General features: G+C 43.2%; 6 protein-coding genes across 8 annotated transcripts in view; 3 read left to right on the top strand and 3 right to left on the bottom strand.

The window, feature by feature from the left end:
- The window catches only part of LOC124002508 (inositol 1,4,5-trisphosphate receptor type 2-like), a 173,865-nt gene extending 173,361 nt beyond the window's left edge, over positions 1–504 (top strand). The window contains 1 exon segment of the mRNA XM_046309958.1: positions 1–504. This exon segment is cut by the window's left edge and continues 2,292 nt beyond it. The gene's annotated coding sequence lies outside the window, so the exon portion shown is untranslated.
- Positions 505–2,930: 2,426 nt separating this feature from the next.
- On the bottom strand, positions 2,931–18,907 carry sspn (sarcospan (Kras oncogene-associated gene)). Its single transcript, XM_046309944.1, has 3 exons — positions 18,345–18,907; positions 9,324–9,410; positions 2,931–5,420 (listed from the first exon to the last, which is right to left on the bottom strand). The coding sequence occupies exons 1-3, from the start codon at positions 18,603–18,605 to the stop codon at positions 5,061–5,063; spliced, it is 708 nt and encodes a 235-aa protein (XP_046165900.1). The 5' UTR covers positions 18,606–18,907; the 3' UTR covers positions 2,931–5,060.
- Positions 18,908–23,653: 4,746 nt separating this feature from the next.
- On the top strand, positions 23,654–27,660 carry LOC124002498 (class E basic helix-loop-helix protein 41-like). Its single transcript, XM_046309931.1, has 5 exons — positions 23,654–23,883; positions 23,974–24,037; positions 24,208–24,315; positions 24,428–24,539; positions 24,750–27,660. Exons 1-5 carry the CDS (start codon positions 23,822–23,824, stop codon positions 25,697–25,699), a joined length of 1,296 nt encoding a protein of 431 aa, XP_046165887.1. The 5' UTR covers positions 23,654–23,821; the 3' UTR covers positions 25,700–27,660.
- Positions 27,661–35,313: 7,653 nt separating this feature from the next.
- Positions 35,314–73,257, bottom strand: LOC123992833 (ras association domain-containing protein 8). 2 transcript variants are annotated; one of them, XM_046294389.1, is made up of 6 exons: positions 72,933–73,257; positions 56,732–56,959; positions 48,252–49,069; positions 45,061–45,258; positions 42,412–42,562; positions 35,314–36,315 (listed from the first exon to the last, which is right to left on the bottom strand). In XM_046294389.1, the coding sequence occupies exons 2-6, from the start codon at positions 56,832–56,834 to the stop codon at positions 36,194–36,196; spliced, it is 1,392 nt and encodes a 463-aa protein (XP_046150345.1). In that variant the 5' UTR covers positions 56,835–56,959; positions 72,933–73,257; the 3' UTR covers positions 35,314–36,193. The 2 variants fall into 2 exon arrangements, with proteins under 2 accessions (XP_046150345.1, XP_046150355.1); XM_046294399.1 differs by lacking the exon at positions 45,061–45,258.
- Positions 73,258–77,725: 4,468 nt separating this feature from the next.
- Positions 77,726–95,065, top strand: kras (v-Ki-ras2 Kirsten rat sarcoma viral oncogene homolog). 2 transcript variants are annotated; one of them, XM_046309916.1, is made up of 6 exons: positions 77,726–77,988; positions 87,234–87,351; positions 88,379–88,557; positions 88,839–88,998; positions 90,867–90,991; positions 91,941–95,065. In XM_046309916.1, the coding sequence occupies exons 2-5, from the start codon at positions 87,241–87,243 to the stop codon at positions 90,984–90,986; spliced, it is 570 nt and encodes a 189-aa protein (XP_046165872.1). In that variant the 5' UTR covers positions 77,726–77,988; positions 87,234–87,240; the 3' UTR covers positions 90,987–90,991; positions 91,941–95,065. The 2 variants fall into 2 exon arrangements, with proteins under 2 accessions (XP_046165872.1, XP_046165880.1); XM_046309924.1 differs by lacking the exon at positions 90,867–90,991 and having other exon boundaries at positions 77,732–77,988.
- A 37,396-nt stretch (positions 95,066–132,461) lies between these two features.
- The window catches only part of LOC123990214, a 13,527-nt gene continuing 1,809 nt past the window's right edge, over positions 132,462–144,179 (bottom strand). The window contains exon 1 of the mRNA XM_046290790.1: positions 132,462–144,179. This exon is cut by the window's right edge and continues 1,809 nt beyond it. Coding sequence (XP_046146746.1) covers positions 133,575–144,179 — 10,605 coding nt within the window. The 3' untranslated portion in view covers positions 132,462–133,574.

The raw sequence follows: 144,179 nt of genomic DNA, 5'->3' as shown, positions 1-144,179 counted from the left end.
CATGTCAAAATGCTGAATTTATTCATATAAAAAATCTGATTTATTGAATTGGCCATGTGGTCTATATTAAATGGCACTTCATTTAATATATAATTTAAATTCAAAATTGGTTCACAATTTCTATTAAGGGACGAAAAAGGGACTCATTTCATGGAATGACCCAGAAACAGTCACTCATGTTGATAAAGATGTTGCATAATACTGTACTCATGGGTGTGTTTCCCAAATGGCCCCCTATTCCATATGGACCGGGACATAACCATGGAACTCAATCTCCATACTGTATTCATTCTCTGTTTTTTTGTACTCAGCCATGTAAAGTAATCTCACTCAGTCAAATGGAATGCAATTCAATATATGTGTAAAAGTTTTAATCTCGCATAATCACATAACAGTATGTATGCACTCCAGAGTGGAATGCCCTTTGACAGTTTTCTCTAAACAGATCGTGTATTTAATGTTGTTGAGCTGTTATAATGTAATAAATCTATGATAAGATAAGAATGGATGTTTTTGCCTTGAGTTAATCACGGTCTCTGTGTATTTAGTCAGCAGTCTTTGGGTTGAATTAATGTTTGTCCTACCGTTGTGGCCCACTTGCGCACGTACACAGTACACACACCACAATAACTGTCATGCTTTAACTATCACACTGCAACCGTTCTGCTCAGTGCATCTGCTTAACACTCATAAGAAGCCTGATGGACTTTGGATCAGCGTTATCTTTTGTCATTTTTGACTTTCTCCTGTTTGGAAAGATCAAGATGAATGACTATGGAAATATGTGTGTGTGACTCAAATTCACCTTAATTCCAAATTAGCTAATTTTCTCTGATTTAAAGATATCAAATGAAATGGTTTACAGTGATAGGACAGACAAGGAATCTGTGAACAGTTGGATAACGCAACACGTGCGAGGTCATTAATGAATGTGAGGCTTGAATTGTTTCCAAGTTGTTTTATAATCCAGACACGTGATTTCCCCCCCGCCCCCCCTGTTTGATCTAAATGGAGGGCTTGGACAGGGCTCACGTCCAGAGATGGTTCTGTTCTTGTTGACGCTGGTGGGGCTGCATTCTCTCACGCCGCCTCTGTGACACAGCCATTAAAATTAGCTGCACGCGGTACCATAATAGCCCACAGCTGTCACCGAGCAAGGCAGGAAGGGGAAAGTCCAGCAGATCTGGAATTCTCCGACTTGGAGGGAAGGAGAGAGGGGGCGATGGGACATGCCTACCCTGGCTCTGTCGGTACTCTATGGTGCATTCATACACAAACATCCACTGCTTTGTTTTTTTACATTCCAATGACCTGGACAATTTCAGACATATATTCCTCAAACAATAATTTCTCTCATACAATTAAAATGGCATGGCAGATGCCGCCATAGTTAATCTACTGCTTCTGTTGGACGTGTCCTAACTGCCATTGGACTAATGTATTTGTTAGTAGCTAGTAGTGGTGTAAGGTTCTGTGTCAGGATCAGAATGAGAATAACTACAGTCTTTCCACTTGTGCTGCTCGGAGTCTGAAAACATTCTGCTGTAATGTAATGGGTTATCACCCCCAGGTTGATATGTGTTACTGTACCCTTATGACTCACTGTTATTCTGAGAAACTCTACACGTTTTGTGCATGTGAACAACACGTTGCGTGCACTTGAGCTGGGTGTGCCGCTAATGTACACAACCTTAGACAAAATTGGACACCGGAGTCTCTCGACACTGGCAGCCCCAGACCAAAGTCACGTGTTGTTTAGTCAGCGTGAACTCAGACCCACCCAATAGTAGTAGGACAATAAACAAGATATTATGCCACAAACACCTCTGGGACTGAGCCACGGTGATGATTTGGATATTGTGTTTGGAGGCAGGTGTTGTTGTGTGACAAACAAAATATGTTTTTGTGTTGTAGTGTGACAAAAGAAAAACAAGTATTTTCAAATTCAATGTTGAGCAACTGATAGGTCATTTTGTTCTGCTCAAATGCCAATTTCTGTTTCCCAAGTAATTTGGGCACATTTATTTTCCTCCAGTTTGAGTTATGCCAGTTGCAGGTGGCCATTATTGAAGTGAAACTGCTCTAACATAATGCTATTAGTCACGCCTTGAGTAATGTCACTTTTTTTCATTGAATTTTAGTTACTTGAAAGTGTTCTGCTCCCACTAAGTGAAGGTTGATCCAATAAAGTGCCAATACAGAAATTGATCTCCTTTTATTTATTTATTTATCTCCCACATTCATCTCTCCTTTCAAGGGGTCAGAAGAAATGCACTGGACAACAGATCAGATACCTTTCTGATTTTCACCCCTCGCAAATCTATGGCAATTTTAAGCAGGTGTTTGCCATTTCAAAGGAAAGGATAAGAGATTTTGTGGGAGGAAAATAACTATTAACTGTCATTTGTTTAGATACATCCCCCTCGTGATGGGCTGCATATGACTTCCTATGTCATGCTGTTATGAATAATGAAGCAGTGTGGTCACATGATAGTTCATAACACCCTCAGGCCTATCAAAAAAAAAATCAGGGCTATATTCACCATAGCAAAATAGTGTTTAGTGTTTTTCAACAGAAAATGAAAAACAAGCTGTTCTTATTGGACAGAACTAGGTAGTCCCTCCCTGTTTTCTTCCGTTTGGTGCCTAATGAACACGGCTCAGGCCCTCTAACTTTCTCACTTAATCTGATAACAGGCTGCTGTAGTGTACTTTTGTAAGCCTTATCCCTTCCAGTGATTGAATAAAAAGACTCTGGCTCAGATAGTTATGTTTCCCTCGCAAGCTGTCTGTCTTCAGTGATAGCTGGTGTGATACTGTAGCTCGCAGGCAAACCACATTCATTCACATACTTTTATTTCAGGATTGGGTTAAGAATAGTTGAGGTAGAATTGCATGCAACACAAATAATACAACTGCTATTTAAGGACTTAAAAGTCAACACCATTTATTAATAGTAAACATGAGACCATGCTAAAAGGCTTAGAAAATGTACACGGACATCGGCAGTAGTTCTTTCTCTAATGTACATGTAAATGACGCAAAATGCTCAAGCACCAGTAATAAGGTGTCTATTGAAGATAAAACACAGATTTTGCTATTCTCAAACACTTCTCTCTGTGTATTATGTACAAAGACTCGACTATAGTATCTCTAATGCACAGTAATTACCATGTTACCACCCACCACTCATTAGCTCAAATTCTCATATTTTCTGCTTCTGTTTTTCATGTTGCTCTCGTCTCTAGATGTGTCATTGGCAAATGCTGTCCAGTACCAGCACCCAAAATGTGATTTACAATCCACCTAAATTCATTTAGCATAAGACAACGTACACCAAACCTTTAAACAACTGATTTAACGTCTTCACTATTGGAGGGACACTATCCAGCTAAATGAGCCAAATAAACTTAGTTTCCCTCTTGGGGTGGCACAGTTCAGTTGTCTGTCTGAGTACCCCTTTACCTACCCCTCCCCAGCCCAGCCCTCCCCCAGCGGTTGCAGCAGTTTTGGTTTTGCCTGGCTGCTTGAGTCATGACTGGAGGCCACTGGTATTGTTGATAGCCTCCACATGCCTCCTCTCAGCACCAGTATGTCTCCACTCTGAGTGGTTAGTAAATGCAATAACACACCAGGCTGTACTGCTGTATTCAGTCAGGGGTTTTCCCTGATTCATACAATGATGGCATTATATCAACAGTCCCAAATGCTACAGACACATCTATTGACTGAAAGGAAAGATGAAATGAGTAGCCTCTTTTGCCCAAAAATACTGTATTACTGTATTACAAAATATGTACCACTGTTTGTGTGATAGTCCATCATAATCAAAGTCAAGTGCTAAATATGCAATTGCAAAAAGAGAGCATAAGATAGCATAATTCCCTCACTTATATTCCACCCTGCTCCTCACCCTCTGCCGATGCAGTTAAACCATTGACTGTATATGAATGTACAAAGCCATAGATGACGTCACACCATTTCCTATGTGAAGACTCGACGGTGCATTTGAAGCTCGGGTAATCTGCTTTAGTTTGCTAAAATGGAATCTCTTGGGGGGGATTCTCAAAACATAACATCGCAGTTCCTAATCCCAGAGGCGTGACTTCCGGGAACGCTTGCGAAACAGACCAAGCAGACCTGTCCGGGGTTTGTGAAGTTGATGAGAGAAGTGAAATTCTTTCTTAATTATATCGAAGGAGTCCCTTTTGAATTTGAGTGCCTGCAAATGCGCAGTTCGGCCCGAGACAACCGTTAGACCCGATGACGTCTTTCTGTGCATGAATTTCGCCATGACATCGCATACAATGTGATCGGGGATTTTATTGGGAGAAGCAGTTTCTGCATATCTTCCTACTGTGCTGTCTTTTGATAACATGCTCAGTTCGAGCTACTCCAGGAAGTGATGTTGCAGGCTAGCTCAGTGCTGCCCACTCTCATTGAGTATCTCAAGTTGAAGGCCCATTTGGGGTTGAAAACAATAGCATTCCCCACCGTCCTAAACAGCAGTATGATAGAAGATTATAGAGATGAATACTTGTGCAGCAAGAATCGTTTTTATGACCCCAGTATGAGAAAAGTGTCTTGAGTTTGCTTTAATTGTAACATAATCAACACTATTATAGAGTGTATACATTAAATTGTAGAGGCATAATAAATATTTTTGCTGAGTTATTTTGAAATCCCTGACAAAAATACAATGAACATCATGGTAGATCATTCCAAAACTGACAGTTTGGTAGTTTTGACTATTTTCATCTATTAAAAATACAGTATCTCATGTAGCATTGGCAACTGCGAATAAAGTTCTCCACACAGTATATAAAAGTTGTGCGAAAAGCCATTATAGAAGAAGACAACCACCCCAAAATGTATATATGATTGAGAACAACCAAAACACACACACGTAAGCACACACCAAAGTGTTTTGTGTAATACATCTCTGTCCATTCAAGTAGAATGAGCCGAAATGTTGATTGGCTGCTCTCCGCCTTACTCTACCCTCAATAGTGGTATCAGCATCATCATGGGCCTCTTTTTTTCTTCTTTTACATTTCCCATCAGACCTTCTGCCAGTGCTGGAAGGAGGGTGAGCCTATCTGTAGCCCCACAAAGAACACCTGGTAGCGGTGCTTCCACATGACAAAGGCCCCCAGGGCACACACCAGGGCCTGGGTCAGGTTCAGGGCAATCTGAAGCAGGAAGTACAACTTCAGGGTGCCTGTGACCTCTCCGCAGTCGCTGACTCCCGCGTAGGTGAAGGTCCTGGCGATTGGGTCGTGGGGGTCCAGGGTGCACACGCAGTCATCTCCCACCTCCAGGCAGCTGAATCCGTTGGTCTGAGCATAATGGTGGCCAGAGAAGGCCATGACCAGGACAGAGAGGACCAGGCCCACTGTGCACAGGATGAAGTACAGCAGCTGGAGGAGGAGAGGAGAGGACGTGAGCTTGTGTTTTGTGGTGTAGTGAATCATAGCATAGCTAAGCATAGTGGGGGACAAATACTTAGAGGGAGGTCATCCTTAAGGACCACTGCAGGGTCATATTTAGCACCAAATTATATAAATGTTTTGAAACAGAGGACAGACTACCAATAACAACGATATTTCAAATATTTTTCTGTGTTTGAGCCTGAACATGACCCTGGTTGTCTACACTGGGGCTAAGATGACTGGAGCTCTATGTCTTTACTCAGCTTACTGTAGCACATTAAATGACTGATTGAAGTGGCTTAAGTGTTAGCAGGCCATAGTGAACCAGGTATGCCTACTCTCTAGCCATATCAGTTTCCAATCCAAATAGGTTTCTGTCTGCTAACGATTATCTCCCCTCAAAGCAGCCAAGAAATACCTGCAGATCCTGGCTACCGGCCTGACAGAGCATAACTGTCTTAAACGGGAACTTCACCGTTTTTTTAACCTCATATTCATTATGTCCACCACCGCAGCACCATACCAGTGTTTCCGTATTTGAAAACCTAAATGTAGTCAATTAGCTTAGATAAGGAAATCACCCCCTATGATGTCATCAGGGGTCATTTTCAAAAGAATTCAGTTATTTTCACACAAAAAAACATTCTAGTTGAAAAGGAGGACTGACTGCATTAAGTAGACATTGTTCCTGTGAGACTCCCCTGCAGCCTCCCACTGTCCCTTTATCCATATGGTATGTATTTGTCTTTGTATAGGTAACTGCCAAAATAAAGGAAACACTTGAGTAAATGAGGGACAAAGTCTGGTTACGGAGTTAATTAAGCAATTAACATCTCAGCATGCTTAAGGTCATGTATAAAAATGCCCAGTTGCCCATATTTTGCTGGAAGAAATTATCTCGGGGACTTTGAAAGAGGTGGTGTGTGTGTGTGTGTGTGTGTGTGTGTGTGTGTGTGTGTGTGTGTGTGTGTGTGTGTGTGTGTGTGTGTGTGTGTGTGTGTGTGTGTGTGTGTGTGTGTGTGTGTGTGTGTGTGTGTCGCCAGATCTCAACCCATTTGAACACTTATGGGAGATTCTGGAGAGGCACCTGTGTTTTCCAGCACCATCAAAAAAACACCAATGATGTAATTTCTTGTGGAAGAATGGTGTCGCATCCCTCCAATAGAGTTCCAGACACTTGTAGAATCTGTGCCAAGGCACATTGAAACTGCTTTGGTGGCCCAACGCCTTACTAAGACACTGTTGGTGTTTCCTTTACTTTGGCAGGTGCCTGTATGTCCACATTGAGTAAACGGGGTCTAAAATACAGCTTGACAATGTGCAAGAGTGTCTTTGTGTGGTTTATGTAATTACAGTGTACAATCCAAATAACACTAGCCCTTCATCTAAATCAACAGGTTATGTAACAGTGCCCTGATTCGCACTGTATTTACACTCCGTTACATGCTGCCTATAGCATTACGTAATGTTTGATGCTTGCTTGATTTGAAATGGCGTTTAAAAAAATGTAAACGCCTGTGAAATATGGAGAACGTCATGAGATGTATTGTACTGCCAACTGTTGTACATAAATTACATAAAAAGAAGAGCAACACAAAGCCTTTCATATATCGCTGTACTCAATGTTATGGTGTGCTATGAACTTTAAGAAGACATAAAGAAACGAAAAATAGGGAGAATATTTTGTTGCGTACAATTGCACCACTGATTGTATTACTTTTCAAATGTATTGTTCAGTTCACGTTATATCTACTTCACTATCATTTTGAGTGGAGGAAGTCCACCTTTGAAAATACTGTGTGTGTACACAGCTCAGTCACGCTGGACAAACAGTGGTATTCCTACTCTAATTGATTGGACATTCCAACTGCCTACATTGTCTGGCCAATTAAACGAGACAATTCATGTCCAATAACTGTGCCCATGTACCCATAGGCCTCCTGCAGGGCCTTGCTAGTAGGCATGCTGTGCTCTGCATTTCTCTCTATGGCCCTATACTATACATATAGTATCACATTCAAGGTGCAACCATACAACCCGAGTCAGACCTGGGTTCAAATTGTATTTTAAATATTTTATCTGAGTTTTATTGAGGTTGCCTGTTGCAATGGAACTATACTGAACCAAAATATAAAACAACATGTAAAGTGTCGGTCCCATGTTTCATGAGCTGAAATAAAAGATGCCAGACATTTTCCATATGCACAAAAAGCTTCTTTCTCTAAAATGTTTAACACAAATGTATTTAAGTCCCTGTTAGTTAGCATTTCTCCTTTGCCAAGATAATGCATCCACCTGACAGGTGTGACATAGCAAGAAGCTAATTAAACAGAATGATCATTACACAGGTGCACCTTGCTGGGGACAATAAAAGGCCCGTTTTGTCAAACAATGTCACAGATGTTTCGTTTTGAGGGAGCGTGCAATTGGTGTGCTCACTGCAGGAATATCCACCAGAGAATTGAATGTTCATTTCTATACCATAAGCCGCCTCTAACATCGTTTTAGAGAATTTGGCAGTACGTCCAACCGGCCTCACAATCGCAGACCACGTATAACCACGCCAGGCCTCCACATCTGGCTTCTTCACCTGCAGGATCATCTGAGACCAGCCACCTGAGGAACTGATAATACTGTGGGTTTGCACAACCAAATCATTTCTGCACAAACTGTCAGAAACTGTCAGAAACCGTCTCAGGGAAGCTCCTTAGCAGGGTCTTGACCTGACTGCAGTTCGGCGTCTTAACCGACTTCAGTGGGCAAATACTCACCTTCGATGGCCACTGGCACGCTGGAGATGTGTGCTCTTCACAGATGAATCCCGGTTTCCACTGTACCGAACAAATGGCAGACAGTGTGTATGGGGTTGTGTGGCTGAGTGGTTTGCTGATGTCAACCTTGTGAACAGAGTACCCAATGGTGGTGGTGGAGTTGGGGTTATGGTCAGGCATAAGCTATGGACAATGAACACAATTGCATTTGGTGATGGCAATGTGAATGCACAGAGATACCGTGACCAGATCCTAAAGCCCATTGTCATGCCATTCATCCTCCGCCATCATCTCATGTTTTCGCATGATAATGCACGGCCCCAATGTCGCTAGGATCTGTACACAATTCTTGGAAGCTGAAAATGTTCCTACATACTCACCAGACATGTTACCCATTGAGCACGTTTGGAATGCTCTGGATCGATGTGTACGATAACGTATTCCAATTCCCACCAATATCCAGCAACTTCGCACAGCCATTGAAGAGTGGGACAACATTCCACAGGCCTCAGTCAACAGTCTGATCAACTCCATGCGAGGGAGATGTGTCGCACTGCATGAGGCAAATGGTGGTCACACCAGATACTGACTGGTTTTCTGATCCACGCCCCACTTTTTTTTAAGGTGTCTGTGACTCACAGATTCATATCTGTATTCCCAGTCATGTGAAATCCATAGATTAGTGCCTAATTCATTGACTGATTTCCTTATATGAACTGTAACCCAGTAAAATCTTTGAAATTGTTACATGTTGCATTTATATTTCTGTCCAGTGTAATAGAATAGTCACAATGTGCAAACCTCACCCATCTGGCAGTACAGTTATTCTAAAACAAGTATTGTAAAGATTTTAAATAATGCTTGAACCCAGGTCTGCCTACAGTATGTCAATGTGGCAATCAATGTTCTCTGTGTTGTAGTATATTGGCCCTACACATTAATCTAAATCAGATGAACTGACTCTAACTACAACCTGGTTGATTTGAATGAGACGGGCATGTGTTTGATAATGAATGGCATTCTCCTGAATAAACATGACTAATTGTCCCATTAGAGAGAGTTTGCCTTGGTCTCTGCTCAGTTGGACAGGAAATTATGTCAGAGGGCATGTGGGTCTCACTTTGGCGATGAATTGCATGGAGGTCCTCTCATCTGGTACGTAGGTGATGCAGTATAGGAGGAAGCCTAGCAAGGAGACCACACACAACTAGAGAAACAGAACACAGGGGAAATGGATTTAGTGGGGTTTATTCTCTGACTTAAATGCTTTGCAAATATATACCTGTATGCATGCATGCTCATTAAAGTCTTACGGTGCATTATAACTGCATCATAATGCATTATACCTGCATGCTTTTTATTTTCTGCATGGCATATGTGTTATTGGGAAACTGAAACCATTCGGATCTGATAAACAGATACTCATCCCAGGATTTGATCTGCTGATACCAAGTGTTGCCATGGTTTTCTAACACACACACACACACACACACACACACACACACACACACACACACACACACACACACACACACACACACACACACACACACACACACACACACACACACACACACACACACACACACACACACACACATATATACAAGCAAGCCTCTTATCTTATTTGCAGCCGAGGGGCTTTTTCAACCCTCTTCAAGCTGTTTATCCCAAGTTAGCTATTGAAATTGTGCACTTTTAGCATCATATTGTCCAAATTGTCATCTGATAACATTATCAATGCTATGGCAAATTAAGTAGTTTTCCTCCTTTTTTGCGATAACACACTATTACAGTCTTGTGACTAACATGCAGCATCTAACTTAATTGTTTTCCCCAGGTTCTTAAGCGGTCAGGAATCAGAATTCTCTAGAAGGATCTTGGTGACCTCCGTATTTGTTACCGGGTCGTGAGTCACGTGAGGACAGAACCCGAGATGGATGTACCCTGTGTGAGCTGAGATGCTTCCGATTGCAGACATCTGTACACACTGTAATTAGGGCATACAGGAAGCTGAGAGAAAACAACTTGTTTTTTTCCTCTACAGAAATGCAAACTTGAAGAATCTCACATGGATTACAAGATTATGTTAAAGAAATGCTCACTACCATACATTGCCTAGAAAAACAATACTAGATTAGACTGTATGAGAACATACCTAGTCAAGCCTCTGTGTTATCATTAGTAGGCCTCTTTAGCCTTGGGGCTTAAAGGGTTCATCGTTGTACTTCCTATAGATTATATATGGAAATGCTGTGTGTTATGTAAGTTATATTACTTCTAACCCTGTGAGACCCAAGCATAGATCCTAATGAGGAAAATGTTTTTTATTACCCTTCAGAAATACACTACGTAACCAAATGATGTTGACCTGCTCATCAAACATCTCATTCCAAAATCATGGGCATTAATATGGAGTTGGTGCCCCCTTTGCTGCTATAACAGCCTCCACTCTTCTGGGAAGGCTTTCCACTAGATGTTGGAACATTGCTGCGGGGACTTTAGGCCTGGCTCGCAGTCGGCATTCCAATTTTACATTTACATTTACATTTAAGTCATTTAGCAGACGCTCTTATCCAGCGCGACTTACAAATTGGTGCGTTCACCTTATGACATCCAGTGGAGCAGCCACTTTACAATAGTGCATCTAAATATTTTAAGGGGGGGGTGAGAAGGATTACTTTATCCTATCCTAGGTATTCCTTAAAGAGGTGGGGTTTCAGGTGTCTCCGGAAGGTGGTGATTGACTCCGCTGTCCTGGCGTCGTGAGGGAGTTTGTTCCACCATTGGGGGGCCAGAGCAGCGAACAGTTTTGACTGGGCTGAGCGGGAACTGTACTTCCTCAGTGGTAGGGAGGCGAGCAGGCCAGGTGGATGAACGCAGTGCCCTTGTTTGGGTGTAGGGCCTGATCAGAGCCTGGAGGTACTGAGGTGCCGTTCCCCTCACAGCTCCGTAGGCAAGCACCATGGTCTTGTAGCGGATGCGAGCTTCAACTGGAAGCCAGTGGAGAGAGTGGAGGAGCGGGGTGACATGAGAGAACTTGGGAAGGTTGAACACCAGACGGGCTGCGGCGTTCTGGATGAGTTGTAGGGGTTTAATGGCACAGGCAGGGAGCCCAGCCAACAGCGAGTTGCAGTAATCCAGACGGGAGATGACAAGTGCCTGGATTAGGACCTGCGCCGCTTCCTGTGTGAGGCAGGGTCGTACTCTGCGGATGTTGTAGAGCATGAACCTACAGGAACGGGCCACCGCCTTGATGTTAGTTGAGAACGACAGGGTGTTGTCCAGGATCACGCCAAGGTTCTTAGCGCTCTGGGAGGAGGACACAATGGAGTTGTCAACCGTGATGGCGAGATCATGGAACGGGCAGTCCTTCCCCGGGAGGAAGAGCAGCTCCGTCTTGCCGAGGTTCAGCTTGAGGTGGTGATCCATCATCCACACTGATATGTCTGCCAGACATGCAGAGATGCGATTCGCCACCTGGTCATCAGAAGGGGGAAAGGAGAAGATTAATTGTGTGTCGTCTGCATAGAAATGATAGGAGAGACCATGTGAGGTTATGACAGAGCCAAGTGACTTGGTTTATAGCGAGAATAGGAGAGGACCTAGAACAGAGCCCTGGGGGACACCAGTGGTGAGAGCGCGTGGTGAGGAGACAGATTCTCGCCACGCCACCTGGTAGGAGCGACCTGTCAGGTAGGACGCAATCCAAGCGTGGGCCGCGCCGGAGATGCCCAACTCGGAGAGGGTGGAGAGGAGGATCTGATGGTTCACAGTATCGAAGGCAGCCGATAGGTCTAGAAGGATGAGAGCAGAGGAGAGAGAGTTAGCTTTAGCAGTGCGGAGCGCCTCCATGATACAGAGAAGAGCAGTCTCAGTTGAATGACTAGTCTTGAAACCTGACTGATTTGGATCAAGAAGGTCATTCTGAGAGAGATAGCGGGAGAGCTGGCCAAGGACGGCACGTTCAAGAGTTTTGGAGAGAAAAGAAAGAAGGGATACTGGTCTGTAGTTGTTGACATCGGAGGGATCGAGTGTAGGTTTTTTCAGAAGGGGTGCAACTCTCGCTCTCTTGAAGACGGAAGGGACGTAGCCAGTGGTCAGGGATGAGTTGATGAGCGAGGTGAGGTAAGGGAGAAGGTCTCCGGAAATGGTCTGGAGAAGAGAGGAGGGGATAGGGTCAAGCGGGCAGGTTGTTGGGCGGCCGGCCGTCACAAGACGCGAGATTTCATCTGGAGAGAGAGGGAGAAAGAGGTCAGAGCACAGGGTAGGGCAGTGTGAGCAGAACCAGCGGTGTCGTTTGATTTAGCAAACGAGGATCGGATGTCGTCGACCTTCTTTTCAAAATGGTTGACGAAGTCATCTGCAGAGAGGGAGGAGGGGGGATTCAGGAGGGAGGAGAAGGTGGCAAAGAGCTTCCTAGGGTTAGAGGCAGATGCTTGGAATTTAGAGTGGTAGAAAGTGGCTTTAGCAGCAGAGACAGAGGAGGAAAATGTAGAGAGGAGGGAGTGAAAGGATGCCAGGTCCGCAGGGAGGCGAGTTTTCCTCCATTTCCGCTCAGCTGCCCGGAGCGCTGTTCTGTGAGCTCGCAATGAGTCGTCGAGCCACGGAGCGGGAGGGGAGGACCGAGCCGGCCTGGAGGATAGGGGACATAGAGAGTCAAAGGATGCAGAGGGAGGAGAGGAGGGTTGAGGAGGCAGAATCAGGAGATAGGTTGGAGAAGGTTTGAGCAGAGGGAAGAGATGATAGGATGGAAGAGGAGAGAGTAGCGGGGGAGAGAGAGTGAAGGTTGGGACGGCGCGATACCATCCGAGTAGGGGCAGTGTGGGAAGTGTTGGATGAGAGCGAGAGGGAAAAGGATACAAGGTGGTGGTCGGAGGGTTGAGGTCAGGGCTCTGTGCAGGCCAGTTAAGTTCTTTCACACCGATCTCGACAAACCATCTCTGTATGGATCTCGCTTCCTGCATAGGGGCATTGCAAATTTGGAAGCACAGAATCGCCTGGGATGACATTTTAAGCGTTAAGATTTCCCTTCACTGTAACTAAGGGGCTTAGCCCAAAATATGAAAAACAGCCCCAGACACTTATTCCTCCCTCACTAAACTTTACATTAGGCATTGAAGCAGGTAGCATTCTCCTGGCATCCGCCAAATCCCGATTCGTCCGTCAGAGTTCCTGATGGTGAAGCGTGATTCATCACTCCAGAGAACCCGTTTCCAATGGCGGCGATCTTTACACCACCCCAGCCGAGGTTTGGCATTGCGCATGGCTATTCTAGGCTTGTGTGCGTGCGGCTGCTCGGCCATGGAAAGCCATATCATGAAGCTCCCAACAAACAGTTCTTGCTCTGTTTAGCTTTCAGAGGTATTTTGGAACTTGGTATGAGTGTTGCAACCGAGGACAGCTTATTTTTACGCGCTTCAGCACTCGGCACTCCCATTCTGTGAGCTTGTGTGGCCTACCATGTCGCAGCTGAGCCTTTGTTGCCCCTAGACGTTTCCAGTTCACAATAACAGCACTTACAGTTGACTGGGGCAGCTCTAACAGGGCAGGAATTTGATGAACTGACTTGTTGGAAAGGTGGCATCCTAGGACGGTGCCACATTGAAAGTTACTGAGCTCTTCAGTAAGCCATTCTACTGCCAATGTTTGTCTATGGAGATTGCATGGCCATGTGCTCGATTTTATATACCTGTCAGCAAAGGGTGTGGCTGAAATAGCCGAATCCACTCATTTAAAGGGGGAACACACTTTTCTATATATAGTGTAATTGTAATAGGCCTCTGATTATGAAAATAATCAGTTTTTTAAACTTCAAGTTTGTTTAAAAAATGCAACATTTATCTTCAATGGTAGGAAAATGTGTGTTAATAAAGAAAATAGAGAAATTCTGTTAAAATCACATCAAATGGATAAAAAGCATTGCCATATAACACTGAAATGAAGTCCTATTTTGTCTGAAATAGCCAAATTGATCAATTCGATCATCCACATTTTTATATTTCACTATCAAAAACATATATATTTTGAAAGGATCGACTATTTGGTGGGTTTTGTATAAATGGAGAATGTCCACTGTAACTTACCTGTAATAATATTTGTTTGTCCATTCTGGATTAATGTAGAGAGAGAGCCTCCTATTTTACTTCTTTACCATAAAATTAATGCTCGTCAAAGGCAGTATTCTTACCTCGTATACTACACACACAAAAAACTAACACATTTTTGTTCTTTTGATGTGTAGAGGGGACATCAAAGTACCTCTTGAAGTATTTTGTTGTCCATATTTACAGAATTTTGAAGGAGAACAATCTCTAATAGTCTATTAGTTTGGCAAGTTTAGTCTCCTCAGTTTGGCAACCCTTTAATCCCAATGTTGTGTTTTTGCAACACTTACAAAACTACCTTTAGCTCTGGCTCAGAATGTTTATCAATTAATATTTTTTTACATTAATCACTTTATCTTAGAGAAGACAGGAAAAAATATTTCTAGTCATTTACTTGCATGGATAGCCTACAACATATGCTTGCGTAAGGGGGCCAGTATGGTCTTATACAAGTCTGCAGGTTTCTAACGTTTCAGAGGCTACTGATGCCACAATAATCACACAACAAATACTACTAAGAGATACATCTGGGTCTAAGGAGATGCACTATGTAGTGTTTAACATGATTTTTGAGTTTAGGACCTGTACATGATGCAATTGAGGAAATATTGCATTTTTACAACATTGGGTCTCATACAGTAATAACAGTAGAGTATAAGGGCAATGTAAAGTAAAGTGCTACCTTCAGTTTTTTTTCAGTATTATTTGCTTTATTTGTCTGTAGACATTAGCAAACTAAAGGATCAGGGTAAGAGGCTACTGCCCCACAGCTCTGACTGGCATTCTAGAGTTGTTGTTGTCTTGCCATGACTACAGTTGCCTTGACTACAGTTGCCTTGACTACAGTTGGGGGAAAGTTTGAAACTTATAGAAGGGTCTTCCACGAAATGAGTGCTATTTGCGTCCCTTGGATATTTTAAGTAGAAATTGTGCACCAATATTGACATTTCAAATGAAGACCACACAGAGAATTCGATAAATCTGATTTTTAATATGAATAAATGCTTGCTGAAGTGCTCAAATTCAGCATTTTGACATGTCCCTCTGTCAACCCTCTGTCACTTCTAGGAAGGTTTTTACCAACTTAATTGCAAAGGTTTCCCCATCATTGTAAATCCCTAGTTATTTTGTTGCTTTAACAAATTCATTTCTGAAGATTAATATTTACTTAATGTGATTAGTGATTACGTCTGTCCCTCATTTTAAGGTCAACCCTGCTACGTGAACTCTCGTCTTAATAGGGTGAAACTATTTGTTTTTAAATATTTATATCAAAAGAAACATTGAACATCTAATTGTCAAATCATAGAATAAAAGCGTGAGCTGTTCCAACTCTTTTTGGACATTTTCTGGTGTTTTGTGGTGGAAAACTGAGTGGGTTGTAACACAATCCTGTTACCCATAGATAGACAGTCTGGAAATGTTTTAACAATAAATACAAAATTGTGAAGCTTGCATTCAATTGCCACTCCCTGTTGCACACAACAATCTTCCATTTCCCCTGCCACAATGGGATTTATGGCCGATTTAAGAAGAAATCATAAACCTTGTTAGTCAACCCTGTTACTTTATTTGGCAATTAATATGCACTTACTATCCTTTTCTTTTTTTTATTTAATGGAAAACGTGTTTTTATGAATGTCAACTTTGACAGAAAGTATAAATGAGATGAAATCAAATGTTTCTTTTGACCAAGTTACACTCCTTAAAAGGCACCGAAGTGGTAGAATGACCTAGAAACTCTTTAGGCGAGTTAACTCTTTCTACAGGAGATCGATCTAATCAACAGTAAGAGAGTGAGGGAGCCAATGTGAAAATAACATCAAGCTAATTGGTAGCAGTCAACATGTTGACATTTAGAATGTCACCCAATTTGTTGGACGAGACTGAGGGAGGTTCACGTGGGTCATCCATTAGGAAAACAAGGCAACTTTTAACCTGAAACTGGATCATAATTGTTATTTATGGTATCATTAGTTATTTTTTTGCCTGGCCAGAAATAAAATAACGCTATATGGAAAACTACAGCCACTGCATGTCACTGCACGGCACACTATGCTCCATATTGAATAAGGAGTACATCTGAAATCATTCCCTATGTAAAACCACATGGCTCTAGTAAATGACTATGAGTCATCCTATCCATGTGGCATGTTTATCTCTGAGTCATAGGAGGCGGGGAACTTTCCCATTAAAACACAAGTTGAAACAGCTATAGAAAAGGCTGTAAAGCATGATAAACAACCCTTATTTTGAGTTTAGATGTAACTAATGTAAGATAATGTGTGAATAGAGATATACGACTCGGCTGATAAGTATGTATGTGTAGATGCAGTGAGGGCAAGGTGGACATACAGTAGGGACAAAGTCTGAGTAGAAGGACATATGGCGTACAAATTGAAGAGGTATCTTTGTGTTGAGACAAAGATGGCAATGAGGAGACAAGATGTTGATGAGGAGGACAAACGTCTGTGTGGCCAAGCCATAGTTGAAGTCGGAAGTTTACATACACCTTAGAGAAATACATTTAAACTCAGTTTTTCACAATTCCTGACATGTAATCCTAGTAAAGATTCCTGGTCTTAGGTCAGTTAGGATCACCACTTAATTTTAAGAATGTGAAATGTCAGAATGATAGTAGAGAGAATGATTTATTTCAGCTTTTATTTCTTTCATCACATTCCCAGTAGGTCAGAAGTTTACATGCACTCAATTAGTATTTGGTAGCATTGCCTTTAAATTGTTTAACTTGGATCAAAAGTTTTGGGTAGCCTTCCACAAGCTTCCCACAATAAGTTGGGTGCATTTTGGCCCATTCCTCCTGACAGAGCTGGTGGACCTGAGTCAGGTTTCTAGGTCTCCTTGCTCGCTCATGCTTTTTCAGTTCTGCCCACACATTTTCTATAGGATTGAGGTCAGGGCTTTGTGATGGCCACTCCAGTACCTTGACTTTGTTGTCCTTAAGCCATTTTGCCACAACTTTGGAAGTATGCTTGCGGTTATTGTCCACTTGGAAGACCCATTTGCAACCCAGCTTTAACTTCCTGACTGATGTCTTGACATGATTCTTCAATATAGTTCAATATAGTTCCTCGTGCAGCAAAGCACCCCCACAACATGATGCTGTCACCCCCGTGCTTCTCGGTTGAGATGGTGTTCTTCCGCTTGCAAGCCTCCCCCTTTTTCCTCCAAACATAACGAAGGTCATTATGGCCAAACAGTTCCCATTTTTGTTTCATCAGACCAGAGGACATTTCTCCAAAAAGTACCATATTTGTCCCCATGCTTGGGGTCATTGTCCATTTGGAAGACCCATTTGTGACCAAGCTTTAACTTCCTGACTGATGTCTTGACATATTGCTTCAATATATCCAAGTTTCTAAAGCCATGACATCATTTTCTGGAATATTTCAAGCTGTTTAAAGGCACAGTCAACTTAGTGTATGTGAACTTCTGATTCACTAGAATTGAGATACATTGAGTTATAATAGAAATAATCTGTCTGTAAACAATTATTGCAAAAATTACTTGTGTCATGCACAAAGTAGATGTCCTAACCGACTTGCCAAAATTATAGTTTGTAAACAAGAAATTTGTGGAGTGGTTGAAAAACGAGTTTTAATGTCTCCAACCTAAGTGTATGTAAACTTCCGACTTCAACTGTACATACTGTATGTGTTTATACACATCATTAGGCCATGCATGCAATGAAGATAGGACCATTCTGCAACATTCTGGGAGATGAGGCAGTACAACCCAGTGTGCATTGTAGGTTACCATGCACACTCATGGTAGGTAGAGTATCAGGACAACAATAATGGCCATGTTGAGTGTGCATGCCTGTAGATACACAAGGCTGCATTGGGTTGTTAGACAATTCGGACGAGGATCCATGCAGTCACGTAGTGAGGTGAGTTGAAGATGGACATAAGGACCTAAGTCAGTTAAGGCAAAGGCCCATGCAGCTACAACAGTGGCACAAGGCCATATTAAGTGTCCATGCATACAGAAAGACGAGACGGGTCCATGCTTACAATGATGCCGGCCCAGTGTGGTGTCTCCCTGGCCAGGAGCGAGGGGCTGATGGTGACCATGAGGAAGGCCACGGCTGTGATGGCCACCCCCAGCAGCAGCTGCAGCAGGGCAATGAGCAGGGGGAAGCGACAGCCACAGCACTTGTGGGCATCCTCGGGCGCTGGGCCTCCCTCCTCTGCTTTCCCCCCTTTCTTCTCCTGGAGGGGGGGCGCTCCTCCGCTCTTCTCCCCTCCTCCAGATCCCTTCTTTCCTTCTCCCATTCTTCACCTTCTGCCTTGAGATGAGACTAGCGCGTATTCTTCAGCTCCTTGGGAAGTTGTTTTCTCTTTCTCTTTTCTCACTCTTTCCTTTCCCGTTTCTTTGTCAGTGTCTTACCGTTGTGCTGTCTGTCAGTGTGCTACCCTGCTCCCTGCCACGCCCCCCGTTCCCTTCCCCTCTCTGCTCAGGGTTCCTCTCAGTATTAGCCCAGCTCGGCTGCTAGGCTATTTGGAACCAGAGAAGGCTCTGAACTAATATGGAAAACATTTAGGGCAGATTCCTGGAGCGGCTCTGGGCGCCACATATAGCAGTGCAGCAGCACACTGTGGAGTAAAAGAAGAGGAGGAAGGGGGGAGGGGGCAGAGAAGACACAAGGGGGGACTCCAACACACGATCAGAAGCACCCCTGTGAACAGACATTAACATAGAAAATGAAGGATGCTTGTTTTAACATGAAATAAAAAATCAAGTTCAGTGGCAGTTGGGTCTATGGGTTAAAGGAAGATTGGCACAGAGGTCGTCACCCACGTCATTCTCAAATGAGAGTGGTTGGATCACTGTTGTCTGCACCATTACACGCACAGTACGGCCAAGTGCTGGAAGCCAAAGTCACATGATTTAGTGGAAGAAGTAATGTGATCGGGAGACATGTGAGGGCATTACTATAGCTATGATCCTCTATTAAAATGATCAAAACATGGATTAATTGGTCCAATTACAGTTCAGCCTCTAGGGTATATAAGAAATTTGGGGGTATTTTATTAAATAGCTATGCCAAACTAATGGAATAAGTTATTACATATTATTATATGGTTTCAGAGAAGCCAGGGACAGAAGATTTTCCCAGACGTCATGTGACTTGACCAGGAAAAACTATTGGGATTATAACCTATGGAATCCAGCATTTTTATCTGGTCAGGTCACATGGTTAAGGAAAACTCTTATGGCCCAAAGATGTTGGTTACCTATCCCAGAAACTTAATACACAGCTAGCACATAACTTTCTGACAACCAGGTGTTTCTTAGCTGGGAATTCAGTAGTTACGCATCTAATTAGCATAATAAAGAAATCCCCGTAAAAATCGGTCAGTTTAAGCTAGAGATATCAGTTTGCATTGGATGTGTCTCAATCCACCGCATTCGCCTAAATCGCCCTTCCGCATCTGCGGTAAAAGGTGACAGAGCTACAGCAGTGTTTTTTGGACCATGAGACATCCTGAAAATCGGTCTTCTCACAAAACCGTTTGAATGGTTTGTGGAAAGAGGACTCTCACGAACATTATGGTGTTTTCAGATTTGCACTACAACCCCACAAGTGTCTTGGGACTCGTCTGAAGTCAGTTCAGCCGATCTGCCAAATTCTGTCTGTAGCGTCCAAACAGTTTGGGCTACACACTCTGTGGAAAGGTGAGACTCTCCTATATGTCAGTTGTTTTGTTCTAGAATTCCCACAGGCCTCACAAGATTCATCTGAAGGTCTCCTGGTACCAGTTGAAAGAAATGAATGGAAGTCTACACTGCATTTGGAAAGTATTCAGACCTCTTCACTTTTTCCACATGTTGTTACATTACAGCCTTATTATAAAATTGATTAAATCATGTTTTCCCCTCATCAATCTACATACAATACCCCATATTGACAAAACAAAAACAGGTTTGTATAGATTTTTGCAAATCTATTCAAAATGTTAAAAACTGAAATAAACATTTACACAAGTATGCCGACCCTTTACTTTGTTGAAGCACCTTTGGCAGCAAATACAGACTTGAGTCTTCTTGGGTATGACGCTACAAGCTTGGCACACCTGTATTTGGGGAGTTTCCCCCATTCTTCTCTGCATATCCTCTCAAGCTCTGTCAGGTTGGATGTGGAGCGTCGCTGCACAGCTATTTTCAGGTATCTCCACAGATGTTCGATCGGGTTCAAGTCCGGGCTCTGGCTGGGCCAGTCAAGGACATTCAGAGACTTGTCCCGAAGCCACTCCTGCGTTGTCTTGGCTGTGTACTTAGGGTCGTTGTCCTGTTGGAAGGTGAACCTTCTCCCCAGTCTGTGGTCCTGATCACTCTGGAGCAGGTTTTCATCAAGGATCTCTCTGTACTTTGCTCCGTTCATCTTTCCCTCGATCCTTTCCCTCGTCTCCTAGTTCCTGCCATTGAAAAAAATCCCACAGCATGATGCCGCCACCACCAAGCTTCATCTTAGGGATGGTACCAGGTTTCCTCCAGATGTGATGCTTGGCATTCAGGCCAAGCATTCAGACCAGAGAATATTGTTTCTAATGTTCTGAGAATCCTTTAACTTCCTTTTGGAAAACTCCAAGTGGGCTGTCATGTGCCTTTTACTGAGGAGTGGCTTCTGTCTGGTCATTCAACCATAAAGGCCTGATTGGTGCAGTGCTGCAGAGATGGTTGTCCTTCTGGAAGGTTCTCCCATCTCAACAATGGAACTCAGGAGCTCTTTCAGAGTGACCATCGGGGGCCTCCTGAGTGGCGCAGCGGTCCTAGGCTGTATCGCATTCAGCCGCGACCAGGAGACCCATGAGGCGGTGCACACTGGCCCAGCGTCGTCCGGGTTAGGGGAGGGTTTGGCTGGCTGGGATGTCCTTGTCCCATCGCGCTCTAGCGACTCCTTGTGTCGGGCTGGGCGCATGCACGCTGACTTCGGTCACCAGCTGTATGGTGTTTCCACTGACACATTGGTGCGGCTGGCATCCGGGTTATGCGAGCAGTGCGTCAAGAAGCAGTGCGGCTTGGCAGGGTCGTGTTTCGGAGGACGCATGGCTCTCGACCTTTGCCTCTCCCGAGTCCGTATGGGAGTTGCAGCGATGGGACAAGACTGTAACTACCAATTGGATATCATTAAAAAGTTTGAAAAATATATATATATACATATATCAATATATTCATTTTAAAATAAAATATAAAAAGGGTGACCATTGGGTTCTTGGTAACCTCCCTGACCCCAAGGCCCTTCTCCCCTGATTGCTCAGTTTGGCCAGGCGGTCAGCTCTAGGAAGAGTCTTGGTGGCTCCAAACTTCTTCCATAAAAGACTGATGGAGGCCACTGTGTTCTTGTTTTTGCTTTGTCATCATGGGGTATTGTGTGTAAATTTATGAGGATTAAAAAAAAACTATTTTAGATGAAGGTTGTAACGTAACAAAATGTGTAAAAAGTCCAAAAAAAGTATCTGTTGTGAATATGTTATGCAGGTGTTTGTATGGGCTGATAGCAATAAGCCCTGGGTGTTGCTTTGGGTTTTACCTCTGTCAACGGCAGCATCAATGTTATGTTGCGTGGTCTGTCCACTATGACTCGGGAAAGCATGCAGTTTATTTGGCTACAGATAACAGATATGTAGGAACATCACAAGGTGGTGAAAGTGCACGCGGTGATTTATGCTCCTTTCCAAGAGACATTATGATCGATGCTTGGCTGCCGATTGACAAATAAAAATAATCTTGCTATTTTCTTTTGTCCATAATTATTTCATCATGTACGCTATCCTTCCTGCACTGTAGGCTATCTAGTTATTGGCTAAAGCATGCCAACACCAGAGGGGGCACATTCACTATAAAATGCAGATGGAAACTTGTTTTTTTTTTGTTACTGAAGTTTATATTAAAGAGATTGTTCACCCAAATTACACAATTACACTGGTTTCCTTGCCCTTTATGCCTTCTGTGTGACAGCAATCCATGTTTTGGTTTAGTTTCCCTGGCAGTGGCTGGCACTGTTTCCAAATGTTAACGTTTTAGCATTCAATTGTGGCACAAATCCCATTCAAGTCATGGGAGCGATATTGGCATTTTTCGCGCATCATGTTCAAATCATCCATAAATTACTTTGGTGAGCTTCACAATACAGTTTAGATACTTTCGGATGATTTGGATATGATGCCTAAAAAAAATTATTGAATGGGATTTGTGCCACAAATGCTAAAATGTTAGCATCTGGAAACAGTGTCAGGAACACTAAACCAAAGCATGGATTACTGTCATACCTTGTCCATAGACTATTTACAGGGTAAGGAAACCAATACGTCATTTGGGTGAAGTATCCCTTAAATGTCTCTATAGCTAGGTGTTACATGGTATATTACATTGCCAGTGTAAGTATACTGAAGCTGCTTGGTTATATGGTGAAACCTGTTTTAAGTTAGTGTCACAGTGTCTTGGCAGTAGGCTACACCATTTGCCTATGTATTACTAACAACATAACATCTTTATTACATATTTATAATAGTGCAAGTTTATTTCTTCCTATGATCTCCAAAGTATCAATATTGGATCTTAATAAAAACGACATGTCACTTAGTAAAACATGTTTCAATAGCCAAGCATGCATAAGTTAACACATATAATTGTTTCTCTTCTCACATGGGCCATGTTCACATTATCTTCGTGTGCTCAACAATAATGTAGCCTAATTGTAATGCATTATGCATAGCACAATGACACGATTGCATACATTGTTACGAATTTGTTCATTGGAAGATGTCTACACGGATGAATAAGGAACTGCTGCGCACATTTTTGTGTAGCCTACTCAGACAGTGTCATGGTTACTGAAAACACACCTCAGGGCGGCTGGCGGGCTGAGAGGCTCAGCGCGAGAAGGGATGAGCAGCCTACCTCGCCCCCCGGATGTGTGTGTGTGTGTGTGTGTGTGTGTGTGTGTGTGTGTGTGTGTGTGTGTGTGTGTGTGTGTGTGTGTGTGTGTGTGTGTGCGCGCGCGTGCGTGCGTGCGTGCGTGCGCGCGCGTCGCATTCAGGTACATGGTCAAAGCAGAGCTCAATTGGATGAGGATGTGCACCGGTAGAACGGACATGATATAATAAACAATTATTTCAGTCGTTTGACTATGACATTTAACTCCAATAGAATACCATACATTAATAGATATGTCTTATTTTGCATTGCCATAGAAACGGGCTGTGACGTAGCCTACTAGACCGGGTCTTGCAAAGGTCTTAATTACCGGACGTTGTGCTGGTGCAGTTTACACGTGAGTTGGAGCTGTTCCGACTCGAGACGCGCGTGCGCTGTGCACTCTCGCACAAACTGCTCGAAAGTGGCAGTTGAGGAAAATAGACAGCATTCTAAAGCGCAGCACTATCGAGAATAGTCGCCGTGTAACATCTTCCCAAACCTTCTCTGTCTGCTGGTTTTGGAATAACAAACATTGTAAAGACAAAGTGGAATAGCCTACCGACAAGTTATGGATGAAAGAATACCGCGTCTGCAAGACAGACAATTTACTGATCATGAACATTTTTTAGGGTAATAATTTCATTTTTAGGACAGTATTAGATGATCACCCTTGGTACCTTTATAACTATGTGACTATCCTGCCCTCTTTCTTTATTTCAGGTTGGAATACTCCTCACTCTACATGTGTAAATCGAAAAGAGGACTGAAGCGCGAAGATGGCAAGGTATGCGCTCATTTAGTCTGGTTTGCATCTCAATACAATGTCTGATAGCTAACAAGTCATTGTAGGATAACACAACTGTCTTGACTATGTGGCACTTGATGTAGAATGAATCTAACACTGTCATTCGTTTCTGTGGTCCTAATCGAATATATCTATCTTATTGTTCCCAGGACGCGTACAAGTTACCACACCGATTGATAGAGAAGAAGAGGAGAGACAGAATCAATGAATGTATCGGACAGCTGAAGGATTTGTTACCCGAACATCTCAAATTGACGGTAAGCTTTTGCAATTATGAAGGATGATGTGTAGCCTAATAATGTGTGTTTTTATGCGACTGTTTCGTTAAATGATTGTTGAGTAATTGGATATCATGTTGTTCTCTTTCAGACGCTCGGGCATTTGGAGAAAGCGGTTGTTCTCGAGTTAACTTTGAAGCATTTAAACGCGTTGACTGCAGTCACTGAGCAACAACACCAGAAGATTATTGCTTTGCAGAATGGTAAATTGTTACATAACCTCCAGCGACTTCAATTTTGGACTTTTAGGTTTCTCTACATAGACTACTTTGGGTTTAGAGTTGAGCTTGGATAGACTATGCGTAAAAGTTATTGTAGCCTAACTCAAATTCGATAGGCCTATTGGTTGTGTTCTCACAGTTGATTACGATTAAATCATGTACTGTAAATTGTGTCGTTTCTAACTTTTTCAGGGGATCGATCGATGAAGACGTCCGTTCACGCTGATTTGGATGCGTTCCACTCCGGGTTCCAAGCATGTGCCAAAGAGGTCCTGCAGTACCTCAACAAGTTCGAGAACTCGAATACGCGCGAGCAGCGGTGCGCGCAGCTCATCAACCACTTGCACAAAGTATCTGCGCAATTTCAGCCTAGTGCGCCACTGCTCCATTCCCAGCAACCTGCCGGAGACGTGCTGGAGCGCGATGTCCAGAAAGCTGAAATCCAAGCCGGACATGACCGCGTATCGGTCATACAGAGGAGCCACGGGGAGCTTAACGAGAATGACACAGACACAGACAGTGGATACGGGGGTGAGGCGGAAAAGACCGATGGGAATAAAGGATGTGACCGTAGCAAAGCAGTGAAGATAAAGCAGGAGTTCGGGGATGAACGCGCAGCCAAAAAAACGAAGATGAACTGGGCTGGAAACGGTACGACGGGCGCAGACACGACCACCAGACCTGACCTGGCCTTTATGAACTCTTTGATGGGAATAACTGGTTTGGGACAGCAGACTCCATTTTGCATGCCTTTTTACTTCATCAATCCCTCTGCAGCGGCGACTTACATGCCGCTATTCGACAAAAGTAACCTAGAGAAGTTTGTGTACCCTGCTGCGGCAGCAGCAGCTCTCTCAGCCCCGTTTCCATGGTTATACCCCGGCCTTAACTCACACGCTTCGGCAACTGCAGCGGCTGCCGCAGGTGCTTTCGCCGGCATGTCGACAGAGAAGAGCTCCGGATTCGGTTCCAACTCCAAGCACTCTCTCTCTGACGACAGTGACATGTCAAACGTGGAGCCGGGCTCACCTGAGGAGAGGGAGGACAACCCTGAGAATGATGTTGATTATGATGATGATGATGATGTTGATGATGATGATGATGATGATGATGGTATTAGGGAAGGACTCCCCAGACAATGAAAATGACTGTACATAATGAAGATAACATTAGATTTTTATTTCTTGTAAAAACGGTCTAATTTACCTGTGTAGCCTATATCCTAATTGGATCTACATTCTGCATATTATTTTGTTTAGGATTTTCTGATAGCTGTCTGTTTTTACCTGAAATGATTGTCATTGATAGTAGGAGTTTCGAGACAAGTTTCACAATTGAATTTCTCCTTTATTTTGGCCAGGCAGGGGGAAGTTGTGACAGTTTGTGCCTTTTGCACTTAATGCAAGAGTAATCTGAATGATAATCGACAATGATTGACACTAACAACATGCACACATCTGGTATTACTACAGTCCTAGGGTATATTGAGCTGGAGTTAGTTTTTCCATTGACACAACCTTTAAAACTGGCAATATCAGTGCCAAAACATCAAGATAAACATTCTGCTCCTATGCGCAGTATTGTCCTCAGATCCCCAATCAGATACTAGTCACATTGGATGTATGGAGTTGCAAATGACCTCTACCAAGGTTAGAATCAACATTGCTGACTGACTACAGTATGACTAATGGTGATAGATGTATGACTAATGGTGATAGATGTGTTTTGATCCATTTCCTTGTACATATGCACTAAATTGACCCCCCCCCCCCCCCATACACACACAAATGTCTAACTAACTGGATACATGACTACGTATTATGTAACTCCCTATCCAGGCCAACATGTTTTGATTTGTCTATTTAGTCTTCTGGAATTTTCAATCACCTCCTCAAATAAGTTTTTCTGACTGCTGATATTCGGCATATTGAAAAGAAGCACTTCATTGGAAGATGCTGTTTTATGACAATTGACAATTATGTCCCTGATTGGTTGGCATCTCTGCACACATAATGAGACACCGCGGGACCTGTCGGCTACCTCCAGCAAAATGATACTAGGTATGATAGCACCTTATAGAACTTTGATATTGAATGTAACTACCTGTGTATTTCTTAGCTCTGGAAGTCTGTATGTATAGGATTAACGTGTAGTTCTTTACTATTTGAGAGATAAAGTGCACTTGTTTCTGCCTTTGGAAAATCCCCCCTGTCCCCTCCCAACACTCACTTTCCAACTATTCTAGTCTATCACTGTATCTATTTTTAGAAAATCACTAAACTAGAGGGCAGACATTTTACTCCAGACTGTACAGACTGTCAATGTGTTTGAAGAACCAGATACTAGGCTACTACAGATATTGAAGCTTTTTAGTGATTTTGTGCAGAACTTATAAGCCACTAATCATAGCTCGTTTTGGGGTAATAAGTCTTATTGTACTTATACAGCTACATGATACAACTGATACTCAGCCTCAGAATGAAGAAGTAGCTGTAGTATCACATTCTAACACAAACACATACAGGATAGGCGTATGTAGATGGAGAGGTAACTTTGGTCGGGGACCGATAGTTCTGATAAATGTCCTTTTAAAAGAGATTCATTCCTGCAAATGTGGTGTTTATTGTGTGTTATGAGTTCCTTGTGTGAGTAACTACATATAATTTGCATACCCAGTGTTGCTTATTTTTAGCTTATGTTTATCAGCTCTTGCCTCAAATCCACTATGTTTTAAACCAGGGCTCTCCAACCCTATTCCCGAAGAGCTACTCTCCTGTAGGTTTTCGCTCCAACCCCAGTTTTAATTGACCTGATTCAGCCTATCAACCCGCTCATTATTAGAATCAGGTGCACTAGATTAGGGTTGGAGCAAAAACCTACGGGATGGTGGCTCTCCAGGAACAGGGTTGGAGAGGTTAAACTGTCTTCAAAAGTGGCACGTGTGTGTAAATCATTTTGTGAATATACTATGGAATATATGTCTGATGTCAATGTCCAAAAATATTTAACCGAGCAACTGTTGCACATTTCGTTAATGCTTTACACATATGGTGTTCTAAATTATTGCTGACAAATTGTAAAATAAATATCAGACCAAAAACCATTTGGATGTCTTATTGTTATTTATTTATGTTTACCACAAAATGGATAGTTTGCTTCATCGACACACTACATATACAAAAGTCTGTGGAGACCCCTTCAAATGTGTGGATTCGGCTATTTCAGCCACACCCGTTGCTGACAGGTGTATAAAATCAAGAGCACAGCCATGCAATCTCTATAGACAAACATTGGCAGTAGAATGGCCTTACTGAGGAGCTCAGTGACTTACAACGTGGCACCTCATAGGATGCCACCTTTCCAACAAGTCAGTTAGTCAAATTTCTGCCCTGCTAGAGCTGCCCCGGTCAACTGTAAGTGCTGTTATTGTAAAGTGGAAACATCTAGGCGCAACAACGGACCAGCCGCGAAGTGGTAGGCCACACAAACTCACAGAATGGGACCAATGAGTACTGAAAAAATATTATTTCCTCAGTTGCAACACTCACAGAGTTCCAAACTGCATCAGGAAGCAATGTCAGCACAAGAACTGTTCGTCTGAAATGGGTTTCCATGGCCAAGCAGCCGCATAAAAGCCTAAGATCACCATAAGCAATGCCAAGTGTCGGCTGGGGTGGTGTAAAGCTCACCACCATTGGACTCTGGAGCAGTGATGAATCACGCTTCACCATGTGGAAGTGTGATCGACAAATCTGTGTTTGGCGGATGCCAGGAGTTTGGTGACGGAAGAATAATGGTCTGGGGCTGTTTTTCATGGTTTGGGCTAGTCCCCTTAGTTACAGTGAAGGGACATCTTAACACTAAAGCATACAGTGATATTCTAGACGATTCTGTGCTTCCAAATCTGTGGCAACGATTTGGGGAAGGCCCTTTCCTGTTTCAGCATGACAATGCATCCGTGCACAAAGCGAGGTCCATACAGAAATGGTTTGTCGAGATCGGTGTGGAAGAACTTGACTGGCCTGCACAGAGCCCTGACCTCAACCCCATCGAACTCCTTTGGGATGAATTGGAAGGCCAACTGCAAGTCAGGCCTAATCGCCGACTTCACTAATGCTCTTGTGGCTGAATGGAAGTCCCAGCAGCAGTGTTCCAACATCTAGTGGAAAGTCTTCCCAGAAGAGTGGAGACTGTTATAATAACTCCATATTAATGCCCATGGTTTTGGAATGAGATGTTCGACGAGCAGTTGTCCACATACTTTTGGTCATGTAGTGTAGCTATAACATATGCTTTCATTGATAGAAGACACGCTAGAGAGGATCACAACCATTACAATGATCTACTTAAAATTGACACATTCACTTATAGTGTATTAAAGTAGTCAAAAGTTTAGTATTTGGTCCCATATTCCCGGCATTCAATGACCACATCAAGCTTTTGACTTTACAAACTTGTTGGATTCATTTGCAGTTTGTTTTGGTTGTGTTTAAAATTATGTTTAGCCTAACTGAATGGGGAATAATACATTCTGTCATTTTTAAGTCACTTTTTATTGTAAATAAGAATAGAAGATGTTTCTGAAAACTTCTACATCTATTATCACAGTAGCATCCACATTTAATTGGATCTCCAACAACAAGTGGTGTGAACACCAAGTCATACTGTACACCCTGATACTGTTATGTCCTCAGGTTGATCTGTATTGTTGCTAGCTCTCTAATCAACTGACATCAAGCCAGCTGTGGAATGTATAGTAAGCCAAGGCTTAGAGCTAATGTCATCCCACTGGGCACAGATGTCAATTCAACGTCTATTCCATCATTGAAATGATGTGGACAACAACGTTGATTCAACCAGTGTGTGCCCAGTGGGATGTGATAAGAGAGGGATGAAGTGTGTTTACACTTACACACACTGACTGCGCTGACTGGTGCAAAGCAACAATGTTTCTTTCACTACTTTTGTGCTGTTTGGCAAAGTCAACTCCAGTGAAAAGGACAAAAGGGCTTCTGTTCCTAATAACACCTTTGAGTAGGCCTGATGACAAAGACCACCCCCAGTACGGTAGGTCTATGTTGTCACAATTAGTTGAACACCTTGATTTCTTGTTAGGCTGTTATTTCTGAACACAGCCATCACTGCAAAAGTTACCAATTGTCACTATTGTGCATTTTTGGTATCGACCAAACAGAGGTGGTTGATACCTTGGAAAATGGTGCAGACGGATAAGGTCTGCCGTGCTTCAAAGTCTTAGGAAACTGTGCAGTATTACATGTGTTTTCTTCAATTAAAGTCACATGCATTTCGCTACACCTGCAATAACATTGCTAAACACATGTATGTGACAAATACAATTCGATTTGATCTCTAGTCTTTAACATGACATTTGTATTTCTCCGTTTGGATTGTTAGGTAATATTTCAAAAACTATTGTCTGATTTGTAAGACGAGTTGATAAGTCAACGGTTTGTCAGCTATTTGAATCAGAGAGCAGTAAGCTGATTTCCAGTCACTTCTTACTTCTGTTTTAGTCAAGGTCAGTGAAGGACAGACACAGCCTTGGGGTTTCCCTGTATCAGTAATGCTCTGCATAGTAATGGATAAGCAGTCTAGTAGTTAAATATTCCAAACTGCAACATTTCCACCCTCACTGGCGAAGCACAATACTTTCTATCTGACTAAATCTTTACACAGTTGTAACCAGAATTCAGGACACTGGTGAAAGTATCTAACAGGCTAAGATATAAGGAGAGTAACTAGTATGTATATCAACTTATTCTAACCCTTACGAAAAAAGATTGCAGTCAGAGTGCAGTATAACTGCAGTACACTGCAGTTATAGTTAGAGTGCAGTATAACTGCAGTATGCTGCAAATACTGCTTCCAAAAGAACAGTCTTTTTACTGTAGTAATTTTGCAGTGCAACTGCAATTACAGTGCTGTATAACTGCAGTTCAGCTGCAGTACACTGCAGTTATTCTGCAATTACTGTGTCCAAAATACCACAGTCGACTGTAGTTACTATACTTTTACTGCGGTTTCAAAACTGAAATATTTTTCTGTAAGGGAATCAAATCACTGCAAAATTACTTATTTTGGTCACAGTATTTGCAGCATACGGGTAAGGGTTAGAATGCGTTGATATACATACTAGTTTACCCTCCTTATCTTTTAGCCTATTAGATACTTTCACTAGTATCCTGAATTCTGGTTACTGTGTAAAGATTTAGTCAGATAGAAAGTATTGTTGCAGATTGGAATATTTAACTACGAGCTCTGTATCTCAGTGCTGGAGGTGTCACTACAGACCCTGGTTCGATTCCAAGCTGTATCACAACTGGCCATGATTGGGAGTCCCATATGGTGGCTCACAATTGGCCCAGCGTCGTCTGGGTTAGGGTTTGGCCGGTGTAGGCCGCCATTGTAAATAAGAATTTGTTCTTAACTGACTTTGCCTAATAAAGTTTAAATATTTTTTTATTTTAATGCAACAGTTCTCTCACGTCACCCCGCTCCTCCGCTCTCTCCACTGGCTTCCAGTTGAAGCTCGCATCCGCTACAAGACCATGGTGCTTGCCTACGGAGCTGTGAGGGGAACGGCACCTCAGTACCTCCAGGCTCTGATCAGGCCCTACACCCAAATAAGGGCACTGCGTTCATCCACCTCTGGCCTGCTCGTCTCCCTACCACTGAGGAAGTACAGTTCCCGCTCAGCCCAGTCAAAACTGTTCGCTGCTCTGGCTCCCCAATGGTGGAACAAACTCCCTCACGACGCCAGGACAGCGGAGTCAATCACCACCTTCCGGAGACACCTGAAACCCCACCTCTTTAAGGAATACTTAGGATAGGATAAAGTAATCCTTCTCACCCCCTCCCCCCTTAAAATATTTAGATGCACTATTGTAAAGTGGCTGTTCCACTGGATGTCATAAGGTGAATGCACCAATTTGTAAGTCGCTCTGGATAAGAGCGTCTGTTAAATGACTTAAATGTAAATGTAAACTCAACCCCACTGACTTCTATAATACAATTCAAGGTAAAACTCTTCATAAACCAGACATGAGTTCAAAATGAGAAATGTGTTTGACTTAACCTTGTTGCCTGAAGTGTTTTCATGACCGCTAATAGTTTAGAAATAATCCACTTTATTATTATGCAATGATTTCCCACGGTCAACGAGAACCACCAGAGCCATCCAGTTGTCTATGGCTTTGGGATTATTGGACGGGCAGCGCCATCTGGTGGAGATACAGACAACACGTTTTCCATCTCCATCATCAAGTAACTCCCACTTCTTTCACCATAGGGCTTTTCACACTACTTGAGCCGAACCGAGGCAAGCCAAACCAAGTTGTACAGAGCTGGCCTAGTTACACACCCACCTTAGTTGCTCACACTGTACTGGAAAGGGCAATGTGAAAAGAAAATATCTGAGCCAGCAGTTTGGTCTGGGTCGGCATGGTAGTGTTAAAAAGGCACATGTTTCTCCGGCGTACTCTTCCTATGTCCTGTGCCTCTTTCAATTAGCATTTTATAGAATATCAAACTCATGGACAACATAAAAGCGGACAAAAAGTTTGTCACATTGTTTTATTATAATAATGCAATCCATGTCATATCAGCAGCCAGTAGCCATACATCTCTGAACAATTTGCTGTGAATTAAGGCAGAAAAATAAAACGTATGTACAGTTGATTTCTTAACATGGGAGAGCACAGGACACAAATGTTAAACACTGACCGAAACAACCTATGGAAACATAAAGGTGGTTTCTTAACTACCTATTTTTCCAATAAACATCTTACCCGCACAATGAACAGAGCTAGCCTGGTCCCAGATGTGTTTGTGCTGTATCGCCAACTCCTATTGGTCACTGGCGTAACAATGAGTATAGAAATTGGCAAGACTACAAACACATCTGAGACCAGCCTAGAACAGAGCAGGGTCATTGTTGGAATAATCCCCAGTAAAAGCTTGACATTAGTCGTATACAGTATATGCAGAAATAAGTATGAGTATAAGGCACTTGTTAAGAACTTATTAAAAGCTGAGTAGCACAGAACCATTAGTTTATCAAAACCCAGAAGAGGTGTTCGGTACAATGAGGGCAACTGTTGCATACAATCGATCAACGATCAACTCGTTTTATCAGGTTTTAGTCAGTGCTATAGTGTTACATTAGCCTGGTTCCAGATCAGTTTGTGCTGCTTTGGCAACTCCTCTGGTCATTGTCACGCCAAGGAATTGGCAAGACATGAAAAACGGATCTTGGTCATTATCCACAAAGCTTCTCAGAGTATGGGTGCTGATCTAGGATCAGGTCCCCTCTGTCCACATAATCATATTCATTTTGCTATAAAAGATTTAAAAAACTATCTTAGATCAGCACTTGTACTCTAAGACACTTGATGAATACAGGCCCTGGGACAAGTCTAGTTTTCCATATCTGTCAATTGAGCCAAACCACTCCCTCTTAGGATCTAACAGAAGTTGTTTTAGTGTTACTTAGGGCTCGATTGAATCCGTAGCGTTGAAGATCTGCGCTGTAGCATGATAGAAATGTCAAGGTCATTTCCCATTGAGATGACGTATGCAGCGTTTACCACGAAGGCAAAATCCCCGCGAATGCAGGAACATTGCTTATGAATTGCTATCGCCCTGCAGCACAGGTCTTCAGCCCTGTGGATGAAATGGAGCCCTTAAGGTTTGAATAAGTATTCAGATGTTGCTACTTGGAAAAACAAACACATGCAATAAGACCTCGAATCTTTGGTCCCATTTCTTTACAGATCAATAAGATTCAACATTTTGGCAAAGTAATACATATTTTCAACACAAGATAAAGGAGAAAACTAACGCTGTCGGTTCATTTGATGCTGTTACGTTAACAATACTGCATAAGTGTACATACACAGTTCTGCTTCTTCCTCAGCAATTGGAAATACATGTGAATGGTGACCGAACTTCATACTATCTACACTATTCTAATATTTCAATAAGTGATTTATCCGTTGACATTTCACATATCGTAACAATTAGTGACATATCAGCACTTTTGGACAGTTCATAGGCTACCATCTACCCCTTTCTTCAGTAACAAAGCCTTGAACCATTGGTTGTATAACTGTGCATAGTGTATAATGAGAATCAGAACAGAGCAGAACAGAAACAGTCTGCCTGTTGGTTGATGTGAGCATAAATGCTTCAGAAACAGACATCCTTTAAAAGTGACTTTGCCCCATAGGGCCACTGTATAGACATCTCATCCAGGACTCAACGCAGTCCATACATCAATTAATACACTGGATAAAATACAATTATTTACCACAGAATTACTAAACTCTTCAAATGTACAGTATCAGTCAAAAGTTTGGACACACCTAGTCATTCAAGGGTTTTTCTTTATTTGTACTATTTTCTACATTGTAGAATAATAGTGAAGACATCAATACTATGAAATAACACATATGGAATCATGTAGTAACCAAAAAAGTGTTAAACAAACAAATCAAAATACATTTTATATTTTAGATTCTTCAAAGTAGCCACCCTTTGCCTTGATGACAGCTTTTCACACTCTTGGCATTCTCTCAAACAGCTGCATGAGGTAGTCACCTGGAATGCATTTCACACAACAAGTGTGCCTTGTTAAAAGCTCATTTGTGGAATTTCTTCTGAATGCCTTTGAGCCAATCAGTTGTGTTGTGACAAGGTAGGGGTGGTATACAGAAGAAAGCCCTATTTGGTAAAAGAACAATTCCATATAATGGCAAGAACAGCTCAAATAAGCAAAGAGAAACGAAAGTCCATTATTACTTTAAGACATAAAGGTAGGTCAATCCGGAAAACTTCAATAACTTTGAAAGATTCTTCAAGTGCAGTCGCAAAAACCAAAACTGTCTCTAATGAGGACCGCCAGAGTTACCTCTGCTGCAGAGGACAAATTCATTAGAGTTAGCCTCAGAAATTGAAGCCAAAATAAATGCTTCACCGAGTTCAAGTTACAGACACATCTCAACATCAACTGTTCATAGGAGACTGCGTGAATCAGGCCTTCATGGCAGAAACCACTACTAAAGGACACCAATAAGAAGAATAGACTTGCTTGGACCAAGAAACACGAGCAAAGGACATTAGACCAGTGGAAATCTGTCCTTTGGTCTAATATGAGATTTCTGGTTCCAACCGCCGTGTCTTTGTGAGATGCAGAGTAGGTGAACTGATGATTTCTGCATGTGTGGTTCCCACCGTGAAGGTGTGATGGTGTGTTGGTGCTTTACTAGTGACACTGTCAGTGATTTATTTAGAATTCAAGGCACACTTAACCAGCATGGCTACCATAGCATTCTGCAGCGATATGCCATCCCATCTGGTTTGCGCTTAGTGGGACTATAATTAGTTTTTCAACAGGACAATGACCCAACACATCTCCAGGCTGAGTAAGGACTACTGAGTAAGGACTATATTACAAAGAAGGAGAGTGATGGAGTGCTGCATCAGATGATCTGGCCTCCACAATCACCCGACATCAACCCATTTGAGATGGTTTGGGATGAGTTGGACCACAGAGTGAAGGAAAAGCAGCCAAAAAGTGCTCAGCATATGTGGGAACTCCTTCAAGACTGTTGGAAAAGCATTCCAGGTGAAGCTGGTTGAGAGTATGCCAAGAGTGTGCAAAGTTGTCATTAAGGGAAAGGGTGGCAACTTTGAAGAATATCAAATATAAAATGTATTTTCGATTTGTTTAACACGTTTTTGGTTACTACATGATTCCATGTGTGTTATTTCATAGCTTCACTATTATTTTATAATGTAGAAAATAGTCAAAATAAAGAAAAGCCCTTGAATGAGTAGGTGTGTCCAAACTTTGGACTGGCAGTGTGTAGTTCACAGATTTCAACAGCAAGTTTTTCAGTTTGGAGCGATATTTTCCAAAATGCAAACATTCATAAAAAATAGTATCAAACCACTTTACGGTATGTTGATATAATGGATAAAATATGAACGTTTAAAAATGTCTTTATTTATTAAAATGAAAATAAAGTAATTGCATACACCTTCAAGGGATGAAAACTATGATGACGCTGATGATGATAATGACGCATCACTTTTAGTTCCAAGGTTTAAATAGACAGAAAACCATTCGGGCTATGACACACGGTGCTCATGTCTGTTGCTATATTGTCTATTTCAACTATCTCTGTCTGTCCATTCAAGCACCCTGCAGTCAGATATGTTACCAATAGTTTTTCCTTCATCAATGGAGCTATCATCGTCATATGTTGGCCCTTGTCGGAGACTTGGAGTGCTTGTACACAACAACCTATAACAATATGATCTCTTTAAGTGTTCCTGTTCTCCATGATATGTAGGTAACAGAACAGAGAATGGACCGGAGAGTGCTACTGAGGTAACCTGTACTTGGATGTCACATCACAGGGAATCCTTTAGCACTGATCCTAGATCTGTATTTAGCCAACTTATTTGACTAGGAGTGACTGGGTGTTGAGGAGTTGGCTAAAGCACACACAGATCTGGGATCAGGTCTTAGTGGAACCAGGTTGCCTTTAGGGTGTTTTCAGGTGTCCATCTAGCAGAGGAACAAAGCCACCCCAAGTGTGCCCTCTTTTCTCTTACACGTAGATCCCTTCTGGGTTTAGGCCAGATGTCAGCGGACTGTGCAGGACCCGAAGGTGACCAGGCATCGGGTGAAAGGAGACGGGACGCTTCAGGGAACCAGACAGAGGAACCAAGTCTGAGAGAAAGGGAGAGAGAGAGTGAGCATAGCTTTGTTACTGAGAGAGGCTGCCAGGCAGACCTGGCTCTCAAGAAGAGACAGGCTATGCGTCCACTGCCCACAAAATGAGCGGAAACGGAGCTGCACTTCCTAACCTCCTGCCAAATGTACGACGATATAAGATACACATACAGTGGGGCAAAAAAGTATTTAGTCAGCCACCAATTGTGCAAGTTCTCCCACTTAAAAATATGAGAGAGGCCTGTAATTTTCATCATAGGTACACTTCAACTATGACAGACAAAATGAGAAGGAAAAAAATCCAGAAAATCACATTGTAGGATTTTTTATGAATTTATTTGCAAATTACAGTGGAAAATGAGTATTTGGTCACCTACAAACAAGCAAGATTTCTGGCTCTCACAGACCTGTAACTTCTTCTTTAAGAGGCTCCTCTGTCCTCCACTCATTACCTGTATTAATGGCACCTGTTTGAACTTGTTATCAGTATAAAAGACACCTGTCCACAACCTCAAACAGTCACACTCCAAACTCCACTATGGCCAAGACCAAAGAGCTGTCAAAGGACACCAGAAACAAAATTGTAGACTTGCACCAGGCTGGGAAGACTGAATCTGCAATAGGTAAGCAGCTTGGTTTGAAGAAATCAACTGTGGGAGCAATTATTAGGAAATCGAAGACATACAAGACCACTGATAATCTCCCTCTATCTGGCGATCCACGCAAGATCTCACCCCGTGGGGTTAAAATGATCACAAGAACGGTGAGTAAAAATCCCAGAACCACACGGGGGGACCTAGTGAATGACCTGCAGAGAGCTGGGACCAAAGTAACAAACGCCTACCATCAGTAACACACTACGCCACCAGGGACTCAAATCCTGCAGTGCCAGACGTGTCCCCCTGCTTAAGCCAGTACATGTCCAGGCCCGTCTGAAGTTTGCTAGAGAGCATTTGGATGATCCAGAAGAAGATTGGGAGAATGTCATATGGTCAGATGAAACCTAAATATAACTTTGTGGTAAAAACCCAACTCGTTGTGTTTGGCGGACAAAGAATGCTGAGTTGCATCCAAAGAACACCCTACCTACTGTGAAGCATGGGGGTGGAAACATCATGCTTTGGGGCTGTTCTTCTGCAAAGGGACCAGGATGACTGATCCGTGTAAAGGAAAGAATGAATGGGGCCATGTATCATGAGATTTTGAGTGAAAACCTCCTTCCATCAGCAAGGGCATTGAAGATGAAACGTGGCTGGGTCTTTCAGAGCGCTAAGAACCTTGGCGTGATCCTGGACAACACCCTGTCGTTCTCAACTAACATGAAGGCGGTGGCCCGTTCCTGTAGGTTCATGCTCTACAACATCCGCAGAGTACGACCCTGCCTCACACAGGAAGCGGCGCAGGTCCTAATCCAGGCACTTGTCATCTCCCGTCTGGATTATTGCAACTCGCTGTTGGCTGGGCTCCCTGCCTGTGCCATTAAACCCCTACAACTCATCCAGAACGCCGCAGCCCGTCTAGTGTTCAACCTTCCCAAGTTCTCTCACGTCACCCCGCTCCTCCGCTCTCTCCACTGGCTTCCAGTTGAAGCTCGCATCCGCTACAAGACCATGGTGCTTGCCTACGGAGCTGTGAGGGGAACGGCACCTCAGTACCTCCAGGCTCTGATCAGGCCCTACACCCAAATAAGGGCACTGCGTTCATCCACCTCTGGCCTGCTCGCCTCCCTACCACTGAGGAAGTACAGTTCCCGCTCAGCCCAGTCAAAACTGTTCGCTGCTCTGGCTCCCCAATGGTGGAACAAACTCCCTCACGACGCCAGGACAGCGGAGTCAATCACCACCTTCCGGAGACACCTGAAACCCCACCTCTTTAAGGAATACCTAGGATAGGATAAAGTAATCCTTCTCACCCCCTCCCCCCTTAAAATATTTAGATGCACTATTGTAAAGTGGCTGTTCCACTGGATGTCATAAGGTGAATGCACCAATTTGTAAGTCGCTCTGGATAAGAGCGTCTGCTAAATAACTTAAATGTTAAATGTTTCAGCATGACAATGATCCCAAACACACCGCCCGGGCAACGAAGGAGTGGCTTCGTAAGAAGCATTTCAAGGTCCTGGAGTGGCCTAGCCAGTCTCCAGATCTCAACCCCATAGAAAATCTTTGGAGGGAGTTGAAAGTCCGTGTTGCCCAGCAACAGCCCCAAAACATTACTGCTCTCGAGGAGATCTGCATGGAGGAAGGGGCCAAAATACCAGCAACAGTGTGTGAAAACCTTGTGAAGACGTACAGAAAACGTTTGACCTCTGTCATTGCCAACAAAGGGTATATAACAAAGTATTGAGATAAACTTTTGTTATTGAACAAATACTTATTTTCCACCATAATTTGCAAATAAATTCATTAAAAATCATACAATGTGATTTTCTGAATTTTTTTTTCTCATTTTGTCTGCCATAGTTGAAGTGTACCTATGATGTAAATTACAGGCCTCTCTCATCTTTTTAAGTGGGAGAACTTGCACAATTGGTGGCTGACTAAATACTTTTTTTGCCCCACTGTATTTCCCTCAGATTACAGGGACCCAAAAAGGATTTGAAAACAAATATTGATAAGCTTCTGATTCTGTTAGGTGAGATACATGAACAATTGTGTAATTTAGCAGATGCTCTTATCCAGAGCGACCTACAGGAGCAAATCGGGTTAAGTGCCTTCCTACAGGGCACATAGACAGATGTTTCACCTAGTTGGTTTGTGGCTTTGAACAAGCAACCTTTCAGTTATTGGCCCAACGCTCATAACCTCTAGGCTAACTGCCGCACCATAAATATACATAAATACAACCGATTGTAATCCTCGCAGCAAAAATTGTGACCTGTTGCAATAAGAAAAGGACAACCAGTGGAGCAGAAACACAAGTAAATGGAACCTATGTTTATCTTATTATTTATTGTCCCCTGCCATTTGTACTTCAATTATTCGCACATTGTAACAACACTGTTGTAGTTCATATTAATATAACATGTCAAATGTCTTTCTCTTTTGAAACTTGTGCGTGTTTAATGTTAACTATTCATTTGTTATTGTTTATTTCACTTACTTTGGCAATGTAAACATATGTTTCCCATGCCAATAAAGCCCCTTTGAAGTGAATTGAGAGAGAGGAGGAAGAAAGAAAGAGATAGAGAAGGGAAAGAGAGAAGGGGGAGGGAGAGAGGGAGGGAGGGAGACCATGCAGTGTGTGCATTTGTTTCCGCCCCCTCAAGTGGCACTTATGGTTTCCATGCCAACGGCTGCCTAGATACGGATGCCTGCATGCCCGGCATCACACACTCCGCCAGCTCAGCTCTCCCTCCCCCTCCCTCCCTCCCTCCCTCCCCCTCCCTCCCTCCCTCCCTCCCTCCCTCCCTCCCTCCCTCCCTCCCTCCCTCCCTCCCTCCCTCCCTCCCTCCCTCCATCATCACATTTTGTTTTACATTTAAAATGTAAGTGTTTTAGCAGACGCTCTTATCCAGAGCGACTTACAGTGGTGAGTGCATACATTTATCATATTTGTTCGTACTTCTCCCCCATGGGATCATATCCCTCCATCACTATCTCCCTCCATCACTCTTTCCATCCCATGCTCAGCAGTTTCTGTGCTGATGGACTCAGTGGACTGTAGTCTTGCCTACCAAGAGGCTGGTCTGGCAGAGAGAACAGAGTTAGACAGAGAGCTAAGAACACTGTGAACACTGAGGCTTGTCAAAAGGCTATGGGAGCATACACAAACTATTCTAGTCACCAGGTGCTTCCTTAGAAGTTAGAAGTTCAGTCTCTTTATATAAAACTTGAATTTTAAAAAGAGTTCGGAGATGTAGGATAGTGCCCAAGTGTTCCATGTTAGAGACTGTAAAAATATTTGTTTTATACACTAAACCAGACCTTCTAAACATATCCTCTATATCAACTTACGTAACAGTACACCTTTAAATCCCACCTCACCCACCAAGTTTTTCCAGATCACTTTTCCAAATGTTTTTTTTGATAACTGTGTATGACCATGTGCTTAGCATTACCTCATGTAAAGGGGTTGCTCTTGAGAGAGAGATAGAGGGAGAGACAGAGAGATACAAATAGAGAGAGACAGAGAGAAGGAGACAGAAAGAGAGAGGGAAAGAGAGAGAGGATAAGTTACTACAATTGCTTTAAAAAAGGACACCCTCAAATCCACTTTTCAGATTTGAATGCATGTTCCTCTATGCGTTACTAGATCTGACCACACGGTGTCAGCGTTGAGCCGTGCAGGAAGCCAGCCATAACAGTTAACTTAATGGCCAAACATAGGGCTCTTGCTGATTGAACACACATGTCCTGCTAGGTTATTAGAAGGACATGAACATTAAACTCATTACTTGACATAATGGAAAACCATTAGCATGAAGTCTAATATAAATACAAGAGCAACCTCTTTACATGAGGTAATGCTAAGCACATGGTCATGCAGTTATAAAAAAACATTTGGAAAAGTAATCTGGAAAAACTTGGTGGGTGAGGTGGGATTTAAAGGTGTACTGTTACGTAAGTTGATATAGAGGATATTTTAACAGGGTCTGGTTTGGTGCATAAAAAAAATATTTTTACAGTCTTTAACATGGAACACTTGGGCACTATCCTACACTTCCAAAACCCATTTAAAATTCAAGATTGATATAAAGAGACTGAACTCCTAAGGTATTCAAAGGTTCTCCAAGAGCACCTGGTGATTAGAATAGCTTGTTTGTGTATGCTCCCATAGCCTTTTGACAAGCCTCAGTGTTCACAGTGTTCTTAGCTCTCTGTCTAACTCTGTTCTCTCTGCCAGACCAGCCTCTTGGTAGGCAAGACTACAGTCCACTGAGTCCATCAGCACAGAAACTGCTGAGCATGGGATGGAGAGAGTGATGGAGGGAGATAGTGATGGAGGGATATGATGACGGAGGGATATGATGATGGAGGGAGAGAGGGAGAGCTGAGCTGGCGGAGTGTGTGATGCTAGGCATGCCAGCAGCCGTATCTAGGCAGCCGTTGGCATGGAAACCATAAGTGCCACTTGAGGGGGTGGAACAAATGCACACACTGCATGGTCCCCCCCCCCCCTCTCCGTAGCTGAGTCATCCTATCTCAGCAGGCACACACTGCATGGTCCCCCCCCCTTCCTCTCCGTAGCTGAGTCATCCTGTCTCAGCAGGCACACAGTGAAAGAGAACTGCCTAAGTGGGACTGATTGAGTGACCTGGCAAACAGAGCAGTGGAAGAGCAGAATGGTGTTCTTTCATGAAAAGAAGATGGCGTGACAGCAACGTGATAACATTTGAAGTTTTTTTATTTTATGCACAAATCTGTGCTCTTGTGCTGCACGAAAATGTCGCCCGACAAGTTACACGGCACGTGAATGCACCTTCTGCACAGTGCTTAGAGATGCAGCCAGTGTCATGAAGTTGTCAATCATGCCTCTTTATTCAGTGTGGACAAGTTTGTTAGGCGTTATGTTTAATTAATCAGAAATAAATCACATAATATATGATTTTGCCCTTTCAATGAATAAGCAATACTCAGCAATATGATGTGACCACGAGCAGTAGTCAGAACAAAAGTTCAAAAATCGCAGAAGCCTCCCGGGTGACGCAGCGGTCTAAGGCACTGCATCGCAGTGCTGCGGCGCCACTACAGCCTTGGGTTCGATCCCAGGCTGTGTCATATCCAGCTGTGACCGGGAGTCCCATAGGGCGGCGCACAATTGGCCCAGTGCCGTCAGGGTTAGGGGAGGGTTTGGCCAGTAGGGCTTTCCTTGGCTCATTGCGCTCTAGCGACTCCTTGTGGCAGGCCGCGTGCCTGTAGGCTGACTCAGTTGAACAGTGTTTACGTTGACACATTAGTGCAGCGGGCTTCCAGGTTAAGCGAGTGGGTGTTAGGAAGCTTGGCGGGTCATGTGTTTGGAGGACGCGTGACTCAACCTTCGCCTTTCCCAAGCCCGTTGCAGCGATGAGACATGACTGTAATTATGATATTGGGGATAGGGAGGATGCACCCACAGAGGATCTATGAATCTAGCTCATTTGACGTAAATTACCTGTGCCCTGTCCGGTGTGAGTACTCTCCTCCTCTTCCTCACTGGGCTCGGCTGGCAGCACGGTGACCTTGGTGCCAGTCTGCTGGATAAACTGCTGCAGGTTGACCTGTCTCAGCTCCTTGGTCAGCTGCTCCAGCTCATGCTGCATGTCCTGAAGGGGAGATACAGATTGATCAACGATATAAATCTATATTTTTGCCATCTGTATTTACTCTACTGTATAATCTGCCTGCAGCTAAACTGACTGGCCCTTTGTTCCTGGGGCCTCATTTACCAAACATGCAAAAACTCTCACTAAATTCTGCCGTATGTGGAGATTCTAGGATCTGCATGCAACATATTCGCATGTTTTCATTGATAAATCAGACGTATTATATTTATGCGCTCGTGAAGGAGCGTTACAACCCTGCCTAGAAATAGTCCTCCATTCACCTTTCATAGTAACAAAAACGCCCTATTTTGCTGTATGGTTTAGAGATCCTGTGTGGCTCAGTTGGTAGAGCATAGTGCTTGCAATGCCAGGGTTGTGGGTTTGATTCCCACGGGGGACCAGTATGAAAGTTTAAGTTTTCACTACTGGATAAGAGTGTCTGCTAAATGACTGTAATACAAACCAACTTTTTAGGGCACTTAAGAGCATTGGGCCAGTAACTGTAAGGTCGAATCCCTGAGCCGACTAGGTGAAAAAATATGTTTGTGCCCTTGAGAAAGGTGCTTAACCTTAATTGCACCTATAAGTCGCTCTGGATAAGAGTGTCTGCTAAATGATTTAAATGTACAAATTTGATGTAACTGGGCCATGACCGTTTCTAAAAGAAATGGCAAATTTGCTCACATTTGTATTTACAGTAGGTGTGGGCAGAATGGTTCAATCTCACTAACCAGGTTTCCATCCAACGTTTTAATGCAAGATTAAAAAATGTCATGACAGGCCTGAGGAAACAGCAAATTTGTCGGTAAACTTTCCAAATGTAGACAAAACAAAATACGCTAGACAAGCTGGGATCGGTTTGTGTCTGTAAAATGTATTTTGTGAGAAATGGTGATGGAAATAACTATCATATCGGAGTAAACTTGGAGTCACGCAATGACAAGTCTGTGTGGTCCTCCCCCTATGATTTGGGAAAGCATGCAGTTTGTTAGACTACAGATTAAATAAATGATGATGAACTTCACAGGGTGTTGAAAGTGAAAGCTGATTAACTTGATGCTCCTTTCCAATAAATATCTATGGTCTTAATCTGGTGACATGATAATCGATGTTTGGTTGTCATTTGACAAATAAAAACAGTATTTTGTCCATAATAATCTAGTCATGTAGGCTATTCCAGCACTGTATACGCCAGCTGTTGGCTAAGGCGCATTATCCAATACCAGTGTGGACACATTTGATATATAACGCACATGTTTTGTGACAAAACCATCAGTAGAGTTGAAACCCATTTAACTTGTATTTTTTTATCCGGTTCATGGAAATTTAACTGCAAAAGTTGTTTTTATATGCAGTAGCTCATCACGCACAGAATTTTATCAGCAACAAGTACATTTAAAGGAAATACATCTCTGGTGGGACAATGTTTTTATGAGGATTTTATTTATTTATTTATTTTAGAATATTAACCTAGCTATTAAAAAAAAAATGCATGCTGCCTATAGCGAGTGCCAAACATTGGTCATACATTCTACAAGTTGTCACGACTTCCGCCGAAGTCGGCTCCTCTCCTTGTTCGGGCGACGATCGACGTCACAGGCTTTCTAGCCATCGCCGCTCCCGTTTTTCATATTTCCATTTGTTTTGTCCTGTTCCTTACACACCTGGTGGGTATTGTTATGCACCAAACGTTTGTTTATGTTCCATGTTTTGGGAACGATTTATGTCTTATGTGCTTTCGTTTGGACCGGAATAAAAAGTGAGCCTGTTAACTCCACTCTGCTCTCCTGCACCTGACTTCACCTCCAGTACACACCCTTAACATTGTATATTCGAACAATTTAAAGTAAATGCTACAGCCCAAATATTTGATCTCCTGCCCTGGGATAGGCTCTGACATTAGGTTATGATGTTGAGCTCCTATCGCACAGCAATACTGTACCTAACCATACTGTAAAATAATTTAAATAGGCTACCGGTCTATTTACTTTTGAGCATGCTTGGCTATTGAATGAGTGATGGATAAATGGTAGAACGTCTATATCTTCTGCTGTAAAACGTGAAACACAAGAAAGGTAAGCCTGAATACTGTTTATTTATGCCTTAGACTAATGTTTTCATGCCTGTCTTGGTAAGCCAGGCTTTATATGTGTTTGATTCTAAGTGAGCTACTGTATTCGTACCTGCTATGATTTCATGTTTTTATCCCTGCCTTGGTAGGCCAGGTTTATGCTTGCTGAATCAAGTTATTTTTTGGCAGCTGCTCTTGACGATTAGATTTAAAAAAAAATCATAATTTGATTTAAATAAACTTTGCGGTTAAGTTGATTTAAAACAAATCCCAGGCTTTGATTGCCCTGCAGTGGCTTTGCTTCTGGGATGCTTCTGGTAGGTACTGTATACTGTATATGTAGAAGCACTATATGTGTTTCTACATGCATTTTGTCATGTGTATGCTCATGCATCATCGTGTGTGTATGTTAATACATGTGTCTGACCTGCAGTCTCTTGCCACTCAGGCCGAGGGACCTGTCCACGGCTCTGCAGCTGCTCTCCAGCTGGACAGACTGTCTGTCCTGGGCCTTGAGCTCCGTGCGGGCTCTGAGTACCTGCGCCTTGGCCTCCACCTCGCTCACCCTTTGAGTCTCCTGTCTCTCCCTCTGCAGACGCTCCTCCTCCAGACCGGCCTCTACACCCTGACACACAGACAGGTTTGAGTTTTAGACCAATAGGAGTAGGAGATGGTTAGGGGAACATATGCTTCCCAGCACCCTAGCTACATCATCGGTTTTTGGTCCTGGGGCCCCCCTTGGGTGTACATTTAGTTTTTTTTGCCCTAGCACTACACAGCTGACTCAAATAACCAACTCATCATCAACCTTTGATTATTTGCATCAACTGTGTCGTGGTAGGGCAAAAAACATAACCTGGGTGGGGCCCCAGGACCGAGTAAGGGATACCCTGATTTAGATGGAAGTGCATAGAAAGGCACAGCAAGAAATTCAGAGAGAGGATATGCATTATCTGTCTTTCAAATGATGATGCAAGGTGCCTGCACACTTTTAATGTTATTTGATTATAACAATTTATAAAACTGATTGGATGAACAGCGTTCCAAGCCGTGCTGTATTGGCTGTCACAGAGACACACCTAAGTTCCATCTGAATCACTGCGCCTCCATAAAGAATATCATGTCTGAGTCATCTCTTTATTTATTTATCCCAACTTGCACATTATTTGCCCTTGCTTCCAGCCTAGCATTTAGTTTGGTACAGCGGGCGTTAATATAAGCTTCGCTGTCTGTTTGACCTCGGAAACAATGTTTCACTTTTTAATTTCCTTCTCTGTAGTATAATAAATAGAGTGAATGGTGCACAGACGAACTTTTTCTGAGCCAGTTGAAATCACGCATCAATAGAAAATAAGCTGAAAGTTGGCTAGCTAGCTAGCATGTGACCAGAATGTTAACTATCGAGCAGGCATAGCAGCCATTTTGTTTAGAACAGACAGACAACCAGTTATTTTGCATAGCTAGTAACTTATTTTGGTCTGTAGCAACAAACAACCAGATAACCAGATGGTGGAAGAATAAAATTGTATGAATTGACTTATCAACATAACATTTTAATGAAAATATGTAATTCCTTGTTATTTTAAATATGTCACGCCGAAAAACAACATTTACCTGTGACTGTATTCATAATACATCACTGCCTCCTGTGCCTTATTGCTTAATTATACTATGCCGGAATTGTTAAATACTAATTTCTGATTTCCTTGAAGAGCATTCTAGAGTGTGCATTATTTCGCTATAAAACACGACAATAACCAACTGCTATCAATAGTCGAATTGAGAACATTATTGGCATTGTTGAATTCGATTTTTATAGCTAGCTAATATTTAGGAGGACTGATGGTTTGCTTAGCTAGCAAATCTGTTTGGCTATCCAGTAAACTTTCTAGCAACTTGTGGATGTTCAACACATTTGTACAGGTAAATTAACTCAGTAATGTGTTAAATTATAGCCGTGGTGTAAGCGGGATAATCAACTTGGTGCTGTATGTGTTCTCTGGAATATAATGGCACTCTGCAAAAGGTTAGTGCCACTCCGCTATGCTTCGTGGCCACGGCCGGCCCGCTCAGTAGGCATGATAAGGTGGCGGCAAATTGACAAGGGCGGCATGTTCTGAGCAAAACTGACAAAGACGGAACTCCAACAATACATAAAACCTCACACAATTCTGCCCAAAAACAATGACAACTTCTTTCAACCAGTGGCATATGGGTTTTTTAGGTGAACACTGATACCGCCCTTTGATAAGCAGTGACCACCTTGTCAAAGGCAGGGGGCGAAATTATTTTACTTGTCCATTCCCAGCGCGCCTCTCCATGGTGCTGTTGGAGAGACGCATCTCTGCAGCGCTCCACCAACGTTCAAGCAGCAGATATAGGATATGGTAGAAAGACTATGTGGCCTTTTCTGTAGCCTACAGGCTGGAGATAAAATGGATGTAATGAGATGGCGCTCAATAAAAATAAATAAAAAACGTCAACGTAAAATGCATAATATCTAATGGACAAACACAACTTTAGTCCAGGAGTTCCACCACATTTTCATGATCAGTGGTTTCAAGTTTGTGTCCGTCAATTTTTGATAATCTTATCATAGTGACAAAGAAAATACTTTTTTCCAGAAAATATGCAGAAAATACTGCATTTCCTGCTGTGTAAATACATTGCAAGTAGGCTAGCGATAACTGGGTATCTGATATTCAGAGCTTAAATAGCCAAATTGATTAGTCACAGGAATCAGGACTAATAAAGCCAATGCCTGTTTTACAAACGGTGGGCCTACCACATTGATGGACATTCATAACATTCTATTGCGGTCTGACATTTTAGGCTACGCCCCAGTAATCAGGAACCGACGTCTTTTGGACGTCTTGTTATGGTCCTGTCCGAACGTTTGGTGTTTTACAACCGGTAGGCTTCCCACATAGAGAGATGGGCATACCTAAAATTCAATTTCAGGCAACACTGTAGGCTACACCTCAGTAAGCACGGACTGATGCCTTTTGGACATCTTTTTTTTGGTGCAGTTCCAGACCTGCATAGTCCGGTCCAGACCAATCATAGATAATAATAATATAATAATAATAATAGATGTCTACTGTTTGGTTTAGATTTTGCCTGGTCTGGACCATCTTTGATTTGGCCCAAACCTAGACGTCTAGAAATTACTTATTTTCAACTTTCATTCAGAACAGAAAAAACCTTGATATCCTTGTCCAGAAAATACATGTTTTTTTACAGTCCGGAAAAGATGCCTTTTCAACATCCTGGAATATATGTATTTTAAACATATGGAAAATACCTTTCCACCTTTCATTCAGAAATTAAATCTAACAATTTCAACGTCTGGAAAATACGTCTTTTAAACGACATTTTGCTCACTGGGACTATTCTAGTTTTGCGGGGGCAACATTTTTTGGTCTCCAAGGACTGGCCCTGGTCGTGGCACACACCTTTCACATCATGCATTATTTTCCTTGAGAGCACATAGCCCCTTACACAATATACAACAGAAATCGTAACATTTAGGGGCCCTATAATAGTGTCCTTGCCATTTGATCATACCGTATCTAATTAATGCCCATGGGTCATAAATCCGAAGTGTGTCCCACCCACCTGTACCAGAGCCATCCTGTCCCCCAGCTCGACCTGAGCACACTGAAGACGCCCTCTCAGCTCCTCAAGCCTGTCCTCCAGCTGCCTCTCACTCTCCAGCTCAATCTGCAGCTCGCTGGCCCAGAAATCCTCTTCCTCCATCTCCACCTCATTCTTCCTCAGTCGTCTCTCCAGCCTCACTATCTCCTCCATCAGCCCCCCTGCTCCTCTAGCCTCCTCTCCCCTTCGTCCCCCCCAGGTCTGCAGTTCAGCCTCGTAGGCCTCTAGCCTCTTCTCCAGCACGGCCAGAGTCTCTCTCTGGAGCCCCACCAGTCTGACCAGGTCCTCCATGCGGCAGGCCCACATGCCGGGGGACACTGCTCCTCCTGGGGCTACCGCTGTGGCTGCCGCTGCTGCATGGTGGTGGTGGTTCTGGTTACCACCATTCCCCTGGAATAGGAGACGTCGTTTGGCCTCGAACTCTCTCACCTCCCCCACCCGACCTCCACTCAGGATGTCCCGGAGGCCCCGGGGCCCGCCGGTGAAGGTGAGGGACTTGCGGCGCGGCTCGCGGCGATGGAGGGCGTGCTCACTGGGATGGCGGAGCTTGGCGAGCGGGGGGAGGCTCTGCCGGTGTGGGCCGCGTTCCGGACCCCGGAGCAAGGGACCCTCGGAGGGGGGCCGTTCGGTCAGGGAGGGGCCCGTGCGGTGCAGGATCAGCTGGACGTCACCGGCATACTGGCCCCAGGTGTTGAGGGATGCCACTGGGCTCTCGTGGGGGGCCAGGTGGCGCTCTGTGTCCCGCCATTTCTCCACCAGTGTATAGCGCCCAGTTCGGCCTGGGAAAAACAGATAGGACAAGTTCAGTTATGTCAGCTTTTGTGTATGTTTTAGTGTATGCTTTGTGCATAGTTTTCTGTATGTGTATGTCTTCTCAGCCTATATACTTTGACAAACTAACTAACAAATCAGTTGATATGAATAATAGCTCTCTTTGTAATCATATTTTACGAGAATCAATAGGATAAGTATCAGTGCATCGTCAGCTATTAAAAAGCGAAAAGCGAATGTATAAGAGCCTTGAATAATTTAACATCTATCTATTAACATAGTTTAATAACCCTGTTAGTTTATTTTAGGTAATATGATATTTGCTTTAGTGAAAATTTTAATTTAGTGGGACATTTAATTTTTTATTTCCAATTTTCACACAAGAAACAAGGTCAAAGAGACTGAGGCAAACCCCTTGAAGTACACAGTCTCTTTCCAGTGCTGGCCCCAACTAGAGATAAACCCTAAAAACCTAACATTAATCTTGTCATTAGACATTTGTACTGTGTATAGGAATTTCTATATGGAAAGTAGCAGGAGGGAGGAGAGGGGGCTTCGTCAGTGCTTTTGCTTCCCCCTGCCTGCGAGAGATGGAGAGATGACTCAGACTTTCCCTCTCGCCTGCCCCACGCTTAATGGGAAGTGATGTCAATACAGTCTGCTCCATTCCTCTCCTCTCACTGAGAGAGAGGGGGATGGAGGGATGGATGGAGGGGGTTTCTGACTAAGACCCTCTCTATCTCTCACTACAGCACCAGATTGAGGTGTAGGCTGGAGGAGAGGAACAAATATTAGTTTTCAGCAGTAAGCCGAATTGTAAGACAGCTCCTGATTCAAATTGGAGTTTAATTAACCACCATTTCTTATACAAGCGGCGCAATACATTACAACAGAGAATCAGTATATCCTCTTCACTGTCACTATACTTGAGTACTACTATGTAACACTGGGCCATATTGGTACGCAGTCAATCAACTATGGCTTGGTGACAGACAGTAGCCTACCTTACCAAAGTCTCACAGGTAAATACTGTAGGTTAGGTTACATGGAATTTCAATGTGTTGCATCTGTAATACATTTCCTATCTGACGTTCATTATGTATAGAGTTGTTTAAGATGATTTACTCATGTACATGTTTCATGATGAGTCATCCAATCGTGTGTGATGCAGTTGGTCAAAGTGGATCATTGTGTCAAGCCCCGGTGTCATTTATTTTATATATGATGCATGGAGCCACTGAAGAATTGTTTTAGTAAAGTCAGTATTTTCTTCTGTTCAAAACTAATCAGAACTGTAGCATTGACTAATTTACATCATCTCATGTTTTACAATGATGTATATTATGCATGTAGATCATTTTGACAGCTATTGGTTTCATGTTACTTGTTCCAAGTTAGTGGTTCTGTAGCTCAGTTGGTAGAGCATGGCGCTTGTAACGCCAGGGTAGTGGGTTCGATTCCCGGGACCACCCATACATAGAATGTATGCACACATGACTGTAAGTCGCTTTGGATAAAAGCGTCTGCTAAATGGCATATTATTATTATTATTATAGGTACATTATACTATCCTTCTATTATTCAATATCATCCATAACGAAGGGGAATGCACTTGCAGAAAACAACGTATAGGCCTACATTCATAAATGCTAATATTTTAAACATTAGTAGCCAACACACATAAAACAAACATCCTAAAGCCTTTGTAAAAGGGATTTTCCAGAAGTTTTGAATAATTTCAGCCAGTAGTTTTGAAATTAGAGCTCACAAACCAAAGCAGGTCTCTGAAAATTGTGCACAATTGTGTACAACCTCACATAATTCTTCTCGAGACTCTGTAGCATGTGCCCGAAGACTGTAAAAAAAAAGACTGTGGTGTACATCCCACAACCTCATTGGATTATACTGGACCGACCTGACCCCGCCTTCCACTTTAACTATGCAACCTCATTGGACATCATTCCACCTGCCAATCAACCTTGTCCATCACGTTTGGTTGTTGCAGGCCAGTTCCCAAATTCCAGTAGTTGCGTGGATTGTCTCATCAGACTAGTATGGAAAATGAGCAAGCAAATGTGAAAATTTAATTTCATACAATGGAAAAGTTGCATCAAATGTCCTACTCCTTGAATGTCGTGAATGGATTATATTATATTTGCATACGTGATGAATGATGATCGCTGGCAGTTCAACTGCAGTGTTGTATTATTACCCCATATCATGGAATACCTATGTAAATGTTTATAAGGATAAAAGGTGGAATTATTTCATTTGGATGGATGGTTGGTTGGCGCAAGATAAAGTTATGGCAAATATTTAATTGTCTAAAAAGTGGGTGAAAGTTTGCTTCAGTATGTATTTCTTGAGTGCATCAATATGTGTGTTCTGCTGTGATTGGCGAACGGGACAAATGAATGGACGGACGCCTGGTAAAAACCTTATAGCCTATTGTGCACTATATTCCAAAATTCACCAGTGACACCATTTAGAAGCTAAAGGTTGTCAGCACAGTGTTTCTGATCGGCAGGGCCGTGCACAGACCTAAAGAAGGGCACCTGCTCCTGCTCTCAAAAAACACACACAAAAAAATATCTGTTGACTTAAAATTCTTACATTCATAGCTAATTATCTAATGTGCCTGTAGCCAAATTTCAACATATATTGTTTAGCATTTATTTTCTGTCAAATCACACTCATCCCTGCAAGTTTACAGCCTACAGCTCAAAGAGAAGGCAAAGAGGGGTGGGCTATCAGCTGATCATAGTGGATGTATATGATGTAAATCAGCTAGTTAGTTTGCTAGATAGTTAGCTATGTTGAAACAATCTAACTAGTCTTTACCTGTGATTGGAGTTTCTTCTGCTGCTTACAACTGCCTCATAGGCCTACTAACAAACCAACAAACAGTCAAATTGAAGCATTCCCCATGAGATGACACATGCAATTTAAAAGGTTTACCTTTTGGCACCAGTAGAAGGACCTGAGACTAACTTTTTTCATCACCGTCCCAGAATCGTCCCGAATTGTAATTTCAAACATACCAAATTAAAGATGAACCGTCCCAACTAAATAAATCTATTTTGTACATAAATGTAAATAAATATATTTCAACCGAGGTGATATGTGTAATGGCTACAGCAAGAAAACATCATAAAAAATGTATATATTTCATCTCTGTCACATGTGTTCCTGCTAATTGCATTTTGGAATGTTCGCGCTTACAGACTGACTACACCGCTCGCATCGCATGTTGCAAAAATACATTCAGAAATCTATATTATTCAATAATTGCACCCACACTGTGTCTGCGTTTTAGCATCTGCGTTGCCAAGGGCTAAAATAGAAGTCAGTTCTATTTCTGACGCAGATCGCACTGCAAGTCCTGCCTCTTCCATCTCCTCATTGGTTTATAGAAGCAGGTATCCAGGTGCCATTTCCTCATTGGTTATACCCATGTGGGTGACTGAAAGATGAACGAGGTCGGTGGCGGTAATGCACCTCATTTCTGAAAGTTGCCAATCGCAATATAGAGTCCAGAGAAGAAAAAGCCTGGAGGGATGAGAGATGACTAGAAACGATTCGGTTCACCGTTTTATGTGCGGAATAATTGTCTGAGTAGAGGACCTTGTGCATTTCAGGTAAAATAACAACTCAATGTTTACATCCCAGGACAATCTAAAAAGGACAAATTAGCTAGCAAGTGCAAGTTAGCTAGCTAAATTACCATAAATGTTTAATGCTTTTTGACCTGTCCCCAAATTAATGTAATTGGTTCAGAGTTTGTTTTGATATTTTAACCTGCGTGTTGTGATCGCGTTTGATGTGGGGGGACAAAATACATTTATGCACGATGGCCCACGTGCGCAGCCGGTTTGGGTTCCGTGTTAGCCTACTGCCGTGTGCACATTGCTGCTCTTATAATGTGAAGAAATAATAGTTTATCAACATTTTAAGGTAAGCCTTCTGATCTGGTTCAATCAGCCTCATTGCTTTAAAAAAAATTAAATGATGTACAGTGATTTAGGATCTATCATCCCAGAACTGCTCCAGAGTCTGTTTTAAACCATACAAGACATATGCTTTATCGTCCCGGTATGCCCTTAATTCATTGCCCTGGCCTGTAGCCACTGCCTGCAGGACAAGTGCAGTCAGTGTGCCCTCGAGTGGGGGAAGAGGAGTGGGATTCAAAACTCTTATTTTCAATGACGGCCTAGGAACGGTGGCTTAACTGCCTCGTTCAGGGGCAGAAAGACTTATTTTCACCTTGTCAGCTCGGGGGATCCAATCTTGCAACCTTACAGTTAACTTGTCCAACGCAATAACGACCTGTCTGTCTCTCGTTGCACTCCAGACTGCCTGTTACGCGAATGCAGTAAGCCAAGGTAAGTTGCTAGCTAGCATTAAACATATCTTATAAAAAACAATCAATCATAATCACTAGTTAACTACACATGGTTGATGATATTACTAGATATTATCTAGCGTGTCCTGCGTTGCATATAATCTGACTGAGCATACAAGTATCTAAGTATCTAACTGAGCGGTGGTAGGCAGAAGCAGGCGCGTAAACAATCATTCAAACAGCACTTTCATGCATTTGCCAGCAGCTCTTCGTTGTGCGTCAAGCATTGCGCTGTTTATGACTTCAAGCCTATCAACTCCCGAGATGAGGCTGGTGTAACCGAAGTGAAATGGCTAGCTAGTTAGCGCGCGCTAATAACGTTTCAAATGTCACTCGCTCTGAGCCTTCTAGTAGTTGTTCCTCTTGCTCTGCATGGGTAACGCTTCTTCGATGGTGGCTGTTGTTGTTGTGTTGCTGGTTCGAGCCCAGGGAGGATCGAGGAGAGGGATGGAAACTATACTGTTACACTAGCAATACTAAAGTGCCTATTTCTTATAGGCACTTTAGTATTGCCAGTGTAACAGTATAGTTGGGGATAGTCAAAGGTTAATGAAATACAAATGGTATAGAGGGAAATAGTCCTATAATTCCTATAATAACTACAACCTAAAACTTCTTACCTGGGAATATTGAAGACTCATGTTAAAAGGAACCACCAGCTTTCATATGTTCTCATGTTCTGAGCAAGGAACTCAAATGTTAGCTTTCTTACATAGCACATATTGCACTTTTACTTTCCAACACTTTGTTTTTGCATTATTTAAACCAAATTAAACATGTTTCATTATTTACTAGAGGCTAAATTGATTTTATTGATGTATTATATTAAGTTAAAATAAGTGTTCATTCAGTATTGTTGTAATTGTTATTATTACAAATAAAAAATATGCACAAAAAAAAACATCGGACGATTAATCGGTATCGGCTTTTTTTGGTCCTCCAATAATCGGTATCGGTATTGAAAAATCATAATCGGTCGACATCTACTCTAAATACACCTCTGCTGTTTTCATCCATGATCTCAGCGATCACTGCCTCATTGCCTGCATCCGTAATGGGTCAGCAGTCAAACGACCTCCACTCATCACTGTCAAACGCTCCCTGAAACATTTCAGCGAGCAGGCCTTTCTATTCGACCTGGAAGGATATTGACCTCATCCCGTCAGTAGAGGATGCCTGGTTATTTTTTTTAAATGCCTCCCTCACCAACTTAAATAAGCATGCCCCATTCAAGACATTTAGAACAGGAACAGATATAGCCCTTGGTTCTCTCCAGACCTGACTGCCCTTAACCAACACAAAAACATCATATGGCGTTCTGCATTAGCATCGAACAGCCCCTGTGATATGCAACTTTTCAGGGATGCTAGAAACCAATATAGACAGTTAGAAAAGCCAAGGCTAGCTTTTCAGGCAGATATTTGCTTCCTGCAACACAAACTCAAAAATGTTCTGGGACACTATAAAGTCCATGGAGAATAAGAACACCTCCTCCCAGCTGCCCACTGCACTGAGGATAGGAAACTCTGTCACCACCTATACATCCACTATAATTGAGAATTTCAATAAGCATTTTTCTACGGCTGGCCATGCTTTCCACCTGGCTACACCTACCCCGGTCAACAGCACTGCACCCTCCACAGCAACTCGCGCAAGCCTTCCCCATTTTTCCTTCTCCCAAATCCAGTCAGCTGATGTTCTGAAAGAGCTGCAAAATCTGGACCCCTACAAATCAGCCGGGCTAGACAATCTGGACCCTTTCTTTCTAAAATTATCTGCCGAAATTGTTGCAACCCCTATTACTAGCCTGTTCAACCTCTCTTTCGTGTCGTCTGAGATTCCCACAGATGGGAAAGCAGCTGCAGTCATCCCCCTCTTCAAAGGGGGGGACACTCTTGACACAAACTGCTACAAACCTATATCTATCCTACCCTGCCTTTCTAAGGTCTTCGAAAGCCAAGTCAACAAACAGATTACCGACCATTTCGAATCCCACTGCACCTTCTCCGTTATGCAATCTGGTTTCAGAGCTGGTCATGGGTGCACCTCAGCCACACTCAAGGTCCTAAACGATATCTTAACCACCATCGATAAGAAACAATACTGTGCAGCCGTATTCATAGACCTGGCCAAGGCTTTCGACTCTGACAATCACCACATCCTCATCGGCAGACTCGATATCCTTGGTTTCTCAAATGATTGCCTCGCCTGGTTCACCAACTACTTCTCTGATAGAGTTCAGTGTGTCAAATCGGAGGGCCTGTTGTCCTGGCCTCTGGCAGTCTCTATGGGGGTGCCACAGGGTTCAATTATTGGCCCGACTCTCTTCTCTGTATACATCAATGAGTTTGCTCTTGCTGCTAGTGAGTCTTTGATCCACCTCTACGCAGACGACACCATTCTGTATACTTCTGGCCCTTCTTTGGACACTGTGTTAACAACCCTCCAGACGAGCTTCAATGCCATACAACTCTCCTTCTGTGGCCTCCAACTGCTCTTAAATACAAGTAAAACTAAACTTCAACAAATCGCTGCCTGCACCTACCCGCCCATCCGAAATCACTACTCTGGACGGTTCTGACTTAGAATATGTGGACAACTACAAATACCTAGGTGTCTGGTTAGACTGTAAACTCTCCTTCCAGACTCACCTCAAACATCTCCAATCCAAAGTTAAATCTAGAATTGGCTTCCTATTTCGCTACAAATCATCCTTCACTCATGCTGCCAAAATTAACCTTGTAAAACTGACCATCCTACCGATCCTCGACTTTGGCGATGTTATTTACAAAAGAAAAAAAGAAAAAATACAAACATTTGTGTGGCTAAAATTACATTTTTAGCTCACAACCTTTTCTGAATGTATTGAAAGAGAGAAATGCAACTACTACCGAGGTCGAAAAGATCTAACTTCTACTTTTGGATGCTCTCTAAATTCTGACGCATGAATTTGATCGATTTATTCAGTGTATTGTCACTGTTATCACAATAACTAATAGTAAGTGCAAGCAGCCACTAATCCCACTTGCTTCAGAGCACGCATTCCCTACATGACAGGAACGAGCACGTAGATCTGACGCACTAAATGGTGGCAGGTTAGAATGTAAGGATTCTGTGCCCCTTTCCACTGACTGTAGATCATTTATTATGCATGTTTGAGCCGTACAATGACACGTCAATTGCAAAATAGGAGGTTTAAAAAAATAATGAGGTTGTTTTCAATCCTATGGAATATGTCTTTAAGAGGCATAGTTCAGAGGTCACTCACCTATGGCTTGAGCAAGAGCAATGACCACTTCCTGGCAGGTGGTTGCCTCTGTGACCCCACAAACAACCCTCTGGACCCCATCGACCCAGACCTTGAGCTCCATGATGGGTCAGGTGAGTCAGGTCAGGTGCTGCGAGGGGGCCGGCTGCGATGGGTTGGCCCCGTCATTCCTGGAAGCTCCAGCAGTGCAGGGTGGCTCCAGCTGCAGCACCTCTGGCCACAAACTCCCTAAGGAGGAAGAGCACAGAACAAAGGACCTGGTCAGGAAGCAGCACATTTAAGAGGACAACGTAGTTTAACTCTTTTCCCAGAACTGCACAAAACTGGTCAAAACTGGACCAAATAATGCAATTTCAACCAGTTTTCACCCCACTGGGATGGATCTTTTAAATTGTGTAAACCTATTTCTTCACTAGAGGTAGAAGTTGTTGTCAGTGTAGTCTGTGACGAGACAGGTAGTAGCAATGGGAGATTCATCATGGCCTTAAAACAATAAGCCTGAAAATATGTGCCACTATTTTTAGCGGCTGTTGTGGAAAAGGAGGATGGCTCAAATAGTTGGGGAATGGTAGAACCGTCCAGCCAGGCATAGTAGGACCAGCTGGACATGAAATTGTTGTTTTCATCCGAGCTCTGTGAATAGATGCATGTCTTTAGGGGGGTTGGACAGAAAGAGCCTGCCAGTACTGATGGTCTGAGCCAAGTTCCTGCTATTGTACAGAGATGAAGGAGGAAACAACGGTGAGGAGAAAGCCGGAAGATGGCGTCAGTGAAAAGGAGAGAGGGAGAGCAGGAAAAGTGAGTGAAATATGAAATGGAGGGGGGAGGGCAGGATGAGAGACTGCAACAGAGGAAGGAGGGAGAGAGGGAGAAGGAGGGGAACAAGGACTTTCTTTTGATGTCTCGGCGTCGAGGGTCTCGTATTTTGCTGCAGATGTGGCAACTTTGTATGTTTGTGTGTCTGGCTTGATATGAGGAGGAACATTTGATGAGAAACTATTTTTGGTTTGTTTTCTGTATAATGCTCTGTGTGTCGTTTACTATATGAGTTTCACAATACAGGTAACTGCCAAAATAAAGGAAACAAACATAAAGTCATCTTAATAGGGTGTTGGGCCACCACAAGCTTATTGAACAGCTTTAATGCACCTTGGCACAGATTCTAGAAGTGTCTGGAACTCTATTGGAGGGATGCGACACCATTCTTCCACAATAAATTCTATCATTTGGTGTTTTGTTGATGGTGGTGGAAAACGCTGTCTCGGGTGCCGCTCCAGAATCTCTCATAAGTTGAGATCTGGTGACTGAGACACAAACACACACACACACTTTAAACCACCTATGCTCCTTTAAGACCTCTGTTTCTATGTCACAGATCGTTCATTCCAGACAAAATGAACAAGACTGCTTTTGTGACTGTAGTAGACACTCAGCCTGGTGTCAAATGATAAGCGAGTGGGAAAAACCATGACCAGTGGCCTTAGTCCATGCAGTCTGGCACATTCTGTCTCCACAACGGACCAAGGATAAAAAGTCAATATGGAATTGCGAAATCAGATCAAATTAGGAACATTTCAAAGGAAAAACTATCTGCATTGCAGTCCTCTTCAAGGAGAGTCTATGGAGAGTGGATGTATGGCTACTGTCCAGAGCTGTGATGCCCCCTAGAGGGCTGACCTTCACACTGCACTGCACTGCTCTATCCTCCTGCTGGTCACTTAACCCCCCTTCACACCTCCCCCACCCCAGTGGATTCTCTTCGTGTAATGTAATTTAGACCAGCCTCGGCATGCTGCTGTGCTTTATACACACACACACACACACACACACACACACACACACACACACACACACACACACACACACACACACACACACACACACACACACACACACACACACACACACACACACACACACACACACACACACACACACACACACACACACACACACACACACACACACACACACACACACTCTACCTCTCACACACTCTACCTCTCACATGGTGCTTTGCTAAAAACAGTGGGTTGAGAACACTAAATATCACTGCAAGATAAAACCAGTTCAGCTTAATAGAACTAGGTAGGGGCTTTGAGAGAACAATCTCTCTTTTTAGGGCCAGGCAAAGGGGATGTCAAACAAACACTCTGTGTATGTGTGTGTCTCTGTGTGTGTGTCACCTTTGTCTCTTGCCTGGCTGATGATCTCTCTATTCCTGGCATATTTACAGCTGGCTAGGAAGTGCTTTTGTCCTTCATCCAGATTGCCCTTAAATGGCAGCAGAGTGCAGATAGAGGCATGCAGGGAAATGGGCTGCGAGTCACACACAAAGAGGACTCTGGGAGATTTTTCTGTACTGACACATAACTCTGTCACTATTTTGTTTAACTTTTTTTCCCCCAGGGGAGAGTGAAAAGTGAATTGACATTGGAATACAGAACATACATGGCCAGGGCTCTAAATTAAAAACTGTCATTGGTAACACTTGTGCTGCTAATTTAGACTAGTTAAGAGTACCACTTAAAATTCAGGAGCACAATAAAAATAGATTTTAAATTGATTAAGATATAGCCTACAGATGTAGGATCTTAATTTGAGCCAGTTTGCTACAGCAAGACACTAATCCTGCAGCAACAGGAAATGTGAATGATTTTGTGGATTATAATAATTTACATTTTTGTGGGGATTGATACATCATGTTAGGGCAAATCAGGTCTGAAATGTTAAAGTGCAAATTACATTTTTATTTAGCATTTTTCAAACTCAAATACACTACAGGGTTGAGGAATATTCAAAGCAATAAAAGAGTGATCAAATTAAGATTCTAACATCTGTACATTGGGCCTATATGAATCTTACTTACTTTTGAAGCACATCTCCTGAAGAAGATATCTATTTTCTATGGTTCGTGTTGGTTGGCAAGACAACAAATGCAAAAACCAGATAGCAGTTAGGACAGGGTAGGAACCAAAGTGTTGGTCAGTGTTTACCAGGGGAACCTAATCACATTTGAATAAATGTTGCATTTAGACAAAGATTTTTTAATATTCTATCTATTTCAGAACACACCGTTGCACAAACAACATGGTGATCTATACCACAACCGGTAGCAACCTGCATTAGAGCTATAGTTTGTTTTGCCCTAGCTAGAGCATTTAGCTAAATGGCATTTAGCTAGCCAGCTAGCTAGTTAACCATTAGCATTAGCGATTAGCATTATTTTAGGCATATGCCAGCTTCCTTAGGCTAACTCGCGTTTTTCAGAGAGCAAGATACACAAATTAATAGTATAATAGAGAAAACATGTGGATTCATATTTAGATACAACGTGGAAAGCAGCTTCATTCTTGTTTTGGAAGAATATGCTGAGTGAATTAATTATTCTTCTTCTCTGGTACCATGGAGTTCACACATTTTGTTTGTGCATGTCATCACCTACTGTGCGGTAGTGTGTGTTCAATCATGTTACATTTTGTGATACAAAATAAAAAAGAAACAGGGAAAAAAAAAAAAATTGCAACACCAACTAATCCTACACCTACAGTATATACCACTATTTAATAAAAACTATATAATCACCACCCCATTCCACTACTTTGACCCTAACTGATCCTACACCAGGCCAATGGCCTGGGACGACGGGACTCTCATTCAACACACCTTGTAACTCTTCTGCAGTAAAACCTCGTACACCCAAGTACTTCTCTGCATCTGCCACCATAACATCTATTTTCTGTGATTTACATTCCATTTCTGCGGTACAGTTGATAACCATGGCAATGAATGCTAGAAGGCCAACCTTACTGAAGCACAGGTTCGTGTCACTCTGTATTGGCTTCGGCCTACTACTCACCTTTGACCCATCATCCTCTATTCTCTTCACTGCCTCAGCATACGACACCTTCTGTCCTACTCTGACCTGGGCAGCCTCATCCTGTCTCTCTCGAACTGGACACTTCTGATCGCCAACTACATGGGCACACCCACAGTTGACACACAGTTTTTTCCACTGATACTACACATTCCTTTGTCCCATGCCCTCCTGTACACTTCTCACATCTCAGAATCGTTGTCCTAAACACTGCTGCAACATGAACATAAGCTTGGCATCTGAAACACCTTAATGGGTTCAGTACAGATGCTCTCACTGGAGAACTGACATATCCCAATCACTCCTTTCAAAAGCGCTCTACTCTGGAGAGCAAAGCAACTCACAGGTTTTGTCCCTAGTCATGTGACGCGAAGTGTCTGCTCCCCCTTGAATGGAATAAATCCATAAAATCCACTTCGAGCTACCTTCAAAAACGTAATAGTATCCAACTTATTTTCTACCCAGCCTAAGACTACATGGATCAGACAAAAGTCAGGGATCCATTTTCTCCAAAAATGTCATTTCTACCGGGCCCAAATTATCCTTGCATGACCATCGGGCGAGGTTTGGACTCGGAGATCTTCACAACACCAGCCACCTTAGGTAATTCATCCTCACACTCGTCAGGTAAAATATTTGACCATCAGAGGCAGCAGAATATTGTTTGTACTTGGCGCGCGTCTTACCTAACACATACCTTTCCACTACACTTGGCTCTTCTCCTTCTTCCTTACTGTCCATAACCACATCTATCCGATCACCGCTCTCTTGTCGCGCCTTCATCTGCTGTATTGCTAGCAGAGCATGCACTGATGACATTTCTCCAAAACCCAACTTCTGTTACTTAGCCCAATTTAGAAATCTGGCTATCTCTGGCCTCTCCATGCTTACCCAGCCGCCGAGTGCATGAATTGACAGTATGTTGAGAGAATAAACAGCGTGAAGGAACTGTGTGCTGATGATGTACAGTTCACAAATGATTCATGATTTTGAATGACTATTTTTACCAACTCGAGAGTCATGATTCGTTTTTCTGAGTGACTAATTCATTTTATTTTGTTCATTTGACGAGTTGGCTGCAATGAGTCCTACAGCAGGATTAATACACGCTCCTCTGGATTAGCGGCTCCAAAGACGTGCTCCAACCACCGTCTGTCATATGCGCGCAGGGAAAATAGAGAAGAAAAAGACATGTTAAGAACTGATAACTGGTCACATGGCGCAAGAAGGAACACAATTAATTGACTATTGAGTGTTATGATGGACACTGCTCTGTACAACCAAAACAAACTCAAACTTGAGAAGGAATCGCTTGGGGAGCTGCAGTTTGTGAACGATATTGCGCTTATCACCCTCAAAGGCAGTCAAGCAATACATTCCTCCAAGAGTCGTTCACAAGCTCGACCGCTTCTAGACCTGGTTTCAAATGTATCAAGAAATAATCCTATTTGTATGCCTTTAGCAATCAACAAATGTCCATTGTTTAAAGCACCTGTTTACAAGTCTCAGTCACAAATGACACCTCCAATAAGCCCAAATGACACCTCCAATGTGTGTGTGTGTGTGTGTGTGTGTGTGTGTGTGTGTGTGTGTGTGTGTGTGTGTGTGTGTGTGTGTGTGTGTGTGTGTGTGTGTGTGTGTGTGTGTGTGTGTGTGTGTGTGTGTGTGTGTGTGTGTGTGTGTGTGTGTGTGTGTGTGTGCGTGCGTGTGTGTGTGTTATATAACTATCCTTTCAACTCTCCAGAAGTTCAGGCTATAATATATAAAGCTGGTTGACAGTTTTGTTCCAACCCCCCCCAGGAAAACAGCCAGTGGTTATGTCTACACAGTGAGGGGACTAATGCGTCTTAATACCATGTTGTAACACACATTGGCGTGTACTACTATATGACATAAGGCCGCAAAACTGGTGATCCATATAAGCTTAGCATATAGTAATCATATAACACAACAGAGAAAATACAACAGCAAATCCAGTACAGTACTGTATAACTGACAATGATACAGGATAATATAGTGGTTGGTGCCAAGCCAGCATAGTGGCACAGGGCACAGGTCTATCTCAAGATCTGCCCCTTTGCCCTGCAGAGACGACCATGGCCTGATCTGTAGAGCTGCTCACAACCCTGAGCCAAGGAGCATTCCGTGAGAGCATGGCTTACAGTACATTCCAACAGATTCCATTTTAGATCGAAGAACAGCTAAAGAGATGCTTTACTGCTGTAACGTAAAACCAAAACAGACCAAAAGGCAGATGACCCAAGTAAGGCTGTTGCGGTGACCATATTACAGCCACACCGGCGGTCACGAGTCATGACGGCCTCTATTAAAAAGAGGAGGTGCCGTTCAGCTTTCTATAGGCTAGGCCTACTATATTTCTCATCTTTCTTAATATTAAGCACATTGCTTATCTTTACAACAGGAGTATAGCCTACCTGGCTGGCATGGAAATTAACCACAGGAAAAGCGTCCTCCAATTGCTATTTAAGTGCATAGAGGACATGTATTTTTATCCCACTTGTTTCGTGACAGATGCATGATAATGGTCCATTCTAAATCAAAACAAATTTGACACATATTATTTAGTATATGTAAAGACAAGATTAAATGAAGAATAGTCTGATGGGTGACAATATTAGCCTATCACTTGTGAATGATATATTATGACTTGTGAATGATGCCCAGCATAAGGCAAGAAACAATGCCTTTTTTGTGTGACTTTTTAAAATCATAGTTGCACACCTCATATAGTCTAGCCCATAGGCCTATATGTTTTGATAAGGTTTGCATCACAACTAAAGTGGCCAAATAACTTCTTAAAATTAAGCACATTAATCCGCTTTACAGGGTGTGTAGAGCCTAACTGGCATATATAAGCAGCTCATGAGTTTCAAGTTTGGGAAAGATAATCTTCACCATAAAAATGCACCTTTATAATATTACATGCATAATTGCCTTTGTGGTCACTTTTGATAATGGTGTTTTTAGTTTAGGTTATTTTATTTTTACATGGACAGTGCACATTAATCAACGTTTCAGTAAAAGTGCCGGTTTTAGCCAGCCGGCTAATTTTCAACCTCAGTCCCTGGGCAGGTTATTAAAAACAATTACAATAACAATTACAAAAACAATTACAAAACAATTTTCCCGCTAATGGACCATCCGTGCTTATTGCCTATGGCAATGTGCGCATTGCTGTGTTTACAATGTGAAGAAATAGTCTAATAGTTCATCAACATTTAAAGCTAAACGTTGCGTGAGCAACATTGCGTAAAAAGGTTTTTGGGATGCTAGTGGTTGTATTAATTTGGGATCTATTGCATCCCACAACTGTACCAGACTATGTTTGGAATATTTATTTCTCACACAGCATATAATAGGTCAACTTTTGCACTATGGGGATTGTAGATTGACATAGGCTAGTGCTTTTTCTGTTTGTTAGGCCTACTCATCTTGTTGGCTGATGAAAAGTAAATGTGGACAGTTCTTCCAATAACTTCAATTATGCACCTCGGAATGGGATAAGGACGAGCGCAGTTGCGTCCCCGATGTGTCTGTCTTCACCTGTAGCCTGTGAGAAAGACCCGATCACGTGATGGAGAACCACGTGAGTGAGATGTCCTATGGAGTGCGCAGCAGGGAGAAGGGCACAATGAAACACTCCGGAAGAAGGGCACAGGCCCAAAAGGCATGGATTTTTTTAGGGTGCATTATGGCCACACAAAGGGGAGGCCCCTGTGAAATTTGAGGCATTATCAAGTGCTTGTCAAATTGTGAATGAGAGACTGATGAAGTGTGTACAGCCTGTGCAAAAAAAATAAAACAGAGCTCATGCCTTTCAAGCGACTTTTTTCAAATCATCATTAGTCGCATCATGCAGCCTGTATGATGTATTAACAATCAAACATATTGCCCAACATTTGTAGAACAACTAAAGTTACATTAATAACTCTAAATTAAGCATGTAGGAGTACATTTGTCTTTGTTAACCGCTTAACACAAAAAAGCCGCATGTGCGCACTCCCTCAAATCGTTTGGAGAAAATATCCATTCTATTTTATTCCGCTTTGTTCAATTGTATTCTTCATACTATAAAATAATATAAAATAATGCCACAGAATTCTAAGCACATCTTGTCTGCTAAATTAACTAGTGTAGCCCACAGCCATTTTGCATAGCCAGATTGTCACGTGTGTGTCACGCCTTGGTCATTGTATTTTGTGTTTTTGTTATATGTTTGGGTAGGACAGGGTGTGACATGGGTTTATATGTTGTTTTTCGTATTGGGGTTTGTATTATTTGGGATCGCGGCTGATTAGGGGTGTTGTTAGGCTTGGCTGCCTGAGGCGATTCTCAATTAGAGTCAGGTGCTTATCGTTGTCTCTGATTGGGAACCGTATTTAGGCAGCCTGAGTTTCGCTTTGTATTTCGTGGGTGATTGTACCTGTCTCTGTGTTGTAGTCACCAGATAGGCTGTAATTAGTTTCACGTTCAGTTCTGTTGTTTTTGTATTTAGTTTCAGTTATTTCATGTACCGTGTTTTTTCATTCATTAAAGTCATGAGTAACCAACAAGCTGCATTTCGGTCCGAATCTCTTCTTTCAACATACGAACGCCGTTACAGAATCACCCACCACTCACGGACCGAGCAGTGTGTAAACTGGCAGGAGCTAAAGGAGGACGTTATGGACGGTAGAGGCATGGATTATACGACGTGGGAAGAAATCGACAGGTGGGCGGCCGACCCAGAGAGAGTGCAGGCGCCCGCCTGGGATTCGCTTCAGCAGTGCGAAGAGGGCTACAGGCGAATGGAGTCAAAAAGGAAAACACGGCGACGCAGAGCGAAAACCGAAAGTAACCCCCAAATATTTATTGGGGGAGAGGGCAGAGAGAGAGTGGCTGAGTCAGGAGTCAGACCTGAGCCTACTCTCCCTGTTAATTGTGAGGAGCAGCAATATAAGGACTTCTGGTCTTGGGAGATGATATTAGACGGAAAAGGACCCTGGGCTCAGCCTGGAGAATATCGCCGTCCCAAGGAAGAAATAGAAGCGGGTAAAGCGGAGAGGCGCTGGTATGAGGAGGCAGCACAGCGACGCGGTTAGAAGCCTGAAAAGCAGCCCCAAAATATTATTGGAGGGGGGGCTAGAAGGGAGTATGGTTATGCCAGGTAGGAGACCTGCGCAAACTCCCTGTGCTCACCGTTGGGCTAGAGACCGGGCAGGCACCGTGTTATGCTATGGAGCGCACAGTGTTTCCAGTGCGGGTGCAGAGCCAGGTGCGGCACATACCAGCCCTTCCTATTGGCCGGGCTAGAGTGGGCATCGAGCCAGGTAATCTTGGGCAGGCTCGGTGCTCAAGAGCTCCAGTGCGCCTGCACGGTCCGGTCTATCCAGAGCCACCTCCACACACCAGTCCTCCGGTAGCAGCTCCCCGCACCAGGCTTCCTGTGCGTGTCCTCGATCCAGTACCACCAGTTCCAGCACCACGCACCAGGCCTCCAGCGCGCCTCGCCTGTTCAGCGCAGCCAGCGCTTTTCTCCTCTCCTGCGCTGTCGGAGTCTCCCGCCTGTTTAGCGCAGCCAGAGCCTTTCTCCTCTCCTGCGCTGCCGGAGTCTCCCGTCTGCCCAGAGCCGCCAGTCTGCCCAGCTCCGCCAGTGCTCCCAGTCTGCCCAGCGCCGCCAGTGCTCCCAGTCTGCCCAGCGCCGCCAGTGCTCCCAGTCTGCCCAGCGCCGCCAGTCTGCCCAGCGCCACCAGTGCTCCCAGTCTGCCCAGCGCCGCCAGTCTGCCCAGCGCCGCCAGTGCTCCCAGTCTGCCCAGCGCCGCCAGTGCTCCCAGTCTGCCCAGCGGCGCCAGTGCTCCCAGTCTGCCCAGCGCCGCCAGTGCTCCCAGTCTGCACAGCGCCGCCAGTCAGCCCAGCGCCGCCAGACAACCAGTCTCTTCCAGATCTGCCAGACAACCAGTCTCTTCCAGATCTGCCAGACAACCAGTCTCTTCCAAATCTGCCAGACAACCAGTCTCTTCCCGATCTGCTTGTCAACCTGAATCTTCCAGTTCCGCCAGCCAGCCAGGATTTACCGGAGCCTACTACCTGCCTGAGCTTCATCTCAGTACTGGGATTCCTCTCAGTACTGGGCTTCCTCTCAGTCCCGGGCTGCCCCTCAGTCCCGGGCTGCCCTTCAGTCCGGGCTGCCCCTCAGTCCCGGGCTGCTTCTGTCCCGAGCTGCCCCTCTGTCCCGAGCTGCCCCTCTGTCCTGAGATGCCCCTCTGTCCTGAGATGCCCCTCTGTCCTGAGATGCCCCTCTGTCCTGAGATGCCCCTCTGTCCCGAGCTGCCAGTTATGTGGGGATCTGGGTGAGGACTATTAGGCCATGGTCGGCGGAGAGGGTGGATTATCCCAGGACGCAAAGGGGAGGAACAAGGACATTAATGGAGTGGGGTCCACGTCCCGAGACGGAACCGCCACCATGGACAGACGCCCACCCGGACCCTCCCTATGCTTTTGAGGTGCGTCCGGGAGTCCGCACCTTAGGGGGGGGGGGTTCTGTCACGCCTTGGTCATTGTATTTTGTGTTTTTGTTATATGTTTGGGTAGGCCAGGGTGTGACATGGGTTTATATGTTGTGTTTCGTATTGGGGTTTGTATTATTTGGGATCACGGCTGATTAGGGGTGTTGACAGGCTTGGCTGCCTGAGGCGATTCTCAATTAGAGTCAGGTGCTTATCGTTGTCTCTGATTGGGAACCGTATTTAGGCAGCCTGAGTTTCGCTTTGTATTTCGTGGGCTGTCTCTGTGTTGTAGTCACCAGATAGGCTGTAATTAGTTTCACGTTCCGTTCTGTTGTTTTTGTATTTAGTTTCAGTTATTTCATGTACCGCGTTTTTTCATTCATTAAAGTCATGAGTAACCAACATGCTGCATTTCGGTCCGACTCTCTTCTTTCAACAGACGAACGCCGTTACAGTGTGCTCCCTCTCTGTCCTCTAGGTTACCAGGCTGCTTGTTATGTGTCATGTCTGTGTGATGTTAGTGTTTCTAGTTTTGTATTATGTTCCATTTATTTTATTAAAACACTCACTACTTGAACTTGCTTCCTGAACCTCAGCGCATATTGTTACAGAATGACGCCTCACCTAAGGGAAGCATCAGGGAGTGGTTTTTTTCCGGTGGGAATGACAGTCCGCTCCTGATCCCCGGGATCGTCCCTTTGGTTGGCATCTTGCGGCTGGAGCCCGAATGAGCTGGGGAGTGGGTACCGTCACGTATGCTCTCTCCGGCACTCTAGGTCGCCACGCACCCGCATCTCAGCTGGACTGACAGGTTTCCCGCGCCTCAGCAGAAGTGACCGGTCTGCTCCTGATCCCCGGGATCGGCATTTTTGTCGGCGTCCTGCGGCTGAAGCCGCCTGTCGGGGAGGGGGTACTGTCACGTGTGCTCCCTCTCCGGGCTCTAGATCACCAGGCTGATTGTTATGGCTCACACCTGTCACCATCGTTACGCGCACCTGCACGTCGTCAGTCTCACCTGGACTCCATCACTTCCCTGATCTCCTTCCCTATATATGTCACTGCCTTTGGTTCCTTCCCCAGGCGTCATTGTTTCTCTTTCTCTTTTATGTCTGTGTGCTGTCAGAGTTCCTTGTTTTGTATTATGTTCTGTTTATTAAAACACTCACTCCCGGTACTTGCTTCCCGACTCTCAGCGCATATCGTTACACAGATCAGGACCAAACATCAGAGCATGCAATTCTGTTCTTCTGAAATAGACTACATTTTCTTCATATCATGCTTCTTTAGACCTGTCTAAAATAAATAATGGATTTTTTGTAAAGGTGTAGGCTATATTACATGGATTTATTAGACTTTTTCAAATGTAGATGTTCCAAAGGTCTGCTTCAGTGGCTTGTAGGCTGTTGGAAGCCAGGAGATGCTAAATGTGTTTGTGTTAATTACCGGTCAATTACCATGAGACTGACAGTTATTTGCTTGACAATTACCAGCTGACAAAATTGTGTGACCGCCACAGCACTAGACCCCAGATGCATTAGTCATTTGTCTCAATGTGGCATGGCTTCAGAGTTCAGCCTTGTGGTCCCTGAGGTGGCTTCCTGTTTGCCCAGTGAGGTGTGCGAGTACAAGGTACTGTGAGCAGTGTGTCCGCTGAGACCCAGGCTGCTGCCATGGCTGTTCCCGCTGTTGCCAGCCCAGAGATCCGGGGCTACAGGAGCCCAGAGAGTTGGCACGAGGGCTAGGACTTCCACTGACTGACGCTAGTGTAAACAAGCCACCATATGTCCCTCTGGGTCCTCTCACACACAGGGACATGGGCCAGGCACTGCCATCTCTTTACCAGGCCAGGGACGGGCCCAGGTTCCCAACCCCTACAACAGGTCACTGCCACAGAGATAATATCCAATATAGAGTGATCATGTACAGCTCTGAGCCACGGGATATATGGCTGTGCTGGGGTAAGGTTTCGTGTGGTTAGGTTTCGTGACCATAGGTAGGAAGGATAAGGACATCCCCATCCTCTAATTCTGTTTACACTGATTCCTGTCAGTTGAGGGACAAGCAGCAAGAAGCAGTGACGCCACTTGACGTAAGACAATGCCCTTACATGTCACGGATTAGATTATCATATTTATTTAGGTCTACAACTATGTATTCCTGCTGAACTGTACTGCAGTGGACTGGTATGAATATCATACATTTCCATGAAGAACATACGGCCGTTTGAGGAGAAACAAAATGGGTATTCATCATGGGCTAAAACAAAGAATCAGGCACAACTTGACTCAGGGAGTTGGGAGAAACCCCTTGGGGAACCACAGAACTGTTTTGAGGACAAAAGATCTTCTCGCAGGAAAACAGTCCACGTCTGCTTTCTCTGTGATTAGACCTGTGTTCCCCTTGTACTTTACAGGCCATTGTTCACTATGGGGGAAACAATTTAATCACGTCTTGGCAAAGGAGAGAGGTTGAAGGCCATTGAAGGTCTGAGAACAGAGCAGTGACCTAACACCAGAGGTAGTGATATATAAAAAAAATAATTTAAAAGACACATTTACTTCAACTCTATCCTGACTACAAAAAGTAAAACAGCCCAACCCCCACAATACATAATGAGTTTTTTTTACAGGGTTGTGCGATAGGGGGTTCTGGTGCTTACAAACTATTTCCAACATTGAACTTTAATTCAAAATGCACTTCCTGTTGCGGGGCTACGTTGTAATTACTAACCATTTATACACTCTAGTATAATTGGTACCAGACTAGGTCTCTTGTGAAATGGATCCCTGTTGCCCAGCCACAGCCAGACACTGTTTTATTGTGGTGGTGGTTGGGACTCTTGTTTGTGTGTGTGTGTGTGTGTCTTAGAGTAGGCTAAGAAACAATGTATTTAAATCCCCCCAGTTCGCCATCAAGTGCTGCCCTGGCCTCACACTCTCATGTCTCACACACGTAGCAGACCTGGGTAGTTGGTCATACTAGGGCCTCTGGCCTTATATACCATAATGTCAAACAGCCTGGTATGTAGACTGGGTTGTGGGACCCCAGTGGTTGAGGACGTTGTGCATAGAGGAAGGAGCATTGGGTGGCTATAGGGAGGAGTTCTTGAAAAAAGGTCTCTGATCAAAAACATCAGCACATTAAATATGCAGAGGTATTCCACTACATCTCCATGTCAGTGCCAGGCATCCCGGAATGCAGAGGTATTAAAGTGTGTGCAGATATCTTCTCTATAGGAAGGAATTCCACTACCTCTCCACGTCAGTGCCAGGCATCCCGGAATGCAGAGGTATTAAAGTGTGTGCAGATATCTTCTTTATAGGAAGGAATTCCACTACCTCTCCACGTCAGTGCCAGGCATCCCGGAATGCAGAGGTATTAAAGTGTGTGCAGATATCTTCTCTATAGGAAGGAATTCCACTACCTCTCCACGTCAGTGCCAGGCATCCAGGAAACGAATAACATAGAGAGTGTGGATTCCTGGCCGATGAGAATGCAATGGGCCGTGACGTGGAGATAAGGAACTCCATGGTTCTGTGCACAGCCTTCTGATCTCAGGGCTGCGTTTAACATGACTACACCTTAGATTCTACTCACAGTTAAAGGACTACATCAGTTATACAGTCTATATAGTGGCAGGCTTTTTGCTGGCGATTCTGTGGGCTGACTATTTTTATATTGGAAGGAATTACAAGGAATACACCGTAAGGACTGTATTACATTCTATCATTAAAAAACTAAGCTAAATAGGCTAAATCTAGGGTAAGTACTATTGAATGACATAGAACAAGCATTAGGCTACACTTTATTTTTTTACAAACAGAAGCCCCACTCCCAACTAAATACCAAAACAAGAAAGAGGAAGGAATGTTAGAGAGGAGTCTTGTGGTGGTTCTCTGAAATCTAATCACTAAAAGCCTCCTCCCTTCTCCACAGGAGCTAGCAGCAGCATCTCCTCAGGTCAGACCAGGTCCTAAATTACATTTGTCTGACTACAATGACAAAACATACAGTCTTCAATAAAGTTTCTTACAAATGAGTGACAGATTAAAGCCACTATTTAAAACCAAACTGAGTTCTGCTTGTGTGGATGGGGTGTCTGTGTGTGAAACACTTCACATTGCCTTGTAAGTGGAAAACATTTATAGACATTGTAAATATGTTTGTAGACATATGCAAATTATGCAACTTTGAAATTAGCATAAAATGAATATGTCTAGACAGTTAAGAAAATACAAAAAGTTTAGTTAACGTAACTACAAGGAAATTACATAAATTATTCTAATGGTAAAGTTTGGCCAGAAAATATCCTGTACTTATATTAGGCCACCTGAAAAACATAGGCTCGCCTCGATCACACTCGTACGTACAACCGAACACTTGCTCAGAATTTAGGCTAACCCCCTCCACCCCCTCAATCCAAAAATCTCTAGGGAGACGGTGTTTGAGACGTCTGTCCCTCACCAGGGATTCAAACCAGCCCCAGTCATGCCACAGCCACAGTTATAGCCCCAGCTCCTGTAAAGCTTTCCATTAGGAGCTTCTGGGGCCCCACACTCCTCCCCCTCCCTAACATCAGGCTGGCTGGATGTTATATTAGACTCCAGAGTGGGCCCCGCCTCCCCTAGTCGGGAGGTCAACACTGGCAGGATCTCGAACATCTGGACGGCACGTTTAGCCAGCAGCAATAATGCAGCCTTTGTTCCCCTGCCATGATGGCTCTATAAGCAGGCCAGCTTTGAAGTGCCAGCCTGATGCCGGGAGCAGGGCCTTTGGAGCAACACTGATTGGGGCAACAGACCCGATCTCCTGGCTTCTACTCTGGCCAAGGGTTTGGAGGGTTGGTTTGGACATGATGAGGACATGGGTTTAGTTTAGTCCATGTTCTGGCGGTCGCATCAGTCATTAGTGCAGTAATTGAACACATGTTTACCACAGCTGTGGGATTGAGATAGTACAGCTTTGAAGGAAAATGAAACAGGTTCTAAGAAAAGTTTTACGGAGAAGGCCTATGTTTCTTTAATATTATCAACAAAACGACAGTGCTGTGCAGTAGGCAGCCCAAAACAAACAAGAATCAGATACTGATATAGAACAGTATCTGCTGGTCAACACTGTTTGTGTCAACATGTGTGTAAGAGCTGATTGTATGAAAAAAAGTGTCAATACACAGATGCTGAAAGCAAGAAAGAAGCCATTTGCATTCTACTACTGCTCTAATACATCATTATGCCAAACATATTGGAATGACCTACTCTACAGGTATTTTCAGTCTCTAATGGTAGAGTGGGTAACTGGAAATATAAACATAAACAATAGCCCTATAGGTATATTAAATAGTGTTTAGCTTAATTATGAGTGGGAAATAGGCTATACACAGAGGAAATGCTGTGTTGAAAAGTGGAAACGGTGCAATGTTTTACAGACATCATGAGACACAATGTAGTCATTATCAACCATTATTACATTTTTATAAACATGTCATAAAACCATAGGCTATGGGCTATTCTCAGGTAGAGATCCAATGCATGTGTTGATGTAAACGATATGGGCCACATAGTAAACAAGTGTGGCAAATGGCTCTGAAATGTTCCGCTCTTGTTTTAAAAGTGTGATAGTATTCACCGCGAGAAAGAACCCGCGATATTGTAACGGGCACAACTGTTCCACTATGCAGCCTGATAATAATTGTTCCATTATCACGGCCGCCTGCTATTGCCGATTACTACACCTGGGATACTGTTGTAAAGGGTTAGTTAAGATACAGTGTAACGTTAACATCTTAACATTAGCAGGGAAACTACAAACGTAACCTTACCTTCGTGTTGTAGGCTTGGTGCCGAAAAAACAACAGAAGTTCACCCACTCTTCTGTAGCCGGACTGAAGTTTAGGAAAAATAGATGCTGTTGAGTAATGGAATCTGCAAATGTGACATTTTCTCGGGGCAAGCCTACAAATCACTTATATGAACTGCGACAAAGTGATACGGTCCATAGCAAAGAGAACGGCATCAAAAGAAAATGAGGTGCATTGAAATATCCATGGCTGAAAGTTTTTCGCTGCGCCGTCTCTGCGCTAGCCCTTGGGGTCGGACCAACACGCTGCGGAAAATCGCCCTCTGCCTATTTCATTACTCTTGCTTGTAAATACATTGCATCGGAACTGGGACACCGCAAGGCATTGTGGACCATTTTAAAGCTGCAATACACTGTAGAACAGGGCCTACTCACCTAAAGGAGTGGAGTTCCTGAAAGTGGTTGGGTAGCCTACTTGAGTAGGTACCATATGGTGACATTCAGGTAGGGTCGGCTACATTGTTCTTTAATACAGAATATACACACACAGATTAACAACATTATTTGTAGTATATATTAAAAACATTTAGATGTTTGGGTTAAAAACCTGCCCAATTGACCCCATCCCCTCGGCAGGGTAGCCTAGTGGTTAGAGCGTTGGACTAGTAACCGCAAGGTTGTGAGTTCAAACCCCCCAGCTGACAAGGTACAAATCTGTCGTTCTGCCCCTGAACAGGCAGTTAACCCACTGTTCCTAGGCTGTCATTGAAAATAAGAATTTGTTCTTAACTGACTTGCCTGGTTAAATAAAGGTAAAATAAAAAATAAATCTGGAGACCTTCTCCAATTCCTCACCTCCCACATCACCTCATCCCTGACCACTGGCTGCGTCCCATCTGCCTTTAAGATAGTCACAGTCAAGAAACCAACACTTGACCCCTTTGACATAAAAAAAAAACTATGGACCAGCATCCCTTCTTTCTTTTCTTTCCAAAACAATTGTGTGTGCTGTCTATGACCAACTCTCTCGTTACCATGGGAGACCTTGAGAAGATTCAACACCAGGCGGGCTGCAGCGTTCTGGATAAGTTGCAGGGGTTTGATGGCAGAAGCGGAAAACCCACCCAACAGAGAGTTGCAGTAGTCCAGACGGGAGATGACAAGTTCCTGGATTAGGACTTGCGCCGCTTTGTGTGTGAAGAAAGGTCGTACTCTACGGATGTTGTAGAGCATGAACCTGCAGGCAAATGACCGCTTTGATGTTTGCCGAGAACGAGGATGTTGTCATGGGTCATGCTAAGGTTCTTTGCACTCTGGGAGTTGAGTTCTCAACTGGGATAGAACAGGCAGGCCTTCCCTGGGACGAAGAGTAGCGCCGTCTTGTCGAAATGTAGCTTGAGGTGGTGGGCCAACATCCAAGCTGAGATGCCTGCCAGGCACACAGAGATGTGTGTTGCCACCTGGGTGTCAGAAGGGGGGAAGGAGAAAAGTAGTTGAGTGTCATCCACATAGCAATGATAGGAGAGACCATGTTAGGATATGACAGAGCTGAGTGGGTTGGTGTGTAGAGAGAAGAGTCTTGAAGCTAACTCAACTGAGACTGTTCGCATCTGTCTCAAGCAGGCTCTCTCCTCTGTTCTCATCCTCCTAGATCTATCCACTGCCTTCGGCGGCATGAACCATCAGATCCTCCTGGATTGCATCCTACCTGACAGGTCGCTCCTACCAGGTGACGTGGAGAGAATCTGTGTCTGCACCACATGCTCTCACTACTGGTGTCCCCAAGGTCTCCATTCTAGGCCCTCTCCTCTTTTCTCAATAAACCAAGCCACTCAGCTCCGTCATATCCTCACATAATCTCTCCTGTCATTGCTATGCGGATGACGCTCACCCTGTAAGCAGTCCCTGGACATGGTATGACAGCAACCCATGCTTTAGTTTTGTTTATCTGTCCACTATTTCAAATGTTAACTTTTCATAATTTGTGTCACAAACCCAAAGCAAGTCAATGGTATTGATATTAGCATTTTCAAGCTTCATGTCCAAATCATCCTAAAGTGTCTAAAAAATGTAACTCAATGATGTTACTTGTATATGATTTGGATATGAAGTGCTTAATGCTAATATAGGTACCTTTAAATTACATTGGTTTTGTGACACATATGCAAAAAATGTAGCATTTGAAACAGTGGTCAGGTAAACAAAACCAAAGCATGTGGTGCTGCTGTCATAGCTGGTCCATAGTCTGCATACAGGGTAAGACAGTCACACCTGGTCCATAGTCTGCATACAGGGTAAGAAAACCAATATGTCATTTGGGTGGACTATGCCTGGCTTTTGAACACTTCTTTAGATTCCTCATGTCTTACTCATGTCTTACTCATGTCTTAGTCATTGTTAGAAAAAAAGTTTGGTCAAAATTGTATGTTAGGTACTATAACTATTGAACATTATATGAATCCTATAAATTAAATTGACCAATTTAATTGTAATTAATGATATTCTTCAAGGATCCTATTATATATCAACAAAATAATGTTTCCGCAATTCTTATCGTATCTGTTTCTAACTACAGAAAAGATTTCAGAACAATCTGAAATGGTTGGTGTCATGGCTTGCTGAAATGACATAAAACGACCCGACTGTGATATGTGGTTGTCTCACCTAGCCATTTTAAGATGAATGCACTAAATGTAAGTCACTCTTTATAAGAGTGTCTGCTAAGTGACTAAAATGTCAAATGTAATCATATTCATGTATTCATATGATATTAAATATAAGTCTATGATTCATGCAGTCTGGGGACATTACAATTCAAGTCTGCAGTTGATTTTGAGCCTCATCATAATCTCTATGAGTAAACAAGTATCTTGAGAGTTAATCAGTTATCTGCGTAGCTTTCAGCATCATTTTATTGACCAAGACAGAAGACACTTGAAAGTCTGCAATGGAGGCAGTGATTTACTGCGGTATTGGTGTGAGTCAGTCAGTCAGTCAAGATGGCAAGTTACATGTTCTAATTAACAAACAGTTGAATGTTCCAGTGAACGTCTGTGATAGTCTGCATATAGACTTTTAACTGGAAAATAGCTAGGTGGTGAACATGAATCTTATCTTTACAGACATGATATGTACTTTTTATTGTTATTTGTTAATCACTGTGTATTTATTCCAATTGTTAATTTCACTGTTAGTCTACACCTGTTGTTTACGAAGCATGTAACAAATTACATTTGATTTGATCTAGTGTATATATAAATCATTGGTAGAGACCCTTGGTCTACTATGGGATCATTGAAGGTCATTTAGCAAAACATCACAGTTTTGATCATGTTTATATTGGATTAATGCATGCCTCATACTCAGGATTCCAAAAAATAAAATAGTGTATTTTCTCTGTCATTGAGTGGACCATTCATTTGAGAGAAAATCGCAAATTTACAGACAGTGGCATTTCCAGCATGTAAAATGAAGAGGATAAGAAAACATAAATCAAGATGTCTCCTACACCACGTGAGGCAACTTACACTATATCTGCAATGTAACTACAATGTAAATACATAGATTTAAGAGCAACTTAAAGTATGCCTACCACAAACCGTTTTCAATATCAATCTACAGCATAAAGCAATACATATGCACAGAGCATACTTTATGCCACACAAGACTGAATGAAAACAGCTGATGGAGCATTGGCAATGGCATTGTTTGCAAGCTCATAAATGGATACCTACTGACCCCTCGTGGCGCCATCTAAACCCAGTCTAAATGCTTCAGTCCATCCATTTGATATTTTATATTATTTTTCTCCGAGGGGTTGAGAGTGCTGAAACTCAAACTTTGTATCCTCTAACTTAAATATGAAATTCACATTTTAATTATATTTATTTTTTAATGACTAAGTGTGAGCAGGATACTGTCTCCAGAATGGTGTACTATTTGATAACTATGTAATTAGTATCAAGATGATTAATCTTGGCTAGGTGCCTAAAATAGTTTTTTCAGATACATTTAGTTGTATGACAAAGCACTGGTCACTAAAAATAATTGAGAATATACATTGTTTGAATTCTAACAAGAAGCGAGGGGTATGGATCTGTCCATAGCTGTTTTGCGCAATGCTGCCCCGGTCTGACACCCACACAAAAAAATAAACATAAAACTGCATAGTTGTAACGCACATGCGTAATTTTGTTCTAATGCAAATGTATACTTGTGTGAATTGGTTACCGTCTCTTTGTTTGGCCTCCCTGAGCCTAACGTTAACTGTTTGATTCTACCACAGGGCTTACTGTACTGTATCCCCCCACTTTCTATTTATATGCACATATTCAGCGCTGAAGGTATACCAGTGAAAGCCGAGGAAAACTGACAAAGGGATCGCCAAATCATTTCCTTGCTTGGGAATGACGTCCCTACAGTACATTCCAGTTATATTTAGAGCCTATATATAGTGGTCCCCCCCTCATCCGTTGTTGTACCCGCTTCACTGGGAAGAAGAGGGCTATCTATTCTCAGAGACAGGTCTTGAAATATTGATGCTAGATAGAATAATTCAATTCACACTGTCATAATGATCGATGTATTTGTGCGCAGATATCACAGTCCTATCTGTGAAAAACACATCGACCCAAAACGTTTCAAAACACAGTCTACCAACACAAGCATCCACCAGAACAATATATTAAGGTAAACTAAAAGTGAATTGGGTGGAGAACAAGTGAGCGTCTTTATAACGTTTATTGCCAAACTAGTGTAGTGATATCACCGAAACCAGTTGAAATCCCCTGCTTTGCTTTCTGGGTAAACTGTACGACGCTGCACCCGGTATCCGCCCATATTCGCGTCAGGCCAACCTCAGCTGAATCGAGAGTAGCAGGCCAAACGCTGTATCAAATGGAAAGTTAAATCGATTAATACCCTTACTTTTGTCTGCTTTTTAAAAAGAAGATACATTTACACAAATGCGGCCGTTTCAGTGTAAAGTAGGAAATGCAGAGATCGTGTGAAAAAGGAGGATTATCTGCTTGACTTCTTATTTGGTCGCTACTTCGGACGCGGAACTCCACACGCTATAGGTAAAACAATTGGAAAGATCACTACACTTGTATCAATTTACACAATGGATACGGGGCGACATTGTGTCCTCTCGCCTATATCTTAATTTGAGGGTTGGGCCTGGAATGATTTCATAATTTCCTGTGCAATTTCAGCTAAAAGTATCGTTAATACAAACTACGCCCAATTGTTAACCTAATGTCTGGCCCTTTAATGCGCAGACATATGCGGTATTTATGGCGGCTTCAAACTCATCCGCTCTCCCATGAATGCTGCAGGTTCTACCGGGTTTACGCATAGCATTCAATCCATTGTGCTAAAGACATTTGCACAAGACAATCCTAGTTCACTAACAGTTATGGGATCTGCATACGCTAGTCTTCTCTATAATTGTGGACCTACTCCAGTTATTGTAGGCTACAAGCAACTCGACTTTATACAGTTGTAATATTAAGGTGTAGGCCAATCTAAGGTTGTACTCATCAGTTCACATGTACAGGTATTATTTAAATAATTGGGTCCTTCCACGAAATGAGTGCCTCTTGCGTCCCTTTTGATATTGGATTTTTATTTATTTAATTGGGCATAAATATTTAATTTCAAATGCCTGTTATTAAATGGTGCCCTTTTTTAATATAGACCACATGGACAATTATATAAATTTGATTTTTAATGTGAATAAAGACATTTCAGCATTTTGACATGTCCTTCGATGCATCATGACTTGTAGAAAGATTAACACAAACCCAAACACTTCTCCAAGATTTCACCATCATTATGTTTAGTTATTTTGTTGCTTTGACATTAATATTATTAGTGATTCATATAAGGTACAAAAACTGTCAATTTTAAGGTAAACACTGTTACGTTAACTGTTAATATGGAGAAACTATTCCTTTAAAAAAAACAAGAGAATTGAAGATGTAATCAGTGTAATAGCGGCTGAGCTGGTTTTACTCTTTGGCATTTTTCTGGTGTTTTGTGGTGGGAAAACTAAGCAGGTCAAGCATAACACGTCAACCATTTTACCTTGATAGACAGTCTAGAAATGTTTGAACAATTTAAAACATTTTGTGGAGCTTGCGTTCAATTGGCCCTTCTTTGCGTACAACAAGCTTCCATTCCCCCTGTCACAAGAGTATTCATGGCTGATTTAAGATGAAGTTGTCAACCTAGCTCTCAAACTCTTCTTATCCGTAGGGTTTTCAGCAGTTCGCTTCACCCACGGTTGGCTGCATGTGAACAACAATTTACTGTTTTAACGTTTAGAAACGTCAATCATCGCTTGCGAAACGGTTTTAGAAACATGCTAATATGCGCCTTGTCTTTTATATCAGTGAGTAAGAATCTTTCAAATAGAACAGATGCAGTTACCGTAGCAGTTTTGCACAGACTATATGCTGTGCGTGCCAACAGTTACGCTCACAGGTGTTCGGGGCACTCTAGATAGCTAATTAGCATAGATGGCCACCCATGTTTTCGGTAAGCAAGAGCTGTAACACCAACCCTATAAAGGTGTGTAGTAATTTTAACCTTTTGTTATTATTTCTCGTTGGTAGGAAAAATATGGTCCTTATGTTTCCAAAACCGTACCGCGAGCAATGCGTTTTAACGTTCAGAACGAGCGTCTGGGCTTCTAACCAAACTCCCCTGACCATAAGATGCATGTACTAACGTCAATAGGCGCTAAAGGTAGTTAATTGGTGTCTATGAATTGGTTACGGTCAACCATGCTACTTTTTTGGCACTTAATAGACACTCACTGTAGGCATTTTCTTTTATATCTCCTCTTAAAATGGGAATATAGATATATTTCTTTACATGTGCTCTTTATGACAGAATGGTAAAATGTGGTGAAAAGTAACGTTTTTTTGTTGTTTTTTTCTCTCACCAAGTTACACTAAATACATGCCAATAGTAGCTAGTATTAGGCCTTGGTTGACGACCAATGAAAATGGCTGTTTGTCTAACATCAGATTATGCCAATAGGCAAGCTGCACAAAATGGACACAGTGGCTTTTTTTATAGGCTATTTGTCTACGCTTTCACAATACTTTCCTACAATATTGACATGTATTTTACAGTAACTTGTAAACAGAAAACTAATGGAGAGGTGCTTGATTGGGCTTGACAACTTTGTTGATGACTGGTAATTACCGTACAGGTGTCATGACTAGCCAATCATGAACAAGCTTTCTATTTCCTGCAGCATAAGGATATGAAATGGGTTGACAATATTGCATCAACATTGCAAGCATGGTTGCCTAGTTATTAGGCCTACTGTACAATAATGTTAGGTCAGTGGGACAATTGCTAAGTCACAATTAATCTTTATTCATCCTATTCACACTAGGCCATAGTTTCTGATGATGATTAGGCTCATAATGGCATTTACAATAGAAATAGTAGGCCTTTACGAGGGAGTACAGAAATGAGTGTAGACCTTAGGTAAGTTTGAAAAAGGTGATAAAACACTAACTTTGATATAATATACTAGCCTAAACAATATATATACTGTCAAAAGCACATATCACTGCATACTACAGAGCACAGAGGGACGTACAATGATTTTTGCTGTAGAATGACTTTGAGAAGGTCAATTCTGGTGAATTTTTAAAAGGACATTACTCCGAAATGAATGAAAATTAAATGATGCTGTCATCAAACATATATAATTTCCACCCTCCAGAAATGAACCCATTAGCATGTTGGTTCATATTATCAGGCAGGTGTGCCCTTAGGCAATAAGGATTGTCACCTGCTGTAGCCCAACTGATGCAGCATAGGGTTGCACATCTGCATTTACCCCAGTGGGCTAATCATTAGCTAGATCACACACTCTAAAACATGATCTCGTTGCTAGTTAGCAACATATTGATGGCTTGAAGGTCTCCAAAAAAACATTCCACTGGAACTCAGCCAAGGATCATGTACTGTGAATATAATGTAGGCTGTTACACCTGTTACACCTGACGTGTTACATTTAGCCCCAGTTTCTCCTAGGCCTTCAACACCATTAGTGAGCACTATGCATAAACCATGCTGCTGCTAAAAGCTGTGGTTTTAAAATGGTGAAATTCACACATTTTGTGGTGTTGAGAAAGTAGAAAGCTTTGATCCGCTTTAAACAGTGGCCAACAAAACAGCTTTTTCTAAGGTGTGTTATCTCGGGACTGATGTAGGAATGTTGTACAATGACTGGGCATGCATTTTGAGAGTCGAGGAATATGTTTTTCTCACATACAATGCGACAAGCTGACCAATTGAATAGGTCAAATATTCTGCTATAGAGTTGTCTGAGGATTTTACTGCCAGTCATGTTCATGTAACAGGACCCATGATCTCCAACAAGTTCACAGGAGCATATCAAATTGTGTGTCAAATGAAAGCGAAGAGTCTGTATTTTTGGGAATTGAAGGCATGGATACATTTTCCCGTTTTCCCATTTAAAAAAAACAAACATTTTCCATCTTAAAAACTAGGCAAAAGTAAATGGCTTTGATTTTCTGGTCAAACACATGGAAAAGAGGTCTTTAGAAAACATCTACCAGAAAGTCTAAAAAAGTATTAGAAATACATCAAAACATAGTACTGTTGAAGTAAAGACCCCTGCCAACTAATATCAACACTTACAGTTGAAGTTGGAAGTTTACATACACCTTAGCCAAATACAGTTAAACTCAGCTTTTCACAATTCCTGACATTTAATCAGAGTAAAAATTCCCTGCGTTAGGTCAGTTAGGATCACCACTTTATTTTAAGAATCTGAAATGTCAGAATAATAGTGTAGAGTGATTTATTTCAGCTTTTACTTCTTTCATTACATTCCCAGCGGGTCAGAAGTTTACATGCAGTCAATTAGTATTTGGTAGCATTGCCTTTAAATTGCTTAATTTGGGTCAAACGTTTTGGGTAGCCTTCCACAAACTTCCCACAATAAGTTGGATGAATTATGGCACATTCCTCCTGACAGAACTGGTGTAACTGAGTCAGGCCTCCTTGCTCGCATAGGCTTTTTGAATTCTGCCCACACATTTTCTATAAGTTTGAGGTCAGGGCTTTGTGATGGCCACTCCAGTACCTTGACTTTGTTGTCCTTAAGCCATTTTGCCACAACTTTGGAAGTATGCTTGCAGTCATTGTCCATTTGGAAGACCCATTTGCGAACAAGCTTCAACTTCCTGACTGATGTCTTGGTGTTGCTTCAATATATCCACGTAATTTTCCTTACTCATGATGCCATATATTTTGTGAAGTGCACCAGCTCCTCCTGCAGCAAAGCACCCCCACAACATGATGCTGCCACCCTCGTGCTTCACGGTTGGGATGGTGTTCTGGGGCTTTAAATCCAAACAATGTTGGTCATTATGGCCAAACAGTTCTATTTTTGTTTCATCAGATCAGAGGACATTTCTCCAAAAAGTATGATCTTTGTCCCCATGTGCATTTGCAAACCGTAGTCTTTTTTTATGGCGGTTTTGGAACAGTGGCTTCTTCCTTGTTGAGCAGCCTTTCAGGTTATATCAATATAGGACTCGTTTTTACTGTGAATATAGATACTTTTGTACCTGTTTCCTCCAGCATCTTCACAAGGTCCTTTTCTGTTGTTCTGGGATTGATTTGCACTTTTCGACCAAAGTATGTTCATCTCTAGGAGACAGAACGTGTCTCCTTCCTGAGCGGTATGACGGCTGTGTGGTCTCAAGGTGTTTATACTTGCGTGCTATTGTTTGTACAGATGAACGTGTTACCTTCAGGTGTTTGGAAATTGCTCCCAAGGATGAACCAGATTTGTGGAGGTCTACATTTGTTTTTCTAAGGTCTTGGCTGATTTCTTTTGATTTTTACCATGATGTCAAGTAGAGGCACTGCGTTTGAAGGTAGTCCTTTAAATACATCCACAGGTGATCCATCACAATTTTGTCAATTAGCCTATCAGAAGCTTCTAAAGCCATGACATAATTTTCTGGAATTCTCCAAGCTGTTTAAAGGCACAGTCAACTTGAACTGTGAATTATATTATATGTTTATAAGTATAAAATTATAAGTGAAATAATCTGTCTGTAAACAATTGTTGGAAAAATTACTTGTCATGCACAAAGTAGATGCCCTAACTGACTTGCCAAAACTATAGTTTGTTAACAAGAAATTTGTGGTTGAAAAACGAGTTTTAATGACTCCAACCTAAGTGTATGTAAACTTCTGAATTCAACTGTATATTTAGTAATGGAACAATTATTTGCCATTTAAGTTTAAGAAACATTGCCTTGTAATTCCATTACCAAAAAAAACAACATATTTTTAAGATATTTTCTAATTTCTCTCCTTCAATAGGAGGGAAGATAATGAAAGTTCACAGAAGTAACAAGTAAAGGTAGACCTACCAATGAGTTAGGGTTTTTACTGAAATCAATGTTTATGAATTAAGTGATTAAAACTTGTAATTCTGATGGCAAATCTATAACAGATTTACAGAAATCTGTAACCGAGTTTACTTACTGCAATTGAATTGGCTACAATGTGAAATCATAGTAGTCACAAACCACAGTTGTGCTACTGTCCTCCTTTCCACTGGCATACTGTTGTGTTCTGGCATACTGTTGTGTTCTGGCATACTGTTATGTTCTGGCATACTGTTATGTTCTGGCATACTGTTGTGTTCTGGCATACTGTTGTGTTCTGGCATACTGTTGTGTTCTGGCATACTGTTGTGTTCTGGCATACTGTTTTTTTTCTCTTTCTTGTCTAAGTGAGAGGGTGAAAACAGTCTGAACAAGCCATCGCTCGCTCGCCCTCATATACTACCGGACAAAACTTTAGAACACCTACTCATACTCAATGGTTTTTCTTTATTTGTAATATTTTCTACATTGTAAAATAATAGTGACGACATCAAAACTATGAAATAACACCTATGGAATCATGTAGTAACCAAAAAAAATGTTAATCAAAATATTTTATTTTATATTTGAGATTCTTAAAATAGTCATCCTCTGCCTTATATAGTATCAGTCTAAAGTTTGGACACACCTACTCATTCAAGGGTTTTTCTTTTTTCATTGTCCTGTTGAAAACAAATGATAGTCCCACTAAGTGCAAACCAAATGGGATGGCGTGTCACTGCAGAATGCTGTAGTCACCAAGCTGATTAATTGTGCCTTGATTTCTAAATAAATCAGACAGTGTCACCAGCAAAGCACCATCACACCACCACCTCCATGCTTCACGGTGGGAACCGCATATGTTGAGAATATCAGTTCACCTACTCTACGTCTCACAAAGACACGTCGGTTGGAAAACAGAAATCTCAAATTTGGACTCATCAGACCAAAGGACAGATTTCCACCGGTCTAATGTCCATTGCTCATGTTTCTTGGCCCAAGCAAGTTTCTTTTTCTTATTGGTGTCCTTTAGTAGTGGTTTCTTTGCAGTAATTTGACCATGAAGGCCTGATTTTCATGCAGTCTCCTCCGAACAGTTGATGTTTGTTACTTGAACTCTGAGAAGCATTTATTTGGGCGGCAAACTGAGGTTCAGTTAATTGCCGCTTTTCTGAGGCTGATAAATCTAATGAACTTACTCTCTGCAGCAGAGGTAACTCTGGGTCTTCCTTTCCTGTGGCGGTTCTCATGAGAGCCACTTTCATCATAGCCTTGATGGTTTTTGTGACTGCACTTGAAGAAACTTTCAGATTTCTTGAAATGTTCTGCATTGACTGACCCTCATGTAGCCGGTTGAGAGAATGCAGAGTGTGCAAAGCTGTCGTCAAGGCAAAGGCTGGCAACTTTGAAGAATCTCAAATTATAAATATATTTTATATTAACACTTTTTTGTTGTTGTTGTTAATTCATGATTCCATTTGTGTTATTTCATAGTTTTGATGTCTTCACCATTATTCTACAATGTAGAAAATAATACAAATTAAGAACCCCTTGAATCAGTAGGTTACTTCTCCCGGCTCTTACTGATCAATACCCATGAGCCCCCTCTTTCCATTTATTGTAACTAGTATCCACGCAGACTGACACCGGACATCCATGGACTTTGAAACGTAGTTTAAATTTGGTCAGTCCGCCCTGGCCTTGATTTGAATGTCCACAGAGTTTGTTTTTTGGTTTCTGACTGGCCTTGATTTGGTACAAACATAGACGTCCATGATTTGTGAACGGACCAAATCTGAACCAATCATAAACTTCTGTTTCACAAGATTGCACAGTATAGTGAAGAAAAGTAGAGTACATACTGTAGAATTCATGTACTGTACTGAACTCTACTGTGATGTGCTGTACTGTGATGTCCTGTACTGTGATGTCCTGTACTGTGCTGTACTGTAATGTCCGAAATTGTGAAACGTAGACGTCGATGATTTGTTCAGATTTGGACCGGTCTGATTTCAACCAAATATGGTCTTGTTTTGGGGGCGGAGCTCATTACAATAATAGACAGGATATGAAAGGATGATTTAGCATATTTCTACCTTTTTGTGTACCTATTCAGGATACATCACCATGAAGAGAATGACAATCATATACATTATGCATTTCTGTATAGTACAGATCAGGGACCCATGATGTTATTCCGTTACCCTACCTGTAACAAATACCGTATCATGTCATAGCTGACACCCCACTCTTTCTACGGACATATTTGAATCTTTATTACGTGGAAGATATTTATGTTTTTGGAAAACATCATCACATAAAAATGATCAGGGAAATTATATCGTAATTCTGTTACCAAACTTTGCATCTACACAGTTCTTCCAGTAAATGTTTTTGTGAAATGCTCTGTGTAAATTGTAAAGTAGTCCGTGTGCATAGAGCTGTATGGTTTCTTCAACTTTTGAAATCAATGGTTTTTGTTGATAGATTTTAAAGTAAGACGTCCGAGTATCAATTCTGTTACTTGCTTGTGGTTCTGGCCGAGGAAAATTAAATGTGGACAACGATTTTTCATTATATATAATAATACAATTCCATAACCAAAGGTACCAGTGCTCAGCTCCTAGCTCTCATTTGGATCATAGGTGCTGGGTATCGGACATAATGTACAGTGTTGTTGACATACTGTACGGTCGTGTTGTGTTCAGCACTGATTGTCTAATATAGCATCCATGATTCGTATCATCGATTGGACAGTCTATTTTGTTGGTATGTTTTTTTAAAATCAGAAATTACTAGGTGATTTGGTGATTCTATTTCCTTTTGTATTTTGAGATGCTACTCATTGAGTTAAATGTCAGCCTCAACTGAGAACAAGTGTTTAAAAAAAAAACATTTTGAAACATAACTGTCTGGATAGCACTGTGTGCCTCCCTGTTGCTTGATACTTCTGGGGTCGTAAAGTAACATCGTGTGTCTACTGCCAGATCCCATTGTATAGCTGTTACTCACAACTGACTATTGAATTTGTGTTACAGCTCGTGATACAGGAAGATTTACGAGCAACATTTATGGGGATGATGTTTGAGGGAATTGTAAAACAGTAAATTCTGTTCAAACGATGTTAATTAATGATAAGTCATCATTTTATGTGCGAGAACCTTGCTTGTGTCCTACAATATCAATGTAATAGTCTGCGTAAATTACCCTATCTTTGCAGAATTCCAAAAATCACTTTCATGGTTTTACATATCGTCTCCTTCTTGTTGATAAGCCCATTTTAAACTATGTTATGATAAAATTGTAGAGGACATTAGGTCCTCTCGTTCCATTTTCTCTGACATCGCAGGATGAAATTGAATAGAATGTAAACATTCCTGTATCCACAGAGATCTGTGATTGTATGCATTCCATGCAGCTCTAGACACACAGGGTGGTCATTGTTGCAAATGAAAGGCAATGTGGAGACAATCGGGACAAAATCTAATTTTGCATTTGGCGGGCTCTGTGCACACAAGCACATTAGAGTAGCTTAACTGATAAGGAATGAATACAACTTGACCAGATGGCTGTGAAGAAATAGTTAATATCAGATTTATTCCGTGTGTGTGTGTGTGTGTGTGTGTGTGTGTGTGTGTGTGTGTGTGTGTGTGTGTGTGTGTGTGTGTGTGTGTGTGTGTGTGTGTGTGGCAAAAAATTTTACCTCCCAGTTTCCTGATTCCAGGAATCCTCCAACTGGAAAACATGGGCATTTTTGGAAGGATACTGGAATTCTGCAACCCTATATATGTGACTTTCTTGTTGAGTCGATAGTTGTTGTCTAGCTCATGAAATGTTTATTTTTATATTTTCCTGACTGTATTCCTGTATCTTCTGTCCCACAGGTGAACGATGACCGAATACAAGCTGGTGGTGGTGGGGGCAGGAGGTGTGGGCAAGAGCGCGCTCACCATCCAGCTCATCCAGAACCACTTTGTGGATGAATATGACCCCACCATCGAGGTAAAAAGTTGTTTCAGTACAACCACGTGTCTTTTACTACAAGGCTTTCCTGGGAGTCAGGAAGAAAAGTTCCTTTGAAAAGAAAGAGTTGTGTACAATTTTTGTGTCTGCTGCTCCGCCTGCACAGAGGACTGCTCAGAGGACTGCACAGAGGACTGCTAAGAGCTGTGTGAAAAGTAACTGCAATCAGAATATGCAAAGAAATTGTGTGTTAATGCAAGTAAAATTGTGCTCCTGATTCTGTTATTTGAATGTATGAATATAATATCTGCAACATGGTGTCATTCAGTTAGTTTAACATTTGTAGGCTCTGATCAGGCCCTACACCCAAATAAGGGCACTGCGTTCATCCACCTCTGGCCTGCTCGCCTCCCTACCACTGAGGAAGTACAGTTCCCGCTCAGCCCAGTCAAAACTGTTCGCTGCTCTGGCTCCCCAATGGTGGAACAAACTCCCTCACGACGCCAGGACAGTGGAGTCAATCACCACCTTCCGGAGACACCTGAAACCCCACCTCTTTAAGGAATACCTAGGATAGGATAAAGTAATCCTTCTCACCCCTCCCCCCCCTTAAAATATTTAGATGCACTATTGTAAAGTGGCTGTTCCACTGGATGTCATAAGGTGAATGCACCAATTTGTAAGTCGCTCTGGATAAGAGCGTCTGCTAAATGACTTAAATGTAAATGTAATGTAATGTAAATGTAGGTGGCTACGTGATGAAGTTTGACATGTCCAAAATGATTACTCAGAAAGCTAATCAATTTATGACTGCTTGAAGACTGAATGCATGTCTTCCCTAGTGCACATATAGTCTCACTTACCTGCTCATCCCATCCATTCTCTTTCATTCTAATACTGTTGTATTTCCTTTGGAACTTTGTCAGATGAGCATTCTATGACCATATAGTTACATAGAGGATTTCAGAGCCCTAGTCGGGTAGACTGAACACCTATGAATATGTGCTCATTTATAGGTGTCCAGTCCTGAACCACCCATCTCTCTCTTTCTTGCTCCCTCCTTCAGGACTCATACAGGAAGCAGGTGGTGATTGACGGGGAGACGTGTCTGCTGGACATCCTGGACACTGCAGGTCAGGAGGAGTACAGCGCCATGAGGGACCAGTACATGAGGACAGGGGAGGGCTTCCTCTGTGTCTTTGCCATCAACAACACAAAGTCCTTCGAGGACATCCACCACTATAGGTGAGCTAGGTTCTGCCACAACATCTGAAGTTCTACTGCCGATTGCACTGATGGCGGTAAGCCGGACTATAGTTAAACCAGCGGACTGTAGTTGTATCTGTTTCCAAGCAGACACAGTTGTGTCAACTGTGTCAAAGCCAACATCCACTCTTTCACCAACCCTTTAACCAGGTTGTGTGTGAAATCAATAACCTCAAAAAGGAGTCCATTCCATACTTTGGATGACCAAAGCATTTCACTGGTATGTAACCCTTGCCTTCCCTGTCATCTTTGTTCACCAGAGAGCAGATCAAGCGGGTGAAAGACTCGGAAGACGTGCCCATGGTGCTGGTGGGAAACAAGTGTGACCTGCCGTCCCGGACGGTGGACACCAAACAGGCTCAGGACTTGGCGCGCAGCTACGGCATCCCCTTCATCGAGACTTCGGCCAAAACCAGACAGGTGAGGGACGGAGACAGCAAGCTCTAGTGGGCTGTGCGGACACAGCCATGGCTCAAACAGGAACTATGACCTTGGTTTTTAACATAACTGCTATTGGCTAGCCTGGAAATCCAGACTGAATTCAGTAAAGTGAAATGTAGCACGATTCAGTCTGCATTTCACAGCTACATTAGCTTTACTCCATATCTAGTTAAAGACAGATTTGAGACAGATTGCTAAAACAGGTGAAAAGTTTACTCGTTTAATTTTTTAAAGCTTTTTTAAGCTTAAACTTTTAATAAGCTGAAATGTGTGCTTCACCTTAATGTCTCACAACCTTTTATTTAATATTTTTGTTCCATTTCATCTTGGGGGAGAGAAAAAAAACGGTCCTAACTTTGCACCGGGTGTAACTTTGCACCTTAGTAAATCGAGCCCTTGTAAGCTTGACGCTTCGAGGGTATTTGCTGGCGTGAACACAGCAGCCATTCAACCATTTTCTCCACAGATCAATTTTCTTTATTGTAGCAAGATTACTTCTTACCAGCTGTGTCAGGTGTCCTTGCGATGGCATTTTACAATCATGGCCACTTCAATCTCACAAAATGCTGTGGTCCTCTTTTGACTCCCGAGCTGCCTTTTTGATTTGCGTTGGTATCAATGGTTATATGTGTTTCTAAATGGTGCTTGGAGACGTATCGGATAATGTACTGTACATAATTAAAATCCCTTTGCTTAATTGAATTATTGATTAATGAATTGTCGTGTCCGTGCTTCTGTGTTTGTGCTCCTCTGTCTTGGAAATGTGTCTTTCTTTCACCATTATAGACTCCATAATCGATCTGGCATTGTTTTAATCAACAAATCACTCAATCTTTGTCACTGAATCGTCACGACAGAGGGGAAATTGTCGGTAATTGTTTTGTGGCGGTGTGATAATCATGCTTAATGGACAGTGGGAAATGATTGTGTGCTGTATGGTGCACGATTGTCTGTTTGATTATGTGGCTGCTGGCTTGGCTTCAGTGGTGCGTGTCTGGCTGGTGCTGTGATTTATGTGGCGATTTGTCAGTCGGTGAACCTTCTGCTCTTTTTGCATCGGTCCAATCACAACTCCTTCTGGGGCCGCTGATTGGTCTCTGCCAGCTCACTCCTCCGATGGTTCAATTGCCCGGCTTCCTGGTGTTGCTCTTGTACTGAAATCACAAATAATACACACACGTTTGTACCTGTCATTCCCCTGTGAGGTTAAATGATTCATTAAACTGTTTTAAAAAATGCATCCTCCGATTTATACATCAGCCCTATACACAGCTAAATGTAGGCTTAGTTGACATAGTATGTCAATACACTGAGTGTACAAAACATTAGGATCACCTTCCTAACACTGAGTTGCACTCACCTTTGCCCTCAGAACGGCCTCAGGGCATGGACTCTACAAGTTGTCAAGCGTTCCACAGGGATGCTGGCTCATGTTGACTCCAATGCTTTTTTCCACAGTTTGGGTGGTGGACCATTCTTGATACACACAGAATACTGTTGAGTGTGAACCCCAGCAGCATTGCAGTTCTTGACACTGAAACCGGTGCGCCTGGCACCTACTACCATACCCTGTTCAAAGGCACTTAAAACATTTGTCTTGCCCATTCACCATCTGAATGGCACACGTAGACAATCCATGTCTCAATTGTCTCAAAGGTTAAATAAGGGATCATCGATTTCACCTGTATTCACCTGGTTAGGCTGTCATGGAAAGAGCAGGTGTTCCTAATGTTTTCAAACACTGTGAGGAAACGCAGTCCACGTAGTGTCCCTTTATCCCTGAACACTGAGGGGTCAACAGTGTCCCTTTATCCCCTAACTGAGGAGAGCTGTGTTTCACACTGCAGAGAGTGGAGGATGCCTTTTACAGTCTGGTACGGGAGATCAGGCTGTACCGGCTGAAAAAGCTCAGCAAGGAAGAAAAGACCCCGCGCTGCGTCAAGCTTAAAAAGTGTGTTGTGATGTGAAAGGGGTAAGTGTGTATCATCCGCGCTCCCTCCTTCACGTCCGTCAGGTGTGTATTTGTGGTGTGTGGGAGGGTGTCGTCCGTGTGATACCGAGCAGGGAAAGTGGTAATGTTTGCTGCTTGGTGGGTGGGATTCATCCCTATTTAAGCTAACCTCCTGGGATCTGCTGTGGCGTCTCCTTGAAACCAGGCGTCCATCTTAGTTTCTCCTCCTGTGTTATCTGTATCTCTGTGTGGGGTATGTTTATACTATCGTGGGTGATGATAATTTCGTAATCTGCTCGACTGAGACAAATCAGTGGTGAGAGACGAGGGAGCAGGTAAGATTGGATCTGTGTAACCGATGGCAATTGTGATAATCTTGGCCGAAATGAAGTCTTGGAATGGTGACTAAGGAAGTGTGATTACTAGGCGGACAGCACGGAGATGTTCCACTGAAGTCCTGGGGCAACTGTGTGCATTGATTGTTGCACATAACGTCCTTTGTTTCTGTCTTTCTCTCTTTCGCTGTCTTGTTCTTTCTATCTCACAATCTGAAATGACTTTGGTTTCCCCTCTGATACAATAGGTGACAATGTTGTGCTCAGTGAATGACAAAGACCTGGTTATTTCTGGTCCCTGCCTCTCTTTGGCATCATTAATGTAGCCATTGTCCTTGCTGTTGTCTGCTGGGCCAGCTCATGCCACAAATCCACCTACCAACGAATCAATATGCAATGAGCACATTTGTAACGCAAGTTTTGTAATGCATGCTAGTCTACGTACTAGGCGTGTACACTGAAATTGTCACCCTATTCCCTATATAGTCAAAGGTAGTGCAATATATTGGGGAATAGGGGTGCCATTTCAGACATTTGCATCTGGCCAAGCTTTCATGTTAGTCACAGATGAGAACATAAGGGTTTTTGAGAAGAGTTTTCAAAACAAACCTTAACTTTTCTTTTCTTTTCCCCAGGGTGTGGATGATGCCTTTTACACATTAGTGCGGGAAATCCGAAAACACAAGGAGAAGATGAGCAAGGAGGGCAAGAAGAAGAAAAAGAAGTCCAAGACAAAGTGTTTACTCATGTGAATAATGACCAGCCCCCTTTTCAAGATAGACAAAAAAAAAGTGTTAAAACAGTTCAAGTAATACATTTTTGTACATTACGCTAAATTATTAGCCTCTTTATCTTAGCACCCAAAATACTGAATATGGAAATGAACCCTATTTTCCTGCCCTTTTCTCTTATTTTGAAACCAATAAGCTTTACTTTCTGTTTAGTGCCAGTTGCCCAGAAGTGTTGGTCCAATAGGTTGATTATCAATTAGGAGATGGTAAAACGAAAGGACTTTATTCAACAGCCAAGTTCATAACTGTAGGAAATTTTGGACAACAGAAAAAGCAAGCCTAAAAAGCTTATTTTCCCTCTGCTGGAGAGCATGAGATGCTCTTAACAGTATGGGGTGCCAAATAGTTGAATCCCATTCCATTGTACAAGGAGTAACAACTGGGAGGCAGGACCAACACTTGATTGGGGGAAATTCCAAATGTCCCGGCCACTGTGTGTAATAATGCCCATCCTCCGACTTTAAACTCCTAGATATGATTCAATAATGTCATGCTGTACTTGAAGCATGCATGTGAACTTTACTACTGTATCTAGTTTAAGAAAATGTCCTGGTTAGCCATTTTAATTAAGTTGTATTCTGTTAATGCTTTTTTGTCATTTGTGGGTAGTGATTTCCTGCCTACAGGACTTTCATTTTTGCATGCAATGTGTTCTTACTAGTCAATGGGGAATGGCACAGTTATAATAATACTGTACAATACTGATACAGCCACTAAGGCCAGGAACGAGGAGCTCCTGTCCAGTTGGGCCACATAGGCTTTTATAGTGTTTCGGGCCTCAAGTCGATCTATATTCACCAAACCCGATCTGATCTTTTAGGTAGAAACCAGGTGTTAAATGGTGGGAAACCTTGTCAACAACTGAAACGCTCCAGGTGGCAGGTATGAAGCATCGGTATCAGAACAGCAAGATTCTCAGTGGTGTTGAAGAGGACATGCAGCTCATGTTGTGTTGCTCAGTGGCACCGCATGTTGCTTATACAAACGCCTCTACACAATCCAGTGTCTCCTGTAGTTTTATCATGAACGTTTTAAAAGAGGAGTTAATTGTTCATCAAGAGATCTTGTTTGCGTGATGAAATTCCCCTCATCTCCTCAGGATTGGTGTATTTTGTGTCGTGTTCTGTGTTTTTGAAAGACAAACCTTTCCCATTCAAGTAACACATTTTTACCTGTTAGTTAATCAACCAGTAAATCAACATTGGGGCTTCCTTGTTACAGCGTAACATCCAAATTGTTTTGAGTGCAAACAAATAGCAGGCCTAAATTAAACCTGAACTTTAAACCAAGTAATCTAATGATGTGTATGTGTTATTCAGGTGAACTGTCTTACAGAATAGTGAGTTACTGTTTTCAGATGCGAGACATAAGATACCCCATCAGATCCTAACAGAATATGCCTTGCACTTTTCCCCAAGCCTCTGTACTTATTGCTGCCATAAACATAATATCCTATTTTTGGATTGGCTAGATTAGGCAAAGAAAATCTTAAAGGCCTTTTTTTTGTTGTCCTACTACAGATCTTCCTTTCTCATTTTTTTGTTTTTGTTTTACTTCTGCAAAAGATGCACCCCGTAGAATCGTTGTCATGCAAAGAGTGTTCAAAAATCTATTGTTCATATAAATTTCTCATTCTTCCTCGTGAAGTTAGATTTTTTTGGGTTAGAGCTTGGGTGGGAAGGTGTTGAGTGGGTTTTGCTGGGCTGTGTTTCAAGTGAAATGACTGGTCCAGTCCAATAATCTTTGTCAAATGTATTCCTTACAAAGGTTGTTGCTTCCTTGTGATGTAACTGGAGCTGATGTCTGTAAATGAGGCAATTACCATTAAATTCATTTTTAGAGGAAAAAAACGTGTTAATTTATAAAAACACGGAAAAGTTGTTTTTTTCAGCGTTATTTCACAACCTTAAAACCAGGGTTTTACCTTGAGGCTTCTTCCACATTGCCTTTTGTGCTTTGCATCGGATGCTTCAGTCAGATAGCTGTGGGATACATGTGAGCCGAGACTGCATTAGGCTTCTTCCACATTGCCTTTTGTGCTTTGCATCGGGTGCTTCAGTCAGATAGCTGTGGGATACATGTGAGCTGAGACTGCATTAGGCTTCATCCACATTGCATTTTGTGCTTTGCATCGGGTGCTTCAGTCAGATAGCTGTGGGATACATGTGAGCCGAGACTGCATTAGGCTTCTTCCACATTGCCTTTTGTGCTTTGCATCGGGTGCTTCAGTCAGATAGCTGTGGGATACATGTGAGCCGAGACTGCATGAGGCTTCTTCCACATTGCCTTTTGTGCTTTGCATCGGATGCTTCAGTCAGATAGCTGTGGGATACATGTGAGCCGAGACTGCATTAGGCTTCTTTGTCACGTCTGTTCAACTGCTACAAACTCTGCTGTTTGAGGGGAATGAGATTCTAAAGTGAAACATAATATACAATACATTTATTTAGGATTTATGCTTTTTTTGGCCCAATTTTATTACCTCTTTGTTCCTAAAGTTAGATATGAACTGTTAGCACATTTTTTATTATGGGACGCCATTTTGTTAACAATACTGTATCACAAAAAGTAATTCTACCAAAATGTTCCCCCTCCCTTTTATTTTGCGTGCCAACTGCTGATTTCTGAAAAAGAAGTAGCATTTATACCTGGATCGTATTTTAACAACCTTTTTGTATACTTGTTATACTGAAAGGTGCACATTTTGTAAATTGTGCTTAATTTCTTTGTGTCTAAATGAATGTTGCTTTAATGGAGTTTTCAGTACTATCTCTTTTGTGTATGATGGGACTTGGGAGAGTGACTGGGTCCAGGTCTAGGGGAGTGAATGACCACTGTTGAACACATCCATAGAGAGCTCTCTTTGGTCACTGTTTAGAGTGGTGATCTGATCCCAAATCTGTCTTTTTTTTTGTGCCATGAATCTCACCACTCCTATTTAATGTGTAATAAAGACAAAACAATTAAGAGGAATTGGCCCTGTTTTCATTGCTCATAGTTACTTCTAAAAGTATTCACACAGATTGTTCTTACAAAGTGGGATTAAAATGGATTTAATGGTCAGTTTTTGTCAACGATTTACACAAAATGCCTGGTCAAAATTGAAGAAAAATTCAAAAGGTTGTAAAAGATTAATGAAAAATAAAACACTTGATTAGATAACTATTCAACATCCTGAGTCAATACATTTTACGATCACCTTTGGTTGCGATTAAATTTGTGTGTCTTTCTGGGTAAATTACTTTTGCTCATTGTTTTCAAAATTCTCTAAGCTCGGTCAAATCATTGCTAGACAACCATTTTCAGGTCTTAAATTTTCATGCAGATTTAAGTCAATTGTAACTAGTGCACTCAGGAACATGCAATGTCTTCTTGGTAAGCAACTTCAGTGTAGATTTGGCCTTGTGTTTTAGGTTATTGTCCTGCTGGAAGGTAAATTAATCTCCCGGTGTCTGGAAACCAGGTTTTCCTCTGATTTTGCCTGTGTTTTAGCTCCATTTTGTTTATCCTGAAAAACTCCCCAGTCCTTACAAACCTACCCATAACATGATGCAGCCACCACTATGTTTGAGAATATGGAGAGTGGTACTCTGCTTTATTGAATTTGCCACAGACCTAACACTTTGTATTCAGGACAAAAAGTGAATTTCTTTGCCACATTTTTTGCAGTATTACTTTAGTACCTTGAAAACATGATGTATGTTTTGTAATATTTGTATTATGTACAGGCTTCCTTTTCACTCTGTTTACAATTATCTGTAACGTCCATCAGTCAAGCAGTGAATTCCAAACACAGATATAACCACAAAGAACAGGGAGGTTCTCCAATGCTCTGCAAATAAGGTTCGCTATTGGTAGATGAAAAAATTAAATATCCCTTTGAGCATGGTGAAGTTATTAATTACACTTTGGATGGTGTATCAATACACCAAGTCACTACAAAGATACAGGCTTCCTTCCTAACTCAGTTGCCGGAGAGGAACGACTCAGGGATTTCACCCTGAGGCTAAAGGTGACTTTAAAATAGTTACAGAGTTTAGTGGCTGTGATCGGAGAAACCTGAGGATGGATCAACAACATTGTTACTCCACAATACTAACCTAATTGACACTATTATTTGAGCAAACGTATTTTGGCTTGCCATAACAAAAGAGTTGACTACTTATTGACTCAAGACATTTCAGCTTTCATTTTTAGTTAATTAGGGAAAAAATAAACTAAACATAATTCCACATTGACATCATGGGGTATTGTGTGTAGGCCAGTGACAAAACAAATCTAATTCAGGCTGTAACACAAAATGTGGAAAAAGGCAAGTGGTGTGAATACTTTATGAAGGCACTGTATCTGTGTCCAAGTAATTATTATTTTGGTGCTGTCTGCCAGTTCGTAATGCAATGCTATAGACCTATTGGACGATCTATCTAAAGTCCTATACACTCACACATTACTTGGTGGAGTTGTGTGTTATTCTATCGTTATTTATGAACACAAGGAAGCTGTTAGTTAGGGATGCTTGATCATGAGTCTGGTTTGGATAGAAGCACTGTATACACAAAACCCTCAGACAGCTAGTTTATCATGCTGGCTGGGATACAGTATATTAGTTTGATTGACATATTAGCAAACATGTATAACATGAAGATGCATGTGTGTGGGACTGTGGATTAACTGTACAATAGATGAATAGTTGTTTAGGGTTGGAGTCTTGTAGCTCTGCCAGGCTGCTGTCATGTCATGGGTTTTGCCAGCAGGGGCCACTGTTATTCTAACTGCTGTATCTGACAGGCTCACAGTCAGAGCATAAAGTGTCACCAGTGAATAGAGTCCTCAAATGACTGACTGTCATTTGCATATTGCACATTCTATAAGGACGCCAACTATATAACAGTATGTTAATCCAATTTGATGAAATAATTTCAGTTATGTACGGTTAATCTGTATGCCTGTCAAAACTATAGAATGGAGAAGCCAACACATACCAGGTTTGGGTCAGTTCAATATCAATTCACTAAATTCAGGAGTAAATTGAAATTCCAGCCACAGAGTTTCTAAACCCAGAGGCACAATACCGAGAGACTTCCAGGAACTCTTGCAAAACAGACCAGACTGGGGTTTGGGCTTTGAGAAGTCAATGAGTAAAGTGAAGAATTCTTCCTTATTTGTTCATTTTCTCAAAATCTAAAGGCATAACCTAGACTCCAGCCAATGTCTTAAGTAGTTGAACATGTTATTACTCCAACCCCGTTTTGTTGTACATAGTGACAAACTGACACGTTAACGTTTTCGTCCAAAACTATTTTATATTGAAGGAGTGCCTTTGATTTGACAGCCTTTTCATGCTCAGTTTGCCACGAGACGTTTGACCCAATGGCGTGTTTCTACGCATGAGCTTAGCTAGCCATCGTCGCCATGACCTCGCCTACAAGCGTGATTGGGGACTTCTATTGGAGAAGCAGTTTCTGCCTATCTTCATGTACTCTCTTTGTTCCAGTTGCCTTTAGTTCATATCTATACCATTCCACTGGATCTTTTTTCCACTTTAGCTGGATCTTTGTCAGACGACTACTTTGGGGACCATGGACGAGTCTTTGACACCTGATGAAGACATGACTTTAATCCTATAAGCAGCCGTTAACGTGGGTGTTTTGACACTTTCTGTTGTCATGCTGGGTGGTTTCTCCAGCAGACAGATGGAGGCTCCTTATGGCTGACTTCCAGCTGCTGTACTCACCAGCACCATCTAGTCTACTGCAATAGCCATACCACTGCTACAGTGGAGTGTCAGACACTCTTCTCAGGCTTTGTTCACAAAAGATGAGCATGCTTGTTTTGCCCTACTTTGTGTAAGGCCCTGCCATGTAACATTTTCCCAAACCGTTTGTCATGGATTAAATTCCAGAGGGATCAAGGACAAACATTAAGGATATTGCTCTGTGGATGTCTTGTCTAGAATAGCATCACACAATGTGTGGCTAACTGGTTGAAATGTATTTTTTGATGGAGCCAACATTGTTGTTGTATAATTGACCACGATGTAAGCACTATTTTATTATGCTCAGACTCAGTCCTGAATCCTGTCGTCTTGCTGAAGTGCATCTTGCTCATGTTTTTACGCACCTGTTGTCTCTGGCTTGTTTGATACGAAATATTCGAGTATTATGTTCAAATGGGAATTTAGCTGTATTCAGATTGTCACCATGGAATATAAAATGTTTTAATATCTTGTGACAAAACATTCAAGCTGTTGAACCTGGGCTACAACACCCACCATGAAGCAGCAGAGAAAGACAGATTGAGGCTGAGAGGGAAGAGATCCGTTAAATTATGCAGAAAGGGCTTTCTCTCTCCCAGACAAGTCGGAGACCTGCCGGAGAGAAAATTGTAAGAGAAGTATGAGTCTGAGCAGCCTTCACAAATCCCCCCACCCCTTCACCCCCCTAGGGACAGCTTAGTCCGAGACCTGTCAGTCACCCCCCCCCCCCCGCTCTGTAATCTGGGGACGGCACTGAGAAGCCTGCAGGTCTGATAAAGCACTGAAAGAAGACAAACAGACACCAATCCCTGGTTCTCTGGGCCCATGCTGGGGTAGAGGGAGAGGTGGGAGGGATGAGAAATGGCAAATGTTCCCAAATTGATAACAGCCCAAGTCCTCGTCTGGTTCCACCCAAACCCTCTCAACTCAGACAGGCAAATCCTCCATCCCCTCCAAGGTTATTATCGTTTTGTGTTATATTAGTTTTCATTTCTATCAGTTTTTTTATTTAGTTTTTCAAATTCAGTTTACTTTGTTCGTATTCAGACCTGATTTGTTCGTTTTTTATCAGTATGAGTTGTATAAAAATATTTGTATTTAGTTTATATTATTTAGTTTCAGTGTTAGTGTTAGGGACAGAAAGCAGGCTAGGAGACATTTGTGTTGTATGGTGACAGTGCTGACTCTGCCCCAAATTCTCTCAGTGCAAAAATACAGCGTTGACCAGTGGAGTTGGATATTTTTTGAATGGAGGTCAATGGAAGAGTGTAGAATTTGATCAACATTAAAATTGAATTGTTAATTTGCTAGAATTAAAATTAGTTGCTTATTAGGCTATATGTCGATGTGTGCCTGATGCTGCACCTCAGCTCTGATTCTCTGCTGGCTGCGCAATATCAAGTGCGTCTATAGGCTATTTAGTGTGGTCTCAATCAATGGATCCATAGCCTATATGCTCGGTGAAAAATAGAGGATTATAGGTATACTTCTAAGTAAAAATGTTCTTCCTTTCAGAGTCTTTTGCGCTGCTGGTATGGTGTAAACAAAACCATGCATTACACACTGCAATGGATATTCCAACCCTGAGCCCCGGGCCTGCTCTGCTCTTACTGATCAAAGCCTTTGCTGTGTAGGCCTACGGTGGCAGCTCAGGAGGAGAGTCTAAGGCTTCTTCCCGAAAATTATTTTTGATTAGGCATAGTCCCAAAAATTCCACATTATCCGTACAAACGGAATGCATTTAACCAAAATGTGTCTTACGCATTTAGCCCAACCCCTCTGAATCAGAGAAGTGCAGCGGGCTGACATCCATGTTATCGGCGCCAGGAGAGCCCATATATTCAGTTCGACAAGGAGAGTGTGAAGATGATAGCTTGCTACTGCTATAAGTTATTTCAATTAAATATATATATATGTTTTTTTTGTTCCCATTATGTATTTATCAGAGTTATTGACTATAAGGGCACAAGGCGAGACCCAAATGCAGATACAGGAGGCAGATGGTTGAGCTCCGATATTTATTACACCAAAAGAGGTAGGCAAAAGGCAGGTCGGGGACAGAGTTCATAAACCAGGTCAGAGTCCAAACAGTACCAGGGGATAGGCAGGCTCGAGGTCAGGACAGAGTTCATAAACCAGGTCAGAGTCCAAACAGTACCAGGGGATAGGCAGGCTCGAGGTCAGGACAGAGTTCATAAACCAGGTCAGAGTCCAAACAGTACCAGGGGATAGGCAGGCTCGAGGTCAGGCCAGAGTTCATAAACCAGGTCAGAGTCCAAACAGTACCAGGGGATAGGCAGGCTCGAGGTCAGGACAGAGTTCATAAACCAGGTCAGAGTCCAAACAGTACCAGGGGATAGGCAGGCTCGAGGTCAGGACAGAGTTCATAAACCAGTTCAGAGTCCAAACAGTACCAGGGGATAGGCAGGCTCGAGGTCAGGACAGAGTTCATAAACCAGGTCAGAGTCCAAACAGTACCAGGGGATAGGCAGGCTCGAGGTCAGGACAGAGTTCATAAACCAGGTCAGTGTCCAAACAGTACCAGGGGATAGGCAGGCTCGAGGTCAGGACAGGCAGAGTTGTCAGGCAGGCGGATTCGGCATCAGGACAGGCAAGGGTCAAAACCAGGAGGGCTAGGATAAAGCAGAGACTGGGAAAAATAGGAACTAGGAGAAACGCTGGTTGACTTGGCAAAACAAGACAAACTTTCACAGAGAGACAGGAAACATAGGGATAAATACACTGGGAACTAATGGGGAAAACAGGAGACGCCTGGAGGTGGGTGGAGACAATCACCAAGACAGGTGAAACAGATCAGGGTGGGACATTGCCATCACAATAAGCCAGATTCAAGTAACTTGAACTTGAACTTGAAGCGACAGCCGGGGGACAATCAGAAATGGACAGCTCATGGTGCTGAAAGTAAGCAAATTCGAGTGGGCATAATTTATTTCAACTGTCTTCATTTTAATTCAACTTTACTTACAACACAAAGGCTTTTTGTGGGAGACTATTTTTTTGTAGTAGTGTAGGCCTACCTGTTTGACAGATTAAATGAGTTAGGCAGCTTTAACTCTGAGGTGAATGGGGATGGACTCTACAGTGCTACTGGACACATCCAGTTCAACATTCCCTTTATGGCTCCCCCTGATGGGGCCATCCAGGTGCGCTATACAGTCCGACTTGGAGCCTTCAAGTGGATGTTGAGCCTGATGCAAGGACATTTCCATCAGGGAGAGCCACTGCTCAACTGGATGTAAAAGTGTAACCAGATCTGAGTAGATTCCGTAGTGATTTACATTTTGCCTGTACATTTCATAATAAATGATTTGATTTCTAACAGGCTTTGGACTGTTGTTTAAGACATTCATTAAGATTAAACTCGACTGTTATTGTTGCAAACACAATTATTTTGGATGTAGCAGTCGGGGTAACTAGCATGCTAGCTAACAATCCTAATGGTTTTGATTAGCTAGCTAGTGTCGTCAACCAGATTGGTTGCAGCTGTAATGTAATGTGTAATGCAGCTGTTTGCTGACAATGGTAGGAACATATATTCATCGTTATATTCATGCAAGCATTATAATATTTATTTATTTATTTTATTTCACCTTTATTTAACCAGGTAAGCAAGTCGAGAACAAGTTCTCATTTACAATTGCGACCCGGCCAAGATAAAGCAAAAGTTCGACACATACAACAACACAGAGTTACACATGGAGTAAAACAAACATACAGTCAATAATACAGTAAAAAAATAAGTCTATATACAATGTGAGCAAATGAGGTGAGATAAGGGAGGTAAAGGCAAAAAAAGGCCATGGTGGCGAAGTAAATACAATATAGCAAGTAAAACACTGAAATGGTAGATTTGCAGTGGAAGAATGTGCAAGGTAGAGATATATATATAATGGGGTGCAAAGGAGCAACATAAATAAATAAATACAGTAGGAAAAGAGGTAGCTGTTTGGGCTAAATTATAGATGGGCTATGTATAGGTGCAGTAATCTGTGAGCTGCTCTGACAGCTGGTGCTTAAAGCTAGTGAGGGAGATAAGTGTTTCCAGTTTCATAGATTTTTGTAGTTCGTTCAAGTCATTGGCAGCAGTGAACTGGAAGGAGAGGCGGCCAAAGGAAGAATTGGTTTTGGGGGTGACCAGAGAGATATACCTGCTGGAGTGCGTGCTACAGGTGGGTGCTGCTATGGTGACCTGCGAGCTGAGGTAAGGGGGGACTTTACCTAGCAGGGTCTTGCGACCTGGAGCCAGTGGGTTTGGCGACGAGTATGAAGCGAGGGCCAGCCAATATGATCGTAACCCCAAATAAATGCGTAATAGCATGTATATTTAGACTTCAGCTGTGCGTGCTATTTGCTAACAGAGCATTATAAAGTGGTGGAATTTTATTTTTAATATATGGTATCAAGTAGCTGTGCTTGTGTTATAAACTCTGTGGTGCACAGGGGGCTGATGAGGGGAGGACAGTTCATAATAATGGCTGTAACGGAGCAAATGGAATGGTTTCAAGCACATGGAAACCATGTGTTTAATGTATTTTATACCATTCCACCTATTCCGCTCCACCCATTACCATGAGACCGTCCTCCCCAATTAAGGTGCCACCAACCTCCTGTGCTGTGGTGGAATTGTATTTGGTAGATTTGTGTTCCACGCTAGTTTAGTTCAAAACTAGTTTAGGTTAATTTACAAAGACTGAGTGGTGATTTTTTATTGCTAATATTTCTTCAATATTTCTTTCAATATTTCTTTCAAAACGTACACACGAATTATACATTTCTTCAATCATTGTTATGTATAAGCTATTGAAGGCAATTAGCTGTGTTACTATGATTATTTGATCAGATGTAACGAAGTGTAAGTTGACTCATCTGGCTAGGTTCACCAAGTGTCCAGTAGAGGGTGCAGCTACTCCAGGAACCCACTGAGGCGAAGCCTCAAGGCAACACAAATCATGAAGCTGACGCAGTAAAAGACACTTATCTGATCCTGTCAATGAATTTCAAGTCTGTATCAGCAAGCATCCCCCACAAATAACATGTTGAAGAAGACCTAAACATATGAAGATATATAATCGAAAAAGTTCTGAACTTGTGATCATTGCAAAATGTGTTGTTTACTCAAGAATTCGAAAATTCAAAAGCTAATGTTGCATGCTAGCTAAATGTAATGAAAATGAAATGCAGCAATATCTCATTTACATAAGTATTCACACCCCAGAGGCAATACTTTATAGACACACCTTTGGCGGCGATTACAGCTTTGAGTCGTCTTGGGTATGTCTGTATCAGCTTTGCACATCTGAATTTGGGGATTTTCTCCCATTCTTCCCCATTGCTTTTCTTAAGCTCTGTGAAGTTAGATGGGGAGCGGTGGTGAACATCAATCTTCAAGTCAGGTCATAGGTTAGGTTAGGTTTAAATGATGAATTCAATCTCAATGGGACTTGGATTTAAAAGGAATAGTGCAGAGGCAAAAAATATGGGAGAAGGAAACTCTCTTTTGCCCATGTTTACACCAATTCAATGCTTTTTAACTTTTAGTATGAATCAAGTTAGCTGCCTAGTCAATTATTTTCCTGTTAGCTAGTCATAGTGATGCACATGCCTATTTGAAACATTGCCATCTCCTCATCGCACAATAATTTACCACCAGATTCAGTAGCTTGAAAACCCCATTTGATTTTGGCCCAAAGTTTAGAAGAAAAACTAAATCGGAGTATAATTCATGATGATGATTATTTTATTTTTATTCGTTTTGGAGTCAAAAATTGCACTTGATTAAATAATTGTTTCATGATTCGTTTTTTTGTTTCAGTTTAATATAATAACCTTGATTCCTTTGTCGCCTGTCGGTACCCTTTTGACCATTATCGAGCATGAACACATTGCCCAAGCAAAATCACACAACCCCACAACTAGGCAGAACTTAGAGTGAACCCACAATCGTCTTTGTCAGTCTGACCTCTGCCATGTTAGTGAAGGGAAAAGTGAATGTTCCTCCCGTGAGGCAGCTATACTATGTGGGGAAGACACCAGCCAGTAATGAGGGGTCGCTAGGTTCCAGTGTCTTCCAACAGCACGCCGCGGAAGAAGACGTTATACACCCACGTTTCCATGCAACCCTGATGGTAGAAAACGATGCTTGATGATGAATATTCATGCAAACAGTGATAAATTGCTTTGCCTCGAGGCATTGTGGCACTTTGAAAGCCCTTCATGCTGTCTATTTTAACATAGGGTGGCCTCGCGAATGAACCCTCACAGACCACAGCACGGCATCCGGAACAACCAAACTACCAATTATCATCTCAGATCATTAAAGGGGAACAACGGAACATTTCCCGAAATGTATCTGTGTGTTATAGTGTGGACACTATAAACAATTCCTACTGACTTTGTGTTGTACTTAACTGCAGTATAGTATTATTACTATTCACGTGAACATTGTTATTGTGGACATTTGTATTGACCTTGACCTTTACTCTCCTCTGATGTCATTACCCAGATACATGGCTGTACACCATTTATTTCTTAGTTTGGAAGTAAAGGAAATGAATATTGAAACGTGAGTGGACATTCCTTGTTAAGTTACCACAAAGTGCCTAAACCTCTCTGACTCAGGGAGAGCGAAGTAGAGCTAGGGTGAGAGCTATGTCACATGGTTATGCAGCGCTAGATAGAACTTTGTGGAATACAGCAAACCTACGGGAAGAAAGACACGCTCTGTCCCAGCTAAAAGCTCAATCAATTTTGAGATACGACATATACATTTATATGATGCATTTGGATCACAGGTTTACAATTGGACCTTTTCTGAGATCTCCACCAAGCTAGAGGGAAACAGCATTCAACAACACACACACACACGAGGGAACACTGTCACCGACACGCCACTGTCACCGACACGCCACTGTCACCGACACGCCACTGTCACCGGTAGTTTTCAAAATACACAAGACACATTTCCGAAATTTGACGTTGTTCCCCTTTATCTGATTATGCCGAAACAAACACTGCTTTTTTAAATGGCCTTGTGTTTTCAAATGACCCTCTCAAGGAGGACTGGCTTGATTGAGTTGATTGGGTTGTTTTTGCCTTCAAAGTTGCAATCACTTAACAAGGGATGTTTGAACACAAATCTAAGAAGGGTAAACAGTGCCTAATTAAATTACCATTATGCAGGCAACCATATTATAGTCTGCATAATGGTATGCTTTAGATCCAGTGAAAGTATGTAATATAGTCAATAAATGTACACTAAATGTCATCTTGTTGAATGTATGTACTTTGGCATGCTGCCTGGATGGTTGTGGGAAGTCACGATTGCGTGTGGTGGTGGGATGGAGGGGTAGAGGGACATAGGGGTGGAGGGACGGAGGGGTGGAGGGATGTAGGGGTGGAGGGAAGGAGGGGTGGTGGGACGGAGAGGTGTAGGGACAGAGGGGTGGAGGGACGGAGGGGTGGTGGGACGGAGGGGTGGAGGGACGGAGGGGTGGAGGGACGGAGGGGTGGAGGGAAGGAGGGGTGGTGGGACAGAGGAGTGGAGGGACGGAGGGGTGGAGGGAAGGAGGGGTGGTGGGACGGAGGGGTGGTGGGACGGAGGGGTGGAGGGACGGAGGAGTGGAGGGAAGGAGGGGTGGTGGGATGGAGGGGTGGTGGGACGGAGGGGTGGTGGGACGGAGGGGTGGAGGGACGGAGGGGTGGAGGGGTGGAGGGAAGGAGGGGTGGAGGGACGGAGGGGTGGAGGGAAGCAGGGGTGGAGGGAAGGAGGGGTGGTGGGAAGGAGGGGTGGAGGGAAGGAGGGGTGGAGGGAAGGAGGGGTGGTGGGACGGAGGGGTGGAGGGAAGGAGGGTTGGAGGGACGGAGGGGTGGAGGGAACGAGGGGTGGAGGGACGGAGGGGTGGAGGGACAGAGGGGTGGAGGGAAGGAGGGGTGGAGGGAAGGAGGGGTGGTCGGACGGAGGGGTGGAGGGAAGGAGGGGTGGAGGGACGGAGGGAAGGAGGTATATAATGTTGAAGAGGTGGAGGGAAGGAGGGGTGGTGGGACGGAGGGGTGGAGGGAAGGAGGTATAGAATGTTGAAGGGGTGGAGGGATAGATGCAAGGATGAAAGGATGGATAAACAGCTAAAGGGATGGAGGGATGGAGTATCCATGTAGAAATGAAATAGGACACACCTGAAGAAGACCACTCTTGGACCGAAACATTGTATTTATTAAAGGTATGTTGTGAAGCAATCATGTGTGCTGGTCATACTTAATTTTTATACGTTTTCTTTGGCCAAGCATCCCCTTAAGAAGTGCTGTGCATTTGGCTTTACAGACTATTGGGCTGGAAGATCCAGGCTGTGGATTGAGCAGCCTCCTGTTGAGTAGCAGCCCCAGACGGGTGATTCATACCAGCCTCATCACGGGCAACAGACAGGACATCCAGGCCTTTATTGCCTCCATCCATCACTATCACTTCATCAATCTGGGGCCCTGTGAGCCAGCTCTCCTCTCCAGCCAGTCCCCTAACAGCCATCTCCACACGCTGCCGATAGAGAGAGATTTATACACATACAGACACACACTGAGAGACAGACACAAACGCACGCACACGCACATACGCACGGACGCACACACACTGACACAGAGGCCCTTCTGCAGCCAGGCATGGTGTGGTGATGGCCCCCTAAGGGCCTCTATCTGACAGACTATCCTGCATTGTGAAAGCCACTTACAGTCCAGACACACTCATAGCTACCCCCTACTGTTACTGACCAATGTGTCGGGGAAGAGTTCTGTGATGAACACACTCAGCTGTGATGGAGATCATTACATCAGATCCACTGTCCTCTTTGTTGTGGCCAGCTAATGTTACCAATAGGGAGTTGCATTTTTATTCATAATTTAACTGTAAGTAAGGATTTGCTTTTGGAAAGACAAGGCACAGTATTATGGAAGACGGGAGGATTTTCTTGACTATTTATGAGAATGTTTGCGGTGCACAGTGGTTTCATTTTACATGTGCAACAGAAAGATTCCACTTGAATGAATTTATTTCTAAATCCCTGTCTGGCTTGGAGGTATTATTCCCTCTTGGTATGGAAATACATGTACATATTTCTACTAGAGGCTGTTTCAGATCTATGCGAAGGGGGTATAAAGGACAAACAGAAAACCAATCACCGTTGGACATCGTGTCAACGTGATCTATGGATGCTATTATATGTCTACAATGTGTATTTGATTTGTCCATGTAAACTGGTCTTTCCCATGTATACAGTATATGCCTACACAGACACACATGGGACATCATTGCAAAACCTAACTGGAGCCAACTGGAGAGTGGTAAATCAATATTGTATTTTGAGAATGATTTAATTTCCAAACTAGAAGCAGTATTGAATCATGTACTGTACCACATAGTAGTCACTGTCATTTTAATATACGTAAAAAATCATGTAGATTTTGATCTTATTTGACTCAAAGAGTGAATGTATCCTCTTATGTATGTATGGGCTTCTCTTCTGGAGATAAAAACATTTGTCTGGGAAGTTTACACAATTTCCCTGAAATGTTTACTCAGTGGTAGGGTGCTTGATAGGAACTGGACTGATGGGAGAGGGAGGGAGATTGAAAGAGGGAGAGAGAGCAACATGGGAGACAGTAAGAGACAGACAGAGATAGAGTGAGGGGGGAGGGAGGGAGACAACGCTTTTAATGTAAATGTCTGTCAAAGTGGAGATGTTTGGGTAATGGTGGTTTCCCTGGCAACAAAGTAAACATCAAATACAATGACGCAGAAACACTTTGTGCTTTTGGAACGTTTTTCTGTTTGGAAAGTTGGGATTGCAGTTGCTTTGTTTACTAATGCCCCCTTGAGTGCTGTTTGAAAATTGATTCCCAGTCTTTTGGTTCACAGTCTGTGTGTGTGTGTGTGAGACTGTGTGTAAGACTGTGTGTGTGTGTGTGTGTGTGTGTGTGTGTGTGTGTGTGTGTGTGTGTGTGTGTGTGTGTGTGTGTGTGTGTGTGTGTGTGTGTGTGTGTGTGTGTGTGTGTGTGTGTGTGTGTGTGTGTGTGTGTGTGTGTGTGTGTGTGTGTGTGTGTGTGTGTGCATGATTGAGTGTGTGCATGTGTGGGTGTGTCCCTGTGTGTGTGTGTGTGCGTGCGTGCGTGAGTGTGTGCATGTGTGCATGTGTCCCTGTGTGTGTGTGTGTGTCTGTGTGTGTCCATGTATAAATATCGAAGCGAGAATTGCTGAAAAAGTTAAGAATAATTTGTTATGCTGGCAACTGTTCAAACTTACAGTCTGCACTGACAATATGCAGAGCAAGCATTATTCTACTATTTTATGACAAATGTCTGGGGTTTTGCAAGTGATCAAGTCTTAACATAGATTTTGAAGACGATTTTTGTCAAAACTGTAACTAGGCCCCTCAAGAACATTTAATGTCATCTTGGTAAGCAACTGCAGTGTATATTTGGCCTTGAGTTTTAGGTTATTGTCCTGCTGAAAGGTGAATTTGTCTCCAAATGTGTCTGTTGGTGTTATGCAGGTGAATGAGGACCCAAAAGCGACTTGGCGAAAACAGAGTCTTTATTCCAGTAAATGGCAAGTAATACTCCTGGACAATTAAAGAAAAAACTTTCTTCTTTACAAAAAAAAACCCCGCCCCGGCAGGAGAGGAAGAAGGCACTACGGTGCCGGCGTCAAGAGAAACAGACAAATAATCCTCGAGAGCCTTACGTTCGGGAGCCGACAGAGAGTATAGTCTACCCCGAGGGGGAGTGGTCCCCGGAAGGAGATCAATACTACAATCATACGACCGGTGAGGAGGAAGGGAGTTGGCTCTGGACCGACTGAAGACCGTGCGCAGATCATGATATTCCTCCAGCACTCCTGTCAAATCACCAGGTTCCTCCTGAGAAGAGGGGACAGAAGAAACAGGAGGGATAGCAGACATTAAACACTTCACATGACAAGAAACGTTCCAGGATAGGATAGAATTACTAGACCAATTAATAGAAGGATTATGACATACTAGCCAGGGATGACCCAAAACAACAGGTGTAAAAGGTGAACGAAAAATCAAAAAGGAAATAGTCTCACTGTGGTTACCAGATACTGTGAGGGTTAAAGGTAGTGTCTCATATCTGATACTGGGGAGATGACTATCTAAGGCGAACATGGGCGTGGGCTTCCCTAACTGTCTGAGAGGAATGTCATGTTTCCGAGCCCATGCTTCGTCCATAAAACAACCCTCAGCCCCAGAGTCTATCAAGGCACTGCATGAAGCAGCCGAACCGGTCCAGCGTAGATGGACCGACATAGTAGTACAGGATCTTGATGGAGAGACCTGAGTAGTAGCGCTCACCAGTAGCCCTCCGCTTACTGATGAGCTCTGGCTTTTACTGGACATGAATTGACAAAATGTCCAGCAAATCCGCAATAGAGGCACAGGCGGTTGGTGATCCTCCGTTCCCTCTCCTTAGTCGAGATGCGAATACCTCCCAGCTGCATGGGCTCAGTCTCTGAGCCGGAGGAAGGAGATGGTTGCGATGCGGAGAGGGGAAACACCGTTAACGCGAGCTCTCTTCCACGAGCTCGGTGACGAAGATCTACCCGTCGTTCTATGCGGATGGCGAGTGCAATCAAAGAGTCCACACTGGAAGGAACCTCCCGGGAGAGAATCTCATCCTTAACCTCTGCGTGGAGTCCCTCCAGAAAACGAGCGAGCAGCGCCGGCTCGTTCCAGTCACTAGAGGCAGCAAGAGTGCGAAACTCTATAGAGTAATCCGTTATGGATCGATCACCTTGACATAGGGAAGCCAGGGCCCTAGAAGCCTCCCTACCAAAAACTGAACGATCAAAAACCCGTATCATCTCCTCTTTAAAGTTCAGGTAATTGTTAGAACAATCAGCCCTTGCCTCCCAGATAGCTGTGCCCCACTCTCGAGCCCGGCCAGTAAGGAGTGATATGACGTAAGCAACCCGAGCTCTCTCTCTTGAGTATGTGTTGGGTTGGAGAGAGAACACAATATCACACTGGGTGAGAAAGGAGCGGCACTCAGTGGGCTGCCCGGAGTAACAAGGTGGGTTATTAACCCTAGGTTCCGGAGACTCGGCAGACCAGGAAGTAGCTGGTGGCACGAGACGAAGACTCTGGAACTGTCCAGAGAGGTCGGAAACCTGAGCGCCTGAGCGGCCAGGGTCTCAACGGCATGTCGAGCAGCAGACAATTCCTGCTCGTGTCTGCCGAGCATAGCTCCCTGGATCTCGACGGCAGTGTGACGAGAATCCGTAGTCGCTGGGTCCATTCTTGGTCGGATCCTTCTGTTATGCAGGTGAATGAGGACCCAAAAGCGACTTGGCGAAAACAGAGTCTTTATTCCAGTAAATGGCAAGTAATACTCCTGGACAATTAAAGAAGAAAACAAAACATGAAAAAAATTAAATCCACTCGTAGTGACGAGGACAGACTGGAGACTCGACCATTGACTGCAGGTTGCCTCGGGAAGGCACCGACCGTAGCAGACTAAGACACCTGCTCACACGCAGCATCTGAAGGAGACAAGACACGACAGGGCGAGACAATGACACAGCACAGCGAACATCATACAAGGATCCGACAAGGACAGAAGCGGAAAACAAGGGGAGAAATAGGGACTCTAATCAGAGGACAAAATAGGGGACAGGTGTGAAAAGACTAAATGAGTGAGTTAGGAGAATGAGGAACAGCTGGGAGCAGGAACGGAACGATAGAGAGAGGAGAGAGAGGGAGGGGGAGAGAGAGGGATAGAAAAAGGGAACGAACCTAATAAGACCAGCAGGGGGAAATGAACAGAAGGGAAAGCATAATGACAAGACAATATAAGACAAAACATGACAGTTGGAAAGCAGACTGAACCAGGTATTCTCATTTTGCCTGTGCTTAGCTCTATTCCATTTATTTTAATTCCAAAGAAGATTCCCTAGTTCTTGCCAATGACGAGCATATCCATAACATGATGCAGCCACCATCATGCTTGAAAATATGAAGAGTGATACTCAGTGATCTGTTGGATTTGCCCCAAACATAACGCTTTGTATTCAGGACAAAAAGGTATGACAGTATTACATTAGTGTCTTATGGCAAACAGGATGCAGGTTTTGGAGTATATTTATTCTACACAGACTTCCTTCTTTTCACTCTGTCCGTTAGGTTAGTATTGTGGAGTAACTACGATGTTGTTGATCCATCCTCAGTTTTCTCCTATCACAGCCATTAAACTCTAACTGTTTTAAAATCACCATTGGCCTCATAGTGAAATCCCTGAGTGGTTTACTTCCTTTCCATTAACTGAGTTAGGAAGGACGCCTGTATCTTTGTAGTGATTGGGTCTAATGATACACCATCCAAAGCCGAACCTAAACCGACTGCGCGCGTGCGCCACCGTGCATTAATTGATTTTGTCCCCCCACACCAAACGCGATCACAACACGCAGGTAAAACAATCTAAACAAACTCTGAACCAATTACATTAATTTGGGGACAGGTCGAAAAGCATTAAACCTTTATGCAATTTTTTTTTAGCTTGCACTTGCTAGCTAATTTGTCCTATTTAGCTAACTTGATGTTGCTAGCTAATTTGTCCTGGGATATAAACATTGAGTTATTATTTTACCTGAAATGCACAAGGTCCTCTACTCCGACAATTAATCCACACATAAAACGGTGAACCGAATCGTTTCTAGTCATCTCTCCTCCTTCCAGGCTTTTTATTCTCTGGACTTTATATTGCGATTGGCAACTTTCATAAATTAGGTGCATTACCGCCACCGACCTCGTTCATCTTTCAGTCACCCACATGGGTATAACCAATGAGGAGATGGCACGTGGGTACCTGCTTCTATAAACCAATGAGGAGATGGGAGAGGCAGGACTTGCAACGCGATCTGCGTCAGAAATAGAACTGACTTCTATTTTAGCCCTTGGCAACGCAGATGCTCATTGGTGCGTGCGAGCAGTGTGGGTGCAATAATTGAATAACATGGATTTCTAAATGTATTTTGCAACGCTCGCACACGTGACGAGAGCGGTGTAGTCAGCCTGTAATGAATAACTTCACCATGCTCAAAGGGATATTCAGTGTCAACTTACTTTTGTATTTATTTCACCCATCAAGCAATAAGTGCCTGTCTTTACAAGGCATTGGAAAACCTCCCTGGTCTTTGTGGACAGATAATTGTATGTGTGGGATACAGAGATGGTTTAATCATTCACAAACCATGTTAACCACTATTATTGCAACAGTCCATGTGACTTGTTAAGCATGTTTTTACTCCTGAACTTATTTAGGCTTAATAACAAAGGGCTTGAATACTTATTGACTAAAGACATTTCAGCTTTACATTTTTTATTCACTTGTAAAAAATGTCTAAAAACTAAATTACACTTTGACATTGTGGGGTATTGTGTGTAGATCAGTGGCACAAAATGTAAATGAAATGATTTTTAAATTCAGGGTGCAACACAAAAAAATGTTGGAAAAGTCTACGAGTGTGAATACTTTCTGAAGGAACTGTATGGCCATGGTTGAGGATTTTTGTGTACGTCTGAACATATCATTGTTCAGGTGTGTGTGTGTGTCTTTGTGTGTGTTTGTGTGCCCATTAGTGTGTCTGTCAGTGTGCGTGTGAGCCAGTGAGTGTGTGTGTGAATCAGCGTTGCAATCTCCTAGTCATTCAAGTCATGACACAGGCCAGACACTCTATTGTCAGGAGAGGCTTTCATCTGTTGAGTTCAGATGTGTCTGTCATCCAGTCCAATTATACACAGAGAAATAGGTATTGTTATACTCCGGGGATTGATTCAAGACAAAATAGAAAGGACTATAAGCTCCGAAATATTTCCCAACATTTGCACGCACACACACACCTACAAAAAAACTTCCTCAACCAGTACTGAGAGAAAGTACTACAAAATCAGAATTGCAGATAGTAATATGAGTATTATTACAAAATGGAGGTTAAATTCACAAAGCTGTAGGAGTTACATACTATAACAAACACCCTGTCTGCATTGCCAGAAGGCTGAAACTTAAAGCCAGACATTGTCTTATTAGACTTTGTAGACACTTCTTAGACATGGTTGTTGATGGTTCTTTTAAAGAGATGCCTATAGATGGACCAGTGGAGACGTGCTGCGTCTCCGACAGAGAGTCTGAGTCTCCTGCTGTTTGGACTGCAGTTGAGACCGACATCAATCAGCAAGACTGACACGAGTTGTCCCGTTCCACTGCTTCTCTGTCTCTCTTTCTCTTCGTCTCTCTCGCTCTCTCTCTCTCTCTCTGATGAACTCACAGTTGAACCAGTTCATGTCAGGAACTTCCACTTACCTACTGCTACCACATGGAGAAAATATCCAATGTAATGCAATAGCACAGCTGAACGTCACATTCAGATGTTAGACAGTTTGCTGCGCAGACTATTTCCTGACAATTCGAACTGTAGGAAAGAGTCTACACTTACTAAGGAAGTGCTGGGGTTGTGTTGGGGCAGTGCTGGGGTAGTAATGCTTTGAGATGTCTTGTTAATTTAGGATATGTTACGGGAAAAAACACAGTACATAAATAATAGCAAAGATGATCTCAACAGGAAAAAAATCAAAAATCCGTTCAGATAGAACACTGAGACAGATGTTTCACGGATGTATAAATGTGAAGCATCCGCTTACCGTTTCCACTCACTATCAAATATGGTAGTGAGAGGAAGCGCACCGGCTGGTGGAAGAAGATGGAACAAGATGGATTTTGGCCGACATTCTGCAAATGTTCTCATCAATGAAACCTTTGTGAAAGTTTTAAAAAATCGCGTTGTTTCGAAGGAGCGCCAAGGCGATTTTGCGCACTTCAGCACTTCAGAGGAGGCATTCCCTAACGAAAATATGCAGATTAATGCTAGAACGTGCCAACAGGCTCTCGCTAGCTCGTGTTTGGCTCTGCTCACCTCCTTGCTTGTTCTGCCCACTATTACTTATTTGTTCCCATTGGAAACAACAGGCTTTCTTGGTTTAATTACAAAACATATTTGCTAACATGTTAGCTGCTATGAAGAACTGAACCTCTTGACAAGGGTTAAGGTCACTGTAATATCACGCATGCTAGACAATAAATGAAAAAGCTTTACCCTGCTTACTGGAATAATTTAGCTCATAAATCATTCAATTATGCATGTCAGGTGTAGCAAGAGCCCAATGTTGTGACACCCCAGTATGGTGGACGTTTCTGTTTCGACAATCCTGCGATGATTTGTCAAGACACTGTGTGATGGCTGCTTAAAGATGTCCTTGCTCCTGATTTTGACTCACTGATGTGGAACCCGGCTGACTGGCTGAGATGGTGGGGGGCTAAGCCTTTTTCTCTGCGCTGATTCCTACTGGGCCATGAGTAGAGACTTACACACACACACACACACACACACACACACACACACACACACACACACACACACACACACACACACACACACACACACACACACACACACACACACACACACACACACACACACACACACACACACACACACACACACACACACACACACACACACACACACACACACACACACACACACACACACACACACACACACACACACACACACACACTGAGATTTACGCATGCACGCTATCACACGCATGCACGTATGCATGCACAGACAACACCCCACCACTCAACACACATGCTAGATCAACATTAGCTAGATCACTAACTTTAAAGATAATACCCACTGCTAGTACCATGTATTAATCTAACAGTACACACATTTAATGTCCAAAAAACTTTGCCTACCGCCCAATGCTGCATCAGATGACCTGGCCTCCACAAACACCCGACCTCAACCCAATTGAGATGGTTTGGGATGAGTTGGACCGCAGAGTGAAGGAAAAGCAGCCAAGAAGTGCTCAGCATATGTGGGAACTCCTTCAAGACCGTTGGAAAAGCATTCCAGGTGAAGCTGGTTGAGAGAATGCCAAGAGTGTGCAAAGCTGTCATCAAGGCAAAGGGTGGCTACTTTGAAGAATCTGAAATCTAAAATATATTTTGATATGTTTAACACTTTTTTGGTTACTACATGATTCTGTATGTGTTATTTGATTCTACAATGTAGAAAATAGTACAAATAATGAAAAACCCTTTCCAACGTTTTGACTGGTACTGTATGTATCTCTCTCTCTCTCTCTCTCTCTCTCTCTCTCTCTCTCTCTCTCTCTCTCTCTCTCTCTCTCTCTCTCTCTCTCTCTCTCTCTCTCTTTCTCACTCTCTCTCTCTCTTGCTCTCTCTCTCTCTCTCTCTCTTTCTTTCTCTCTCTCTCAGAAAGAGTGGGGGCTCATGGGTAGGTGTCAATAAGAGCCAGGAGAAGTGAAATTAACTGGAGACCGAGAGAAAAGAGAGAGTGAGGCAGAGGGAGGGAGAGAGAGGGAGGGAGGAATTGTCCTGACTGTTTACACATCTTGCATTGGACACCAGATGACAGAAAGAAAACAGTTATCAGTTGGATATAACAGTATGCCAGTGGAAGGGAGGACTGTAGCAATTGACCCAACTATGATTTGTGATTGCTATGTTTTCCCCTACCAGCTCTCACAGTCACAAGTCAGAATTAGACGTTCAGCCATGTTTCTCAAATGTCATATTTCGAAGTTGTTCCAAACGTCAAATTCCGAAATGTTTAAGGTTCCACATTTTTAAGGTTATGCATTAACTCAATGTTTAAGGTAAGGTTTAAGGTTTGGGATAGGCTTAAAACAAAAATAACTTTATATTGTTGGATTCAAATTCACAAACTCTGGTATCAGAGGAAGATGCTTACGCCCATCTGCAATCCCTATCCACAACACCGGAGCAGAATTTAAACCTACTTGAAGGAAACAGCGCTCACTGTTGCCCCTAGTGGCTGGTTCCCACAGCCTCTTCCGTCATCCTCAGACATGGATGGACGTCGAATACTGACTTATATTACGGGTGACCTTGCTGGATCTCCCATTGTAGCCAATTCAATTGCAGTAATTCCATTACAGGTTTTTGGGAAATGCCGTTACCAATGTGGTAACAGAATTTCGAGTTTTCATCACTTAATAATTTATAAACCAAATAGATATCAGCAAAAACACTATAACTAATTGGTAAAGTCTACCTTTTACTTGTTTCTTCTGTGAACTTTCATTACCCTCCCTCCTCATGAGGGAGAGAAATGTGAAAATATCTGAAAGATATATGCGTTTTGGGTAATTACATTTCAAGGCTCAAGGTAATGTTTCTTAAACTTACACAAGGCAAATCATTTATCCCAAACTTAACATACAGTGCTTTCCGAAAGTATTCACACCCTTTGACTTTTTCCACATTTTGTTGTGTAACAGCCTGGATAAAACATGTATTTATTGAGATTTTGTATCACTGGCCTACACATGTTTATAAATGAATAACAAATGAAAATCTGAAATGTCTTGAGACAATCATTTCAACCCCTTAATTATGACAAGCCTAAATGGGTCAAGGAGTAAAAATGTGCTCAACAAGTCACACAAATTGCATGGACTAATAGTGTTCAAAATCATTTTTGAATGACTACCTAATCTCTGTATCTCACAAATACAACTATCTGTAAGGTCCCTCAGTCGAGCAGTGAATTTCAAACCCAGATTCAACTACAAAGACCAGGGAGGTTTTCCAATGCCTCACAAAGAAGGACACCTATTGGTGGACAGGTAAAAGAAAAGTACAGTCATTGAATATTCCTTTGAGTACTGTGAAGTAATAAATTACACTTTGGATGGTGTATCAACACACCCAGTCACTACAAAGATACAGGCGTCCTTCCTTACTCAGTTGATGGAGAGGAAGAAAACTGTTCAAGGATTTTACCATGAGGCCAACGGTGACTTTAAATTTAATGGCTGTGATAGGAGAAAACTGAGGAGGGATCAACAACATTCTAGTTATTCCACAATACTAACCTAATTCACAGAGTGAAAAGAAGGAAACCTGTACAGAATAAATATATTCCAAAACATGCATCCTGTTTGCAATAAGGCACTAAAGTAAAACTGAAACAAATGTGGCAAAGAAATTAACTTTATGTCCCGAGTACAAAGTGTTATGTTTGGGCAAATTCAAACACAACATATCACTGAGTACCACTCTTCATATTTTCAAGCATGGTGGTGGCTGCATCATGTTAGGTGTATGCTTGTCTTCAGCAAGGACTAGGCAGTGTTTTGGGATAAAAATACATGGAATAGAGCTAAGCACAGGCAAAATCCTAGAAGGAAACATGATTCTTTCTGCTTTCCAACAGAAACTGGGAGACAAATTCACCTTTCAGCAGGACACTAACCTAAAACTCAAGGCCAGATATACCCTAGAGTTGCTTACCTAGACGATATTGAATGTTCCTGAGTGACCTAATCGCCACTCCTGAGTGGCATAATCGCTGCCAAAGTTGATTCTAACATGTTTTGACTAAGTGGTGCACTCTTATAAAAAAATGGTTCCAAAAGGGTTCTTTGGTTGTCATCTTTGGGGAACCCTTTTAGGTTCCATGGAGAATCTTTTTTGGTTCCAGGTTGAACCCTTTTGAATTCCATGTAAAACCCTATGCGGAAAGGGTTCTATATGGAACCCAAAAAGGTTCTACCTGGAAACCAAAAAAGGTTCTTCAAGGTCTTCTATGGGGACAGCTGAAAAACCCTTTTAGGTTCTAGATAGTGTATACTTAGGTAAATTAGATATTTCCAAATTTAATTTTCAATAAATTTGATAACATTTCTAAAAACATGTTTTCACTTTGTCATTATGGGTTATTGTGTACAGATGGGTGAGGGAAAAAACAAATGAATCCATTTTGAATTCAGGCTGTAACCCAACAAAATGTGGAATAAGTCAAGTGGTATGAATACTTTCTGAAGGTACTGTAAATGTTGACATCAGTTAGCAGGGGTCTTTACTTCAACAGTGTTATGTTTTGATGTATTTCTAACACTTTTTGTGATTTTCTTTGCTTAATTAGACCCCTTTTCCATTCTGTTTGACCACCAAAAGAACCATTCCATTCTGCTTTCATTTGACATGGTTATATGAACTTCACATGGTGGCGCTCATGCGTCCTTTTACATAGAAATGACCTACAAAATAAACACCATCTGGCTTTTTCCATTTCCTATGTATCTCCAATAATGAGTTACGGTGAAAATGAAAAAAATGAAAAACAACGTATTGTAGAAAACAAAGTGACTCCTTGGCATAGCAAGGGAAAAAATGGGAAATATGTGGCATTGAAATCGTTCCAAGAACTAGGTTTTGATGCATATATGCATGATTTTTAAAGCAAATGGATATCGGTCCACCAGATTATTTATCTCTCTTTCTCTTCCTTTCACACACACACACACACACACACACACACACACACACACACACACACACACACACACACACACACACACACACACACACACACACACACACACACACACACACACACACACACACACACACACACACACACACACACACACACACACACACACACACACACACACACACACACACACACACACACACACACACACACACACACACACACACACACACACACACACACACACACACACACACACACACACACACACACACACACACACACACACACACACACACACACACACACACACACACACACGTACCACCCCCCCCCTCTCAGCCACACACGCTCACACAAAGGAGAAGTGTCACTATGGAAACTAGTAGAGATTTTAAAAGCTACCTCTTAAGACAACAAAAAGCTGTCCACAGTGTGACTGGCAGAGCAGTGGTAATATTCAGAATGTCATCTCAGTCTCTCTCTCTGTCACCACCTTAAACCAGACCTGTCAGACCACTCACTGCCTTTTTTATGGGTCGGTGTTTGTGTGTCTTTTCTTCATTCATTTTATATTTAACCTTTATTTTGATGAGGCAAGTCAGTTAAGAACAAATTCTAATTTACAATGACGGCCTACCCCAGCCAAACCCTCCCCTAACCCAGACAATTGTGCGCTGCCCTATGGGACTCCCGATCACAGCCGGTTGTGATACAGCCCAGGATCGAACTTGGGTCTGTCATGACACTTCTAGTACTGAGATGCAGTGCCTTGGACCGCTGCACCCCTCGGGAGTGTTCGTTTGAAAGAGATCCTGTGTGTGTGGTTCTGTAGGAAGCTGTGTATGTGTGGGTTTTAGTGTAATAGGCACCACATATTCTTTTAATAGGGATAATCCATTTCAATCCCACCTGCCACTGTTACCTTACCATGAAGAATGTAAGCCTAAATTAGTTGAGACATAGAGAAATGCCCATGGGAGATAGGGGAGGATCTATGTGTGTGTGTGTCTGCGTGTTCCTTAAGGCTCTGCACCATCGAGAACAGGTTTATCTGCCCATTCCCTCAAGGCTATATGGTGCAGGCCTGTGCAGGGTCACCGCTGTCCTTCCTGATGTCGCCTTCAGCTGTAATCAGCACCATGGACAGCAGCACCACGAGCGCTCCCCCACAGCAGGGACCATGGCTGAATCTCAAATGTCTACACAGGCTTCCTCTCAGAGTTGAATCTCAATAGTCTATGAGGCTTCCTCTTCCCTTGTCCTTCATCCACACTGATTTGAAAGCAGGTTCCCTAGTCAATTTACCAACCTACCATATTGTTTTCATCTAATAATGTTCAGATCAGTGCAGATGGAGGTTAGGAGATAATATATCCCAGGAAAGCTATTTAAATTGTTAAATCTTTTTCAATTAGGCAAATCAGTTAAGAACACATTTATATTTACAAATTTCTATCTACACTGGCCAAACCCGGATGACACTGGGCCAATTGTGTGCCACCCTATGGGACTCCCAATCACAGCTGAGATACATTCTGGATTTGAACCAGGGTGTCTGTAGTGTGCAGTGCCTTGGACCAATGCGCCACTCATGAGCACAGCCAACCTCAGCCATTCTGAGGACTAATTTAAAATACTGAAAGTCTGGCAGGCAGTGTAAAGCTTAGTCTACCACCTGCCTCTGAAGATTGAGTCTTAGTTTTAGCACCATTGTGTTTCACAGACTTGGCCTACGCTAAAACCGATGACACTCTGAGAAAAGAGCTTGAAAGAGAAAGAAATAGAATGTGAAAGACAAGGGAAGGAGGATGGGTAGTACAGAGAGTGAGTTTGTGAGAGAGAGAGAGAGCGAGAGAGAGAGAGAGAGAGAGGAGGATGCAGATAACAGGAGGGAGAAAACCTCCTCACCAGTAAAGATGATGTCAGTCTGCAGCTGAGCCCACAGTCCCCGACACCGAGCTGAACACTCCTGCCCCAGTCTGAAACACAGACAGAGAGAGAAGGAGAAAGGGGAGAGAACGGGATAGACTGAATGAATGGAATCAAGCAGGTGAGTATACCGAGTCACTTACCTACCGGTGTTCTATTTTGGGTTCATTCAATGACATGAATGCCTTTTGTATGTTGGGTTTAAGTTCTCAGATGCTAGTACATATCGACAGGAGTGGGAGTCTGGAACCTAGAATCTGCTTCATCTGTCTTAACTTGATCGTTAATGTAATCCTTTTCTGTCACAGCAAATCACTGGTGTGTGTGTTTGTGTGCGTTTGTGAAACTGCGTGTGTGCGTCTGTGTGTTTGCACTTGTGTGTGGGGTTATTCACCTTAGATTTAAGGGGACTGTCATTAACAGAAAGTTTTCAATTAACAGATTGCTCATTTGCTCTACAGATGTAGGAACTTAATTTGGTTAAGTTTGCTACAGCAGGAAAATAATCCTGCAGCAACAGGAAATGTGAATTATCATGTGGATGGTTAGTACCTACGCCTTATTTCTCAATATAAGGCTATGGTTAGTACTTTGAGTGCAGCAGTGGAGGAGAGTGATTTTTAAAGGTGTTGTCTCACAGAGTGTGTGTCGTAGCGGGTCGCGGCCGTGCGGGGTTGAGTGATACTGGTGGTCAGATAGGTGTCACAGCTGTGGTGAGTCATCCTGTTGCACATGGCACTTCGTCCGACACTCGCACTCCTGCTGCATTCTATTAAACCAATGAAAGACCACTATAGACTTGGGTCATGTTCATTAAGGCATTCTGTAGTGAAAAATGTAGTAAAACATTTTGCAACAGATAACAAAAACGACATCATGGACATGATTCAGATGGAAAATCCTTGTTTCATCCATTTTGGACTGTTTTCCTTCCATTCTGTGCCTCCTGAACATGACGCAGGGTTATCTTAATTTACTCAAAAATCACCCGTTGTCTAATGATAAAATTAATTTAAATGAGAGCTACAGATGTAGGTTCTTAATTTGAACCAATTTGCTACAGCAGGAAAAATAATCCTGCAGCAACAGGAAATGTGAATGATTATGTAGATTATATTTAATGGACATTTTTGTATGGGTTGATAGAATTTTTTCGTAAGGGAAAATCAAGTCTGACATTTCGAAACGGAAATGATAATCTTCAGAAGCATTTTTTTAAAACCTGAAATACACTACAAGTTTTACATTTCCGTCTCAGACAGAGATGGAGAGATGCACTTTTACGCCTGCTACTTTAGGTTAGATACACACAGACCGCATGGACTGCACCAGTGTAAACAACACAACGACAAAAGAGAGGGATAGAGACAGTTTGTGAAAGTATGCCTTATCTACTTTGAAGATCTAGCTAAATGACTTTGTCAGACAGCTCTGCAGCATACTTACATATAGGCAGGCTAGCTTAGCTCAATAGGATGACTAAAGACAGTACAGTATGGGGAGCACAGAGATAATGTTGTCTGGCTGGAAGGCTTTTACTGTCTGAGCAGAGATGAAATGAAGACTTTTCATTTTTTTGATGATGACTTTAAAGTATTACAATAATTAAGTCATCAAATAAAAACAAAGTAATATTTTATTATTTCATAGTAATTTCCTATTTCCTGTTGATATATACCCAATGTGGAACTAACAGAGACAATTGAATGTTCACTGCATTACATTACATTTAAGTCATTTAGCAGACGCTCTTATCCAGAGCGACTTACAAATTGGTGCATTCACCCTATGACATCCACTGCATTTGCCTTTGTAATTTCCATTAAAAAGCTAAAAAAAAACACATTTTTATGTCATTATTTCATAATGCATTTAATGTGTAAAAAAAGAAGATCAAAACCGAAATAAATTCTTTTAAATAATTGAACCGAAACCGACCTCAAAAAGCACCAATCGTTCAGCACTAACATCTGTATTACCGAAGAAGTTCAGGTAGTACAGTTTCTGTTGGCCAACGTTTGTTCCCATTCCTATCATAACTGAACGCATTGAATGTACGCTTGAGAAATCTCCCAGACAGTCAGACAATAGAGCAGGTCACAGATAAAACTCATCGTCAGCTAGACAGCCAGCCAGCCATTCACAGTGTGTTGGTAAACCACTCAGTTAGTCACAGCATGGATTACGCTCTTTTTGAGAGGCTCTGAGAGAGAATCACCCTGAAAATCCTATCATGCCACATCACATTTCCGATCCTTTAAGATTCTCTGTGACGGCCATGGGGGGGGGGGAAAACGTGAACAGAGGCTGAGAGAATGCATGACGGTGGTAGAGGGGTGTGTGGAGGAGGGAGGGGTTTGGGGAAGGGAAGTGGGGCGGATGGTGGCGAGTTGGATGTGGGTGTGTTACGCCGGTGGAGGGGTGTGGAGGGAGGTGGAGAAAGGGGTGTGGAGAGGGGTGGGTGGGATCAAGGGAAATGGGGCGGATGGTGAGGGGGTTGATGATGCAGTGAGAGATGTGGGCAAACTGACCATTAGCGCTAGCCATGAAAAGGACAGAGTGCATCCCAGTTACTCCATGTGTTGTTGTATGTGTCGAACTGCTTTGCTTTATCTTGGCCAGGTCGCAATTGTAAACGAGAACTTGTTCTCAACTGTCCTACCTGGTAAAATAAAGGTGAAATAAATCAAATAAAAGTTGTCATTCTATCGACATAAGACAGTCCTGTGTCAATTTATAAAGTGTAAATAAAGAACTTAAAGAACTCAAGTACACCGATTCATATACACTCTAATCCTAACGGGCACACCACCGTCATTTCAACATGGAAATGTTGGTAATATTTGGTTGAGACGTTCGTTGAGAAGTTCGTTGAATTCCCAATGTGTTATCACCATGCCTTCACAATAGAAGTCCAATGGAGAAAATGTCCGATTTTTGGTTTAGATGTCATCTAAATGTCTTATCGTTGTGCTTTCAACCATTTGAAAGCACAACAAAGTTAAAATGGCAGTACAATGTCAGATACAGTACATGTATTTATTGTTGAACCCTGGGTTGAATTGAAACAACAGCTGTTGATGACTTTGCAAATGCTATACAGACCTAAATAATAGAATTGATGATACAGTATATAACTAATAGAGTATGGTTACATTTCATTTGCTCTGTTAAACCTACCCTTGGGAATGAATTTGATAAGAGCAGTGACTCTATTTAGTTATTATCTCTCAATAATTATTCTCACAATAGCACATTGGTAGTAGTCTGTGACAAATATCATAGCTGGGCTTGGTTAAAACCCTGGATGGGAGACAACATGGATAGCTGTAGATCAGTGGTCGCCAACCGGTCGATCGCGATTTTCAAGGCATTCCTAGTCGATCACCAAATATTTCTGTAGAAAAACCAAGGAACGATAAAGGCTTGCCCTCATTTTTTAAAATCGTGTTGCGCTGTTGCCAGTAGGTGAACTTGATTCAAAAGTCCTGCGCACCGTGTAAGCAAAGTATTCCCATGAGACAAACTCTGCCTACTCGGCGGGGGACCGGCAAAATTTGTGACTAAATTGAGTGCATCTACTGCGCTGCCCAATCGGATAGCTCAAATCACCGTGGCTACAGAGCTTCCATGACTGTGGCCATAGCCAAGTTTAATAGGCTACTAGCCAATGTAAGATTTAAAAACTTTTAAAACCATGGCCACAGAGAGACTGTCAACGAATACAGCAAAGAGCTGCTGTTTTTATGAGTGAGTTCATGTTTATTAAGTTTATATTCAGCACTGTCACTGATTTTATTCAACACTATTACAAAACGCGCTTCTCCGTACTTCCGCTCGGGCTGCAACTGCAATGAATGAGTGGCCAAATATCGATATCCCTGCGTTTAATTATTATTCGCAGCTCGTCATGACGATTTTAATATTAAGGAATATTTAACCTTCACTGGTCATAGGAACAACATGAATTTGTGCATGAGGCAGATGCGGTGTGACTCGAGTTTCACCATCAGGTCGAAGACAGTGTCCCCTCTCTGGTTAGTCTCACTGGAGGAAAGGAAGGAGATATCAGGGACCGTGAAAGGCGGTTGGGAAAAATTGTTTTGAGCGGTCATCCAACTCGGAATTCCAAGTCAGAAACTCGGGCATCTTTCTAGAGCTCCGACTTTTTGACCTGAAGACCAGTGACGTTGTGATTTGACCTCGTTGACCATCAGATGCAGGTACCATCAGTCCAGTAAAATAAAAAAGCGAATTATTCAAATTTATGCTCCACAGTGCCTCACTAGTGCTAAACCAACTGATATATTTTGTTATCAAAGCTTGAGTTTTGAAATATAATATGGTCTGATGAACAATATTGGCAAGCCAATCATATAGCCAATATGCTGTGATGATGATTAGGCCTACTGCCCAAACCTCTTTCCTACAAAACTGTTTGTGTGAGGTTAATATAAAAAAAGAATTCTGGGCAGTAGATCTTGGCTTGCTTTTTGATTGCGATAGGGATTTTGACTCAGAAAAGGTTGGTGACCACTGCTGTAGATAAATCAACTCTCCAGTAGAAGGTGCTGCCCAGCCTATTGTTTTTTTCTGATAGAGGATATAACGTTGAAGATCTGATATTGTTTCAAAGGTACAAATTCAACATATTTTATACAAGGTTGGTCTATGTTGACAATTGGTTACTGTGATGACATAATTCTGTAGTTGAAGTTTCAACACCAAAACAACAGTTTGTCAATGATGACCTTTTGAAAATCCAATGTATTTTCAACATAGATTCCACATCACAATACGTTGACAAATAACGTTGAAACAATGTTGATTCGACCAGTATTTTATATACCAGATACTCAAGTACAATTGTATTTGAACACAAGTCTGTAGTGGTGATGTTTTAAATGTGGAATCTTCCATAGAGGTTCCACACTGCCTGAAAACAGGTGGAATAGCAATAAATATCAGTAGGCGAAACTTCAAATAAATATTCAAAGAGTCATCCAAACATTGTTATTTTGGACAACTAAATGGTTAACAAACAATTTATCTTGGAACCTTTATAGAAAATGTCAGATTACCATACATATTAGGGCAGCACTTCTGTGGAAACAAGCTGTTCAGCGCCAACTGTTTCAGTCAGGCACATACAAGCACACACGCACACAAACACAGAGGCCAGGCGAAGCACGAGGCGATTGCTTTATGTACATAGCCCCTGCATCGCAACCCCGTTTATTTCTCCTGCTAAATCTGGAACATCAAACAACCACTATTAGCTATTGTGCACTGTCTGTTCCTGTGCTGTAAGTAACTGGGAAAATGACAAATGTTCTTGTAGATAAAGGCCCCATAGGCACTGCAGGACACCAGGCTCCCCACTGAGATTCTGTTAAATAGAAGATCTAATGGATATCTGGCTGGGCCCTAATATGTTTTTATTGTTCTGTGTTCCAAGAAACTATGCTGACTTGATGTTGCTCTATTTCTTTTTGTTACTACCTTCATCTGTTTATTCATGGGCTGTATCTCCTTGTTCATTTTTATGTTATACTGCGTGAAATGACCTACTTACTTTAACTCCTGTTTTCAGGTGTGAGTCCCAAGGTAGCTTTTCCTGTGTAGTTACTCATCTACTCCCCCTGTATGGAAATTCTAAAGGTGCAGATAGTGGTTTTGATGGTTGTCGGGCTGAGTTAGTTTTCAAAGACTCCTTTGTCTCCTTTGTTCATGCCAGGGGAACTTGTTTGTATTGCATTATTCATACGTTATTCTCTGTGTGTTTTTAAAACACTGTGGTAATTTCAGAGACAACATCCTGGTAGAAAAACATCATAAACCTCTATGCTTGTGATGTAGGAAGGGTTCTCTCCGATGCAGAGAATGATGCAGATGGATCGTTTGGTTCATTCTGTCCTTCACACTCCCTCCCTCCCTCCCTCCCTCCCTCCCTCCCTCCCTCCCTCCCTCCCTCCCTCCCTCCCTCCCTCCCTCCCTCCCTCCCTCCCTCCCTCCCTCCCTCCCTCCTCCCCCTCCCTCCCTCCCTCCCTCCCTCCCTCCTTCTTTATCTGTTAAGGCTGGAGCCATAAAATCCCGATAGAGGCGACCTCTTCGCCCCTCAGCCTTTATGTCATTACCGCTGACCAGCAGCCCGTCTTTATCTAGCCGCAATCTCCCAACCTCCCTCAGCGGCAGCCAGACAGCAGCCAGCAGCCAAACATACCACACCGCCAGAAAGACAGGAGTGAAGAGGTCGAGAGGAGGGAAGAAAAGGGGAGGGGGGTAGGGAGAGGAGGGAAGAAAAGAGGGGGGAGGGGGAGGAAAGATAGAGAGGGGGGAGGGAGGGGGGGAGGAGGGAGGGAAAGAGGGGAGGGGAGGAGGAGGGGAGGAGGAGGGAGGGGGAAGAAAAGAGAGAGGGGAGGGGGGGAGGAGAGGAGGGAAGAAAAGAGGGGAGGGGGAGGAGAGGAGGGAAAGGAGGGAAAGATAGAGGGAGGAGAGGGAGGGTAGGAGAGGAGGGAAAGACAGAGAGGGGAGGGAGGGGAGGGAGGAGGAGGGATAGAGAAAGAGGAGAGGGAGGGAAAGAAAGAGAGGAGGGGAGGAGGAGAGGAGGGAAAGACAGGAGAGGGGGAGGGAGGGGAGGGAGGGAGGAGAGGAGGGAAAGATAGAGAGGGGAGGGAGGGGAGGAGAGGAGGGAAGAAAAGGGGAGGGAGGGGAGGGAGGGTAGGAGAGGAGGGAAAGATAGAGAGGAGAGGGAGGGTAGGAGAGGAGGGAAAGACAGAGAGGGGAGGGAGGGGAGGAGAGGAGGGAAGAAAAGAGGAGAGGGAGGGTAGGAGAGGAGGGAAAGACAGAGAGGGGAGGGAGGGGAGGAGAGGAGGGAAAGATAGAGAGGGGAGGGAGGGGAGGAGAGGAGGGAAAGATAGAGAGGGGAGGGAGGGTAGGAGAGGAGGGAGGGGGAAAGATAGAGAGGGAGGGAGGGGGAGGAGAGGATGGAAAGACAGAGAGGGGAGGGAGGGGAGGATAGGAGGGAAGAAAAGAAAAGAGGGAGGGAGGGTAGGAGAGGAGGGAAAGATAGGAGAGAGGGAGGGAGGGAGGGGGGAGGGGGAGGAGGAGGGAAAGATAGAGAGGGGAGGGAGGGGAGGAGAGTAGGGGGAAGAAAAGAGGGGAGGGAGGGGAGGAGAGGAGAGGAGGAGAGAAAAGAGGGGAGGGGAGGGAAGGGGAGGAGGGAAAGAAGAGGGAGAGGGGGTAGGAGAGGAGGGAAAGATAGGAGGGAGAGGGAGGGGGGAGGGAGGGTAGGAGAGGAGGGAAAGATAGAGAGGGGAGGGAGGGTAGGAGAGGAGGGAAGATAGAGAGGGGAGGGAGGGGAGGAGAGGATGGAAAGATAGAGAGGGGAGGGGAGGGGAAGGAGCAAGAGAGGGAGGGGAGATTGGGGAGGAAAGGATGAGGAGTATGAGTAAGAGAGAGAGAGAGAGAGAGATTCAGAGTGTTTGTTAATCACATGTACAGGGATTGCAGGGTACAGTGAAAATCTTAGGCTCCGAGCTCCAACATGCAGGACTAGAATAATAGAAAAGAATAGAAATGGTACTAAAAAACAACGATAGAAATAGCAGTGTATACATCATAACTGTAGCAGTGATTAATAATTACATGCCCATAGGGGTGGAGGCAGAGGAAAGACTGTTTAGGGGTTGGTGGGAATGACCATAGGGGGAGCATCCTGACCATTGAGGGGGTACAAATTATAATAAAAAAGTCTATAATATACATATTAACAACTGCTACAGTGATGAATGTCGTTGTGGTGGGGGCAGAGTAAAAGTATTTTGGGGTGGGGTGGGGGGAAAATGACCATAGGCTGAGCAGCGGGGGAATGACCATAGGGGGAGCAGCGGGGGGGAATGACCATAGGGGGAGTAGTGGGGGGAATGACCATAGGGGGAGCAGCGGGGGGAATGACCATAGGGGGAGCAGCGGGGGGGAATGACCATAGGGGGAGCAGCGGGGGAATGACCATAGGGGGAGCAGCGGGGGAAAATTACCATAGGGTGAGCAGCGGGGGAGAATGACCATAGGGGGAGCAGCGGGGGGAATGACCATAGGGGGAGCAGCGGGGAAAATGACCATAGGGTGAGCAGCGGGGGGGGAATGACCATAGGGGGAGCAGCGGGGGGAATGACCATAGGGGGAGGAGCGGGGGGGAATGACCATAGGGGGAGCAGCGGGGGGGAATGACCATAGGGGGAGCAGCGGGGGGAATGACCATAGGGGGAGTAGCGGGGGGGGAATGACCATAGGGGGAGCAGCGGGGGGGAATGACCATAGGGGGAGCAGCGGGGGAAAATGACCATAGGGGAGCAGCGGCGGGGGAATGACCATAGGGGGAGCAGCGGGGGAATGACCATAGGGGGAGCAGCGGGGGGAATGACCATAGGGGGAGTAGCGGGGGGAGCAGGAAAACTGACTAGTGGTGGCTATTCAGCAGCCTGATAGTCTGAGGGTAAAAACTATTTTCCAGTCTTCCAGTTTTTGCCATGATGCTCCTGTACTTCCTCCGTCTGAGTGATTGAAGCGGGGAGAACAGGGCATGGCTCGGGTGGCTGGGGACCCTGATGATCTTCTTGGCCTTCCTGTGACACCTGGTGTTGTAGGTGTCCTCTAGGCCAGGCAGTGTTCAACCAATGGTGTTTTGGGTGCACGTATTACCCTCTGAAGCGCCTTGCGGTCCACGGCGGTGGAGTTACGGTATCAGGCTGTGATGCAGCCCGACAGTATGCTCTCGATGGTGCTACTGTAGAACACTGAGGGTCCTCGGGGACAGGACAGATTTCTTCAGCATCCTGAGGTTGAAGAGTCGCTGTCGCGTCTTCTTCACCACGGAGTCCGCGTGGTTAGACCATTTCAGCTTCTCTATGCCGAGGAATTTAAAGTTATTGACCGTGTCCACATCGGCCCCGTTGATGAGGATGGGGGTGTGTCCAGCCTGGTTCCTCCTGAAGTCCAGAGTCACTAACGCTGTGAGAGAGGTTGGTTTCCTGGCACCACACAGTCAGAGTGCCTACCTCTTCCCTGTAGGCTGTCTCGTCATTGTTAGTAATCAGGCCTACTACTCTTGTGTCGTCAGCAAACTTGATGATGGAGTTGGAACTGGCTGAGGCCACCCAGTCGTGGGTATACAGCGAGTACAGGAGGGGACTGAGGACGCACCCTTATGGAATCGAGGCCGTCAGGAGGTCCAGTACCCAGTTGCATAGGGAGGAGTTCAGACCCAGGGCTGTGAGCTTTGTAATGAGCTTATAGGGCACTATAGTATTGAAGGCCGAGCTGTAGTCGATGAACAGCATCCTCACATATGCATTCCCTTTGTCCAAGTGGGTAAGGGCAGTGTGCAGTGCAATGGCGATTGCCTTGCCCGTGAATCTGTCAAGGCGGTAGGCAGATTGGAGAGGGTCGAGTGTGTCAAGGAGGGAGGAGGTGGTGGAAGAGGGTGGGAGAGACAAAACGGAAGAGGGAGTGAAGGGAATAGAGTCAGAGAAGAGAAGATGGAGAGAGATAAAAGGGAGTGAGAGCAACAGGTAGACATGGGCAGGGGGAGAGAGGAAGAGAAAAACGGAGAAAGAGTAAAGTAGAAGAGAGGGAACGAGAGAGAGAGAGGAGGAAGGGGAGAATTAGTGATGAGAGATATATATATATATATTAGAGAGAATGGGGGAGAGGTAGAGGAACAGAGGGTAGAAATTTGACAGAGGGAGAGAGAGAGAGAAATATAGGGAGAGTGGCAGATCAAATGAGAAAGGGAAAAAGAGAGAATGAGAGAAAGAGAGGGAGAGAGAAAGGTATGAGCAGTAGGGAGAGAGAAGGAGAGTGGCAGATCAAATGAGAAAGGATAGACTGAACGAGCAAGCGAGAGAGAGAGAGAAATGCAATGCTATTTCAAGGCCAGAACTTACTGATAATGTCACTCTATTTCAAAGTGCAAAGCGCTCCTGTCATGCTCCTGCATCACTGCGCCTCTGGAGAATACCCTCCTAGACCAGACGATATGAGGACGCCTGACAGCAGTGTGCGGCGCTCGCACATTCTATTTGACACGTTTCCAAGCTAGCTTGTGATGAAAAGTAGGCTACTTGGTTTCCTTGTTTAATTGTGTGTTCATCGACCCACAGTTGCTGACCAGAAGCAACGGAGGACACCTGTAGATGCCGAATGAGTCCAATCAATCTAAGGACATCATTAAGGTAATATAGTCAATAAGTACACTGAGTGTACAAAGCATTAGGAACACATTTGAAGTTGATTTATACACTGATTGTACAAAATGTTAGGAACACCTTCCTAATATTGAGTTGCACCCCCTTTTTCCCTCAGAACAGCCTGGACTCTACAAGGTGTCGAAAGTGTTCCACAGGGATGCTGGCTCATTTTGACTCCAATGCTTCCCACAGTTGTGTCAAGTTGGCTGGATGTCCTTTGGGTGGTGGACCATTCTTGATACACAAGGGAAACTTTTGAGCGGGAAAAACCCAGCAGCTTTGCAGTTCTTGACACACATACCAGTACGCCTGGCACCTACTACCATACCCTGTTCAAAGGCACTTAAATATTTTGTCTTGTCCATTCACCCTCTGAATGGCACACAGACACAATCCATGTCTCAATTGTCTCAAGGCTTAAAACATTTATTTAACTTGTCTCCTCCCCTTCATCTACACTGATTGAAGTGGATTTAACAAGTGATAAGGGATCATCACTTTTACCTGTATTCCTGTATTCACCTGGTCCGTCTGTCATGGAAAGAGCAGGTGTTCATATGGTTTTGCACATAGCATTGCAGAGCTTTTGTATTAGAATGTCACTTGAACTCAACACAGACTACCAAAAATAACAGCCGAGTATGAGGCATGCCAGTGTGCCCATGTCACAATTTTGACAGCTTCATTTGAAAAACACATTTCCTTGCATTTTCAACGGTCCTATTACGTGATTCATATGGCACACATATTCTGCTGAAGTCGTGTGCATCACTTTGACACGGGATATGATCCATGTTTTGGTGTGGATGATTTCTTATTAACCTTTTGGATGCACCTACACATAGAGAACGAACTACTTGGCATCCTGACTTTGCAGGCTTTTGATGACATAATGGCCAAAATAATTGGATGGTATTGCAGTATAAATTCACCACATAAAATGTAGACTTGCGATTGACCAATGAACCAACGTGTCCAAATGAGCAGATGGGATAGGCTAGAGCTTCCTGTTGTGTATTGAATGGACCACTTGCAAAGTGAAGGAGGCATGCTGAGTGGATCACTGGACCTACTGAGAATCCCATTGGATGAATGTAGCAGTCCACATACAACGGGGACACATACGCAAACAATGGAATGCAATCCATCTAAACACACTGACCTTCCTGACTCTATCACGGTAAAGTCATCACATTCTCCTCTGGGACACAACAATGGTGTGCGAGAGAACCACAGCCTCTTTATAACACTCAGAAGCATGTCTATTGTATTCCCCAGAAGCTGTCCTCTTTGAGCTCTGAGGTCCTTGAATGAGAAAATAACCTCTCACTTCTCTTCTTGTCTGTCTACCTTCCCTCCCACCATCTATCATCCGTCTCTTTTCTCGTTCCCTCGACACTCTCAGGTTGCTGGGTCATTCCGTGGATGACGTGAGGAGGACGGAGACCCCCCCCCCCCCACCTCCTGTGTCTCTATCTGCCGCTGTGTCCTATGGCTTTTTATTCCTATATGATGTCAGATTGGGCTCATGTAGGGATAGAAGCCACTTAACACACGGTGAAAGAGCTTCATGAAGGCGGCACGAGGAGAGAGAAGAAATGGAAGTGTTCCTGTCCTAGTTGGCCTGCTTTACAATGTCCCATATGCCTGGTACATATGGTTTGATGAATGTTTCCTGCTTCTGGTTTCATGTTCCCTGTAGTAAGGCTACATTTGTGCTCTTCCTTCAGATAATGAGTTAGCAGCTCATTGAAGTGTTCAGAGAAGAGTGAGTCAGAGGCTGTTATGGTTGTCGGTGCACCTCTTTTTGCTTCCAGGCACAAACGGCCTTCAACGTTTTTCAATTTATGATGCTGTGGTGACAGCGGGGGTCTGCAGGGATGGATGTTGGAACATTTGCAGAAGATGCCATAAACAAAAGGAAGAAACAAGCATGGAGAAACCAATGCATATTTTTAATAACCAACTTTAAAAGAGGCACTAAGTGAACCACTTTACAATACAAGAGGCATTGCATTTCCATGTATTTTCTCTCTCTCTCTCTCTCTCTCTCTCTCTCTCTCTCTCTCTCTCTCTCTCTCTCTCTCTCTCTCTCTCTCTCTCTCTCTGATTCTGTTGCACATTATTAAAATAAAACTTTGACATTGAGCATTGCACCAGGAAATCTTCTACCTACAATATAATACAATATAAGATACATATAAACAAGATAAAGCACCTTTTTTGTCTTAGTAAATAATATTCATAATTAAACAGTTGGAGGACAGACACGGAGGACTGAGTGTGTGTTTTGTGTGGTAATATCAGTGCATGGGAGGAGCTCCTAAAACAGGTCTCAAGACTGTGAATAGTCCTTGGATGCACCTGAGTTTGTACAGATGCAAGGTTTCCTAATTTTCTTTCCTAAGGATGTACAGATGAATACTTTGTTGGAGGAGGTTTTACACAGTCTTTTTTTTGTTTTTTTTTGGACAATTTTTAAAAGAAACTACAGAGAACCAGGACAAACTGTTGGATGAATGCAACTGCTACAGATGTCATGTTCCCTTCAGTTAGAGGACATTGGCGTTCACATTACAATAAAGAATAACATAGCACCAATTAATGTTTATACAAAAGCTAATATAATGAATGTCAATGAAGTACAGTAGGGTAAAAATACAAAAGGAGTCATTTTTGGAGAAGCATATACAAAAGGTGCACTGACATAGTCCAAGTCCGTTGGGATGACATTGTTGCGTTAAAAAAAGCAATATTCTCTATGAAACTGTGAAACTGACATGCATTAGCTGTAAAAAAAAAAAGAAAAGAAGAAAAATCTGTTTTATTTTCAAGTATTCTTTTTGTATTTTTTTAATGAAATATAGTCTCTGAAAAAGATAATGTTCAACCTAAGAATAGCAGGAATTAGTCAATGATTTGCCCGACTAGCATTTTCATTCTAGATTAATAAAATTATCTCTGCCATTATTCCTCACAAGAGAAGAAGACATAAAGTGACATCATAAGTATTTAGACAAACATTTCACAGAGAGCCATGCAATCTCATTCATGGTCATGAATTGTCTTGATCATCAATAACGTGAACAACTATTCAGTCTCTTTGTTTTCTATCCCACAGATCTTTCCCACAATCAGTTTATTGGTTCTGAAGTGTCCTTCCTCAAAGGAATCTTAAAACTGGTGAGCTTTTGGCCAAACAGCTGGCTCAGGAGGTTGTTCTGAGACTCTGCTGTCCTATAGGAGTGGCTCTCCATGGACCTCACCCCTGTCTTTGGCCTAGACTTATTCAAGGAATTGTTCATAGGAGGCGCTGACACTTTAGAAACTGGGTAATGAAGAGGCCGTCCAAGAGGCCCTTTTTTGGCTTTGTAATCCCCATTAATATGATGCACCATCTCAGCTTTCCTTGGTGTGCAGTTATCGAGGGAGCTTCTCTTTGCTTGAAGGCCTAGACTCCCTGATGTTTTGTGCTTGGAGACTATTTTGTTGCTGACCACATCTTCTTTCACTGAAGAGAGCACCGGGTATTCGCTGGAGCCATCGGATTTCCTGTGAACCGCCGGACTCTCGCACTTGCCGGGACGGAACTTATTTCTGGCCTTGACGTCGACACCAAGGTTCTCCCGCGTGGCAGACGAGGAGACCCTCTGTGAACTGTGAGGTGTCCTCATCTCTTTCCTCTTCTTCTGTTCTCTTCTCACAGAGTCTTTGTCCTCATTGGATGCCGGGCCCTGGGAAGTGATCTTAGTGTGGCGGACTGGAGTTGACTCCATGGCCCCGAGGCTATTGTTGGAGCTGTGTTTAGTGTTTTCACTGGGTTTGGGTGTGGAGGTTTTGTCATTCTGCTTGTTGTCATGGCTGTGGCGGCTGGTTGTCTGTTGCCCCAGCTCACCCTCCCTCATTTGGTCCATCACAACGGTAGATGATTTATGCTTTGTAGGAGGACGGTGGATATCATGTGTATCGGGTGTCATTGAGCTGTTGATCAGGTTTTCGCGGAAACTAACATACAACTCCTCATCCGATGCCATGGAATCTGTCCTCTGTGTCTTCTTTTCAGCTTCTGCTGTGGTAGTCTGTATGCTGCTCTCAGGAGTGTTCTGCTTAGCATTGGCAAAGCACTCCTTTTCCTTTTCACCTATACTGCTCTCAAGTGGATCATGCTCTTCCTTCACATCACATGGCTCTGTGAATGATTTGCCATCGGCCTCACCAATGTCTCTAACAGGCAGCTTAGGTGAAGGACTGGGATCAATGTCCTCTGTTTTGGGTGTAGCAGTTGAGAGACATTCCGAGCCCAGGTGAAACGTACAATGCTCCAGCTCTACCAGCATGTCAGAGTATTCCTCAGCCATGTCCTCCGTCTTTACACTGGCATAATTTTCAGTATGATATTCACCTGCACTGGTCTGTGTAGAGTCCTCTGTTGTGTGTACAGAGAGTTTCAGAACTGGCATCTCAGCACTCTTATGTAAGTGCAGTGAGGCTATGCTGGCGATGCCACTGTCAGAGCTGTTCTCTTGTAGAATGTCAGTAAGTATTTTTCTCTTTTTGTTTGCTGGCAATTCACACTCATCGTTCTCTTTGGAGGGAGATGTCTTGATAGGTCTGAGAACGCCTCTAAACTTGAAGATCTTATTCCCTCCTGACAAGTGCTTTTCCATGTGTCGGTCAAACTGCTCTTTCTTAGAGAAGGTGTAGTTACAGGTGCTGCAGATGAAAGATTTCTTGATCACATGCATGACATCTGCACACAGCTCACAGGTGTAGAGGGTGGTATGCTTTGAGTCAAGCTCATCCACCTCCTCATGCTCATTCTTCAGATGATATTTTAGTTCCTGTGGCTCCTGGTAGGTTACTGGGCATTTGTGGCACAGAAAAATCTTATTTAAGTTGTGCACAACCAGATGCCTCTGAAGCTTGAAGGGTTTGGGGAACTGCTTGCCACAGTGGTGGCAGTCTCTCGAGGGGTCTTTACAGTTAGGGTGCATCTCCACATTCTTTGGCACTGGCTCTGTATTGTGCAGAACCTCAACTGGTGTCAGCGTGCTCGGTTTCCCCACTTTTTCACTGTTCCCTTTAGGCTTGACAGCTTTGGGCTGAGCTACCTCTGTAGATTTCACCTGCTCTGTGTTTTCTACTATGGCTAGTTTCTCCTTGTTGGAGACCTTACTGGTCTCTCTGCTGGCCTTGCTGGGGCGGCGCTGCATGATGGAGGTGATGAAGTTCTTCACGGCTGACTCCTGCATGCCAGAGCCCGGCAGACTCCCCAGGATAGCGCTGTGTGACTGGCCCTTGCGGGCAAACTGCGTGGCATGCTCCCGCAAGTGCTCATTGTACATCCACACGTCTGATATCTCCTTCAGGCACATGCCACAGGTCCAGATGCCGGCCTTGTTCTTGGCATGTTTCTCCCTCAGGTGGTCCCTCAGCTGCTCCCGGGAGCTGAACTTGCGCTGGACGCACATGTAGCAGGTGGGAGGTGGAGAGGGGTTGTGGGATAACTTGTGGAAGTTGAGCTCCCCCAGGGTAAGGAACCAGGTGAAGCACACCTTGCACTTGTACTGTTTGTCCTTGATCTTCACGCTGCCCTCTTGTCGTTTCCTTCCCCTGTGTTCTGTGAGCTTCTTGGCCTTTGCAGTGTCTCTGGTCTCCGCATAATCAGTGGCAATGGGTCTTTCTAATGGGATGTCCTTGTTGGAGTCAAATAATTGAATTTCTGGTAGCTGGAATGTGGTATTGAGGTTTGGGATGTCAATGCTGTGGAAAGGAGACACATTGTCTGTAGCACATGGCTCTCCAGGATAAGGTGCAGAAGAGGCTATAATAGGAAGTGGACATGGTGGGGTTGGGGCTTCTGCTTTACAGGGAGTTTGGTCAGAGCAGATCACAGTATCTGTAACAGAGTCGTTGGAGGCACTCCATGCCAATGATGCTTTGTCAATAGTGCTCTCAGGTTGGCATAGGAAGTCACTGCCATGGTCCACACCATTCTCATGATTGTCTTTGTGGTCTGTTGTGTCTCCTTTCATGGTACATACTTTTTTGGAATCACTCTTTAATGTGCTATTATGACACATGTTCAACATGATAGCATCGTCAATGGATATTGTTTCATATTCACAAGGGTCATTTTGATTGCTGACAAATGTTTGGTCTATCTGATTTTCTGTATAGTCATCTTTCTTTTCGAGATACAGGTCAGGAGGAGGATGGTCTTGAACTAACGGTGAATCGGTTGATAGTTTCTGCTTCTTGTTCTTCTTACCATAAACCTTTGCAAATTTTTTCCTTTTCAGTTCCTCATTTCTAGTGGGGAATAACTGGGAGAATGTGCTTTCATCATCAAGAAAAGCATTCAAATCAGCACTTAGTCTAGGAGGGCTTGCAAGAGAAGATTTAAAACAGGAGAGATTATCCACCTCATCTGTCGGGCCACTGTTTTTCTCACATTCAATCTTTACTGCAACCTCTCCCAGTATCTCTTTGGCATTACTCTCATCTTTAGTTTGTTGCTCACATGCCTCTTTTGTGTCATGCCAATTCTCTCTAGACATATCATACTCTCTACTAATATCCTTACTTACAGATACGCCCATACTAACTTCCGCTACTCCATTGATGATCTCTGGCAGATTTGTGCTTTTCACCTCTTCTGTATCATTGTTGCTTTGAGTCAAGACCACAGCCAGATTTGTAAGCTCCATTGGAGACATTGGCATCTGTTCAATGCCACTGTTACTTGTTACAGTAAACGGGACTTCCTCCTGCTCTGTAACTTTGTGGTTAACAAGATAATGGATTATGTCTTGTTTCTCAGGTGACTTGCAGCATCCTTGCTTTACCTGGGTTTGGAATTCAGGAGTAATAGCCTGTAATATGTCTGTTTTCAATATATTGAGAAGCTCGTCAGAGAATGGGTCAGGCTTCACATTCACTTCCTTGTTTCTGTTCTTCCGTGTTTTGTAGATTTTCTTCGCTTTTGTAAACTGAGGAGGCATTTGCTGGACTATGTCATCAGCTGGCACTGCCATATTTGTTTCACTTGCGATGTTCTCCAGGATGAAATTAGTTTCTCCTTGTTTGGTTACGAAGGAGCTATTACTTGTCACAGGACAGTGATTCTCAGAAGCGTCATTGCTTTCTGTTTGCAAACAGGTGTGTGGAACCAGGAGCTCTAGATCCTCTTTATTTCCTGTTTCTATAGACTGTGATGTTTGGTAACTGTGTAGACTGCCTTGATGATTTGCATTTTCCAAAATTGGGCTTCTTTCAGTCCTGATCAAATGTTTCATGGCCTTGTGCCTCTTCAATCCTGGCACTGTCCGGAAACACATTGAGCATATCTCACACAGATGTATCTTTTTCTGGGTGGTTTCTTCCTCTTGCTGGTGGGTTACTGAGCACTGACCTTCCTCAACTGTTAGTGATTCTGTTTGGTCTGATGGTAATGAGGTTGGCTCATTCTCACAGATGATCAGTGGTTTGGGCGTGTGCTGATTATCTGAGATGTCCTTTATAAAAGCAAGGGTGTTCAGCTCACTAGGGACCTTATACATATCCAGGGCCTCTGGATCCACTCTCTTCAGCAAGTCAACATGTAAGTCCAAATAATCAATCGTTTGAAGGGGAGCCGGGCAAATGTCCAAATCGCCAGTGGACGGAGCAGTGCTCTGAGAAGGAAGACCCAGTAAAATAGATGGACATTTTATGTCATTTTGGATGTTGCTCTTGTTCAAAGTTTCATCTGGTGGACTTAGCTTGGCTGTATGGTCTGGACTCATAGGTACCTCTGTCTCTATGTCACACAGTCTTTTGTCTGATGTCAATGTCGTGTCATCACTGCGATCACAAGGTTCACAGTCGTCCTTGGGGCTCTGCTTGATGGCTGGTTCCTCCTCATCCACATTGGCTGGGGAGATAGGAGTGTAATCGAACTGACTCAGTTGTGGAGGCTCATCTGGAATGTAATTGTAGTTTAGTGGGCTTAATTTGAAATCATACAGTGATACAGAGACTCTCTTCGTAAGGGCCTCCATTGCCTCAGATTCCTCTGTTGCAATGGTCAAGGGTAGAGGGGAAGGAATGCAGGCGTCAGTGCTACATATTTTACTGTCTGTGATTCCCAAGTCCAGTTGAGGAGGACTTACTAAAGAGTACTCCATCTCAGGTCTTCTGGTCAATGAGTCATCAATATGCAGTGCTTCTTTGGCATTTATGTCGTCACAATTTTCCTCCTTGGGAGATTGGATTGATGCTGGGATAGTCTCTATATTATTGCATGTGATTGGCTGTGGATGTTCTTGTTCTTGTGTGTTAGAGTTGTCCACAGGTGTGTGTGGAGAAGCTGGTAGAACAGGACTGGATGGAGGAGCATCCTCTGGAATAATATCCAGCCTTTCGTCCATCTGCAAATCCTCTTTGCATGGTGATTGCTGGGGAGATGCCATGAGATGTAAGGGAACTTGTTCCTGGATGTTTTCAACTTCTGGAATCGTTTCTCTTTGTCTATGGTTAGCCTCACATTCAGGTTCCATTTCTGTTTCTTTGTCCTCAGGTGTATGTTCCATGTGTGCATCACTGTCAAGGTCACTGTCACACTCAGCAATGACCAACATGGTGCTTTCATCATCTGAGTCAATGTTGGAAAAGGGTGATGTGTGGCTAGCATGTTCTGTATTGGTTTCCATCAACAGTGGACTGCAAGGCTTAACTGCGACAGTCTCAATGAAGACATGGGTTGATTGAGTGGTATTATCATTCACGGGGGGGCTACACCTCAGAGAAACTGTATGACTTATCACTTTGTTCTGTATTGTACTTTTGGAATCAATGTTCTCTTCCTTCATTACACATGTTGAACTGTCCTCCGTCTGTTCATTTGCAGATGGTGAGGGACATACACTCTTACAGTTACTTTGGACGTATATGGATTGTTCCTCAGATGCATTTTCTACCTCTTCAGGCTTATTATCCAAGTTGACATCCATTTCCTGGTCTGCTAGGTTGGACCCATTTGAGGGCTGGCTCACAGACTTAGCATTGAGACTGATGTCCTCCACTGGCTCCTGATGCTCATCAATGGAAGTATCTAGAAGCTCTGTATGCTCAACAATGGTGCTATCTAGAAGCTCTGTGTGCACATCAATGGTAGTATCTAGAATCTCTGTGTGCTCGTCATTGGAAGTATTTAGAAGCCCTGGGTGCTCGTCAATGGTAGTATCTAGAAGCTCTGTATGCTCATCAACGGTAGTATCTAGAAGCTCTGTATGCTCATCAACGGTAGTATCTAGAAGCTCTGTATGCTCATCAACGGTAGTATCTAGAAGCTCTGTATGCTCATCAATGGAAGTCTTTAGAAGCTCTGTATGCTCATCAATGGTAGTATCTAGAAGCTCTGTATGCTCATCAATGGTAGTATCTAGACGCTCTGTATGATCAGGGAGGGCACTTTTGGCTTCAAGGATTTCACCCCCATAGTCCTCTAGCTTCTGGTTCTCACAGGTCTCCTCGGCCATTGGTTGATTATCCATTTCAGTGTTTGAGCAATAATCCGTTTCTATAACACTATTGTCTTCAGTGACATTGCTCATGATTGGGATGTCTTTGAATTCTGACCCACTGTTGTTGCTAGGTAGAGACTCAGTTGGCTGGAGTGAAACAATCTCTTTTATTACATCAGATGGGAGCTCTGTTTTTTTAGAGAGAGGAGGCTGTGACCTGAAGTGTGTGGATTTAATATTCGCGTCATCAGGAATCACCATTTCATTATGATCTCCGCCTTCAGCTGCATCAGCAGATGGAGTTTGGCTTTCACTGTGTAAGTGTGCTGGGCTCTTACATGAGGTGAGGTTTGGCTCCTCCTCTTCAGGTGTTATGGGATCATTTTTGAAAATGGAATCTGATATCACTTCCAGGCTTTTCATCAGGTTTTCGGCATAGGTCTTACTCTCTAGAATCTCCTCAGATGTCTCTATGTCATTTCTCTTGTCAACATCCATGTCTTCATCTCGGTGGTCCTCCTGTTTCAGTTGCTCTTTCACTTTCTCTGTATTTGAGGTTGTAGTTGTCATACTGTGTTCACGATCATCCTTCTTGCTAAATTGTTCAAGGACAATGGGTTCGTCATGGGTTGGAGTATGCTGTCCCTCCATCAACTCAAACTCAAATGGACTGGACCATGGTAGACTATGCTCAGCAAAGGACTCTGAATGTGGGTCAGATGGCATTATTGACACTGCCAGCGCCATGCTTTGCACAGGGCAGCCCATATCTAGACCAGTGTCTTCATTCTCAGATTCGTCGTCCAGACGCAGAGGGGAGAATTTGCTCATCTTCAGCTGCTTTGGGGACTCCTCAGTAAGCAGTGGTGGACTCAGCTTGGCGTTCTGGAGCTGATTTTCCAACTCGGTCACAATCCTCTTTATCTCTAGCTCATCTTCTGACGCACAGCTGTTGAGATTTGTACTGTAGTCTATTATTTTCTCTGGCAGAGACAAAGGAACATGATTGTAATCTGATTTCTTTTCATTTAATTTATCAGAGCCTTCTTTGTATTGGGATATCTCATCCGGTAACATGGGGCTGACATCGACCATAAGGCCCCAGTCCCTCTGATCCAAGAAAGGAGAAAGAAAGGATGATGCGCTAAACACCTCCTTTTTGTCATTGGTGGTATTTAAGGAGTTGAAACCTTCTTTGTGCAATGGAATGTCAGTGTAGAGGCCATTTTCAAATCCTGCCACTGAGAGGTCCCCGAACATTGACGATGTGTCAAATGAGAGAGGAGACTTCATAAGACTCTGGTCCTGCTCTAGGGGGAATGGGATCAGATCTGATGTATCTTTCTGTGTCAGAGGCTCCTGAAGTTCAATTGGAGACAGGCACACTTCGTCCATGAGTGCACTGCAAAGAGGTGTGGACTTGGGGACTAAGTCATTAGTGAAAGCCATTGGATCTTTCATTGGATAGACACTCTCATTGTGTTTGTCAAACATAGAAATGTCTGATAGCTTTGAATGCGGCTGTATAGATTGACATCCCACGCTCTCCCGTCTTTGGTGTACAGATTTTTCCTTTGAGATGGTTTCATCTTTTTTGAATTTATTATACGAACGTGCTTCCATGTTGTTCGTGGCAGGATGTGCTGATTGAAGCTGATGTGATTTGAGATCAGAACTAATAGACTGAAAATGTATTGATTCCCCTTTGGAGATCTTGACGGCTGTCCTCAGTGGCGTGTCTTTGTCTGAACTTGCTTTCGTTTCAGTTTCACTGCTAAATGAGTCGTCCTTCTCCCTTGAGGACACGTCTGTGCTTCTGCATTTCTCAAGGGTTTTCACTGCACTCCCCACTTTTAGTAGCCCTGATACTGGATCAACATCTTCAATGTTCGAGTTAGTGATACTTAAGGCCATTGACGTGTCTTTATTAGTAGAGAGGAAAGTCTTATCAGCGCTATACCTCTGAGTAGATTTGGTGAATGTCAGTGCTAGTTGTGTGCTAGACTCTTGGCATAACTTCTGTGGAGATCGCTCGTAGGTTCTCTGCTCGGAAGAGTCTTTCCTCCTGATCTCCACCCTTTTCTCACAGTCTGAGTCTGTGCGGTCAGTGCTTTTGGGGCTGTTGATGCCATCGCTGGAGATACTCACAGACGTGCTGACTTCACTGCTAGTGGATGACCTGCTGTCTCTCCTCCGAAGTCTCTGGTGAGAGCCAGGTTTCTCTAGAGACAAGGAGACATCTTCAGCTTTCTTCACCTCAAAGCACTCTTTTGACTCGTGCCTCCATGCTGCACTGTCCCTGTCACTCCTAGCCCTCCATTTGCACTCCTTTGTGTAGGTGTACTTGCAGCGGCTGCTTTGGCTCAGGCGACCTTGGCTTGCTATCTTCACAGGCTCAGACTCGTCATCTGAGTCTGAGACATAGTCATACTCCCCAAATGTAGGGTTTGGCACTGTGGGCGTCAATCTCTCCATCACCAGTGAGAACTGGAGGTTTTTGGTGCCTTTTACATGGAGCTTGTGTAACTTGTTTTTCTGTTGAACTATTTTGTGGATGAGTTCTTTGCTCCAGGTACCGGCACCGGTCCTTTTCCTTTTATTCTCCCTTGCTGTAATCTTTGGGGTTGGGGAACTCCTGTTTGCCGAGGAGACTTGGGAAGAGGTTGAGCCACTCAACAAAGAGCTATCCCGGAGGCTTCGAACTCCACAACGTTCTGAAAATGTGCTGGATAAGAGGAACCTTGGAGTGTTAGTGTTTTCCTTTTCACTCTTGCACAGCTTTCTTATATCTTTCACTTTATTTTCTTGCTCCCTCGGTTTCTCCCCTGAGGCGATCCTTGAATTTATATGAGAGAGTTCTTTTTTGATGTTGATTTTCTCAACCTGCTCAAAATTCAGAGTGGTCTTCTCAAGTTTGCTTACTGTGTGGTTGTTTTCTGTCTGAAGGCTAGCTTTGTCTGAGTCATAAAGATATTTTCCTTGTGTCAGAGACCTATCATTTTCAGTAGATCGTTTGATTTTGCCCTCAAAGACCATTGAGTCTTTGGTTTTCAGAGTCTGCCTGTTTGACGATACTTTGACAGTGGCAGGATCATCATCTGTGAATGCATCAATGAAGCTGCTGTCAATCTCTGCATTGTCTGACTGATAGCCCAGTCCATTTAGAGCCTCAGTGATGAGGCTATCTAATTTTGCATCCTCCATCTCCAAGTCAGGAAGAGCGACAGGAATGTTACCTGCCCCAGTGAACAGGTTAAGTTTCATGGGGTCATCCTTAGAATCTCCTTTTGTTTCGCTGTCAGACATCAGCTCTCCATTCTTATTGAGCCCCAGCAGAGACAGGTGAAGGTCAGTTGGACACCTTGACATGGAGACACGTTGACATAAACTGGTCCCAGAGGATGGATCTTTTGTCATGTCATTGTGAAACTGTGTTGAACTTCCTGGAGTTGTTCTGGTGTCATCCACTTTCTGTGAAAACGCATGCTGTCCACAGTATTGCTTATGGCCAAGGAAGGAGGCCAGGTTAGTGAAGTTCTGATCACACTGCTTGCACGTGAGAAGCACATCCAGTTGGTCAAGGTTTGCCGTGGCTAAAGACGTGGCTAACAGTTGATGTGCAGAGTATGGTGGTGGAGGGGGGTGGTGCTCCACTCCAAAGCCCTCCATATAGCCCTTGTTGCCTTCCATACTAGGCTTTTGGTGTTCGTTATTCTGCAGGTAGTTCATCATGTCATCTTTTTCTCTCTCTGGGGCGTAAGGCAGATTACGGGAGGCGTCTGAGTGGAAATGGTGAGAGTTAGTGCTGAGGTGATCTGTGGGTCCTTGTGCCTTCAGTTGGTGCTGGTGATAAAATGGAGGGGGATGCACAGTCTTTGATATCTGACTGTCCTCAGAGAGGTTGACAGGGCTTGTTGAGGCTGGGGAGAGTGAGGAACATGTGCTGCTAGAGGCTGGGTTATGGATTGGGGAGGGCGAGGGAGAGTCATATGGTGACACCATCATAAGTCCCATTGGTGGGACCTGCAATGGTGGATATCCATATGTACTTGATGATGCCCCAGGTACTGATTGATTCATTCCAAAATATATGGGCTTATTCTTGGACTCGCAGACCTTTGCGTGACTTGTCTCAACTTTAAAATGTGGTATTGTACTGCAGCCCTGTTTGACACTCTCTTGCCTTGGGTTTGATAGACCTTCACTAGGTCTATTGTTTTGGAAGGAGCTGGG

This window comes from Oncorhynchus gorbuscha, linkage group LG02, assembly GCF_021184085.1.
Source record: "Oncorhynchus gorbuscha isolate QuinsamMale2020 ecotype Even-year linkage group LG02, OgorEven_v1.0, whole genome shotgun sequence".
In the NCBI taxonomy this organism is placed as follows: domain Eukaryota; kingdom Metazoa; phylum Chordata; class Actinopteri; order Salmoniformes; family Salmonidae; genus Oncorhynchus; species Oncorhynchus gorbuscha.
This window is presented reverse-complemented; position numbering and strand designations above follow the sequence as displayed.

What these genes read in the sequence shown, in the direction of transcription:
- sspn (XM_046309944.1), bottom strand. Translation starts at nt 18,605, where the DNA reads ATGGGAGAAGGAAAGAAGGGATCTGGAGGAGGGGAGAAGAGCGGAGGA. An exon ending in CACACTGGGCCGGCATCATT is followed by an intron (nt 9,411 to 18,344) that starts GTAAGCATGGAC and finishes CTGTTTCTCTAG; the next exon opens with TTGTGTGTGGTCTCCTTGCT. An exon ending in CCATGCAATTCATCGCCAAA is followed by an intron (nt 5,421 to 9,323) that starts GTGAGACCCACA and finishes CTCCTCCTCCAG; the next exon opens with CTGCTGTACTTCATCCTGTG.
- LOC124002498 (XM_046309931.1), top strand. Translation starts at nt 23,822, where the DNA reads ATGGATGAAAGAATACCGCGTCTGCAAGACAGACAATTTACTGATCAT. An exon ending in CCGAACATCTCAAATTGACG is followed by an intron (nt 24,316 to 24,427) that starts GTAAGCTTTTGC and finishes GTTCTCTTTCAG; the next exon opens with ACGCTCGGGCATTTGGAGAA. An exon ending in GATTATTGCTTTGCAGAATG is followed by an intron (nt 24,540 to 24,749) that starts GTAAATTGTTAC and finishes TAACTTTTTCAG; the next exon opens with GGGATCGATCGATGAAGACG.
- LOC123992833 (XM_046294389.1), bottom strand. Translation starts at nt 56,834, where the DNA reads ATGGAGCTCAAGGTCTGGGTCGATGGGGTCCAGAGGGTTGTTTGTGGG. An exon ending in TGCTCTTGCTCAAGCCATAG is followed by an intron (nt 49,070 to 56,731) that starts GTGAGTGACCTC and finishes TGTTTTTCCCAG; the next exon opens with GCCGAACTGGGCGCTATACA. An exon ending in ACAGGATGGCTCTGGTACAG is followed by an intron (nt 45,259 to 48,251) that starts GTGGGTGGGACA and finishes TCTGTGTGTCAG; the next exon opens with GGTGTAGAGGCCGGTCTGGA.
- kras (XM_046309916.1), top strand. Translation starts at nt 87,241, where the DNA reads ATGACCGAATACAAGCTGGTGGTGGTGGGGGCAGGAGGTGTGGGCAAG. An exon ending in AATATGACCCCACCATCGAG is followed by an intron (nt 87,352 to 88,378) that starts GTAAAAAGTTGT and finishes TCCCTCCTTCAG; the next exon opens with GACTCATACAGGAAGCAGGT. An exon ending in GAGGACATCCACCACTATAG is followed by an intron (nt 88,558 to 88,838) that starts GTGAGCTAGGTT and finishes TTTGTTCACCAG; the next exon opens with AGAGCAGATCAAGCGGGTGA.